At 45.2% G+C, this 144,179-nt stretch overlaps 1 protein-coding gene and 2 long non-coding RNA genes across 4 annotated transcripts; 1 reads left to right on the top strand and 2 right to left on the bottom strand.

The window, feature by feature from the left end:
• The first annotated feature begins 67,804 nt into the window (after positions 1–67,804).
• Positions 67,805–118,430, top strand: ADRA1D (adrenoceptor alpha 1D). 2 transcript variants are annotated; one of them, XR_011048339.1, is made up of 3 exons: positions 67,805–69,200; positions 113,970–114,640; positions 116,321–118,430. XR_011048339.1 is itself a non-coding variant. In XM_068402554.1 (2 exons), the coding sequence occupies exons 1-2, from the start codon at positions 68,234–68,236 to the stop codon at positions 114,536–114,538; spliced, it is 1,536 nt and encodes a 511-aa protein (XP_068258655.1). In that variant the 5' UTR covers positions 67,805–68,233; the 3' UTR covers positions 114,539–118,430. The 2 variants fall into 2 exon arrangements, 1 of the variants encoding a protein (XP_068258655.1); XM_068402554.1 differs by having other exon boundaries at positions 113,970–118,430.
• On the bottom strand, positions 87,015–117,971 carry LOC137664499 (uncharacterized). Its single transcript, XR_011048341.1, has 2 exons — positions 117,566–117,971; positions 87,015–101,571 (listed from the first exon to the last, which is right to left on the bottom strand). It is a non-coding gene; the product is annotated as an uncharacterized lncRNA (long non-coding RNA).
• A 3,479-nt stretch (positions 118,431–121,909) lies between the features above and the next one.
• LOC137664498 (uncharacterized) lies at positions 121,910–142,654 on the bottom strand. The gene is made up of 2 exons (XR_011048340.1): positions 142,564–142,654; positions 121,910–122,373 (listed from the first exon to the last, which is right to left on the bottom strand). It is a non-coding gene; the product is annotated as an uncharacterized lncRNA (long non-coding RNA).
• Positions 142,655–144,179: the final 1,525 nt, after the last annotated feature.

Here is a 144,179-nt window from a genome sequence, read left to right as displayed (position 1 = left end):
TCATAAGATGTGTAAGACATTGTGTAGAAGTAGCTTTGAGTATAATGTTCTGAGTGGCAAAGTTGTTCTCCAAAACACCGTGGAAATTGAGCCATTGACCATAGACATTCAACCCTCGTGTGAAATCTAGATTTTATAGAATATGGTTTCAAGACAATAAGAAGGACCTCACAGAACAAACAAGGCCAAATTTGGGTACTCCCTGGTTTACCTCAAGCTCAGTGTGCGGTCTGGGACACCTAACTGCTGTGCTTATCCCATTTTCAGTCATGAATAGCTCACAGCCAGGGGAGCTTTTTTTTCAATGGTTTCTGTTAGGAAGGGGATGTCAAGGGTTAAATGTTCTATTTATGAATCCTGCCAAGATTTTGCAGTGTTTCGAATACATGAGTGTATTTTTAGACAGAGAATTCTAAAATTAACCGTTCGGCCTTCCTAAAAATACCCTGCCACACTTCAATAGTTCCCATTGATGAGACATGACTATAAAATACATTTTAATTTCCTACAGCCAAAGAGAAGAAAAGGAAAATGTTTCTCCCTCTAAACAGAGGGAGAGAAGTATTTGCTTTCAGTGGCAAGTCTCACATCTCAACCCTGTCATCTCTAAAAAGCCATGCTTGGTGAATCATCAAGTTTATGGGGGAAGGAGAAACAACCCTGAAGAACTCTGCACTTCAGATTTCAGGTAGAAGGTACATCTTTTTTTGATTAAAACAGCACCTCAAAATCAGACATAAAAGGGGATATATATCGTTTCTTTGTAAAGTGTTTTCTACAGATTTTCTTGATAAAATCTGGTTTTGCCTAGCGTATCAGAGGTAAAATCCTGTCTCCATGGACGTCAGAATTTCTGAAGGATTTCTAAACCTTCAGAATTTCATCCGTCATCTCATCCTTTCTATTTCTTCTCCAACTTTTAAATAAAGGGTGCCGTGTAATAACAAACAAAACCTTCAGCTCCCTCAAAATACAGGCACAGATAACAAAAGCTTTTTTCAGATGCTCAGCTGGGTTAAATCCGTGTAATTCCTTCAATGCTGGTAGAGCTATGATTATCCTTGACTTGATTGAGGCTTTCAGCCTTTCTCTGACGTCTTCAGAGCTTGATACTAATTGCAACCATAGTCCAAAATCAGGCAGTGGGACTACTGTTGTTGACACTTGAGATGAAAAAGACCTATGGGCTTGGGAAGACAATTCAAATACCTCCAATTATCAAGGACCTTCCTCACTCCAGATCACACTGCAAATCACCACAATTGTTTTGGGAAATAGTCTTACAGGACACTGAGACTACGCTTAGCTGTTTCTATCAAACAGCTGAACTCCCTGTATTGGTTTCAAAATCTCACATATTTTTCTGCGTGAAATCAATTATAAAACTCTTATATGTTCGTCACAGTTTAAAGCTGGGCTGTTGATCAAATTGATGGCAGATGCTCTCTGTTAACCCTTTCCTCCCCCCAGAAGGGGAAGGAAAAGAGAAAAGGCAGAGAGACTTATGGGTTGGAAAGTTAAAACAGTTTTAATAAAAAATAACAATGAAAAATAGCATAATAATAATAATGGAAATAATTGAACATATACAAGTATATACAAAACCAAGATCAAGCTCCCCCAATGACAATCACATCACCACCAGCGCTGCAGGGCAGGCTCTGGGAAGTCCTGGACTGGACTCAGCGGCAGACAGGAATTGGATTCAGGGATGCACAGTTTGGGATCAAAAGCAGGCGAAAAACTGTCTTCTCGGGTGCCAGCCATAGAAGAAGAAAGCATGGCCCTCGTGACCCTTCAGCTTTAGACTGAGAATGACGTGTATGGGATGGAATACCTCGTTGGTCAATTTTGGGTCACCTGTCCTGTCTGCTCCTCCTCTCAAGTGTGACCCTTCTATGACCCTTCACTTGCAGATAGTGAGGAATTTAACAGCGACCTTAACTTCTATAGGAATAAGTATAAGTAAGAGCCTTTCTGCATACCATTCCTACCATAACCTTAGTAATAACTATAAACTTTGAGCATTATCAGTCTTAGAAGCAGACACTGTCTGAAAAACATGCAGTTAATTTCAGAAAGTGCAGTTACTTAGAAGAAACTTAGCTGAAGGAAAAATACCTGAAAGGAAAATTGGTTCTGTTTTAGTCCAAACCAGGACAATGTTCCTTGGAGACACTATTCCAGCTGGTGTTTGGAAACTTAAATTATTTCATTGGTAAGTTGTCATCTTGCTGAACAGATTAATAATCACAGTGGGTTTTGTTCAGATCCATTCCCATAACTGAGATTCCAGAATAATTTAAAAGCAGACTTCATTTTTCTTGATGGAAAACTTCTTCTTGAATGCCCAGAATCAACTTGTACCCCATGCCAACCGCTTCGTGATCTCCTACAATGTTATGACAATCATGGATACGTAAATGTGTCACAGTAAACTATTTGCTCTTTTTAAAAGTAACAGTCATTTCAACAGCCAAATGGAGCAGTGCTTACTGTGGTGGAGGATCAACCCCATGTCTCTTAATTACTTTACATGTTCAAAGCAATTTTGCCATCAGGATAAAAACTTTCTGAGTAAGTCACTTTTAGATGACATTTGTTAGCCCACCTGGGTTTCTGAAGAGTTCCAGCAAGACCAGGTATAGAACTATTTTTACAATCTGGTTCAGAAGACTTTAAATGGAAATAAACTAACTTTTAAATCTCCATCTCAGGGATGTCTTCTGGGACTATCGCTTGTTTGTGCATGCATGATCCTACGCACCGGCTGATGAGTGAGTCATCCTGCCTGCCACCTTATCTGCACAATACCTTGCAATCTGGAGACCGTGGTCACATCAGAAAGTGATTTTATTACTCCTGGCTGCCCAGGCTAAAAGCTGAAGCAGAAAAATGAGACTTTTTACTTTTTGTGTGTTATGAAAGTCCAATACACTTTTTTTAATTGCTGATTTGCATTTGCAGTTAAAAACTGCCAGGAAATAAACCTTCCTTTTCTCTGAGGCTCTTTTGCTCTTTCTTGTCTTAGAACTGCATCTCTAATTTATTCTTGTAATCAGTGTTTCCTCCCTCCAAAAGTAAAAGCTGTCTTTACATATTTGAAAGGCAATGCAACGTTGGTTTCATACTCTTATCTACGCAAGCAAAATCAAAGCCAGGTCTCACGTGCACCCAAGGTTAGGCAAAAATGAGCAAACTTCAGACAAGACCCATGCTAACATCTTTGCTACTTCACACATGACTGCTCCTGGAGCATCTAGTGCAATTTCTGACTTATGCAATCCCTTCTGTTTTAAAAACCTGTATCTTTATTCAAGCCAATACTACCTGACCCATAACAGGTAACATAGGCAGGTGTCAAAACATCTACAGTTTCTCTTTGAGAGAATACATACCTTTTGGAAAAAAAACCTTTCCCTTATGATTTAAAGAAAGCAGCTGATGAAGAATCATGAAGTCTTTAGGGGAGTTGTTCCAGTGGTTAATTACACTCACTATTAAAATATCTGTTCTTTATTTCTAGTCTGAATTTCTCCAGCAGTTCACTCTAGCTTGATCTCCACCTATCATAGTGTCCTTTTCTCCTAGATTAAGTAACAGTATTATCACAGGAAGGGTATTTCTGTAGAGATACTTGCAGAAATGAGACCAAGTCAACTCTTAGCTCTCATGGTGAAGCTGAAGAGAGAAAGCTTTTAAATTGCTTGATTAAAGTTGTAATTTAAAGACCACTTGTCACTGCTTTTTAAAAAGCCTTTCCATTTTTTTCAGCATTCTCATTGAAATACAAATATAGGGCTTGAGTACATGCATCTGTAATTGTCCAATTAAGGCTGCATTCAAGACAATGCAACTTATCTGATAATCCTCTATTAGTATGTCAAAGCATGGCATTGGCCAGATATGCAACAGCTTCATGCTACTTAACTTTTTCTCCACCATGGCCTTGTTGTAACCCTCTGTAGGTGTTATTGACCCCTTTAGTGCTGCACTTTTAAATCCTGAAAGGGAAATGGTTCATACAACCAGGCAGACTCGGGAAAATACTAATGTTTATGCCCCTTGTTGATCGGAAAATACTGTTTCCCACAGGGGTGGAGTAAAGTCACAAATGCAGAAAGTATCAGTTCTCCTTGGGAATGGGTGGAAGATAAATTGGAAGAAAGTGCAAGCTTATTCTAATGCCTCTGAAGTCTTGTTATATTTGAGGGTTCAATGACACCAAGTTTGTTGATGATGTTGCTGTCCCTGTCTTTCCTTGTTTAGTTATGGGAAAGTGCTTGCCCTGAAACTGCCTGGAAAGGTGATCTGGCCTGGCCACACAAAACCTACCTACATGGGAATGCCACATCCATAATCCTGTTGATAGTTCCCCTCTTCAGCTGCGTAAAATCTGAAATGCTTTACTTTAGATCAGCGGGAACATTGCAGTGCTTTCTTCTCCATGCTCCTGGTGACATGATACTGCACTGAGATGATGCCTGATGTGGGAATTTGGGCAGAGAAGCAGTCACTTAGTAGGCCGTTTCCCTTTACCTTTGCTATTGCACTAGTTTTGTGGGGCTCCCTTTATTTTGGGTCTAAGCTCACAGACTGTTTTAATTCAAGGAATGGGAACTTAACAGATGAATGCATAGTGAACCATTTCCACTTTCCCTCTTGATAGCCTAGTTCAGTCTGGAAATGCCTCTGGATCAGTACACTAAAGTCAGGAGCCTGGTACAGTTATAACCTTTTATCTCACTTCTCTATTACATTGTCTGTCTAGACAGGATCTATTTATACTTGACTGTAGCACCTAATTTAGACAAATAAGTTCATTTTGGTAGAAGTCAAGTCATAAATGGCACAGACATTGCATTCTCTGATCTTTAAACCTGAGCCATCTTACTGTGCACCTATCAAGGCTGATGCAAATGAGGAATTTCCAAGCAAAGACAGACGGTACACTAATAGGAGGGGATTTAAAGTCACACAGCACCTTCACTGCATGGAAGATCACAAAGAAAATATGTTCTCAGTGTAATTAATCTGTGGAGGCTCCCAGAAACCCCCCTCTTTCCTCCTCTCCGGACTCCTACCACTGTTATTAGGCTTCATTCTCTGATCAGTGCTATCCGCTTCAAAGGAAGATAAAAACCTATGATGAGTCACACCTACTTGCAATGTCCTGTATCATGGGATGAATTTATTTTCACACCCGTGTGATGGATTAGCAAAAGCTTGGGTTGCATACGTCTTAGTAAACTGCTAATATTCTTCGTCCTGATAAAAGACTAATGCTTTCTCAGGGGGCAGCTGCCAAACCTATTTATTTTTCTAATATCTTGCAACAGCGGCACCTCTAATCCCTTTGTGCCAGCCCCTCCGAAATCCTGATCAGCCCTAGAGGACCTGGGAAGAGCAAATGCTGTGGCACAGGATGCTTTCGGTAAATTTTATGATGTATCTGTGAACAGAAATTAGGAAAGGGGGTGTGCCAGGACACATCGCTAGCTCTAAGATGGGCTTGCTGGTGGTATTCACTATGCACGGTTGAGTTGGAACAGTCCACTTGGGCCAGAAGCTATTTCCATTTAATTGCACAGAAAATGTTTGCACAGGGTCTCTTCCCACCCCAGACATTCTGTGATGCCATGAACCGTAGCGGATGTAATCTGGAGGGGGCTGCAAAACACCTGTTCTCCATGCTGCTATAAAACTCTTCCCAGTAAATGTGGACATGTAGCAGAGGTTTGCCAGTAAAAACTGTGCTGGGCCATGGGAGAAAGCTGCTGAAAGCAAGGCTGAAAACTCACATGTAGGAACAGACTGAAAGCAACTCGGCATTCTCTATTCATAAATCCTGGATATATGAACAAGATGATGTTTTTGGGTTCATTTTTGGGGTTTTTTTTTCTTCTCCTGGCTGTTTTTCTCCTAAAGTGTCCCCATCCCTCCATCTTCACCAGAACTGGCTGTTGAGCAGGGTCTGTGACAATGTACAGCTGTCAACGAAGTGATGGAAATAATACATTCATTTTTTGTTGCTAGCTCTGTCAAAGGTTCTCAGGGCTCACTTCAGTGTGCTGGTAAGCCAGGAAGAGGTCTTGTTCCTGCAGCTTCTCCTTCTCTCCTCTTCAGTCTCCCATGGCTGTTGTCCACTAAAATGCACAGAAAGAATCACAACTATATTCCAGCCTATTGCTGTCCAGTGTCCTGGACACTGTTTTTGAAGATAGAGATCCAAGGTTATGGAGGACAAAAAGAGGATCAGTGCCTTTGTTCTTGGATATGGCTTGAAGGAGACAGAATGGTGTTCTCAGCCTGTAAATGGGATATGATCACACTGATGGGGCAGCCTGGGTGGAAAGATCTACTCCGTGAATCCCAAGAGTACTTAGGCTTTATATAGTTTTGTGGAGCTCCTCAATCACGTATCCAGCTAGGCTGAGAAGCAGAATTTAAACTGTTGGAGGCTTTCTGAGAAAAAAAAAAAAAATAAAGCTCCCTATGGCCTCTGAATTGCCTAAAAATGCAAAGGCAAAATTTAGGCATGTACCTTTGGGAGCCACGGGCTTTGTCCTTGCTTTCAATAGTGCTCAGTGATACCTCTGCTGCAGTTCTTGCTCTGCTCTACCTTACAGGAGTGTGGCAAGGATAAATGATGTTTGAATGCTGGTCATGCCCATCGTTAAGAGGACCCTACCAGTACCAAGGATAGGTGAACGGCTTTTGAAGCAAGCCCTGGGGACATGGAAGAACAACTTGCACAGAGCATGTCTTCTGTTAAGTTTCTCTTTTGACAAACTCCCCGTTTCGAGAAGGCATAAGGATACCAATTGAATTTATTGTGTTAAGAAAAATCATGAAAATGATTCAACTTGAGGTATTTTAAGCAGCCGCACTGAAAGGTTCAAATCCAGCTAGTTTCAGTCCCCAAAGTTGGTCTTTCTCATTTATCTGGAAAAAAAAAAGTGTTAGACAATATACCAAGCTCTGAGCCTTTGTTTGCAATACGTAATGAAAATGCCTGAAACTGGAGAAAAAGGAAAAGAAAGAAAGGCAAATTGCTGAATACAAAACTCCTGTCCCATCACACCCTTGCTTGCCTGCTTGTGCCTCACTTGTTCTACAAAGTCATTCCACAAAAATGGGCATTTCCCCCTCTTTGGTTGAAAGATTCATGATGGCACAGGGCCAGGAAGACCCACTAAGCGAGCAGAGACTGTCAGGAGCTATTTTTGTGTGTAGTGTGTGTGTGCTGAGGAGGTACTTCACTGGACGCCCAGCAGTCAAACCTCATCCAGAATAAACATCATTGTAAACCTATTGCAACTGGAAAGACATTATTGCTTGAGATTAGTATGAGATCTTTTGTGGTTTTTCTTGTCTTATGACTGTCTTGTGATCTTTCAAAAATTGCATAGAAATCCTCATTCTGGGGTTGAATGAAGCATCTGACTTCATCACTTCCCACAAATAGTAGGGAGGAGGATATGAGGAGAATAATGAGCTTGCAAAAGCACAAAACTTACTATGTGCAGGAGTGTTATTTTTTTTAGTATCTTTTGTTAATAGCCCTTTCTCTTCAGCCTCTAATCATTACCCATACTGCAACTGCTCAGTTAGAGCAAGGGACCTTCTAGCTACATTTGAGGGACTGAGAGTAACTCTGCCCACATGCTGTGGAGTTTGGCGATGAGGCTGTAATCTGCCACCAGCAAGGAAAGCTGCATAGCATGCAAAGAAGAGGGTGTCATAGGACATTTGCTAAAGAGGTTTCCAGCTGCCCAAGAGGACAGTTACTGCAGCAAGGCAACTGCTCCCATCTTTAAAACACTTTTGTTCTTTTCCGTCTTTTTTCCACTTCCCAGAGCCATTCAGTCATCCCACCCTGCAAACCTGGATACTGCTGGCAGGCTCCCAAGGCTACATCTGAGCGGCACGCTATGAGTTGCAGGAGAAGGCTCTCCAAACCTCTTTAACCTGCTTTTGGGGGGGGCTTGTGAGTTGATCTGTTTGTGATCAAGCTTTGTGACTTGATCTGTTTGGGGTGGATGTCCTAGGGGAAATACCTTCACAAGTCTGGCATAGCATGAGAGAACGAGGCTTGTGTTGCTGCACAGCCCCTTTCTGTCCATCCTCGCTACGACTCTTTGTAACTCTTGCATTCATAAAGGGTCTTTTCCGCACTGAATGGTGGTTTTGTTTGTTTAGGGCCATCACGGCAAACACGATCAGAAATATTGTTATCCAAAGTGTGTTCCCGTGCAGCTTGTGCAGCCCTGTGCAATGGTTTGGAGACCCTCCAAGAGGACTTCCTCTGGGAGCCAGCTCTGCAGCCAAATAGCTTTCACTGCTATGATACGTTTCCTGATACACTGCGTGTTTGTTCCCAAGGGGACACCCTCACCATTTCCTTTCCTGCTGGTATCTGCCCCCTTCACACGCTTCGGATGGATCCCTAGGCATCCTCAGGCTTGGCCATTTGGTGATATGCTTATGCCATTCATAGTTTTTGAAGAATGCGTCCCAAGTTCTTACTTAGGTCATTAAACAAACAACCTTTGGCTTAGTGCTGGTGCTGTGATGAAGATTGCTGTTGATGGATGCAATCACATGCCCTGTTAGGGGTCATGAAATTACTTCCCCGTACGTGCCCTGCAACTCCATGCAGTCTGCACTGTTGCTGAAAAGCAGAGTTTATTTTTAATAATGACTAGGGGATGAAGTACGAAAGGGTGGTATCATGGCATGTAATTTAAGGAGAAAGCTTTGCATGGTCAGAACATTATAAACCAGAGCAGTGATGTACCTGCCCTAACCGAGGGGCTGACATCCAGGATCCTGATGGTACCAAGGCATTTCCTCTGCTTTCCATCGTTTTTAAATCAGTGGTAGACAAGGGGTAGCAAAGGTCCCAGTCCATAGCCCAACACACTACCATTGCCTCTGTACATGGACTTCAGTGAGCTCTTCCCCTCAATGCACTAAGATCTGCTGGCTTTTTTTTTTTTTGCTAGGTTGGGTTTTTTTTTGTCTTTTTGCTTCATATTGTCAAAAAAAACCCCAGAAAAACACTGGAAAATGATAAGAGAATGTGGTATCACTTAAGCTAAGAAGTTTTCACTAATTAGCTTAATTCCTTTAAAAAGATGGAGGGAGGGGTAAGCACCCCTGAAACAATGTTAGTTCTTGAAGAAGAATAAGATATTTCAAGAAATAACCAAAACAAAAAGTGTGAGAAAGTCCTGCTGCCATGGTAACAATGTGTAGCAAACTGATGGCAAACATTCTGTGAAATAATCTCACCAAGTTGTAAGATGCGATGCTGAAGCAGGTTACAAAAGGAGTCTGTCAGTGTTTTATTTATACTATTTTTTATACACCTCTTTGCCTGCGTGGTATGCATATATCACACCCACACTACCACCCACAGCACGCAGCTGTCCCTCTGAACTGTCCTAGCTCTAATCCAGAAATTCAGGGGATGATGGGGGAGGAAGGAAAAGAAGAAGAAAAGAAAGTAAAATAGCATTCAGACTTGGAAAGAAAAAAATAACTCTGCATTTTTTTTGGTACCAGGTGGACATTAGTCAAATGGACAAGATTTGGTTCTCACTTTGGTTATTTGCTGTACAGGTTTCAGTAGTATAATTCCAGATTTGTACCAGTGAAATTGAGATCAGAATAAGCCTAATATTTTCTATGTTAATATCTTATTATCACGTTTGTGTGCTCTGCAAGTGTGAATGCACAGACATCAATCAGTCTGAAGAAACAGGGTTTGGGGTGCTGGGCGCAACTTAGTCACTGAATCACAGAACGGTTGAGGTTCGAAGCACCCTCTGGAGGACTTCTGGTCCAACTCCCCTGCTCAAGCAGGACCACCCAGAGCCAGTTGCCCAGGACCATGTCCAGATGGTTTTTGAAGATCTCCAAGGAGGGAGACTCCACAACCTCCCTGGGCAACCTGTGCCAGCTCTCAGTCACCTTCATGGAAAAAAAAAAATGCTTCCTGATATTGAGAGGGACTCTGCTGTGTCACAGTGTGTGCCCATTGCCCCTTGTCCTGTCACTGGGCACCACTGGAAAGAGACTGGCTCCATCCTCTTTGCACCTTCCCCTTGAGTATTTAGGGACATTGATGAAACCCCCCCTGAGCCTTCCCTTCTCCAGGCTGAACAATCCCAGCTCTCTCAGCCTTTCCTCATAGGAGACATGCTTCAGTCCATTCTGTCCTTGTCTCTCTTGTACTGGGGATCCCAGAACTGGATGCAGTACTCCAGGAATGATCACCTCCCTTGACCTGCCGGCAATACTTCATCTAACACAGCCCAGGAGAATATTGTCCTTCTTTGCCGCAAGGGTACGTTGCTGGACTTGGTGCCAGCAGGACACCCAGGTCCTTTTCTGCCAAGATGCTTTCTAGCTGGGTGGGCCCCAACATGCACTAGTGCCTGGGGTGCGTGAGCTTGATCCTCTCCAGGTGGAGGAGTCTTCAGTCAGGTGACTGAACAACTGACTTGTCTTCGTCCCTCATGTTGCAAAAGGAAAAACAAAAGCTGCTCGTGTACTTTTGTACTTGTAGACACAATGGGCCCAGTGAAGTGCTCAGAGGACAAAGCTGAGGCTCGTAATTACTAGCATTAGTATTTCTGCAGTCACCAGAAGAAGCATGAGGGCATCCCGGTGGGATCTTGAGAAATCAAGAAGAGATACCATGATTTGCAGCAAAGCAAGGAGGAGAGAGAGAGAGACAACACCCCTGAAGGATGGAGTGGATTTGGAAGCAGGCAGCAGCTTTAACAACCAGCAATTATTTTTCTGAACAAAATAAGAATGTTTTTTTGCCCATTTGGCCCACACTAACCTCTATGTATCTTGCACTTTTTGACCTTCTGTTCCTGCCTTAACCAGGTATAGAGATGCAAGCACATATATATCCATCTGCACACAGTCTTTCTAAACCCCTCTGATATTCCCTTTCCACTTTTCTGAGAGCACTTCTTGGGTTCATTAATGCAAACCCTTGGCTCCAATGAGCAGTGGCCCCACTATCACAAGTGTGTTATCCTAATTCTGTCATATCCTCTTGAGTCACCTTTGCTGTGCTCCCAGACATGCTCCTCCTTGTTCATACACTTACTCTGCTGCCTTGTTCCCTTACCATCAGATCTCATCCCGTGGAGTCTGGTATACCTAACCAACTTCCTCAAGCTCGTTGTGGTCCTTCTTGTCCCACCCGTGTCCTTATATGGACCATTCTTCTTCCATAACCTATGCCAACCTCCAACCCACAAACTACTCCCTGACTGCCAGGCAATACGCCAGTTCACCTCAAAACACAACCTATTAACAGGCCTCTGTTAAGGCCAGACACCTAATTTACACCACAAAGCCATGTAAGAAAAACATAGATGGATGGTGTTGTAAATCCATGAAGATAAGGACAAAAAAATTATAGCTGCTGTAAATCTGAGGAGCCTCCTTATTCCAGGTGACACTTTGGTTCATTACATGTCTGCAGGGGAAGCACTGTGCTCCTTCAAAGTATATGACACCTCAATGACCTCAACTAACTACCAATTTTAGGGACATAAGAGCTGAACTAGAACATTGTACAAAATTATTCAGATTGGTAATTTATTGCTGAAGCAGGATTTTGTTCTACACAAAATTAAGTGGGTTTTGGGTTTCTTTTTATCCTTTATTGCATGTTTCAGTTGATCAAACTTTGCCGAAGACAACAATCCCACTGGATAAAAGTAAGGCTATTTTGGGTTTCTTTTCAGGAGTACACCAATTTTGTGCAATTAAAACTGTTTACAGGAAGCACCTGATTTCAGTGAATTGCCTGGTTTTTAAACAGAAAATTTGTGAGAAAACAGGAGGAAAACAGTGTGATATTGTGCATTCCATCTTTGACACTTCCACAAGAAAAACTGATGTTTTCTCATATGCAGCAAAATTTCATGACAAAACAGCTGCTGCTTCGTACAATATCTACTTTTAAAGGTTGAAACAGGGATAAACAGAGCCATGTTTCCTCCTTTTTTGCAGCTGGCCTGTGATTTGTGAAGTCAATTTACAGCTTTGAAGTATATGCAGAGAGTTGCACCAGTAAACCCCCAGCAGACCCATTCAACACCCATCTTTACTAGCAACTTTAATCTGAAATGAAAATAAAACTCAATGTACTATATGATATTTTGTTCTTCCATTCTAGATCTTAAGATTTAACTGGATTGGGGTTTTGTGATTTCCTTCTCTGGAGTTCCTAGCCCTGGGGCAGCTGCATTTCTGCACTGTTTATAGCTTGCAAAATAATTCAGAATACTTCAGGGTAAAAACCACAGTGACCACCTCCTTAGTACTTCCTGGCTGCTCTGTCTCTCAGGGCCCTTCATGCCATGCTCACCAGTGCAGTATAAGATGTTGCTCATGAATAGGCAATGCTAATCCAGTGGTAAAGCTGCAGGGTTAAGCACACATCACTCAGGAAGCACAGAGGTGGGTTCTCTCAACCATGCAATGGGGCCACCCAGTGCTCTGTCACTGAACCATGGCCCAGTCACCCTGGTAGCTGAACTCCCTGGTATGTGGTGGGCTTGGGTGGCAGGTCTGTGTAAGCACCTGATCCCAGCAGATGGTCTGGAGCTCTGAGAGAGCCAGGGAGATGAGGAGTTTTAACCTTCTGATGAGGTGTTCCAATATGTAGAAGGGCAAGTGGTCTCATTCCCTTCCAGACACCTTCTAGGAGATATCAGTTTTATTAGCTGAAAAAGCTGGGCTTCATGATGTGCTTTTATTATCCACCTACTGAACTCCACACGAGGCAAAAAGAAGAGAGGGACCATTACACCTTCACCATAAAGTTACTGGGAAACATGGAAGAGCAGAGAGTATCGGTGTTCCCTCTGTGCATATTTGTCATGTTCTAACGTCTGCTAGAAAGTCTGGAGAAGAAGTCAGCCCTTAATATTTCAATGCCTGGAATTAAAGAGAGGATGGGTGGAGCTTTCTTGTTTTGTTTATTTTTGTTGTTTTTCTCTTTGGCAACAAGCTAAAGTGATGAGCTATTATTTAGAGCTGGCCCTTTGCCAGGCTGCGTTTTCAGAACTCCAAACAGCCTGGAGGTTAAGCTCATGAGAGAGCAAATCTTGTGCTTTTGCTCAAGCAAATGAACACTAGTGCTGTTGCCTGGCTTTCTTAGGAAAAAAAAAAAAAAAAAAGGTGTAGGGGGAGATTTAGTCCTCTCATTTTACCCAGTGTCCATCTCCAAGCTCAAACTTGGCAACAGCAGTGGCAATAGCATATGGGCAACTCTGCTGCCTAACAGGGGTGTTTCTTCCCCTCCATTCTGGGGTTTGACAAAGTCAGACCATGGGGGAAACTCGCTCTGTGTCTGACATGAAGCACTTGCCACATTCGACCCAGTGAATCTGCAAGTAGGTACACCTTAAATTAATTATGTGGAAATACCAGTTTGGGACAGGAGATGTTACAAGCTCCACCACAGACATCACCTGTGGTTGTGATCACATCGCATATTGTCTGCCCTTCACCTCTTTATAAACATTTAGGTGTAGATTTACTGCAGAAGATTAAGCATACTTCAGCCCCTTGGCCAGCTGCTTTTTCTGATGCTCCTCCAGATATTCCTGCTCTGTTCCTGTGCATCCCCTCTACTTCAGACACAGGCAGATACTTTTTCTCCCTCTTGATTATCAGGACTGTGAGATTTGAGGGGCACCATGAAATATTATCACCTTTGTCTCCCACAGATCTTCTCTTCAGCAAACTGGTAGGAGCTTGGGGAATAGATGAAGAGGATATGTGATTGAAACACAGTCTGGAAAGTACCAAGTGACATAACAATCACCTCTTGCATCATAAATGCATCCTGAAAGTACAGCATTTTTTTGTTAAGTGGATATTGTGGCTCCTCTGTCTACTTCTGCATGATTCCCTCATGGGAAGAGCTATAATGACCAAGGATGGGAAGAGCTTTGGTTCCAGAAATGAAACAGGGATGTGACGATTTTTTGTTAATTATTGAACTCTGTAAAATTGGCATTGCAAGGAGGTGACATGCTAGATGGAGTAATGCCTACAAAAATTTCCTTGGGGTCTTCACTTTGATGAATGTGTTTAATTAAATGTTCTGGATACATAAAAAGATCATAGACTGGACTAAAAATACTATGTGAACAAAGAGCCATAGAAAATAATGGGCTTTGGTGTCTCCCTTTGTTCACTCTGGGTGAAATTGGAGGTCTTCCATTTGTTTGGATTAGCATTAGTGTCAGTGGAAGTAGAGAACCACTAGTCTTGCCTCGTCAGTGGTTTCCAGCTGCGGTTCATGGACCATTCCGGTGGGTGTGGGAAAGATCCTTACCTATTGTCAGTCAGCTGAAATTCATAACACAGATGCCTTTAACTCCACTAATGCAATTTTACAGCTGTGCAAGCTGGAGAAGGTTGGAAATCACAAGGTCCAGATGCTCAGCTGGTGCAAGCTGATAGTGCTCCATTTTAACGTCAGCAGACTTGGCTGTCTGTCCTTGGCTATATCAGGAAAGATCTCATCATTTGCCGTCATGTAATTCTTTGTACTCAAGGCTATTCAACACAACATGTTTAATCAAGAAGCCACATTTGCCAGGCAGACAAGACTGCTGCAGAACTACAGTGCATCTAGGGTCAATGTTACCCGAGCAACGGCTGATAAATCAGGTGATCAAGTTGGCAGGTCTGATTCTTAAGTACCAGAGAAGTCCGTAGCTTTGTGTACATTTCAGTGTTCATATATGCAAAGGGCTGAATACAAAAAGTGTGGCACAAAGCCAAATGCTCTGCCTTTTTTTTTTTTTTTGGACAAAAAATTTGTGAGTGGGAGAGAGAGGGAAGCTGGAGGGTGTTTGAGGATTTCTCCCTTAGGCTACCCTGAAGCACAAACTGAACAAATGAACAACCTTGTTCTGAACCAGTCAGACTACAGTGCCTCCGACACGTTGCTTCTGACACAGGGGCTTCTACAATGAAAAAATGTATTTTAGGAAGTAATTTTTTTGGTAGAACTTTATTTTTCCCCAGAAAACTTCTTTCTGGTAAAGAAACTCCTTTCTTGGAGGGATATTCTACAGAGCCCGGTGTAAGCAGTTAACAAACGCAGATAGTGGGTTCCAGGTTGTTTGTGGAAGAAAATTGTTGCTTAGAATAGGGAATTTGGGAGGATCATAGACTGATTCATCTGCCCTGAATCACCAGCTGCAGCCTTTAATCCCCCTCCACTGGCCAAAGGCAGTTAGTCTCCTGATTATGAACCCAGCATGAAGCAGTCCACAGGTCTTGGGGTGGCACAAAACAAAAGGTGATCTCCAGCCCTGTATGCAACTGGTCTCATCCTCCAAAATATGAAACAATACAAAAGAAAAATGGTCAAAGCACAAGCTGCTGAGGAGAAACAAGGTTGCATCCCAAGTGGGTTGCAAATTGGCTGAGCAATGCTCACCTTACCTGCCTTACACTGGGCGAGGCCATACCTAGTGGATCAATTCCTGCACCAACATCCACTTTGGTTCATGATGCATCATCCCAGTACCAACTAACATTCAGATTCCCTTTCTCACATCCTTTGGGGTTTGTGGTGCCACATACCTCCAAAAAAGGTCTCCTTGTACTGCAAACAATACTGCAGTCTTCTTGGGCAAAAGCCTCACTAGAAGATTTGCTGCACAGAAAGCTCAGGGACAGTCATCCTGGGGAAGAAATGGCTTATGAAGAGTATGATATCAAATCAGGCAGCACATGGTGCTTGGAGAGGAGATTGTGACTACAGCCCAGTCCTCCAACCTGATACAGCAAGGACCCTGGGACCCACCCAAACTGGCTACTGCCCCCAAGAAGAAGTAGAAATGACATAGGGTAACTGGAGCTTTGGAACCTAATTGAACCAAAAGCATTGCAACAGACTGCCCAGGGAATTGGTTGAGTCACCATCCCTGGAGGTATTTAAGAGACATGTGGACGTGGCACTTAGGGACATGGTTTAGTGGTGGCCTTGGTAGTGTCAGGTTAATGTTTGGACTTGAAGATCTTAAAGGTCTTTTCCAACCTAAACGATTCTGTGATTCTATGATTCTATGAAAAGATCCGTGAACGTTGCCCCTTTCAGAAATCTCCCCTCCTCACCAGCTCAGGGTTGTCCTACAAAAGAGATGGGGCCCAGGCACCAAACACTCCACCCCACCTCACAGATAGCTCTCAGCAGACTAGCTGGTGCCCAGCTTTTAGAGCAACTTCTCACCTTACTATTTGTCTGTCAATGGGAAATGCTATTTGACAAGGATGGTGCCTCTGGCTCATCTCTGAATTTCTGCATTACCTGTAGGTCAAGGTGCTGCTCTTTTCTCATAGGTTAAACAGTGGCTACTCATCACAGAATCACAGAATCAATCATGTTGGAAGAGACCTCTGGGATCATCGAGTCCAACCACTGCCCGGACACCACCATGTATCAATTATGCAGCTTGTCATTATAAGCACACCGTTCATTTGTGTGTCAGAGAAAGCAACCACGCCATAAAAACTGGACCTAAGCCAGCATTTGGTGCTGGTTCCTCTGAAAGGGAACTGTCGTATTTGTATCCAGACAGAGCAGAAAATACCACGCTGTCAAAATAACAGCTCCAGATTGCAATTCCTTTTACATACAAAGCTTTGGTGCGCGCTAAACAAAGGCTACATTTTGTGGGTGGGCAAAGTTAGTTAAAGCTGATTCTGATTTGGCTTTGGCTTAAAAATGAACATAAAGCAGCACAGAGCCAGAAGATCCAGTAGTAAAAAAAGGCAGAGTAAGCATCTCTGTGTCTAGGAAGGGGCTACTGTAAGCTCTTCATAGGAGCAGGAAAAGGAAAGCTCTGTGTCTCCCCTCTCTGCCACAAAAACCCTGAGTCACCCAACATGGAACCATCACTGTGAGGAGTTTTTCTCTGCTTTAAGGGGAAACTAGGAGAAAAGGACATAAAGGTGGGAACGGGCAAATTTCTTATCTCATCCCAGCCCCTCCTTCCAGCTCTGAGAAGGTCTCACTATCACACACTCAGCCTCCAGCTTCTCACAGTGCTTTGGTTCTTTCCTGAAGCCATACCAATGGCATGACACTACCAGAAAATGACTAAAACTGTATCAAGAACTCATCCCACAACCCCTAGAAAAATTTTGCAGGAAGGACTGTGCTCTAAAGACCTTGTGGTCTACTTGGACAGAAGAGAGCAGGGAAGCCTGGGCGTACAGCAAGTCAGCAGAACAAGCAGGGTGATTTCCTCCCTGCCTGATGCACCACGTCCTGTGGAGCTCAACTGATGAAGCTGAGCTTCTCTTGTCAGGGTAGGACAACTTGCCCCTAGCTGGTGGGAACAGTCACACCAACCAGTTACAAGAAGAGTAGTCTCGGTCTTTGATTTTCACTCCAAACTGGTGTTGGCATATTAACACTGAAATCTTCACTCAACTGTAATTATCGCTAATCAAGTTAGACTCTGTGCATTAGTTATAAGTCTATCTTGCTAGATCCTTATGTAAGAGCAGGGTTTGCATGCCCTGATGTAGGCCAGATGTTTTCTGCAGTGCATAGAAGAAAAAAAATAATAAAATACTTCTCCATCTACTGAAAATACATGTTTTGTCCACACCTGTTGAAAAGATTAATGAGTCCTCTTGAACTTGGTTTACTGCAACTCAGGTTTGTAAATTACAAACATTTCTTTTTTCCCAAATATGTAACAACTCTTAAAAAAATGCAGTTGAATTTTTGAAGTAGTAAAACTAACCAGCTTAAAAGAGGAAACCTGGCTGGAGGTGAAATTTAACCTCAAAAGGGAACTTCATAACAATCAAAAGGTTTATTCCAAGGCTCTCCAGGTTAATCTGTACTTTGATGTTTTCAGTATTGCCATTTGAAAAATGCAAAAGTAGGGCAGGGTTACAAAACACTCCTCCAGCTGAGAAGGTAGTGGGAAAACTTGCATATCTGTTCGCTTTTCCAGGCACACTACTCAACCACTCAGCCAGGGTGTCTGTCACTCATCCTTGGATTTCAGCATTTCTTTCACTTCAACTCTTTGTCACTGAACCCTTCCCAGCAAATAAAAATGTCTCTACTGGGCTTGCTGATGTGCCAGACCTGACCTAACCTTTAAGGCCATTGCCTTGTGCTTTTAAATTGTCAAGTTCCTCTCTGCAGTGACTCCCAGTAGACTTCAGTTAGATGAAGATGGAGTGAGCAGGAACTATTGAGGAGGAGCAGATGTTAGTTATTTAAATTTTCACATGATGTGTCATCTTTGGACCATACAACCATTGCCCATTTAGCTGCATAGTCTCTGTGCTTTCATTCGCTCTGTCTACTCTCTTGAGCTATTCTAACTGGAAAGAAGGTGCAAGGTGTCCGTATGAAGCATTAATTGTCTCATTGGTGTCAAGGATCCAGGGCTAAGTGCCAAGGCAGGGAGCAAGCCAGCACAGCAATGTGGACATCTCCCACCACTGTGCATGGACACAGAGGGAGTCAAAGATTTCTGGTGTGAAGTTCAAGCTAGTGGAAGGGAAGGATCTGGTGAGAATCAGCAGTAACTTCAGGAAGACAGACCAGAAGCTGGAGGCAGGTTGTAAATAGAGAGGCTATTTGAGAACTGGCTGTGATTTTATGACCAAATCAGACAGAATCTGTCTCTCGTTTAGCTACATCTTCTTGTCTGGGTCTTTTTCAGGGGCTTTTCCATGCTCTTGTAAGAAGGCACCCCTGAGGTCACAGGGGTGATGTAGCTATCCAGGGGCTCCTGTACAACTATGGAGGAAAAGCTTCCATGTCTGCATCTGTCAGGCCAACACATCCCACCAAGCAGAAGGCAGAAAACATAAAAAGGGAAGCATCTTCCCCATTTCTCCTTCCACAGTGAGTAAATCCATGCTTCCCTGCAGCGAGACAAGTGAGTATTTTGTCAAAGTTAATGGTTCATAGGTTTTGATTTAGGTGCCCAGAGAATCTAACACAAGAGGCTGTGTTAGATCTCAAAGTAAAGCAGAATAACCCCGATGTAGCACCAGCAAAGAAATCAGCAGCAAAGCAGAGAGTGTTGCACTGACAAAGAGCATAACTGGTCAGCCGTGTAATAGCAGGTGCTTTCTGTTGAAATAGGTTCTGTTTGTTGCAGTTTGACATAACACTTGAGACCACAGAAATCCTTATTCTCCATATTTCTGGTATTGTATTCAGCTTAGTTTCTATTAACAAGATAAAAGACAGCCATTGACTTGAGTCAGCTGGGAGTAGAGCCTAAATGCCTGTCTCAAATCCTCAAGCACGTTGCAGAGTGCTGAGATGAAGCTGAGTAGTCCTGGAAAACAAGAATGAGGATTTAGGGGCTCTTAGGTCTGTTCCAGACTCAGCAGGTGAGGCTGTGAGGATCATCAGTTTGCATGGTGCAAGTTAGTCACCCTTGGATTGCTTTAGCATCCGTGAAAAGCTATATAGACATAGTAGAGGGTGATGCATCTCCTCCTAAACTGGGTTATTGTCAGTCTGTTAGATGGATTTTCCCCTGAAGGCACCAGTTTCTCCTTTTTCACTCTAAAGGAAGGTCACAGTGACTGACTTAGAGCAAGACATCTCATTTTAGGTTTCTGAGTTAAGGTAGATGAATACCCCCATGTAACCCCCCCTCGGTGCCGTATCTGTAAAATGAGAATAATGATTTTGTGCAACTCAAGGAAGCTTCAGCAGTGAATGGTTGAAGAAAGCCTCATTGAAGAATGTGAAATTGTTGATAATGATATATGTCACCCCAGCTTTAATAAAGCCAGATAAATCTTTGTTCTTGAGATTTGATCTCATCAGTAGATTTGCAAACCCAGGACTACAGTGAGCAGGAGTGCTTGGCCAGGAGAGCAGGCCTGCTGAGCAGCCGTGCTGTGGTGCATTGTTCAGACCCAGCCTGGAGGACCAGAAACTTATTTTTGGATGATGGGATGTGGCAGGGAACTTGCAGAGCAGCTCTTCTCCAGCCAGTCCCTACCTCTGCTGCCACTGCTCCCTGGAGCCTGTCTTGAGGGGAATCTTCAAGTCCACCTTTAATTATGACCCTGATTTAGGAGATCACTTAGCATTCACTTTGCCCTTCTTGGGAAATTATCACTCCGATCTTGAACTGGTGGAGGAGAACCACAGCAGCCCATCTGCCACTTCACCAGTCTGCTTCACCCACTCCCATTGCTGCCAGGGGTTTCTGCCCCTCAGCTAGAGCGCAGTGCATTTGGGGTGTTTGATGCATTTTTGTCTGGGAATTGGAGCAGAGAGTGCAGCTGACAGGACCTGCTGGAGGTGAGTTGGGTTGCAGTGGGATGAAGAGGCAGCCCAGCTCTTGGCCAAACATGCCCTGCTACAGCTGCCTTCTACCCACAATAACCTGCAAGGTGACTCCACTAACCTGTTCTCTTGGAGGATGTAGCTGGAAGTTTTCTGTCTTTAGAGCCATTCATGTTTATGCCATTGTCAGTGCAGGGAGGCAGGGATGGTGCAGATGAAGCCCAGGGGAAACCCCCTGCTCATATTCTACCCTGAAACAACAGGAAGGTCAGAGCTAGTTTCCCTGCATCTGCCAGAGTCACCCCCTTTCCCATCCCTCCCACTGCTCTGGGGACAGACAAACCACCCATGCCAGAGTCCCAGGGTTCATCAAAAGGTTTCTGAAGAACAAATTTTCTGCTGCAAGAAGCCAGATTGCACAAACAAGCAGATGTTTGCAAGCAAATGTCCCAAGGAAGATAAAAATCCCAAGACACATTTTTCTCATAGCTCATATCTCAACTGCTGTCAGGATGCTCGGGTTGCTCACTGGAGACAGAATATATAAAAATGACCAGCAGAGATCAGAAGAGGTGGAAATTTCCAAATGATTCCTTCCTTCATGATGAGAGATGAGGTTTGTTTATAGGGAACAACAAAAGGAATGATCCTCATTCATCAGGAGTGCAGCAGTGCTCTGAAATCCCACCAGAGACTGGGGTCTTGATATCTATAGGAGCAATGAACATCTGCTCCTAATCTGAGAACAGATTGATAAAATACTGTCATCCAGAAGAGAAAAGGACCTTGTTGTACTCCTGTATCTATTTTGTGTCAGACAGTGGGGACAAGCTACCTCTGCCATCCAAGATGGCTACAGCCAGTTGTGTCCCTTTTTGATAACCCTGTTTTACTTTTGTCATGCATCCTTGTTCAAGACAACACCTCAGCTTTTCTTTGCTCAAAGGGAGTTCTAGGACACATGTCAAAGCATTTACACTGAACCGTCTCTTCCTTGTAACCTCCAACCCAAAGAATTATCTGTTGATAAATCTCCATAAACCAGCAGGCTGAAACACCTTGCAAGTCTCCAGGGTTACTGCAGACTGGACTTTGCAGCATGTTCTGACATCCAGGAAACCAAGGCTGGAATAAGTGGCTAAGGACTTCCCTTAAAGACCTGTAAGATCCTTGTAAAGTCATAGCTCCGCTCTCCAATCATCCACAAAAGCAGGATGACTTATACAGACCCTACAGACAGATCAACAGGTAGGCAGATACAGATTTACCAAGGTGCTATGTTCATCCCTCCCCTTCTCCTGGGAAATCGTTCAGGTTTGTGCATACAATGAATATACAACCATCCTGAATATACAACCATCCTGACATCCTAACGTATACTGTAAACCCTGCATTTTTGTTATTTGCACATACATGTTTGCAGTGCAGTTATATGACTCCCACAGTTCCTCAGTCCCATGAGCCAAATAGTTGATTTTCCCGTCATCTGCGTGGGCTCTCCGTGCAGAAGTGCAATAGTGTCATACAGATGTAGACCCATATTCCTCTCAAAACAGAGGGTGTTCTTTTCCAACATGAGCATGAAAATACAACTGCACAGTCCCCTTTCAGCCCTCCTTTTCCCCAAGTGCATTTGGGACACAGGCCTTTGTTTTGGGCTGGTTTTCAATTTTTAATCTCCCTGGATCTAAGTAGTGCCACCTTAGTTAATAGCTTTCATGCTGATGGATGTGAGTATCGAGAACTCACAAACTTCACACTGTTGCTTTTGATTCTTCTGTTCTGTGACATTCTCCATCTATCCCCACAGAAAAAAAGGGGTACAAGTGTTAAATCTCCCCATATTTGCAGGTGCTACAAATCTTTCTTCTGCAGAAGCTCTCCACTTCTGTCCTTTCCATAGGTTTTGGAGTTCTTCAGCTTCTGTGCATTTCTTTTTTGCACCTGATACCCCCATCCCTCCAGAACTGCAAAGCTTTCCTGTGGCTTCAGGCAGAAGAAATTAAGAAAATATTTTATTCAGTCTCTGAGGGAACTGGCAAAAATTGTGTCCAACAAAGATGGCTTCACAAACAAGGTCAGAGAACAGTTGTACCCAATAAGCTTGCCTTGACGTAACTATTTATTTCAGTACGTATGAGCCTAGGATTCTAGTTATGTAGTCATTACGCAAAGGACTGCGTGAGACCTTGATGACTCACGCTCAGTACTTTCAATCACCCCATGAGCTAATCTCTTGATACCATTGCCTAAATAAAACTAGTTTTCTTTTCACTGCATATAATGCAATACATTAATGTCACTAGACCGCACATTGGCTGAGGAAATGGCTCCCTTGGATTTTTGGAAGGGACCCTGGGCTGCAGTCCTCGGCCTGTCTGTCTACCTGTTGTCTTTCCAAACAAGCCTGGGGTAGACAACCCAGCCAAGCAAGCAAGTGCCCAGTTACTGGGGCGAGACTGCCTGGAGCCTTACATGAAATATGCTTGGGAGGAGTCCGAAGCTTGAAGCCAAGGCTGGTTAGGGGAAAATAAGGTCCTATTTTGGGTGCTCTTGCTGAACATTCCACTTGAAGGAATTTCCTCTTTTTAAGAAGGAACGTGAAATGGTCAGACACCATTAAACTGACAATTTTATATTTTGATTTTGTGTGTGGTCTATTTACAACCGTAAATCTGCATGGCATGTTAGGAGGTGAGGAATGTCCTAAGGTCAGCTCTTAAGCATATCAACCTTGTGCATTTTCTTGCTTAAGAAAACAAGGTCTCACAACCTTGATAGACAGGGATAGAGCTTTAGGTTCTTATTTTCTGTACCTATTATAAGAACTTCCTTAGAGGTTTTCAAATATAAACTCTAAAGTGGAAAGAGAGAAAAAAAGAGAGAGAGGAAGAAAGGAAGAAAAGAAGAAACAGAAAGAAGGAAAGAAAGAAGGAAAGAAAGAAGGAAAGAAAGAAGGAAAAAAAGAGAAAGAAAGAGAAAGAAAGAGAGAGATAAGGAAAGAAGGAAATAAGGAGAAAAAAGAAAGAGAGAAAGAGGGAAAGAGAGAAAGAAGAAAGAAAAAGAAAGAAAGAAAGAAAGAGAAAGAAAGAGAAAGAAAGAGAAAGAAAGAGAAAGAAAGAAAGAAGAAAGAAAGGAAGAAAAGAAAGGAAGGAAAGAAAGGAAGGAATGAAAGAAAGAAAGAAAGAAAGAAAAGAAAGAAAGAAAGAAAGAAGAAAGAAAGAAAGAAGAAAGAAAACATTATTTCCAAGCCTCTCCAGGACAATAGCAGCTCCTACTGCTGCAGGACATTATCTTCCCAGGATCACCAGTCTTCTCTGAAATGCTAAACTGTGTGTGGCTTAGGTTTTACATAGCAGCTTTCAGCAGCATCACACCAGAACAGCTAAGTAACCACAAGACCTTTGCAAAACCCCTGTCATTCCACCTTCTGTAATAAAAAAAATAAGGCAAGACTAGTCTGAGAACCTACTGCCCCAAAACTGGTCAGGTTTATACTTTTCCCAGTTTTACATGGAAGACTCTTAGTTAGCATAGGCTGAAGATATGCAAGGAAACATAAAAAATTAGAAAGTTTGGTCAATCATAAGTTGTGTCCTGGCTCTGTTTAGTTTATTAGTGGAGATTCAGCAACAGGACGATGTGAGAGTTTCCGATTTGCTCTGTGCATATTGAAAAAACAGCTCTTTTTGTCACCAAACTGACTTGTGGAGGGCAGTTTCAGTGACAAACTCAGCCATTGACTGAGCACAGATAGTTTGCTTAATCCTCCGCCTTCCCAGACCACACTAACGAAGTGAAGGCAATGGTACTTATCCTCTTCCCTTTGCCTCTGGATGTCTCAGGCTTTTAACATGTCAATGCAGCGCACATCATGTGAGGGTGACCCTCAGAGCATGGGGTAATTCTCTCTGCTAATAAAGGTCTTATTGTCTCCTTTCTTCCACCCTTTTTTCTTGTCTAGCTCCAGGGGGGTGAGGAATGCTATTTTTCCACATATCTGTGCCATGCTAAACACGGGTGTCCCGGTCTGACCGTGCACTACTGGATCATTAACAACAACATTGTAGCTGCAGATGCTGGGGTATGACACTCAAAAGCATTGCCTGCTGCACTGGGAGAAGAGGGCTGGAAATATTGCAGAGCAGGGCAGGGCAATACAAGCAGCGTCACAGTCTGAAGTACCATGTCCTGCCAAATCTCCCCTATGCTACAGAAGTCAGGTTTGGGTTTATGGTACCTTTTCATTTGCAGTTCCCTGTGGAAGTCCTTCAGCATCTCTGGACTCGATATAATTGAGTTTTCTTCCTTGGTGATCCATAAAACCTCTGAGCTTTGCCTCTCTTTGGATTTCCTCATTCCCTTTCACCAGCCTTTTTCCTCCTTGTGTCTATATTGGCTTTTGCTGAAACTTTTAGCCATATCTTTCACCAAGTGTTGTCAATCTTTGTGAAATCACCTTTTTTTCCTCTCTTTCTTGGCTGCCCAGCTGCTCCACATCCTCACACCTTTTCTTTTCACACGTGGAGGCAAAGAAGCCCTTGCTCCTCGCTCCTCATCCTCTGCAGGGTCTGATTACCCTGATGCCTGGTGCTGCTCATCCAGGGATCCTATGTCGTTGGCTGGACCTCCAGGTTTCTACTGAAAGGATCAGAAAACACCAGATGCATGTCCATAACGTAAAAGCAAACTAAGTGTTAACTATTTACTGTTCAATGAGGCTGTGAAGAGCTAGACTTCCTCACTTAAAAAGGCAGGGAGAACTTTTCCATATCCTTTTATAACTACCTACTGTGCAATTCAGTGTCAGTGCTTAATGTGTTCAAAATTGCACCTTTTTTCCTTTTCTCCTTAAGCAGCTTCCTCAAGCAATCAGGGCTGAAAATAAGAGGCACAGTCGCTAAGGTTCTCTCCACGTGGAGAAATGAAACTCCACACAGGAATACTTGGCTTGTCTCATCAGTATTTGGGGAACAGGTTGATCTTTGGCAGCTGCACATGGTTACCAAATGCTTGCAGAGGCAGAGAAGTGGCACTAGGGTTTCAGAGGCTGTTTTCTCTGGGAATCCAGTGCTAATGACTCCCTGATAGAGCCAGATGGGCTGGTGATCACCCAATCAACTTCACATTGTGTTCTATGTGCAGATATCCAAGGTTTTGGACTTGTTTCCCACGGATGTTGTGCATACCTCCTCTAAACTGCTTGACATCCTGATGAACAAGGATACTTACTCTGTAAATACTCTTATGGCAGTCCATACCTGCATGCCATAGTGTGAAGGTTCTCCATAAACATGGATGTCCTCAATGCTGGATTGAAGGAAGTGGCCATCACTTTCTCAGAGTTGTTTCAGAGGTGCTCTGTGGTCCAAAAAGTCCTTTTTGTTGTAGTAGAACCACTCTTATTACACCTGAAATGCACCCGTTGGTGTTCAAACAGTGGCACTCCAATCCAGAGCCCACTCCAAGGCTGGGCACAGAACCAGCAATCATGTCCCCAGAATCTTGGGTACTTCCTAACTGAGCATGCCCCAAACAGCAAGAGGTTTTCAGCACTGCCTTTCCATAATTCTTATTTTCTTGTGAAGATCAAGCACTGTGAAATTCACTGATGACATCAAAACCAAAGAAGTAACAAAACATCGATAAAATACTTGATTAGTAAAATGACCAAGAGAATGTAACACAGACAACATAGAGAAGATTCTGCATGGGTAAAATAGAGGAATAGGAAACCAACACAGACAAGATCTCTCTGGTTTCCCAGTAACTAACGGTACGTATAGATTTGAAAATTACCACAAAATAAAGTACCATGTGATTAACAGTTATTTCTGATTATCTCCACATTTTCATTCCCAAGCAACAGTGTCTCACTTCTAACACACAGCTTTTGCAGACCAGTACCTATATGCATCAGGGGTTCCTCCATAGGCACTAGGTTTGTAACTGCTGCAGTCAGATATTGCAGTACTTTATTGATCTACTGAAACCAAGAACTTACGCCGTTTTTTCCTATGTGAACTACCACTTATGAATGCTTTCACACTGTTATAACTTGTTTAGTACCATGCTGCACTGTCGTCTTCTCAACCTACAGCTCCTGAAAAACTTAGTGTACAAACAAAACTCCACAACCAAAACCAAACTAGAGATAACTCAGTGTATGGGATGTGGGACTGACAACGGTGTGATGCTCTTTGCAGCTTTGTTGACTTTTTTGGTCATATTTGTTGAATCCCAGGCACTGTTTGTGACCAAGGAGAGTTCAAGGAATACCCACCAAAGAGATTAGGCTTCCAACCTAAGAAATAAGAGGTTTACCATACTTCAAAATGCAAAAAAAATGTAAATAATATAACAATGCAATAAAACTATGACAGGGCCAATACATATACTATGCTGGCATGAAATGTGTGTGTACAAAATACAAGTGAAAATAAGAGAGATACTTAAAATCAAAAAGAAAAAGTATTTCTAAGGATACTTGTAGGTAATTCATATACCAAGGCAGAAAATCCTGCTTTTGGGTTTGGGTTTTTTTTTCAGCTATTTGTGTCAGAAGCAAACTATGTTGTGGATAGCCTATACAAACAGACAAGTAGGTTGAAAGTTCTACATGCGAGTTTCTCATCTGTCACAGGATGTGTGCTGCTGTTGGGCACAGATGGATTGTGGCAGCTCGTATTCTCACCCGCCCCCATGTCTTGTATAGTTTGACCAGAGGAGGTAGAGAATGTTCAGGCACTAGCACACCTTCAACAGAATTCACATTGCCTTGCAGCATTGCTGTAAATCCCTATGGTCTGGAGAACTCCAGGAAAGTGTTATCTGTGGTGGACATATCACCCTGTACACACTCTGCTCCTCTACCGTTGTCGGGCATGCAATAGTCCCCATTTCTCTCTCTGGAACCACCGTAAAAGCAAAAACCCATCACCAGCCAACTTTTACAGAATATATTAAAACTTCACGTCATCCCTTCAGTCTTATGTGCTCTCTCCAGGAATTGGCAATGCACCCTCAGCATTGATTCACAAGGCTTTGGACCCATTCCTCCCACTCGTTTGTTGGGTACCACTCTGTCTGTGTGGCCTGACCTTCCTGTTCAGAGGAGTTTCTCTGCTAACTAGCTCCTACCAGTATGCTCCAGTTGTTGGCCAGATCGTAGCTCGCAGGAGCTGTACATGCCTGGACCAGATGGGAGAGTCAGTATTGCTAGGCAGAGGACTGGCTTCATGGGAAGGTTGTTCTTTGTGTCCTCTCTCATTTTCAATGTCCCTGTAATTTAGGGTGAGTTTTTTGACTGAATTCGGAAGGGTGGAGGGGAAATCAGAGCTATTCCTTATCCCCATGGGACAGCTGCTGCAGGTATTAAGGCTGGTCTGGCCTTTGCCTTTAAATCCAGATGGCTTTAGGATTTATTTCCTAAGTCGTTTGTTTGTGGGTTTTGTTTTTTTTCCTCCATCTGAAAACAAAATCTGCACCAACAATACAAGGAATGCATAAAGCATTTGATTTATACAGTTGTGGGATATAATCAGCAGCACAAATGGAAGTGGTGACCCGGAAAACACTTCAAATGAAAACCAAGGCAAGTGGTGACAAAGCTTTCTTTGCACAAAGAATGACAGCTGCCATTATTGGGATTACACTCAGATGAGCAGGGTTCATCACAACCCCTCTTTTAGGGAAGGATTGCAACAGGAACCCTCTGGCTCAGGATAAGGGAAGCAGCAGATGAAAAATGTCTTTCAACAGACAGAAGTGACATGTTCTGGAGATTAGATGCACTGTTAGAGAAATTCCAGGTTGTGTACAAGCTTGATTTCAACTCTAGATTCAACTCTTAATGATCACACAAAGGATATCCCATTGTCACGGTTTTAAAGCTGGGCCAGCTATTAAACCTATGGCAGATGCCCTCTGTTATCTCCCCCCCTCCCCCCAAAGGGAAAGGGAAAGGGAAAAGGGAGAGAGACTTACGGGTTGGAAAGTTAAAACAGTTTTAATAAACTATAATAATGAAAAAGAGTATAATAATAATAATAGAAATAATCAAATATATACAAATATATATATACAAAACCAAGATTGAGCTCCCCTGAAGTCAGCCACGTCACCACCGGCACTGCAGGGCAGGCTCCGGGAAGGCCCAGGCTGGGCCTAGCGACGGTTGAGAGCTGGATTCAGGGATGCACAGATCGGGATCGGGGGCAGCAGGAAAACAGTCGGAGTCCTCCTTGGACACCGGCCATAGCAGAAAAGAGGGCGAGACCCTCGTGATCCCCCCCGCTTTATACCAAGAATGACGTGTATGGGATGGAATACCTTCGTTGGTCAATTTTGGGTCACCTGCCCTGTCTGCTCCCCGCTGCAGCTGCGACCCCCCTTCGGCTCTTCACTTGTAAGCAGTGAGGAATTCAGCAGTGACCTTGGTTTCTCTAAGAATAAGTACAGCAAGAGCCTTTCTGCACAACATCCCTACCGGTGCCTCAGCGATAACTACAAACTTCGAGCGTTATCAGTCCTGGAAGCAGACACTGTCTGCAAACATGCAGTTCGTTTCAGAAAGTGCAGTTACTTAGAGGAGACTTAGCTGAAAGTAAAAATCACTGAAAGGAAAATCGGCCTGGTTTAGGCCAAACCAGGACACCCATGTAGAAAAATCTGACAAGTTTTGGTAGGAAATGACTTTTTATTTTATTTTGCATTGCTTAGCAAATGCACCCAAGACTTGCATTTGAACACCTCATATATATTATTCTCTACAGGCAAGGATCCCTGGTGACCCTTTGCTTTCCAAAACATCCCTCTGTTTCTTTGTCTCCCCTTATCAAAAGACAAGACTTTCTTCCCTCAAGGCCATAGGGCATCATGGGAGATGCAGTATGATTGTGAGGGCCAGAAAACATCAAGGAATTGCAACAAGAGGTACTTAAATAATGGCTCCTGGGAGGAACTGGAGCAGTTTGGGTGGACACAGAAGAGTGCAGAAGCCATCAAAACAAAATTATTCACTATGATGTAAATCAAACTGTTTTGATTCAGAATAGCTCAAAGACTGTATTGTCCCAGAAACAAGCAACTTCATGATGATATTCAGCTCCCCATTTCTATTTTGCATAAGCAGAAAACACACAGCAATAGGAGAGCAACAAAACAACAAGGGAAATGACAACAGTTTTAGCCCATACACAAGCACTTACCTTTGAAAACTAAAAGCTGCCTTGAAGTTTAATGCTCAGAGTTCAAAGGGTCCAGGCCAAATTCAGATCACCAAGGATGATTAAGGATTTCTTTGGAAACTGGAAACACCAGGCTGTTGACATTCCTGGGATGTTCTCCCTCTGCAGCATGTATTCAAGAAGAGCAGATGTAAGGCGAGGGGGGAGGAGAGGTTACCTCTGGTGTTATTTCATCCCAGGTACAGCTAAAAAATGACACCAAAAAACACAACCCTGGCCTTATTCTTGGAATTGCTACGTATTTCTTGAAAAATATACAAGAAACTGTGTATTTCCCCCTCAGCCTCGGGGGGGACATAGTGTGTGAACAAAGCAGTTTTGATGCTCGTTCACTACATCTGTCTGTAATTGCAGTAGGGTTTGGGGGTTGGTGGTTTTGTTTTGTTTTTTTTTACCGTTGATTATGCTATTGTGTGTTTTGGGACCTGTTGACTGCAAACTGATGTGGGCTTATCAATGCTCCAGCAATACTTTCTACCTTGTCACCTCCCTTGAAAACCAAGGACTTGTGCTACTGCTTCATGGGTAATAGACTGGTTTTCCTTTTCATTTGGAAATCTTACAAGTAGAAATTTATTCTGAGGTGACAGAGGAAGGTTTTGGGTCATAGGCAGAGTCCTCAAGACTCCTACACTATTGGGAAACCTAAGATTTGCTCACCCTGAATGAAACCCATCTCTCCCCACAGCTGTCACTCCAAACACACATGGATGTGGTAACTATGGAGGGGAAATTAAGAGAAGGGATGAAAGAGAAATGCTGCCACTCCAGCTGCAGGGAAGTGACAAGACATCTCATTGAAAATCCATCCCTGCACATTTTCTGATCTACACCCAAAAGTTTGCCTGCCTTGGCTTCCATGAGCCTCTTCAGATAGCCTTGCCTCCCATTCAGCACTAATGCCAGTTTTCCAAGGGGTTGGCTTAGAAGTGGGGAGGCAAAGAAGAGTTTTTCTGGAAGTTTGTTTCAGACTGTAAATGGCAGATAAACTCTTCTGAAAACCTTGCTTTGATGGTAGGTGACGAGCAGGTGAGCATTTGGCTGAGAGCTTTAGAAAAATCAAGCCTGTGATGCTGAATAATAGAATACATAGATGGGAAAGAGCTGATCTCTTACTGATATTCCCCCAGCACTGCAAAATTGCTCTCAGCAACACATTTTCCAGAATCCATTTCCGTGTTAGACAAAGGCTCAGGCTTTCAATCTGCGCGGTGAGAGAAAGACGAGAGAAGAAACAGCATCCTGCTGCTTGGCAAAAGGCTGCTTAGTGAGCACAGTCTGAAATACTACAAGGACTGGCAGTTGTTTTCCTTCTTGCACTCACTTACAAAGTCTGAGCTGTGAGATTCATGATACTAGGCACTGCTTGGTGGTCCACCATAGGACGGTGGCAGTGGTATATCTGGCAAAGTGATGGTAGAAGTGCAGGCAAAGGCCACAGGGCATACAAAAGGCAAGGTGTGTAAGTGTCCATCATGTTCCTTGTTAGGTCAGCCAGTGCAGCTGAAAAAGAAACAAACAAACACAAAAACCATCTTTGTGGCCAAGCATCCATTTTCCAGGTCCTGAAAGCTTCTTTTACATTAAACTCTCCAGTAATAGTTGAGGCTGGTTAAAGATGCTATCTCTTACATGACCTAAGGAAATAAAATGCTTTGTCTAGGACTTGGTAATCTGACCTCCTTTAAACTACAGCCCCCTATACCCTTAATTTATTAAATTCTGTTATGAAACTTAATTGGGGTAGAAATCCCTAAGTATATAGATTGTTTTGCAATTAGTGAGATTGGCTGAAGATCTTCCCGACAGAGGCACTGATCACTGAAATCCTAGGAGCCAGACTCACCGTGTTTGGTTCCCTAATGTACCTTCTGTAGCTGTTTATGCTCATGCCAGAAAAGCGGGGAATGCTCCTACATCTCAAAGCCCTTGCTGAGCCAGCTTCTGCTCACAGCCTCTTTGGTGAAAGGGCAGAATAACGTCAGCCCCCCCAAATGCAGCTGTTTTGCAGTGGTGTAAATGAGACTGGGATTTGCTCCAGGTGCAAAGCACTGGTGAATCAGACACAGAGAGCAGAGCCAGGGACGTACATACCCTTTCCTCCTCCATGTGTGCTGCTCATTACTTTGACCCACGGAGGTCGGTGCTGATTTATGCCATAAGGCACAAAAAGCGGAGAAGAAAAAGCAAGCATTAGGTGCTCCTGGGAGAACAGAGCTCCTTTGCGACAGAGCAAATTATTTGCTTAATTGCAGGGTCTGAGTAATTCACCCCCTGGATCCGAAACTACTCCTTAGTCTAAAGAAGATCAAAATGAGAACGTTCAATGTGTTCCTTCACATCTCTTAGTAGAGAGAAGACACTGACCCTATCCTTTAACTCTCTGAAGGTGCATAATTAGGTGAAAAAGAGCTTTTGAACGAGAACTAAGGTTTAGTTTCCTTCTTATAACAGCAGGAGTTAAAGACAAGTTTTGGAGGGCTGTGGCAAATAGCCTCTTCATTCCTGAAGCCTTACTATCATGCCTGAATGACACGGCTGAAAGTACTTAAGAAAACAAATGACTGGCCTCAGTTCAAAAGTCAACAGAGGAAGTGCTGTCTCTGATGTTAGCTGGAGGTTAAGCTAGACACGACGTTGCCTCTTGTGATTAAATACTGCAAAATTGCCTGTACGTTTGGGGTAAACAGCCACATGCTTGCTCTGCCCCTGGTCCAGGCTGATGAGGCATGAGTCGTCTACCTTCCCAAAGCTGTTCGGCCGTACTAGCCTGAAACAATGCTCGTGCTACAATGTCCCATCCTCCACAGAGGCATATGAACAGCGTCAGAGTCCCACTAGCTTTATTCAAGAGTAGATGATGGGGGGCAATTTCCTCCCCCTAAGCACATATGCAGTATCCTTAGGCTATTAATAGGAACTCCAGGACTTTAAAGTAACAGCAGACACTTTAATAAACTTATCAGTTGCCTTCAGGCTGTTGTGTACAAGTCCCGGTTGTGTACAAATCCCAGGGGGGAAATGTGGTATCTGGGCTGCTTCTGAGCCCATGAAAAGTAATTAAGAAATCAAAACTATTGTCATCAAGCTTAAGTTGGCTATTCAGGGATCTAGCACTCGGCAGAAAGCGCTGAGATATCTGCAAACCAAAAAATTGTTGAGAACTTCTGCACTAGGGAAAGTGCAGAAATTACAAAAATCAGCTTTACTCTCTGTTGAACTGTTAATTCTCGTATCTTCACTTAACCAGAATGTTTCAGTGGATGGTGCATTTCTCCCTTCTAGAGCACCACAACCCTGCAGGACAGCTGCTCTTCTGCAACTCTTGCCATCAATGGGCAAGATCTGGCTTTCACCCACTGTTACATTCTGTCAAAAACACCGAGCACTTTGTTTTTATCTCAGTGGTGTGAAAACTTCCCAGCAGAAGTGATAGATCTGGGATTCAGCTGTCTATTGGTGCTGAGTGTTTTTCAATGTCATTTACAGCCTGTGCTGGTTTTCCTGGGCTATCTGCTATCAGATGCGTGTTTGCTCCTTGCTCTCCCAGTTACTGTTTCATCTTTACCTTGTAACTGAAATGTCAGCCCCTTTCATACAGAACAAAACTGAGCATACTCAAGTGATAAATCCAGCTGGGAGCACCTTCATGGGAACAGTCTTTGCAGAGACAGCAAGACAGAGGCAGATCCTGACTATTGGACAAGGTTAGCTCAAATGCAGCACACTCAAACTCTTTTGAAGCACAGGGACACTGAAGGAGATGAAGTTGCTTCTGCCTGATGATGCCAACAGGCAAAGCCTGGGTTGCAAAAATTGCTTTTTCTCTTTTTCAGCAAGCAGGGGAGGACGCTGTCAAACACAGCTCCTCCGTGAGCAGCTAGAATAAGAGACCATTCATCAACACCTGAATTCCCGTGGTGGATGAATTTTTGAGAACTAATAGCTGCTGCTCACCTCTGTGTGCAGGAGAATTCCTGAAGTAATGAAGAAACTGAGCTGCAGACACAGATCAAGGAGCAGCAGACACCCTACCATACAAGTTGTATATTCTGCTTTTCATTCTACCCCTCTTCCCTGCTCAACATCATTGACCTGAAAACAGTCAGACCCCTCCAAGTAAGGCACAGGGATACCTGGAGTTCTTTTGCGTCAAGATAATGTCCCTCATCAAGGGGACCATCCCTGACAGACCATTAAATTTACCTCTAGAACATGGACTCACAATTTCTCAATCAGTTGAGGAAGAGGCCTGGCTGAGAATGGATCAAGCATATAAGGATACACCTTCCTCAGGCAGGTCAGTTGTCATACTTTGATAACCCTTGGTGGAAGTTTCTTCAATGATTTTTTTCTTCTGTAATTCCATCCACTTGCTTTCTGAAGCCATGTAAATGTTGGGCATCCACAGCATCTTACAGTGAGGGGTGCTGCAGGTGACAGGATGACTTGTGAAAAGGATTTTCCTTTCCTCTGTCTCCTTTCAGGTTCTTTTCACACTGTTGTCAAAAAAAGAACTGCTAATAATCCCTTCCTGGGGTTTTAAAAAAACTTCTTTGTGTTATATATGAGAAGAAATTAATTCTCTGTGCTTAGAAATGGGTGAAATTTTACCTGCAATCCCACATCCAGCCTAGGGGACTTCTCTTTAAGAAAGTCAGAAATTAATTGAAGGAAGTCCAAGGTTCTGCAAAAGTGGCAGGTGCGTTAAAAAGTGACCTGGATGAATCACTGAAACAAATGAGATTTTTTTTTTTATTCTAGAAATAAGAACACTGAAGAGAGGATATAATGCTCTGCCCATCCGAAAAAATACTGCATATAAAAAGACTGTGATCATTGTTCTTTGTGTCTGGGAAATAATTTTTGGGGCAGGACACAAAGTAATTAGTTTCCTTTACAGGAAGGGAGACTTTGGTTAGAGATTAAGGCAATATATCTAATGATAAATCTCCCAGCAAAGGGGCTGGGAGGGGTGGGAATCCCCAAGCCCTGCTGAGTTACAGGAGTGGGGCAGGCACCCCACATGGACAGACAGATAGACCTCCTGTCTGCTCCCACCTCACAGCCTGCCTGGCCCCCACCATTCCTGCCACCCCAATTGCATTCAGAGAATGACCAGTTTTTGATAGTGGCACCTTAGCTTTCCTGTCAATCTTTCCCAAAATGGCTTGGGAAAAGCATTCCCTTTTTCCTCTCAAATATGCTGAGCAGCGCAAGGCACATTTTGTGCCTCTCTGTGAGTTTATATATATAAACTCTGTGAGTTTCCCTCTCTGTAACTGATGTGATCAAACCTCCGCAGGTCACACTTGCTGCTTTATTTGATGCGATGATGCAGCTTTTCCCAGCTAGTCTGTGCTTACCCGGTGTGCAGACACCAACAGTTGGAGAAGGATTGATTTACTTACCTGGTAAATGGGGGATCACTAGGTAAGACAATAAATATAGTCACAACCGCATTTTCTTCCAACACTGTTTTCTCTTTCTGTATCACATATGTCCCCTGCAAGGTGTGAAGTTCCTCTAGCATGTGATTCTCCATCTATTTGGAAGCCCTGGTGTGATAAGTTTTATCAACATTGCTAGGTAAATACCGCCAAGGAGACACCTTTAGACCTGTTCCTTATCTCCCCACACCACAACATCATTAGTTTTGATCCCTGGCTCTGTTTTGGATCACTCTAGCTCTCTGAAAAGCAAAGCTTGGCTTGGTGAGCAGTTCACTGCAAGGACCTCTCCCAGCAGGCACCACGAGTGAGACTATATTTGGGGTTCATCTTCCTCCCTGTGTACAGTTTTCCAACACTACTCTCCAGCTTTGCATCCTTAAATATCCCTGGGGACCTTCCCATGACAATAACTCAGGATATGAAATGCAGACACTCCACCTGGCATTATTAATAAAAAATTCCCCCAAGGGCTTTGTAGTATGGACATGGTCTGTTCAAGATGGGACTAACACGAAAAAGTGCAGACATGAGGCAAGGTTTCATCATTTGGACTCAAGGTTCGGGATTGCTCCTTGGCCCTCTTTTATTTACCAGTACAGACATATCCTTCGAGCTCCCACTTTCTCCAAATGAATGTCAGTGAGAAAACCTTCAGATCCCTACATTTTTTGTTCTGAACATGTCTTTTTGATCAGATGGACTTGTTTGTTTTCTCAGAACAAGAATGAGGGATGAAAATGAGAGAAAATAGCCCCAAATTTCCTTTCTTATCTTTTTTGCTCAGTGGTTTCAATATAAAATGCATGTGTCATTTTCACTTATGTTGTGTGTCCTCCTTTTTTAATCAGAACATTTTCCACCACTTCAGAAGGAAAAGAGATATTTGGAAAAAGAAAAAATCATAGGTTGTTTTTTTTCCCACCTACTTAATTCCTTTGGGGAAGAGGATCAAAGTGCAATATCAGGTTTTCTTTGTGTTGAACACCAGGGCTTCACCAGCACAGGTTTAAAAATCCTGCAGCCGTGGTTGATGGATGATGCTGCATCTGTGCTGGGCACACTGGTCACCAGGGTCTGTTTCTCTTGCAGCTGTGGTTCTCCAAACCTAACATAACCCATCCCTGCCCCAGACGCCTCTCTGCAGGCATCTTGCCTCCTCTCTTACCTTTATTGCCCCATCAACCATCTCTTCTATCCATTCATCTCTTCAAAAGCACATGGTTGGACCTGTGGTCCTTTGCCCAACATGGGGAAGGACTCAAATCTACACTAAACCAGTCTGGCATGGACTGCTGTGGCCTCCCCATTGACTGTGAGTAGGTGTACCCCAACAGCTCCAGAGTGCCAGTATCTAAAGCGACCTCCACCCCATGGCTGCATGACCACCAACTCAACTCATAGTGATGTGCAATGACATGGGCTACCTTGGACCACTGTTAGGATGGGACCTGTCACCCCTGCCTCCTTTGAGCTGGGATGAGGTTAGTCGTCTCCTGCTTTTCTTCATTTTCCTTGGATGAAACAGCCAGACAGGACAGCTAGAGCCCTAGCTATGACCCAATCATGCAAATGTAGCCAGCTGCCCTTGGGCATAGCATTCATCATCAGTTGTTTGAGCAGATTTTCGCTGTCTGCAGGCACATATGTGCGTTGGCATCCTCCTAGGGGCTGAATTCAGTGCCTTCCCTACAGCTGGATCACCAATGTAAAACACCATCTTCAATTTCTCCCTGTTCTAAAGACCAGATTTCTCTCTCTCTCTCTATTCTTGCTTTCCAGTCCATCATCCAACTCCAAACATGATGGAGGATTTCCCTCCCTATTCAGGTCAAAAAGAGTTTTAACGGCACAGAGACTATTTGCTTTTCCAAGTGTTATACTTTCCAGGCTACCTCTGTTGCAGCCTCCTGTTATTTGCTCTCATACGGGGCTCCGGTTTTGGAAACCTCACTGAGGGTTTGAGTAGCTTCACCTCCTTGCATTTCACCTCATTGAAACACAATTTGTTAATGTGCTCTCAGTTCATCTCCAAATAGTCAGTCCTCAGACCCAGCACAAGAACATGCTCAGTGCATGCTAATAGCACCAATGCAGCTGTGAGGTCATTAGCATCAGACTGTATCTGTTTCACACCATTTATAGAGCATTATTAATGGTCTAGGTAGTGATTAATTGTTCATATTTGGAGGCAATTGAAGCTTTCTACATGACTGACAGCGTGCAAAGGGCAGAGGACTTTCTGTAGAGGAAATGGAAAGATACAAGCAGTTCCCAGCTACTGAGAAAACTGAGCATATAAGACTTATACTCATCACACCAGTGATCCATTCACTTACTGTGATAACTCCAGAAATTGTAAGGACCAGAGCCTTAAAAGAAATGCTGATAAACAGCACTGAAGGTTAAAGGAATGGCATGCTTGAAGTGATTTCTTGAAGCCTCAGACATTGCGACAAAACTTTTGCAGAGCTCTGTGAAGTCCTGAGACGTGTGGAAGGCCAGATGTTCAGTAATTATAACCATGTCTCACAGGCATATGAATCAGAAGAGCTCCACTGAGTGTATCTCACTCATTTGCCAAAGGAACAAATAAAATTAAGTCCATTTCAGTGGTACTGATTTGCAATAGCCAGGGAGTTTCTGTTCACTGCTCTAGAAAAGAATGACAATCTTATAGCATTCCTGTAGAGCAGGGAAACTGAGGAATAAAGTACTATGAGCCAGGTGTCTTGCTTTTTCGCCTACTTTCCTAAGGAAATAATGCTGCACAGTCACACTGGGTACGTTGTCTATTTTCTTGTGTCAGCTCTAAGACAATTTTGACCCTTTTTACAGTGTTAACTGAATTTGACAAGCAGGATAAAGTCTGAAAGATATTATGTCATATTGAAGATAAAATTTTCATAAAAAACTAGATAGAAATTATCCCCAGTGCCTCTGTGGTGCAACTGAGGGAGTCTGTGTCTTGTTTCATATCAGATATTCTCCACTCAGAAGAGCTGGACAACGTCTGGGCTCCCTCTTTGTATCTCTCTTCCATCTGAGCAAGATGCTCTCTGACCACATGATCACTATTGCTCTTTAAGGAGAAAGAGCTTTTATTTTCTGCTGATCCTTTTTAGCCCAGAGTGGCAAAATGCTACAGACACAATAATGTGAGCTAAAGGCTAAGAAAAATTAAAGCGTAAGCAGGAGGAGAGTGTGGCTTTTATCTTTGCCTTGTTATTCATGCCGCGGTCTTTCTAAGCACTTCTCTCCCACTTGTCTGGCAAATTAAAAACACAAGGAGATAAAATAAAAGGTTTCATTTCCAAAAGTTCCATTTTTATTGTAAATGGTTTGCAAGCCCTTTGTGTTCTGCTGTGGATGGGACTCCTGCGGTCACGCTTTCTTCCAAGCATGAAAGCACTTCAAACGTTCAAGAGCTGTGCTAAACATTTGCCACATGATGCAGAAAATCAATAACTACATTTTGGAGAATCCCTGAAGCAGAACAAACCTGCTAATGGCCAGGTCAGCATGCACAGTCCTTGCACCCTGGGATTGCCTCTGTTTTGCTTCTGGGTGAACGGAGGTGCAGAAGCAGCCTGTGAATTTCCTGCAGAATAAGACAGTACTCTTAAAATAGGAAGTGTAGGTGCAACTGCCCTGATGGATAGTCTACCGTTTCTCAGAGCTGAGCTGTAAGGCTTCCTTCCCTTGCTATGCTCTGTCCTGTGCACCTCTGCTTGGAGATGCCATGGGGCTGAACTGGGAGGCATCTGCCAATGAGCCATGCAGTGAAATAAACTCCCAGCCCGAATGTGATCAGCCAGATCTGAGCACCCTTTTGCCCACAGGTGCCAATTAGAGTAGTAAAGAAGGAACAAACACAAATTTCACAAATTATTTCTATATTTTCAAAATATATGGTGGAGAGCAAAAAGAGCCAGAGTCTGTTTTCTGGCTGCAAGGCACACATTGTGTTCACACTTTTTTCTCCCTAAACAAGATTACCTTGTTTGTCCTGCCTTTTGGGAAAGGTCTTTGGCAGATGGCATCCCCTGAAATTGTGTGGTCTAGGAAAGCACCAGTGCAGGGTAAAATCACGCCGAGGTGTACAGGATGCTGAGCCAGGGCTGGAGGCTGTGCCCTGGGGCTGTTTAGGGACTCAGATACATATAATCCTCTGGTGCATGACAGCACTCCTAAACCAGCTCTTTGCACAGTGCAGGGATGCACAGACATGGACAAGCCGTGTGCTGGGGGCTGGAAGAAGTCCTGACTGTTTGCAACGATGCACAGCAATCTTCAGCCTGTGTTGGTGATGGACTCTTCAACAAGGAGCTTTCCATTATCTCCAGCTTTGGCCCTGAGATCTCTGCCATAAAAAGGTGGCCAGCCCAAAATCACAAAGGCAGGATTTGTTAGTTAGGATTGACAATAGGCTGGCAGAGAGCAGAACTTGCTCTGGGAATTTTATATATCTCATTCTTACCTCTAGAGACTACTGAAGTAAGGGAGAAAAAAGCAAATCAAACCACATATTGTCTTTATTTTCTCATCGTGTACAAGAGAGGGGGAATAATGCAAACCACCAGTAAACCCAACATCTCTTCTGGGAGAAAATTCTATTGCATTTGTAAGAGGCTGTTGACAGATAACTGGAAGCGTTGAAAGAGTTGTTTTATTCGAGCTGCCCCTCTCTATTTATAACCATTGACAATGACGGGGAGTTGGAGGCAGATTAAATGGGAGGCACAGAAGTGACAAACCAGAGTTTTAAAGCAAATGAAAATGTATTTAAGATGGGGATGGGTTGTTCCCCATGCTCTGCTTTAACTGCTCCTGAACGCTTCTCTGAAGTGAAGTGATCTTGTGCGCCAGATTTTGGGTTTGTTTTCTTTACTGCGTCCTCCATGGCCAGCTAAGTTGGGCAAGCGTTGCCACAGTGGGAAATAAGAGGAAAAGCCCCCCCTCAGATATCTGTCAGCAGTAAGCTAAAAATAAAATAAAGTAGGCAACTGTACTACTGTACCATACAGCCAAAAAGTAGTTAGCATCCGACAGCCAAAATTATTCTTTGCCCTGTGTTGAAAAAGAACTCATGGGAGAAATGTGCAATGGCCCCTCACAGTCTTTATGGTCCCTCACAGTCTTTATGGTCCATGAAATATTCATTGCAACTACTTTGGGCTAGCAGTCGTCTCCCCCAGGGTCTGTGCATATGTGCAAAACCAAGCTAATTTTCAAGCTACCTTGCCCAAATTCTGCTGCCATTTCCAGGGCTGCAGCTCCCTGTGATGAGTCCCAACTCATGGGCAGAACCTGACAGGACACGGAAATCATTGCACCATGGCGCATTGATGACACAAAGGTTTTTTGGATGTGGCTATGGGACTGCTAATCCCCAAGTGCCAGAAGGGCCTTTCCAGCATGGCAAATGATCATTTTTATGCCAATGTGTTATGGAATATTTCTTTATAAAGTATACTATGGGATTAAAGGATATTTTTTACTTTCTCAGACAGTGGAGCAGAGTGGGCAGTGCAATGCACAAGAGACGCAGTTCTATTTCCAGCTCTGACAAAGGCATAAAATACATGACTGGGGGCAATTTATTTCACCTGCTATTAAATGAGGTAAGGAATCTTGCTTTACTTACTTAAAAAAAATGTTTTAAGATCCACTGATGAAAAAAAAATAGATCAACATCAAAAAAACACTATTACTAAAGCAAGTTGCTTTATAGCATTCAGCGGATGAATGTTCCTCAGAGGCGGCAAGAAAGAGCAAGAGAGGCAGTGACAGCTTTAATCAACACATAAATGCCATCTCCAGCTTTTCCCCTGCTTTCCTTACTCAGACCTTCCTTAAATTTCTACTTTTCCCACTGAAAACTCCCAAGATATGTCTCTGCCCATAAGCAGACATATTTATTTGAAACAGGGGGCAAGAAGTATTCTGATTTTTGGAAAAGGAAACAGAAGACTTTTGTGGAGGATCAAACAAAAAAATATATGAAGAACGATCTCTCTCCACTTTACTGAACAAGAGACATGCTGGAGGCAGAAGGTGAAGCACAGCCTAACGAGAGCCTTGGTGGGACCCGGGTGTTGCTGCATGTTCAGGTGACAGTAGACTCTGGCTGGGCTGAATTTTGAGCAATTCTGCATGTGCAGACTGTGATGGAGGGGGAAGGGGATAGTGGAGAAGAGGGAGAGGGAGGTCAGGATGTTCTCAGAGGAAGTCTGGGCAGGAAGGGACCTCTGGGGTTGTGGAGTCTTGCCTCGGGTCTCACATCCCACCACATTCTGTAGACCCTGTAGTCAACCCAGCAAGCTCCACGTCATGCTCAGCTACCTCAGCCTAGGGGGATATTATAATGCAGAGATCAGAAGTAATGTGCTGCGAAGCTGTGATACAGCCACTTTCCTGCAAAAGAGTAGGTATGTAACAGCTGAGGAATTAAGCTCTTTGACTTGTTTTTGTTTTTTTTCTCATTTTCCTCCTTTAGAAATCCACCCAGAAGGCTGTACATTAATCAGCAGCAGTAAGGAAGCTCTCACACAGAATCACAGAATCACAGAATGTTAGGGATTGGAAGGGACCTCGAAAGATCATCTAGTCCAATCCCCCTGCCGGGGCAGGATTGCCTAGACCATATCACACAGGAACGCGTCCAGGCGGCTTTTGAATGTCTCCAGAGAAGGAGACTCCACAACCTCTCTGGGCAGCCTGTGCCAGTGTTCAGTCACCCTCACCGTAAAGAAGTTTTTCCTCAAATTTAAGTGGAACCTCCTGTGCTCCAGCTTGCACCCACTGCCCCTTGTCCTGTCAAGGGATGTCACTGAGAAGAGCCTGGCTCCATCCTCTTGACACTTGCCCTTTACATATTTATAAACATTAATGAGGTCACCCCTCAGTCTCCTCTTCTCCAAGCTAAAGAGACCCAGCTCCCTCAGCCTCTCCTCAGAAGGGAGATGTTCCACTCCCTTAATCATCTTCGTGGCTCTGCGCTGGACTCTCTCTAGCAGTTCCCTGTCCTTCTTGAACTGAGGGGCCCAGAACTGGACACTATACTCCAGATGCGGCCTCACCAGGGCAGAGTAGAGGGGGAGGAGAACCTCTCTCGACCTGCTGACCACACCCCTTCTAATACACCCCAGGATGCCATTGGCCTTCTTGGCCACAAGGGCACACTGCTGGCTCATGGTCATCCTGTTGTCCACTAGAACCCCCAGGTCCCTTTCCCCTACGCTGCTCTCCAACAGCTCTGTCCCCAACTTGTACTGGTACATGGGGTTGTTCTTGCCCAGATGCAGGACTCTACACTTGCCCTTGTTATATTTCATTAAATTTCTCCCCGCCCAACTCTCCAGCCTGTCCAGGTCCCTCTGAATGGCTGCGCAGCCTTCCGGCACATCAGCCACTCCTCCCAGTTTTGTGTCATCAGCGAACTTGCTGACAGCGCACTCTAATCCCTCATCCAAGTCATTAATGAATATATTGAATAGAACTGGTCCCAGAACCGACCCTTGCGGAACTCCGCTAGACACAGACCTCCAACTGGACTCTGTCCCGCTGACCACTACTCTCTGGCTTCTTTCCTTCAACCAGTTCACAATCCACCTCACTACCCGATCATCCAGACCACACTTCCCCAGTTTAGCTGAGAGGATGCTGTGGGAGACCGTGTCAAACGCTTTACTGAAATCGAGATAGACCACATCCACAGCTTTCCACCAGGAAATGATGAACTTGGACTAGCATGTGAACACTGAAGCCTGAAATTGTAGACCCCATCATGTGTACAAGTCCCAGCATGGACTTACATGAGCTCACTACCTGCTCTCTCTGGAATGATGAAGCACAACTTTCAAATCAGTTTCCTGCAAGTTTTGCGTTTTGTTTTGGGGTTTTTTTTGCCATTTCAGAGTCTTATCCAAATAGATAATAAAAGACTGCTCCGACTGTGCCTAAATAAAATCTAATGTAACAATTTTCTGAGCCTGTGTTTAGTTCAGGTATCATTTTGGGTGCATTTTTGTTGCCTGGCCATTTCCCCATTTTATTGTGAAAGGTTAAGCTGCTGAAGGGACAGTCATGATTGCTAGGTTGGATGGCTGATGGAAAGGACAAAGAGCTTTGGATACATGACAAAGCTTTCAGAGGACTGGCTGATCGAAACTATTCCAAGGGTAATCATTATCAGCATATCTGAATAATTACTCTCATTTTCCAGTGGATAACAACTACTAACTACAGCTTGGTGCTTTGTGGCACATAGCCATTTTTCTAGCTGTTTGATGTAACCAGTCATTGACCCTTCAGGGGTCTGCTCAGAGCTGTTCTGCAGCCCAGGTGATAGGATCAAATCTCACTGCTCTGGACTCCCCTGGAAGTGCTACATGGGTGAATCTCTCCGAAATAGATTCCACTGTGAATACTATGTCCTGGTGCTCAGCTGCTCCATGATGTTGGATGTGTAAAAAGTTTAAAATAGGAAAGTGAATGCTGTGTGCTCTGCTATCTTTTAAAGTGTACTTTTCCTAGGACAAAAGCATTTTTGTTGACAAGGCTGGAGCTGGAGGCGTTTCATGTACCCTCCAAATGTGTAGAGCATGAAGGGATTGCTCTCTCATGCAATGCTTGAACTTCAAGACTTGATCTAATTCAGCCATAATTCAGCCTCATGGTGTCTGACACCTCAAGGAGATGGGTGATCCACATGCCAGGGAACCAAAGAGTCTTTATATAGTTCAGAGCCTGGCAGTGTGCCTCTGCATCTGCTAGACCAAGTGGAGTTTTACCCATGTGCCTGATGTGCCGAGGACTTGTAAAGAACCTGTGAAGTCTCAGGGCCTTTCCAGGTTCCACACTGCTCCCAGAAACACTCAGGTCACCTGCAGCCAGACAATTAGGCAGCTGAGACTCTTCACATGCAGGTTTGGTCACCATCATTTATGTCTTTATTGCTCTATGTCGACTACAGAAACACAAGCTTTGAGGGATAAAAAAAGGGTGTATTCAGAAAAGTGTGAATATTTATAAATTAAACTGGATTTGTGAATTGATCTTTTCACCAATACGTTCATCCATCCATCCATCCATCCAAGAAATTGCCCTCTTGTCCAAAGTCAGGAGGCTGCAATATTGACTCTTGAGCTCCTCAGAGACCAGGAACCGACTTACTCAAAGCTCATCTTCATGATTGCTAATTAAAATAGTTGCTAGGCTTATTAGCAACAAGAAACAACTTCTGAACAGAGGAAAGCAAGTCTTAATCTTGGTACTCTCTTCCATGGATCCCATTGTATGGAGAATATGAGACTACTTCTTCTGTATGCCTTCCCAGCTGGAAGCCCAGCGAGAGCCCTGCCTCTCACTGCCTACTCTGCAATGATTTAAGAGGAGTCTCGTTTTCTGATTAGCTCTCTCTTCACTCTTAGAACTCATGAGAGATACTGCAACTCCTGCTTATGTTTTAGCCACATGCATGTAGACAAGATTCCTCCAAACTGGTTGCTACACCTTCCACTGAACTCCTTCCATCGTGTGCCCTTTGAAGAGCTGCTTGAAGAATTGGCTGAGACAGATGGAGTTACAAGTCAACAACCCAACTCCTAGGCATGTGGCTTTCGCCACAAGCCCTTTAGGTCTTTTTAAATCTCATAGTCTTTCAAAGCCTTTGAGCAAAAGCCCTATTATAATGCTATTACTATTGTGCTGGTTGGCAGCTTGTGGCGGGTCTGCATTGCTCATGTGCCCCTTTTCTTACAGTTTTTCTCTCTCAATCTGGTTAATAGCTGATGCTTTTTCAAAGGCATCTCAGCCTTGACATGGGGCCCTCTAAGTGGTCTGTGACCTAACACCTTTTGCAACTATCTTCAGCTTCACCTCCTGTGTACTGAGGTCTCATTATTACACACAAGGAAGGTTTTTTCCTGCAAATTGCTCCCATGTATTTGGCTATTTAATAGTTACTGGTTGTACACTGAAGTGCTCTTGTAAGTCCTCAGTTGTTCTCTGCTGGACTGTGACACTCTCCACTCTCCAACTCATCAGCCACTGTGACATGGCACTATTTCATATTACATTAATAGCCATAAATGCATGGTTCAATATTAACGACACTCCAAATTTCAGAGCTGGGCTCTATTAGATTATTAGTAAAAGGCACAGACAGCTTTGCAATGGATTAGACATCACTCTCCTTGGAGAGCAGAGTCATGAGGGTTATCTCAAACCTGCTCAGGAAAGGATGCTCAAAAAAGAAACATGTTATCCCTTTGGACTAATCTAAGCATACTGCCACAAGATTCCTAAAATACTTCAGATTATACCCTTATCTATTTGTCTTTGGAGGAACTTTACATATCTCAGAGTCAGCAAACATATAGTTTACTTAGATTAATTACTCATTAATATAACAAACCTGTTCTCAGTACTAGTAGAGTCATCCACTTGATGTCACACTGAAGTGTGAGAAATGCTGCAGTTTCGGACAAGTTTAACATAACTGAAAAACATTGCTTGGCTGTGGTTCACAGTCACTTGCTTAGCTTAAATACACTGTGCTAAGTAGACATTGGCTGTCATTTCTTCCCCTCCCAACCCTGTAGCCTCAGTTACCCCACCACCTTGACGTATTTGCTAAATGGATGTAAATGACAAATGCTAACAAATTCCTGTGCCATTCACACAGGTCAAGAAAACAAGCAAACATAAGATTAATACAACTTAATCAGATACTCTTTACCGAATAATTAAAGTCTTGAAACACAACTTCTCTGGTTTTAATAATGAATATTTGTAAATCACTCTTGCCCCATGAGATCATTCAGCATCTTTTCTGCCTTGTATGTGTCAGCCAAATTTTAATAATTATTGTCTTTTCAGTCTAACAGTGTTCTTTAGATTTAAAGTTAGCAGATTAATATGCACATAAAAAATAAGTACCTCACCTCTAATATCTCCCTGATGGTCAGGTTTTACTTTGCATGACTGACTCATTTTAGATGATTAACACTGGCATGATTACAGTTTGGCAAATTAAACTACATGCCCATGGAGTAAAAACAGAATCACAGGAGAACTTCTTTGCAGGTGAGACAGCCTCAGTGACTTGCTTCTACCTGCTACAGCCTGTCTGCTCTGGAAGGCTATTCTCCCCCAGGTCATATAATTTTGGTGAGCTTTAACAGATAAGTGGTGTTGACATCCCTCATGTTGATCCGTGCCAAAGCCACCACACTGGCACAGGAATTAATCCCTCTCTGGGAAGCAGCAGGCTGCCAGCAGCCCTCTCAGGGTGCCAGATGCTGGGTGAAACATCACCACCTCTGGTAGATCCAGATGGCCTCTGCAGTGCTATTCTTTTAAAAAAATCCGAGCTAAATAAATTTAGCATTTAATTTTTAGCATTTAATTATTTATTAATAATAATTCTATTCTATTCTATTCGTCAGGGGCAGTGGGAACAAAGTTTAGTGGCCTTATAAGAAATAGCCAGAGATTTGATTCTGAGCAAAAGCCTTTGCAGCAACCTGTGCCTCATTTTACACTGTGATGTTACTGACTCCAATTTATGAACTGAAAGGAATTTGTGAACATAATTTAGGGTGTTGGCAGCTCATAGAAACTTCTGCTATGTACAGTCTTGTAGTTTCTGTTGGTCACGTTCATAAACCACAGCTCCAGTGCTCCAGACCATCTGCATCCTGACCATCACAGGTCCCATTCCTGCAGCTGTAAGGGATGATTCAAATGATGTGCCTCCCTTACCATCTCTCTTGGTTTTCAGTTACACAGAATGATATCTACAAAGCTGATCATTTTATTTATAACTTACAAGGGACTCAACACTATAAGGCAGACTACACTAAAGGAAGAAGCTTGTTCTCACTTTTTATTCTCCATCCTTTTGTTTAGTGCAGGATCAAACATGTTTTTGCCTCTCTTTTGAATTTTCCAGACTGTTAGCTGCCCACAATTGTATTTTCTGAGTGTGTTCTAATTTCTTTATTAAAAAAAAATCCACTATAACTCCTTCTACATGTCCAAAGACTTTTTTACTTTTACTTTATGGAAAACATCCTAAATTGTGCAAAAATTGGAGGCCAGGTACAAGAGAGACACTCTGTGACTGCCCTTACTTTTCTCTTCAACAGCAAAGCAAGAAGTTAGCCTCATCTCCTCCCTCCTCCCATCTCTGTAGCTCTATCAATGCAACCACAGAATTAAGTTCTCCTGTGTTTGTTTTTCATACCCTCTGCCTTTCCCTGACACTCTCTATCCAGACTAGGGGTTAAGAGGTGCTAAGATTTCTTGATGCTTTTAGAGTGCCTTTTTTAACTCCTCACATTCTTAAAAGCTTTATTACCCATATAGAAGCCTAGACTGTCACCTTTTATTTTTAACCTGTCTTCACCTTTTCCACCACACCCTACTTTGTTTTCAGCGGGTTACAAAGACGATAGATACCTTCTGCGACCTGCACGAAAAATGCCCCCCATGGCCAGCTATGGGGTAAAGCATAAAACCCTCAGGGGAAGTTGTGCTTCGCTTTCTTGTTTGCTCTGACTTCAATGCTGTAAAGCATTTCAGCATGACCCATGACTGGAAGGCATTTTACTGAACAGGAAAGGTTTGCTGCAGTAATTCAATCAGTTGGTTGTTCCTGGTGCTATTGCAAGTTCTGTCAATGTCAGCCCAGTGTGGCTTGCATGGGCTGATTATGCAAATATAATCCATAATTACCAAATTGTAATCACAGTGCAAACACTGTTAGCACATGACTCATTGATCACTACCTTATTAACCTCTCTCATTAGTATGAGCTATGAGAAAACCCTCTGGGTACCGATGCATTGATCTACATCTAAATATAGTCATAATTTTGGCAGTCCAATATTGAAACCACACAGTTCAAACAATTACTTCATAAGTAAAAGAAGAAGGCAGCATGTCATCTCCTGGAGCATTAGCCAGGTTAGAGATATATCACAAAACAAAGGGTCTAAGATTCCTGGTTTTATCACTGCCATTGTTTGGAAGGAAACTTTTCTCTACTATTAGATATATCTGCTGCAACTGTAAACTGGGTGACACAGCCCAGCAACGAGCTGTTCTTTGTTTTGTGAAACTTTAGTGTTTCGAAAGTGTGTTTTGGATGCCATAGTTCTTGACCTCAGTGAATTCCAGTTGCTCTTTTGCCTTTTTTTCCCAGTTTCACAAAAAATATTTTGCTTGATGCAATCTATTGTAAATAAATCCAAAGCAAAAGTAATTTTTTAAATGCATACTTACATAAATATATATAGGTATGTACATAAATCCTCCTTATATGCTTTGCTGGGATTTTCAACATGGTGGTGACTCTTACTGAATTCAGGTTCTGCCAAGTTATTGTGATATTTTCTGGATTCCTGGATTAGAAGTGAATGTATGTACGCTGTTCTTGACAAACTCTCTCTGAACAGCTCTCACGTATACCACACAAAAAGTTTTTGATAGCCATGGAAAAACATGTACAAAAACAAGGAAAAAAATGCATTTCAAACATTTTTAAGTTGTTTGTGGATCGAAAAAGATTTCAGGCAACTCAGGTTACTTCCTTTCTTTAAAAATCCAGAGAGTTCTTACTCGTTTATGCATATCATTCCTTTTTCCCTGCTAGACAGCTGATGTATATGATTTATGTGTCTAGGGTAAGTTGGTTTATCTGAGAATTTTAGAGGGAATCAAAGGGCAAAATGTGTTCTGACGCTTAATTTTACAAGTACATTTGTTCTGCCAAATAATTAATTCTTTAAATTCTTCCAAATGGGAAATCATGCTTTCTGGCCCAGAAGCAGACTTGTTATTTCTACCATAGGGTCTGAAAAACAGCAGCCTTTTTTTTGCAGATATCAGTCCATGTGGCACCTATAATTTACAGCATTAGTAAATAAAAGTGGAATTAACACCAGGTAAGGTTTCCGAAGGGCCTGGGAATCAGATATGCTTTTGAAAGGCTGTTGACCAAGCATCACAGACTAATCTGTTTCAGGGACATGCCTGGCACACTGTCTTGAAAAATTTTCTTCACCAAGTAGCGGTGTTGAACTCAGCAGTTTACCATGTCTGGGTAAGCGCTGGCAGGATTCACTCCTTAAATTTCTACATTTTCACAGAGCTGTCTGGACATGTAGGAACAAGCTCTAACTATAGCTGATTTATTTACATTGTTCATGCCAATCAAAATACTAAAGAACCTGGGACATTAGCACCCCGTTATCTCTTCATCTGTACACATTGCAATCCATACAAAAGAGGAATTAACTCTTTTCTCCCTTCCCTGCCATCCTTTTTCTTTCTTTGCTTAAATTATTTCACACTTGCAATAATTCTTTTCAGCATCTTCAGCTTGTAACATTTGAATTTTGGCTTTCAGGTTTATCATAGGATTGAAACTACCTTCATATTCACCCCTTCAGTCCCACTATGAAACACTGAAAAAACAGAAGTACAGGTGATAAAAACAATGCTTTATCCTTGGAGGTGTTCCAGAGTCAACTGGCCATGACCCTGCGCAACTTGATCTAGTGAAACCTATTTTGAGCAGGGTGTTGGATTATATTACCTCTGGAGGCCCCTTCCAACCTAAAATTTGATGCTACGGTTCTATGAAATTCCAGCTGAACTACATTTCCCATGATGGCCAATAACAGTATAATGGCCAGACATCTTCAATCCCAGTAGAGTGACTGGGACCTAAGGAATGTAGTCATATGAGTGTGGCACAGTGCCTAACTTTTAAATCCTTGTTCACCTTGAGTTATTTGTGGCCCTGTTCATACAAGTGTGGCACTATCCAGAATCTGGGAGACCAGTTGACCAGCCAACATTGCTGAGATAAAGATAGCTCATGTGTCACCCATTGCCATCAACAGTCCTGTGCTACCTCCTTTCTGAATAAACAGTAGAGCTCATCACAAGCCACAAACTTTCTGTAGAGCAAGGTTACCAGGATTTCTGTGCCATAATCAGTCTTAGCCATGACCATATCATTAGACGACCTTTCCTTTGTCTCTCTCGGGTTCTTTTTTAGTTATATCCGAATTAAAAGTGTAATAAAAAGTAATAAGAATATCCTAAATCCTGAAAAATCTTAGAATGGCAAAAATTATATTAATTTCCAATACATTTACAGAAATATGATTCCATGCACTTTAAGAGCATTATGTCATATTAGAACGGTTTAAGTGAGAAAGAGAGTTGCTATGAATTTAATCGATTTTTACTTACTTACAACCTGGTGCATTCCCATATCTGCAGGGTAATTTCTTTTTACACAGCAGTGTGAATTCCTGACAAATATTCCTTGGGTGCCTACCATGGCCCCAGTTCTCCTCCACTGGCTGCTGCTATTCATCCACTCTCCTGTATGACACAGCTGATTATTCTTTCTGAGGACAATTTTGCATTTGGCCTTATTGAATTGCACTTTACTTTTTTCAGACAATTTTTCAAATCTGTCAAGACAATTTTGGATTTCAGTCTTGTTCTCCTACTTGTTCGCATGGATTGCAAATGCCACCAGTTTGTAGAACCTCAAAGTCATTACTAAAAAATATTGACTGGCGCCTGCCCTACAGGAGACTTACGCTTTTGTTTCTCAATACATCGTTCTGGTTTGATACTTCTCAGAGAATAGTTATTAATGCTTTGCTATTTTCCAGTGTAATGCCAGTACAATAAATATTAGCATTATCTAATCCTTGTTTCCCAAAATTGCTTAGGACGCTATCTAGTGAAGTAATGTCCAGACCTTAAGTCACAATATTTGACATCTATGGTTTCTTTCCTACCCTTCAGGCCTACTGCTTAAAAAAAAGAAAAAAAAATAAATTAAATCTCTTCATTGCAGGTTGTTTTTTTTTAAAAAAAAAATGTTTTGGCTGTTATTCATCCCTCTGTTGTCTTCTTCACACTTACAGACAGAGTATTTATTTCAACGTTATTCTGAAAACTGAAATGATGCTAACTCACTGTATCATCCCATCCTTCTTTCCAAAGATTGACACTGTGTTAGTCTTTTCCCACCTCACCCCCTACCCCATGTTCTCAAAGGTCATCACCTTATCTCTGTGTTTTTTTCCAGCTATCTCCCAGAATACACATAGGTGAATGTTGTCAAGTCCACATCATTTGAATCACCTACCTGCTGTATCTTTTTTTCTCCCATTATAGTCTGACTTCTCATTTCTTTTTGGTAATGTTATTTGTGCCAAACACCTAGACACTTTTGAGATAACGCTATTTTTTATGTCTTTTGCTAACATCTTCCTCTCCTTTGAGATAAGGACCAACTGTGTCATGGACATTCATCTCATTCTTCGTATACTTATCAGATGTTTTTTGTTATTGTTTATCTGATTTTTGTCCCTATATATTTGTGCTTGTCTAATAAGCTTGTCCATAGTGCTTTGATGAAGTTTCTGGATCCTGTATGTTTTCTACCTGTCTCTGAGATCTCTAAAGGTCCATTTGGCCAAGTAAGTTTCTTACAACTTTCTTAAGCCATTTTTCATGTTGGGATAATCTATATGTCTTCCTTTAACAGAAATTTCTTAAGGCATTGCCAGTTCTCCACAATTTTTCCCCTTAAAATAGCTCCTTCCTGGGTCTTAACTGCTTGCATTTCAAGACATGCATTTTTCTGAAGACTGTTATCAATATCTTGTCTTCTTTTCCTAAGACTCATTCATACTCTTTCAGTCTCGTCCAAGCTGTCCTCTACATTCATGTTCTCAGTTCATTCCTACCTATTCTATCAAAAGTCATAACACCTCCTTTTCTCTTTCATTGGGGTTTTTTTAGTTGCTCATGATAAATCTATGCTTATTAAAATCTAGAGTTTTCTGGGTTTTTTATATACCCTTCTGTACTCTTCCTTCCAGACAGGTCAGTGTCAAGGAATTTCTTTCTCACATCCTCTAGTTGTGACCAATAGGTATCACCATGACAAACTCTGTTAATTTTCCAGAAATGTATTCAATGTTGTAAAGTGAATCTTTCACAGTGAGAGCTGGAAGATGGTCGTGGCACGTGACCAAGATATAATCAGTGTTTAGCAAAGGAGTGAATTGTTACTACACCAGAGACCTTTCTACAAGCATACCAGTTCTGGCATCTCTCATAAACACTAAAACCAAATCAAACATCAAATAAAGCCAACTGGTGCACACAGCAAGAAAGGTTGTTTTCCACAGCACTGGGCCATTGCTGGAGTGTTGGGGTCATTCTCTTCCTAGCTTTACAGGAAACCCAAAGACTGTTCCAACTGCAAGCATCAACTCTGATTGTGGTTCTTGGATACACAGTGTTACACAGACTGTGGTCAAGCTCCATGGAGAAGAGGCTTTTCCCATTTTAATTGGTTGGATTGTTTACATTCCTTGTGGTTTATTTGTCTGCTTAATTAGTGCTTAAATCTCTTCTCAGAAAGGGTCATTAGACATTGGAACAGGCTGCCCAGGGAGGTGGTGGAGTCACCATCTCTGGATGTGTCTAAGAAAAGACTGGACATGGCACTTAGGGCCATGGTCTAGTTGACATGGTGGTGTCAGGGCAATGGTTGGACTCAATGATCCCAGAGGTCTCTTCCAACATGATTGATTCTGTGATTCTGCATTGTATTTCCTCTAGCAGCTGATTCTAGGGTATTTTAATATCCTCTAGGAAATTTCTTGTAATGATTCATTTAGAAGCTTTCTCACACTTAGCTTATTTTAATTTAGGGCTCCGCGTTCAACTGACAGAGAAACAATAAAAGGAAAATTGGTTGGATCCTGCTATTTTGACAGGTTTAAAAGGTGAACATGACTGATTGATTGCATGGGTTATCTCTTTGGTTTCTTCTTCTATTCTGTATGCACATCGCCATTATGCCTGAGCACTTCTTGGTAATGCATTAACTTTGTGACTTACGCACATTATTTGCATGGCCATTACTGTTCTCTTCTTTCCACTTCCACTGGGTGCATGGAGTCTTGTCCTGTTTTTTTAACTTATTTACTAAGTACACCATATGTAGTAGACATATTGCTATGCACTGATGTTTAAAAAGTCAGGATCAAGGGAAAGAAAGACAGTGGTCCTTAGCTCAACAACATCACTGACAGCTTTTTGCTATGAACAAAAAGATCTTTATCCAGTTCAAGGAAAGTTCATTGCATCAGAAGAGTGAAAGCATTAGCCAGAATTTTCAGTTGATGGATATTGTTGATCTTCTACATATTTCAGCCCAAACGCTTCTTCATCTCAGAATCCAATCACTAATTGCCCTTTTGTATTATGTAATTAACCATAAATGTATATCTCCTTTTGAAGCCTCTATTTTACTTTGTTAGGTAAAGCGTGGCTGCCTGTGAATTTTGTTAAAATCTTGCAACTTTATGAGTTTGCTAGGTGAGCCATGCTTGTCTCTTCTCCTTGATTTGAATGCATCTAGATGAAAAAAAGTAGTTTGAGTAGAGTGTCTATGATGATTCATGGTTGTGATTGCCAAGAGTTAGAGGCAAGCATACAATGCAAATCTACAAAACAAATCAGCAAGTATTGGGCTAGTCAGCCTGTTCAACATCATTTGGATGAATGTCCCAGAAACCTGAATATTTATCACATCCTGCACAGGCCTTGCCTGGCATGCCCTGCTTTGGCTAAGTATCTCAATTAAATGACCATCACTGTGATTTGCTACTGTGGAGCTGACCTAGTTTCTGGAGAGAAGCTCCAATTAAGCAAATATCTCAGCTGTGTAGTTTTTCTTAATAGGAACATGTTGCTTTGAGTAAATAGTTTTGAAGGATATAGCATTGCTTTGGGAAAGTCAGCACTGCAAAGAATCCACTCAAGCTGTCCAGCAGATACTTAGGAATTAAGTATATCATATGAGAAGGAAACAACACATTTTCTAATCTTCGCCAGCCACATGGAGATTCATCTCTCTTATGCTTCATGTCTTGAGATGATGACCGCAATAAGAATTGACTTAAATCCCACAGATCTTGTTTTTGCCTGAAAATTGGCTTCAGCTCATCTCCTAATCAGGTAGTTGAACCATCTATGTTTCTTGACTGAATTCCAGTTTGAGTCCATCTTTTATGAAATTGTTCCAGTTCATTAAGCAGTCTGGTGATCCTGAACCAGTTATTATGGGAAAATACAACACTCACAGCCAGAAAAGGGAAGATAACCAAGGCAGATTTCAGATAAGAGCTTTAGACATTTTGTCTTAGTTTTGTGACAGATATTGAAGGCCGCTTCCCAGCAGTGTCCCGGATCCTCCCCACCTCCTTCAGCTTGGCATATAGAGCTGAGCACCCACTGAGTCTGTCATTGGGTTATGATGGCAGGTCCACCTCCCTTCCTGCCAGTGCTGGCACCCACAGCCTCAGAGCACTGTGCCCATCACTCTTGCCCTAGACTATTCTTTGGGGTAGATGAGTGGATGGATGGGGCAACACAGGTTAGTGAGGCACATCAGTCCTAACAGAACACCACTGAGGGTAACAACATGTTTCTCCAAAGTGACAGAGAGGCATCAAAGACGAGCCTTTGTTTGGGAAAGACTCTCTGTTGGTGATGTTCCTGGAGATGGCTTTAAAATTGCCAACGTAGCCCATATTTCTCTGTCAGCTTCATACAGAGTCAGGGAAGAGTCAGAATATGGCACAAAAACATGACACTTCCCTTGCACATTCCCCCTGTCTACCATTACTTCCAGTTCAGAAGATTTCCTGAATCTGATGCAGTTTTCTCATTTTGTAATCTAGTTCTTCAAATACTTGTGCAAACTCTACCAGGAACCATACAATTTTCCTCTGGCAAGGAAGCCTGTTGCATAAATGGCCACCTCCTCTTGTCTTTTTTTAATCTGATATGTACCAGTTTCATACAATGGCCCCTAATTCTTACTTCAGGGAAGACCAGGAATAGTTGGTTCTTCTCCACCACCTCCATTCCCCTGGATTTTTGAACCTCACCTTTAAGCATCTCTTTCCCAGACTGAGGAGTCCTAACCTACTGAACCAGACTTCATAGAAGAACTGTTGCTAACAGCTGCATGGATTTGTTGCCATCCTCTGTAGTTCTCCTATACCTCCTTTTGAGATAAGGGTGCCAAACTCACACATTGTATTCAAGACGTGAGAAAATCCAAATATTAAGGATTTATGCAGTGTCATGATGTTCTGTGTTTTCTTTTCCACTGCTAACTTTTTGTGGTGCCTTTTGTTTTACTTTATTGAGCTTTGGGCTGTTTTATAGAAATCCTAGGTATTTCTGCCAGTATCTATCATAACCCCAAGAGTTCACTGCATTTTTAGGTAGCTAGTGTGAAAGGAGATATTCCGGCAGTCCCTCCAGCTGACACCTGAAGGCATTGCTTCAGCTGAATGTATCACAGTATTCTCACCACATTCGACTTCAGCTATTCCAGCATACTGTAAAAACCCCCAAAATTAGTTTTGCCTCCATGAAGCCAAGTAGGTTTTCCTAATCTGAATCCAGCTATTTGCTTTTAAAGAATTAGATGATGCCCACAGAAGTATTCAAAAAACAATTACATGGACTATGAACACAAACAGGTTTTTCACACTAAATCGTGCCATCAGCCCCCTTCTTCACCGGTTTCATATGTTTTAAGTTTCATTGCATCAATACAATGAAAAGAAGATGAAGTCTGTTGGAAACTCAGGAGACCAGGAGTCTGTTCTAAGTATTACCAGAGTCCTGCTGCCTGGCCTGTGGCAAGCTGTTGTATCTCTGTTTTCTCTCCAATTATTTCTTGATTTTGTTTTCATGGAAAATCCTTGGGGGAAGAGGTTAGCATATCTTCTCATGCAATGGCCTCACTTCGCCCCTTTCCCCAGTACAAACATGAAGAGTGGCCTTGCTGGGACAAGAAAAAGTTCTAGAGTGTTGTTTCTGACAGTAGCAAGTTGCCCAAGAAAGAACATAACAGCAGAGTAGGTAGGTAGTAATACACCTATACACTGTCTCGAATATATAAGTGTGTTACCCCTCCTCCAGAGGCAGACGTGATGTCTCTGTGTTTGATATCCTTAACAGCCCTTTTTCCCTTCTTTAGTTAATTTCTTGTCAAGTTTGGCTACATTTTGCTTTAACAGCTCATCTGCAGCCAAGAGGATATCCATACTAACGTACTCCTAATCTGGCAGTTGTGCCACAGCCATCACTGTCAAGGTGTAGCCATTGTGCAGAAAAATCCAGAATTTCTCACTAGTACAGTACTGCACCCAGCTATTTCATAAATTAAGAAGTGATCAGAGGTGGTCACTGTTATACCAAGGGATTTTCATACATGGTTGTGCTGAAAATACAGGATGGGTGCGAAGAGCTCTCCTAGACAAATTATTTTCCTAGCATTCAAGAAGCTATTAGTATTCATGCTAATTGTGCTCACGTTCACCCTCTCTCCTGACCCCTCACTGCTATGCTAAGGTACTCCCATTACTTGGAATTATTTGGATTTAGGAGGCACCCCTGGCTGCTGAGGACCTGAGTTCTGGTCTTTGTTGGCTCTAACAATTGGCTGTTATATTCTTCATAAACAAATACAACCAAAGGCAAACATTTGCTTCTCACATTTTCTCCAGCAAATATGGCCTTAAACATGTGGGGGGGAAAACTCTAAGACTGCCTCTCAGCTTTTGATAGCTTCTGCATTTGTTTTTCATGTTTTATTTTTCCCTCATCTGGAAGGAAAGCAGAGCAGTAGGAAGCATTAATCTCTAACCACAGCAATTTCCTGAATGCCAGAGAATTGCTGTCAAAACCAAGGATTCACTCACTGCTGAAACATCTGTATTACATTACTGCACTTTCCTTTTTGCTCCTGCATCGTGGCCTGCAACCAGCCACTGCTCCAAACCAGAAGCTGGAAGCAGCTGCAGACTTCGAATCCATTCCAGGCTTCCCCTATCCGACAGTGTTGAGATGTAACTTTTACAGCAAAGACATCTTTTTGGATTTTATGGATGCTTCTTTATCCAAACACTGCACAGAAAACTGTAAATCCTCTTTCCTGCCTGGAACAGAGCTGGAAAAATCTGCATTGGGTTCCTACTGTTTTTTAATGTGGCCTTACTAATTTCTCTCTGCCTCCCTTTCCAGACTGCTGCCTCTAATCTCTACCATTTTCTCCCACTGTGACTGTCAAGTTGCTCATAACACACACTTTTCTGGAAATGTATTTTTCTTCTTTTCTTCTATGTATATTTATATTCTAGTCCCTACTAAAAATAATGATGATAGTTTTAATAATGACTGATCTTCCTTGACCTGATTTAGCTCTTCAGCTAGCTGATGCAAGAAGATTATTCATTGTCTTTTCCAAAGTAATTTCCATGAGTCTTTGGGAGTCATGTCTTCTGTCTGATTGACTCATTAGATTTCAAGATCCCTAATAACCAAGATCAGAAAGATTGATTTGGATGGTATCTTCTGGGAGTTTGCTCCTGACTTGCATGTCAGACCTGGATTTCTCTTGAGAGGTAGCAACACATACAGACCCCATGTATTTACCACCAGAAGAAAGCATGACCCTACCAAATGCCCCGAGATATTTATTTTGACATCTGACGTGTTGCTGGCGTGTTGTCTGACAGCCACCCTCTGCCAGTGTCCCCACAACAAGGACTCTCTAACTTCCAAGGAAATGTTCAAAAAGAAAAAATGAGGGGACGTACGTGGGATAGCCCCAAGCAAAAAGAGTCTCTGTAAAATGGTGGCTGTTTGAGCATTGAACGTTGCCAAGATATCCTCAGAGTGAAGTTCAACTCTCCCAGCCTTTGCAAGCTTCAGCCTTGTGGGGCAACTGAGCCCAGCTCACCGGGGACCATGGTGATCCAGGAAATCTAACAGTGGAGACAGAAAATTTGGCTCTTTTCCCTGAGGATCCTGGTTAATACCTTTGTTTCTTTGTCTTTAACTGAGGAGTAATATGTGAAATATTTTTGAAATTTATCTCTAACCCCTTCCTTCCAATTGGGATGTGTAATTTGAAAGACACGCTCAGTAAATGAGGGTAGCTCTTCACCAGTGGGAACAGAGATCTGATCCTAAATTTGGGGTTTGTATCTCCCACCCTCCTCCCTGGGAGATCAGAAAATAGGGTATATGTTACAGTTACCAGGTAGTTTCTAGAAAAGTTTCAGCATCAGAAATACACAGGTAAAAAGTCCACCCAACTGTGTTGTCTAAAGCACCCTGAGGCAGTACAGAGGAAGAAGAGATAAGATGACTACCTCCCCTTCTCTACAGAAGCCAGGTGTTACAGCCACCAGTAAGGCTGCTGAACTTCCATGGGGTTAGGTGACCATATGGAAGACTTCCAAACCCCATGGAAGTTCATTTGCAGAAACAGGGTTCATACCCAGACACAAAGCCACCAGTGAAGAAATTTAGGAACTGCAGCTCTGTACCATTTCCCATCTGAAGAGACATCCTTACAGTGGACACCAAGGAAGTCTGATTCAAGGCATCTCATTTAAGCCTAGCGAGGGCATCATATGTGTTACGTCCTTGGATGGGCATTCATCTGGTAAACACCTCTGCATATGGTCACTAGCTTCCAAAGCAGTTACTATTTCAAGCTCTGGAGTCCCAGGTGTATGTTTATCTAGCACTGCCCGTTCTCCTCCCTCGCTCTGCTTGCTGACAGAAAGTCCTGCCTTGGAAGGGCATCAGTTCACCAACTACAATGACAAAGCAGCACAGAATCACTTGGGAACAACTAATAAGAAACCAATGCTGCCATCCCAATAGCCTAGGTCATTCCTTTAGCAAAACCTATCTTAATTCAGCTACTCTGACAGTGTTCACCTCAAAACCAGAGAGCTGTCACCAATGTTTTCTTTCTTTTACTAGCCAAGACAAAGCTTATGTTCCCTTCTGGCCTCTAAATCAGAATGCAGACATGCAGTCACTTTAGAGCCGGGGGGGAGAGAACAAGCTTATCCTACATGTGCCATGCTGAAAGCAAACATCTGGCTAATGCTTTTGCATGCCCGTTGCTACGCCTGTTGCTAAATCCATTATCACTTTTAACTCTGTAGGATGCATCAGGTTGCAACATTTGGACCAGCAGCTTGAGGTATTATTGTCCTCTTCTTTTAGTAACTGGGTATTTGTACTTGTCTCTGTTCAGCCCGCACCCAGGGCTAAACAATAACCAGTTGTTCTACCACCCAGTGACCCCTCCCCAACCAAGAAAGGGAATTGGGAAAAGGAGGGAGACTCAGGGGTTGAAATTTAAACAGATGTAATAAAATAAGAAAACCAATATCAATACTAATACAAAAGACACAAAATTACACTTTGCTCGTAGAATGTTGGCAAGTCCCTCCAGGGATAGTAACCGTTGAGAAGAGACAACAAGGAGTGCAAGAAGAGCAAAGAGCCCCCCTACCCCCCAAGCTTTCTCATTTATAGTGAAATTGAGGTTGATGTTACAGAATACACCTGTGGGCCAGCCTGGGGCAGCTGTCCTGGATTTAACTGCTGATGGCCTTGATCACCATCCCACAGCTGGCCACAAACTGAAACAACATGGAACAGAAAATTGATTCTATGCATTTTATCCCCACTAAACCAGGACAGTACATATGTGACCTCTTTATTCGAAATAATATTCTGAGATTAGGAAACTGTCGGGTTAGCATCACTCATGGGGACACTCTGTCGGTTTACAGGGGGATTGACAGGAGTCGAGCTGAGCCACCTGAGGCTTCAAGCAAAAAGACCCAGAGATATATTTCTGACCTTTCATGGGGAGATCAGGGAAGGCTGAGCTGGTCAACAAGGTGATGAAACAAGGATGAGATGTCCTCCTCCTGCTCTCAGTGCTGCCATAGGCTTCCACTTCGTGAGGGATTGCATTTTAACAGAAGGAAAAAGTCAGGCATACAGAAGAGATGTAACTCTCTCAGACAATAATTACCCATGGTATAGACCCAAAAATGTCTAAGCTTTTGAAGCACAGAGGTGGCTGAGCTCAGTCCAGTCTTTGCACGATCTCAGGTAGCACATGAGTTCCCGAAACAGCCACATTTGGAACACAAGCACCAGATAAGCAAGCAAAGCCTGAACTGGCTGGTGTTGCATGTCACCAGAACTGGCAAGACAAACCTCTGCCAGGAAGGGTTTTGTTTGAGCTGGATGAAGAAGAGAGCCAGCTGGACAGTATCTTGGTATGTTGGGCCAAATTTCTCAGAAGATGTAAAACAGGATGGTGCATTATTTCTGTGGGGGAAAAGGTGTCAGAATTTGTTCCCAGAGGGCTGGTAAATGCCTTTATTTGTAACGAGAGAGACTACATGAACAAGCCTCCATTAGACATTGCCACTCACTGTTGATGTTAAAAGCAAGAAAAAGAATGATGCATTGGGGTTTTTTTTCCCCATACCCCCTTTCTTTGCAAACATTTCATGGAGACAAGAGACTCGTGTGCTTTTATCTAAGTACAAGTCCAGCTTCTGCTGTTTAAAATTTGGCATGTATAATATGGACAGCATAAAATTTAAAAGGAAACAGAAAAAAACACCACCAGCAAATAGGAGACAAACAAAGCTGCCAACTGAAGAGATTAATGCAAGAGAGATTTTCTTCCAGGTGAGGTTTTCACAGTGAGCCACCCTCACACCATGGTGGTACCCATGCCATGTGTCCTTGCCCATAGGTAGCCAGCTTCAAGCACATATTTTTGACTCCTACCTCAAGGAGGACAGGAGGTGAGGAAGCCAGTCAGGGGGTGAACTTGCCTAATGCCACGGAAATACATGAGCCTGACATTTATTCCTCATTCTTCAATATTTTAGGTGGTTTATTAAAAAAAAACAAAACCTCACACACATTGAACCCCAATCTTTTTAATCCAGTACCCAGTTTGCAGAGTTTCATTTTTCATGCTACTCATTTTCATGTCATGTATTTATATTTGTCTGTGTTTACTTGTGTTAAATTAGAGGGTGGAAGCCCAGGAGGTCCCTGTATTCACCTAAGAAAGCAAATAAGCTACTGGCAGAAATTACAATGTACCTTGAATTTATAGAAATAGTATATATTTATTTATATTTATAGTTATGCATCATGCAAACTGAATTACCAAAAGGTTTTAGGCTGTTGGGCTTTATTGGAATCGAGATCATTACCTTGCTTCTAAAGCACACTCCTGGCCTAGACTAACACACATAGGTCAACCTGCCCTTTTGCGCCACCTCTACCGACAGAGCAACCCCATGGCCACCCAGTGTCACCCTCTGCCCTACCTTCTTCTCTTCTTGTGGCCACACCACTTTCCCATTTCTCCTTCCCTGCTGTCCACTTTGCCCACATCCATGCCCTCATGTCCAGATGACACGTGGACAGGTCTATAGGAGGACCAAGCTTGGAAGTGCCTCCACATGCATGCACCATGCTGGACAATATGCACCAAGCCCAAAGACCCTCACGCCCTTCAAGTGTCCCCTGCTCCTGATTGTCAAAGGGAAGTCCTCAAGCCAAACACCCATGTTCCTCTTTCCTAACCCACCCTCTCCTCCCGAGTGCTCCTGACATCTCCATTCCTCTATCCAACTCCTATATCCCCTGTTCATTTAAACAGCAGCTGTTGGGACAATGACTTTCTCAAGTTTTATGGTTATGGTTGCCAGGATAGAACAACGTCATGACAACTTCTTTGTGGGTCAGGTCCTAGTTTGGTATTCTTTTCCCAAAAGCTGCCTTTCAGAACTTTTATTTATGAGCAAAACAGTCAACCATGAGAGGCAGACCTTTACAAATCTGAGGGGCTTTGGTTCAGGGCTCTAACCATACCTGCTATTTGAGGCAGCTGATGGTCTGAATTTCTAACTGGTAGGGAAAAATACAGAAATGGCAAATAAATGCTGACGTTTGGGGGAAGTGACATTTCTCAAAGAAACAAAACTGCCAACAGAAATATTTATCTGTGATAACAGAGAAACCCTTCATTGCAATTTTGACCTTTTGTAGCATTTTTATTTATATATTTAGTTCTGCTGTGATTTATTTTTTAGGCTATTATTTATTTTATTCTATACATCAGTGACTGCTCTTTTTACATCGTCATTAGCAATTGTTCTGCTAATTGCTAACTCTGTTAGTAACTTCTGAAGTAGTTTGCCTTATGTTTTGCTCATTCCTCCCTGAAAAACAGTGTTTTGAAATGCGAATCTAAAACGTTCTGCTTGGTATTGAAGTACTTTATTATACGGCTCTTAACAGAGCAAAAGACAAAAAAAGAACATCCCTGAGGAATGCTTCATTTTGAACACATCAACATTCCCACTGAAATAACAAACACGTCCAACCAGCCCTATAAACCACACTTATCTGCTTGTTCTATCTACCCATCCCACCTGCCTTGGCTGCGCAGATATCAGCATGGCACTCGGAGCTGTTCTCCTTGCACACAAAGAAATCTGGCCTCTTTCCTTGGCTCCTGTCCACTGTATTAGGTGGTGGCTGAGATCTGGGGTGGAGGCTTGCTCCTCCTGAAATGCCTGTGGCCCTTGCATGTCGGTAGGCACTGAGTGCTGATGGCCTGAAAGATACTTTGCCACCTCGTTTTGTGCCACCTCTCGTTTTGAGTTCAGAGGGGCTCCTGTTGGCTTCAGCCTCACTCCCCCACTTGCTGTGTCAGCTCTTGCACCCAGGGAGCCAAAATAATTTCTGCTTCTGAGAGTCTTCACTGTTAATCACAGCCAGGCTCTGTAAAAGCATCTTCACTGTACCAAGAGAGTGGTCAGAAAGAAGGAGCTAATGTGCTTGATAACCCTTTTCCTTTCCCTTTTTTTTTTCTTTTTCCCTTTATTTTGCTTTTTTTTTGTATTCAGTTGCTCCAAAATTAAATTAAAACCTGTAAAAAGAAGGTAATAAATTACTCTCAGCATCATCTGGAAACAAGCCAGGAAATAACCGCAAAGAAAGTTTAGGCTACACCAGGGGAGACTTTCTAATGGAGAGGACAGGGAGTCCACTGCAGGAGGAGAAAGCCACCATGAAGGGTGGGTTTGGAAGAGAAATCCATCTAAAAAAAAGGGGTTGTGCCAGATCACCACTGTCCTTCCCACGTGTGGTCTGATGGTCACCAGAACTGCAGTAGGGTTAAAGAGTTAAAACAGTTAAAAACCAAACCAATCCCAAAGCAGACACATTCACAGGCAAAGAAGAAAACTGGCAAACATGGTAAATGTAGTAATGGTGTTGATGTGATAGTGGCTGGGATGGTTCGGGGGAGCGGGAAGGCAAGGGGAAAGGGAAGGTTTAATGCACGTCTGGGCAATTTGAGGTAGATGCCATAAGAGAATTGTCTGATTTTCTTTTCCCCCACCTTTATCAGTCAGCTAATATAAGCTATTTGCTCTCTTTATCCTTGTTTCCCGATTAATTAAGGCATAAACATTCATAGTGTAGCCTGATTTTTCCTAGACTTCAAATAAAATTGCGACAATACAACAATACCATTAAAACATACATTCATCACACAATCTTCACAAACCTCACTTACATCAACAAAAAGGATTCCCCACACCAAAGTCAAAATAACATCATCACAACACCAACAAAGGTGGATAATTTACGCACACTCCACCCCTTATCCCTTAACCACAAAAGAAAAATTCCCCTCAAATCTAATGCTCTCTGGCAACATCCAGTCCATGGTTTGCCCGTTACCTCTCCCAGTTACTGTCCTTATCTCGAATTTCTCTAGAGCCCCACACTGGGCACCGCAAGGGACAGCAGTACAGGTTTGAAATATCCATTGCAATCACTTCTAGCCCATTTTTTAATATGCTTGAAGACCTGGGGTCAACTGGACACAGGAGCCAGCAGAGCTAACTAACCTCCAGCTGGACACGGCCTCAGAGGGACATGCAGTGAAGACCGATCCCGGCTTCCCAAAGGGTTTGCCCATGGCAAGGAAAGCCCATCTTTACAATTACTTAAATAGTACCATTTCAACACTGCACTGCATTGAACATGAGCAGGATCCATCTCACCCAGCTCTGGACCTGGGAGATGCTGCAGGCAGCTGCACCACAGCTTTGAAAAGAAAGGGTGCACCCAGGGCACGACTCTTCTTGGTGTGCCTTGTATAAACCTAGAGTACATGCAAATATTGATCAAAATCCTTTAAGCTGTGGTCTTTTGCACTGAAAAATTGCCTTTCCTTTTCAAGACTCAGGCGTAACATGTAATTACAGCGTGACAAACACCATTCATCGGTTGTATGTGCCTTTCCTTTTATTTAAAAAGCTCCATTCACACCACTATATGGCTGTCCTGGTTTTGTGGGGATAAAAATTTATAGAATCACTTTTCTGTTAAATTTTGTTTCAGTTTGTGGTCAGCTGTGGGATGGTGATGAAGGCCGTTAGCAGTTAAATCCAGGGCAGCTGCCCCAGGCTGGCCCACAGGTGTGTTCTATAACATTAACCTCACATTCACTATAAAGGGGAAAGCTTGGGGGGATGGGGGGACTCTTTACCCTGCTCTCACCTCCCTTCTCTCTTTCTCCTTCTCCTCAATGTTTGCTATCCTTGGAGTGACTTGCCACCACCCTGTGAGCTAAGTATAATTTTGTGTGTTTTGTATTACCATTGATATTGGTTTCCTTATTTTATTAAATCTGTTTAAATTTAACCCACAAATCTCCCTCCTTTTCCCAATTCCCTTTCTTAGCTGGGGAAGGGACATTGGGTGGTAGAACAACTGGTTATTGTTTGGCCCTGGGTGCAGGCTGAACGAAGACAATGACACTGCCCAAGTCCTAGGATAAACTCTGCCCCAAAAGGGTACGAAGAGGTAAAAAACAGGGAGGAAAGAGATGTAACATGTCAAGAGGAGAAGGAGCTGTACGTCCTTCCAGCTCAAGCCCAACAGATGGGCAAGGTCCCAGGCGCTCGCAGATCTCCGTGTGTGTTTACTTCAAGCCCTTCAGTTCCTCCACGCAGACTTACCCGAACACTTTTATTTGGGTTTAAGTGCATTACTATAAACCTGTTTCTCATTAGTTTAAATTAACCATAACAGCCCTGGTTTAGACTGAAACAAGGAGACAGATGGAAAGCAGTGAGGTAACTGGATCTTAATGAGTTGATGTTTGCTAGCTGATCTGCAGTGAGGGCACGGGACGTGCTCTCTCCCTGCCCTGGTTGGGAGGGGAAAGGCATCTATGCACCCCAAAGGTTTTATGCATGGTTGGGGCAGGTCCATCAGTCCTGAGCAGCACACGAGGTGGCCTTACCCCCACCAAAAGGTGCACCTTCAGCTCAGCTATCCCATCACTGCATCCCATTCAAACGCTGAGGTCCAAGCCAGCTCCAGCCTCTCAGCAATGAGGGCAAGTTATCTTTGGAGAGGAGGACAGCTCACCCAGGGAGGGCAAGAGGCAGGGCAGATGCAATCGTCACCCTAATGGCATTTGCTATCATGTTATTTGGGAGAAGCCTTTCTTTTCTGACCATAAAGGAGGTTAAAACCCCGCTGTACATGAGAAGCTCAGTCCGGCCTTAACTTCAGAGCAAGGCACGTTTTCTTTGTCTCTGTAAGTCACTTGATAGATTAGATGAGATATATTTATCTAGACAGCAATCTGCGTAGCTGCAAAGATACAGCTACAAAATTCCACGGGCTGAGATCATCCCATGCTGAGTTTAGCATCCCAGTAAGAAACAATACTTCATTTTGGTGGTTGACATGTTTTCATCAAAACATAAGGAAAATGAGTAATTTGACCTCAAGTGTTGGCTGTTTGGGCTTATTATTTTTTTTAATTCACATCCAAAAAAATTTGAAGGGTTTGTTGAGTGGGTTTTCTTAAGCAAAACCATCTTTTTGAACATTTTCCTTGTACAGTATTTGTTCCTGTTTGCTTGTTCCCAGCTGGGTCAAAAACCCAGCTCTAGGAAGGAGGGTGAAATCTTAAGGAAGAAAAAAGTGCATAAAAGAAATAAGGAAGATCAAAAATGTGTCATTTCCTGCAATGACTGTCAAGGAAAATAAGAGAATAAATATACTATTATATTTTTTTGTTCACTCTCATATCCAGTGAATCAACAGATCTCCCATGCTCTGACAGCGTAACAGTTAAATCACTTCACTGTCCACTTGGACTGCCCTTTAAAGGCATATTTTAAGAAAGAAAGGTTGAAAAATCATGGATAAACACACTCCAGGGAAATATTTCCTGTGTACAATAGAAAGGAGCCGAGGGACAGCCCCTGTCCAACACTGGGGTCAGTCCCCATTGCAATGTATAGAGGCAGGAGAGTAGGGTCACTGGGAGGAAACCAGTGTAAACAGGATCTGCTTTTATCAGTGGGAAAAAAAACCCAACTCTGTTTAAATGAGGCAGAAATATGTGCCTATATGTTTTAATCACAAGCTGCTGTTTCCAAGTCTTGCAGCAGGGTTAAGTCACAGCTGCGGAGCTGCCGATCACACGTTGTCCCTGAGTGCAAGACTCTGATTGTCCCTTCTGCTTTTACAAGCAACTAGCAAGGGGCAGCCCCTGCACACAGCCTGGGCAGGACACCTGGGCTGGAGCTCTAGGATGGGAGCACCAGGGTTGACAGGGGAAGGATGCTCGCTGGAAGCCCTGGATGCGGGGCAAGAAAGGAGACCTGCCAACCTTGCAGGGCAACATCCTGGTGGGATGCTGGGGCTTGAGGGGACCTGCCAACCTTGCAGGGCAACATCCTGGTGGGATGCTGGGGCTTGAGGGGACCTGCCAGCCTTGCAGGGCAACGTCTTGGTGGGATGCTGGGGCTTGAGGGGACCTGCCAGCCTTGCAGGGCAACGTCCTGATGGGATGTTGGGGCTTGAGGGGACCTGCCAGCCTTGCAGGGCATCCCTCCTGGTGGGATGCTGGGGCTTGAGGGGACCTGCCAGCTTTGCAGGGCAACGTCCTGGTGGGATGCTGGGGCTTGAGGGGACCTGCCAGCCTTGCAGGGCAACGTTCTGGTGGGATGCTGGGACTGGGAGACCTGCCAGCCGTGCGGAGGTGGGGTGCGGGGGCCGGTGGTCTCCATCCCGGCGGTGCAGCCCCCCAGCAGCGCAGTGCCAGGACCCCCCGGGGACGGGGGGGGGACCCGCAGGGCCGCCCGCGCGGCGGGGCAAACCCTGCCCTCTGCTGCCCCCTGGCGGCGGCGGACGGCGCGGCGGCGGGACGGCGGCACCGCCGGGGCACCTGCCCCCTCCCCGGGGTTCCCGCACCCCCCTCCTGCGTGGCCCCCCTCACGACTGGGTGCCTGCCCGTCCCTGGGGGTGCGTTCTCCCCCGGAGTGGGTGCCTGCCCCCCAAGTGCGTGCCTGTCCCCTCCGTCTGGGCCTGGGTCCCCCAGCGGTGGCTGCCCCCCGCGAGTGGGTGCTGCCCACCAAGTGCGCTCCTGCCCCCCCCCCGCCACTTCCCTCCCCCCCCATCGTTTGCCTCCCCCGGCTGCCGTCTGCAACCGCCCGGCGCTGCTACCGGCTTCACCCTGCCCCGGGCTCGCCTCGTCCCGCAGAGCAGCTCTGCCGCCGCCTCCTCCCTCTCCTCCTCCTCCTCCTCTTCTTCCTCCTCCTCCTCCTCCGCCGGCACCTGACGCTCGGGGCTCCCGACCCCCTCCCCGGCCCGGCCCACCCCTCCCTCCCTCCCCTCGCCCCTCCCGGAGCTCTCCCGTGCGAGCGGCAAGGCGAGCGGAGCCGCCGGGCGCTGCCGGCCGCTGCCCAGCGCAGCCCCCCGGAGCATGCGAGGGCAGCGGGGGGGCACCGACCTCGCTGCCCCCCGGGGCGGGCCGGCGGCGGGGCTGAGCGGCGGCGAGAGCCGGTGGTGGGGAGGGGGTCAACGGGGCCGGCCGGTGTGAAGCGGGCTGGAGCGGGGGGGCGAGGAGCAGCGCTTCTGCCTGCCCTCCACCCCTCCATCCCGGCCGGGGGGCGAGGAGCAGCGCTTCTGCCTGCCCTCCACCCCTCCGTCCCGGCTGGGGGGCCCGAGCCTTGCCCCACTGCGGGGAGGGAGCGAGGTGCGGAGCGGGTCGTGGAGGGGGCTGCGGGGATCATGCCGGGGGGGCTGCGCCTCGGCATCGCTTTCTCCTCGCCCTCCATGGAGCCCGGACCTTTTCTACAATGACTTTCCCTGAGCTCAGCAATGGCAGCTTGAGTGGGAACCGGACGGGACAGGGCAGCCAGAGCGGTGTCAACCGGTCCTGGGGGCTGCAAGGTGAGGAGACCTCCGAGGGCAACGGCACCACGCTGACTTTCGCCTTGGACGTGCAGGCGGTGGGCGTCGGGGTCTTCCTGGCTGTCTTCATTCTCTCAGCCATCGTGGGGAACATCCTTGTCATCCTCTCGGTGGCTTGCAACCGGCACCTGCAGACGGTCACCAACTATTTCATTGTCAACCTGGCCATCGCCGACCTGCTGCTCAGCACCACCGTGCTGCCCTTCTCGGCCACCTTGGAGGTGCTGGGCTTCTGGGTGTTTGGGCGCATCTTCTGCAACATCTGGGCAGCGGTGGATGTGCTGTGCTGCTCTGCCTCCATCATGAGCCTGTGCATCATCTCCGTGGACAGGTACATCGGCGTCAAGTACTCCCTCAAGTACCCCACAATCATGACCGAGAGGAAGGCAGGGGTCATCCTCGTGGTGGTCTGGCTCTCCTCCATGGTCATCTCCATTGGGCCACTGCTGGGATGGAAGGAGCCACCACCACCGGATGAGAGCATCTGTAGCATCACAGAGGAGCCGGGTTATGCTCTGTTCTCCTCCCTCTTCTCCTTCTACCTGCCCCTCATGGTCATCCTGGTCATGTACTTCAGGATCTATGTGGTGGCCAGACGGACCACCCGGAGCTTGGAGGCAGGGGTCAAGAAGGAGAGGAATAAATCCATGGAGGTGGTACTGCGCATCCACTGTCGCAGCGTGCTGGAGGAGCCTCTCTCCAGCACCCGGAGCAAGGGGCACAACTTCAGGAGCTCCCTCTCCGTCCGGCTCCTCAAGTTCTCCCGTGAAAAAAAAGCAGCCAAGACTCTGGCCATCGTCGTGGGTGTTTTCATCCTCTGCTGGTTTCCCTTCTTCTTCGTCCTGCCTTTCGGTAAGTGACCCTGTCCCCCATCCCAGCACCATTGCCCATGGCTGAGCCCCCAGGAACCTGCTCCTTGGGAGAAACTTTCAGGACACAACTCATGCATGGAGGTGAGGGATAGGTAACTGATAGGTGAATAAACTAGCAATGAATTAATTCAATTAATTGACACTTATTCAATATTTATTAATCAGAGTCATATAATCAATCAAAGTAAATAGCAAATGAATAAAATAGCAGCATAATTATTGGTTTAATTAATTCATTCTGCATTCAGCAGTTTAATTAATGAAGTTCAGGCTAAGGAGGAAGCAGCTCTGTTTCAAACTGGCAGTAATTACTGCACAGTGGTCTCCAAACAGCTTTGCCATCTGTGTCCCCAGCCTCCCTTCCTCCCAGTTTGGCGGAGGGCACCCAGATATGCCTCCGTGGGCCCAGAGCTCCCATCTCTGTTGTGAACTGGTGAAACTGTTGGAGATGAGTGAGGTTTGAACACCCCAAGGAGCGTGTCAGAGGCTGAAGCATGTGTCTCGCTGACTTCCCAGGATACCGATGTTGTGCAGGGACCTGGACCAGGACCACATCTTATCCACAAGGGTGATGGTCCGAGGTGATTTCCCAGGACTGATCCACCACCTGCAGGAGTCGTGCCCTCAGGTCCTGGCCCTGCCTTGGTGCCCATGTCACTGGGTGCTCATTTGGGGTTGTCTGATGGGTTGTGCTCTAAAGTTTTGGCAAGTTGTTTGCCCAGATGAAAAGGATGCAGCCCCTGCGTGCAGAGGAATCCAAGCGGGCACAGAGCCCAGCGGGGAAGTGTGATGTCCAAAGTAATGTCCCCTTCCAGCACCAGTGCTACCCGTGGCCCATGAAGTGCAGAAAAGCAGTGCTCTTCATCACCACCTTGTCTAACAACAGGCACCCAACTCAGGGGACCTGATTAACCCTCTGGAGTGGTATAGCTAAACTAGGGGGGGAGAGGGAAAGAGATTAAAATAACTTCTGAATATGGTCAATGGCCTTTGTGCAGAGCTCAGCAAAGCCGAGGGGTCTGTCACTCCATCTGCTGGGTGGGACCCACGTGTCCCACAGCCCACGGGGGACTTGTGTGTAACTAACCCTGTGGCCAAGGAAACATTATAGCTAGTTCCACTCTTTTTCTCAGGATTTTTCAAATCCTCTTGCTTGAGACTGCCTCTCTACTCAACAGAAACAGCATCGTGATCGCAGGACTGATTTTGACCTGCTGAGGTTTTGATCTCCCTCCAGCATTGTGGCTGTCCCCCTGGGCACAGCTGGAGCCCAAGGGTGTTAGACACCTGATTGAGGCCACTCAATCCCCCCCTGCCCTCCAGTGGGATAATTCACCAGGAGCGATGGTGCCTTGGGAGCTGAGGTGTCCCTAGGGTGGTGGATCAAGGATGTGGGTGTCTGGTCTCACCACGCTGTCTTGTACCTCTCTGCTTCAGCTTCTCTCTCTGGGTGAGGGTGGTATTTGGTGAGTTTATCTCAGCTCTCTATAGGGGTGAAATTGCTGGTGTGAAGAGTTTTTACCCTATGCGAGCATGGGGGTTTATGGTATAACTCAGGCAGGGAGCAGTAAGGTTGATGTGAACTTCTCTTACTCCAAGACCCGAGATGAATTATCCCGTCTGACTGTGCCTCAGTTTCCCTTTCACTGATGAGGTGCATTGGGGCATTTTTGTAGCCTGCAAATAAATAGTTTGGGAACTGTGGGGCTCAGGGAGATGCCAGTACCCGAAGGCTGAGGTCTCTGGGCAGCCCCAGTCTGACACTTGCCTCCTTGGCCCATCAGAAGGGCAGGAACCAGCCCCGAACCTCATCACACCCTTACAGCTAACGAAGCTGGGAATTGGGATCCTGTTCCTCGGAGCTATTCCCAATACTTAGAAATAGAGAACAAACATCAGTAGAAAAAATATTTTATTTTGTTGTACCATACCTGTCCTCCCTTGAAACTCTTGAACCATCTTCTCACTGATGTAAATCATTATGGTTGCGCTGGAGTCAAAGGCGACACGGATTTACACCAGCTAAAAATCCAAACTTCATTCTTTAAGTACCTCCCATGAACCCATTTGCTTCCTCCAAGCACACAACTTGCCAAGTTCTTTACAAACACGGCTTTGATCTTTACTTCCTGCTGTATTATACGTATAATATAAACACAGCAAAAGTTCATTTATTTTATGACTACAAAATATGCTGCCTTTGATTTCACCCCCCTTTTCTTAATTGCACTTTCCTGTTCAAAGCTGAGAATCATTCAGTGTTGTCTAGAAGGAGAACAGAAACATCTGCAAGGTCTAATCTCTGATTTTACAGCTCAGGAGACAGGTCTGAAACTCAGAGAAATCAGCAAAGCTCACTGTAAACCCACAGACAGAAACATGCTGGGGCAAATTCTCCTTGAAAAGCAGTTTGTAAATGGTTAAATAGAATGGCTGCTTTTGCTTCTTAGATAAACTTACAGGAAATAATTTGGGGGAACTGGAAATGATATTGATACACATTTTAAATGAAAATGAAACACTGGTGAGAAACACAAATCCCTTTCAATTGAAGTGAAACATATTGTTTCAATCTAAGAAAAGAGTGACTGGAAGTTTATTAAAAAATGAGTACTCAGATACATTTCAATCTGAACTGTCACATTAAAATGAAATTAATGTGATCTATTTTCTTCTGAAAATATTGAAATGTTTTGACTTTTTTTTCCTATTTGACATGAATTTGCAAGAAGGTGCCATTGAGTAACTTATACTGTTGGCTGACTGTTGGCTGATTACATTTTTAAGGGATAAGTAAATTTGTCAACTGAAAAAAAAGACTCCCAGCTCCCCTTAGCATGGACTTAGCAATCAGAAACTTCTGTATCAGCTCTGGCACCAGTGTCTGTGTCAGTCTGCACACATCTTTGCATCTTTCTTTATCCCATCGGTATTGAGAAGCTGAAATAACCAATAATTTTAAATAACAGGACCTACATAGGTGCCAAATGTTGTCAGCCATTTCTCAATGCTCAAATAATCTACAAAGGTTCTTCTTTAAATCAGGTCAAACTGATTTAAAGTCTATTTATCAGCTAAGTAATTTAGCTCACTCTTGGGTTTGTGATACATGTCCCCAAGCACAGGATGCCATCACCAGGAGTTTTAACACAATTAACAGTTTCCATGGCTAACGAGACTCTTTAGGCAGCTGGTTTTTCAACAAGAGGTGAAATCCTAATTATCACTCAACTCTTGTGTGGGTTGTGTCTTTTGCTGGGTGTGCAGTAGAGCTTTACTGAGCTGCTTTGTCGGGGGGTCCTGGGTGGTAGTTGTGTGTTTTATGCCCGGGTGACTCTTCCCTTAGCAAAGACCTGTCAAGAGAAAGTAACAACTGGAACCTCCTCAGAGATGTGGGTCAGGAGTTTAAGGGTGTTGTGTAGGATAGGATTTATCTCCCTTTGGTTGTCTCAGACATCTGTGCATTCATCTCAGCTAGTCATAGCATCATGGAGATACTGGTTGGAAGGGACCTCTGAAGGTCCAACTCCCTCTCTGAGCAACATTCACACCAATGCCAGATCAATTAGCCATAATCACCCAAAGCTCCCTTTATCTTTCTGAGGGGAGTGCCTGAAGGTGTGCCTCACCTGACCTGTTTTGGACATTCTCCTTAGCATGAGATGAATTGTAGTGCCAACCTGCCTCTTCTTCTCCCTTGACTACAAAAGCACCGGGGTCGACTAACCAGCTGATGGTGTCTGCACTGCAGGCATTTGCAGAGAGGTGGGATGTATCCTAGTCTGGATTTTTTTCAGTCTAGTGGAAGCAAGATGCCCAGGTGAGAGAAAGCTCAATCCTGTGTCAGCTCAAGACTTTATTAGAGAGAGTGAGTCAACAGAGAAACTCTCTTTTAAGACACACAACCATAGAGGCTTCACTGGCTCTTCTGCTAATGGAAAACCCTGCTAAAAGCTAGGATTTGTCCTTGCAGTAGGACATCTATGGAATGGGTCAAGGAACCAGAACCCCTATATAACACCTATAGATAGATAGCCACCTGCTTTCTCAAACCTGATCCTGGAGGAAGTAGGGATAGGAGGAGGGATGGAGCCCTGCTCCCCATCCACTCTTCAGTGACTGGGGAGCATGCAAAGACAGTGTGAGACCATCTCTGGAGTGGAGGCAATGACCTTCTCCATCAGCACCCCAGAAGCATCCAAGAGGAAACAACCATCCGTTGGGATCAAGGGTGCACCACCCGGAACCTAGGATGGCAATTTACACTCCTCAATGGCCCTTGTTTTTTAAGAAGCATAGTCTAGCCTGGGTGGTGGGCTCTCGTGTTTGTTATTCTTTGGATCTGGTTAGAAATCAAGACCAGTGTGAGAAAGGCACAGCAGCACCCATAGCTAGCACCACACAAGTGTGAAGGCCACAACCACAGACTCCTTTCACTCTGTCCCTCCATAAGCAGCAGGTTGCCAGACAAGGAATGACTTAAGAGATCCCTCAGTATGGCAAATCCCTCCATATTCATGATCTTATGTTTGCCTTGGGGTGGTGCCTGTGTTTGCAGTGGAAGCTGGTACTCATTTCCAGGTATGATTCAGAAAAACAGTGTACTGGCTTTTTTACCTGCATCCTGAAGGAAAGGCAGCTGCCACACAAACCAGGCTCAGAAAGGTCTCCTTCAAGCCAAAACAAAAATATTTTTGTAGATGCTGTTTTTCACAGGGCAGAAGTCCTTTCACAAAACATTTTGCAAAAGATGAGCTCACAGAGGCGTAGCAGCACTCAGGATTCAGTAGCTGTCACCTGTAAAATAAATGATGGGGAAGACAATGGAGGTAGCAGCACATTTCAGATGAGACCAAGTCTGTTCTGGTAGAAGTAGAGAATCTAATTCTATTCTGGTAGAAGAGCATTTAGCATGGTTTCCTAAGAAAAAAAGGGCTTATGTCATCGCTTGTGCATATAAGCCTTTCCCCCCAATCTGATGAACTCTTAGATCAATTGCAATGACAATTGAGAAAGTGCTAAAAGTCCTCAATATCTCAAGTTCCTATAAAAATGGGCAGATGGGTAAAGAGTGGGAACTTTTATACACTCCCGCACAGAAGGTTGCAGAGTGAGTTCAGCTCCTGGTTAGACATCAGAAAATAGTCACTAAAAATCCACCACAAGACACAATTCCACAGAAAATTGAACTTCTTTCAGGAAGGACCTCATCAAAAGTGTGATTTAAAAGGAGAAGGATGAAAGATAGACCATTCAATTACTTTGATTGTCAGGGCAGTCTCTCATATCTCCTGAAATTTTCCGAGTAGTGGTGGAAGTGGCAGAATTGGCATGGAAAAAGGAATGGGCAACTGCTCTGGAATAATTAGTTATGGCCCAGAGCATCAAATCAACTGGAACAAGAGCAATTGCAATGAGCTATTCCATCTGCCACATATTGCCCATTGATCCTGGTCCACAGGAACCATAAATTCATTAAAAATGCCAGCAAAGACACAGACACAGTCTCAAAAGCTGCTAGATACCAGGCTCCAGTTTGATTTGTTGGACATCATCCCGGCAAGAGGCAAGATTCTTCTCATCTGCTTTGCACACAGGATGTTTCCATCAAATGACCTCATCCAAATTAGCATAAATTCATTAAATCATAGGGGATGGATGGGTCTTCCAGCCCATGTCCCTTTCTCAGGGAAAGATCACTCAGCCCCAAACCATTCCTGACTTGTTTTTCAAGACTATTCTCAAAGCATTGCAGTGAGGGCAAATAGATTGCTTTCCCAGGCAAATTATGCTGCTGCTTAAGCAGCCCTCAAATGTGATTTCTGCTTCTCTTTTTCCAGTTTGGAGTGTCTACAATAATATTAGGGCTGTGTTGCAGCCTACCAGAATGTCATTCCTAGGGCATGATAGCAAGGATGCACGTGGTGGGCATGGCACAGGGACACGTGAGGGTGTACATCCCACTGGGATAGCACTGGAGGAATAATCCAGGTGCAAAGGACCTGCCTGGGAGTCATCTGCATTGGTTGTGTCTGTCTAGAGATAACACTGTGGCAAAGCAACCTACGAGCTGGGTTTCTCTCCAGGGAGAACATGTTGACACCTGCAGAAGGGCACAGGAGAGAATTACAAGTAGGGACAAGCTTGTGAGTAAATAGTGTAGCATTTGACAGTGTTGATTCACTCCTTGCACCCTAGTGCAGAAGCCATCAGAGTGCAGAACAACAGGGAAATGGTCCATGTGTGTTTGGAAATATCCAGAAAAAAATGTTTCCTTGAAGTCCCAATGAGTGCATGTAGGTCCCTTCTTACCCATTACCCTACGCAGAAGGCCAGAGACAGATGGAGGGTTTTAGGAGAGTTTTTGCTGTCTGCCTCGTTACAAGACATGCAGCATTCTGCACCTCAAATAATAATTTGGGCACCCAAATTTGAACTTACGCTTTGCCTCTTCCTGGCCAAAGTAATGCAGAGATGCAGTGAAGTGACTGGGAATAGGACCCAGATCTCCCATGACCTATGTACGGGATTACTCTGCTTCCAGTCCACCCACCACACCACCAAATAAAACTATTTAAAGGCAAATGTCTGTTTTTATATCTCAGTGTCTTGACGCATCAGGAGGCCGTTGCTATAATGGATGTACCACAAACAGGAAAAAAATAGATCTTGAAAAATTTAAAACTACTGTGATTCAGTGGGCAAAATGTTATAAAATCTCTCAACAGGAGTTTTGGAACCAATACCAAAATACACCAGATAGCATTAAATGCATCTATATTAAGCTGGATCTGACCATTTTATTATATTTGCACATGCAAAACTTTGTCTTGGATATTCTGGGAAGTAGCTTTTAATGAGCCTGATCTATCTTTGTTAATTTATATTTAGCTAAATATTTGCTCATTAATTCTGATAATCTGGTTAATGAGATGTAACAAAGATTGAGCAGAAAGGCGGGGATGCTCTTTGGTACGATCATGCAAGGTGGTTGTTTAATCTCTTGCTACCAGCTTGTTTTTAATTGGGTTTGCCACAACAAACAGCATGAACTTGTTTAGCCTGGAGAAGGGGAGGCTCAGAGGTGACCTTAGTGCAGTCTACAACTACCTGAAGGGAGGTTGGAGCGGAGTGGGAGTTGGCCTCTTCTCCCAAGCAACTAACGATAGGACAAGAGGACACAGCCTCAAGCTTTGCCAGGGGAGGTTCAGGTTGGACATTAGGAAGAATTTCTTTTCAGAAAGGGTCATTAGCCATTGGAAGGGGCTGCCCAGGGAGGTGGTAGAGTCACCATCTCTGGAGGTGTTTTCTTAAGAAAAGACTGGACATGGCACTTAGTGCCATGGTCTAGTTGACATGGTGGTGTCAGGGCAATGGTTGGATTCGATGATCCCAGAGGTGTCTTCCAACCTGGTTGATTCTGTGATTCTGTGAACTAGGTACTATCAATGGTGTCATGTTAGCAAGTAACAGTGTAAAAGCTTCATGTTACCTGTAGGATTTTAACTAGAAGTGTGTTCACTTTAGTGAGTATATAAAGCACTTTTGCTCAAGGCCCTTCAGAAAATGAGTATATTTCCTTAGGAAAGCAACCTGAATTATCTTCCCACTGATCAATCAGGACTTTTACTTGATGTGATTACTGTGCTGTGTTCTAGGTAGGGCTGATAGTACCTATAAACATTATGGGACCCTTCTGGAATAAAGTCCCAGTTTCTGGTACCAAACATTATCTATTAGCTAAAGTTTTCCATTCCGTGTCTTTGTAACAGGTTTGTTCTGCCAAATGTGAGGCAAAATGAGATAGCCATATCTGAGAAGGATGACAGGAAAAAACACAGCGATCAGTTCCTGTAAGAAGTTTTATGGACACAGCCTTGAGTTTAAAAATCTCTGGCAGTACCATATGTCAGAGCAGAAACTGGACATTTTACTCCATCAGGATTGGTGCTTTATGTCAGGACAGGGCAGGAGTTAGATAAAGTTGTCTCAGTATGGCCAACTTGTGTGAAGAAGGCATGTTTCTGAGGTGTTGGCAAGGATAGGCAGTTTGGCAAGACTGGAGCGTGCTGAGGAAGAGCTTTTAAGAGCAGTGACCTGATGGCGTCTAATGGGCATTTCTGCTCCTCTGCAGTCCCCTGTAATTTCCACACTGTTCCCATCTTCTCTAATGTCAGGAGAGTCCCTGGTATTGCATGCTAACAGTATATGGTCTTCAGCTAATTGCTCTTCAGCTGTCTACATAACCAACAATGAAAAATAGGTATTTTGAGACTGCAGTTCATTACATCCTATTATTGTTATCTAAACCAGCCAGGTGGGTCACACCACAAAAGCAGCAGTGTCTCCTCAGTGCCTCTGTGGGAGGCCAAATATCACTAGCTCCAAGGTGCACAGTACACATCCAAACCAGCTGAGATGAACCTCACTGTGAAGCCAAATATGGGACTAGTTTTGCCAAAGTCTGACACACTTTCAGCTGGAGCTGATAGGAGTTATATTTCAAGGATGTGATGTGCTCCACAACACCAAGGGCTCAGGAATCCACACTCAAAATATAGGCATATTTTGGCATTGCTTTGTAGATGGGATGGTAAAATGGCTCTAAAGCACCTTTTTCTCCTTAGAGAGCTGTGAAAAGAAAAATGTATATGTTTGCAAAATGTTTGGCTAAGTACCTTCAGATATCCATGAGGAAACAAACAGTTCTGTCACCAGAGTGGAGCTGAGCAGGGTGAGTTTGTGAAGTGTGGAGCCATGTACTGACCAGTGAGGAGATATTGAATAGCTCAACCGAGCTATTACTTAATTGAGCACCCACCTTTCCTTGCAACTGGTATGGCAGGGACACTGCAGAGATGATAGAGCATGATCCTGAAATTAAACTCTTTAAATGTAAGAAACCAAAGTTTTGCAAATGTGATTTTCACTTTGACTTTGTTGATCTTTTGAGTCCTTAACTCTGGAATTTCCTTAGTGTTCATTTAGTGGTTTTATTACATAGGATACAGTATCACTTGTCTGCAAGATATTGGTTTATATGTTCGGTAGAAACCAGTGTTCACCATAATGGTAAAGAAGACAATTTTTAACACATAACCCAATTGCAAAGCAAAGAATGTGAAAATCTCTTAAGATATTTGTTCTCTGTATGAGAAAATAGATCTTCACAACAGCTGAAGCCCAGAATCAGCAGTTGCAAAGGCTGTGGTTTACACACCACATTTTCAGCAATCATCTTTCCATGAACACTGGTGGGATTTTGAGTGGTGCCTGCAGCAACGTCTCCTTTTTAATATAAACTCCTAAATTCAAGTCGCTGATGAGGACAGGAGCTGCCTGAGACAACAGGGGTTTTCTTTGAAATTTCTCTTTCCACATAAATTCAATTCAGAAAAATACAGTTCTACCCCTGGATATTTCTATATGGTGTATGGCACCGTTGGATATATATTTTGCCTGTCTCTTACCTTTATTGCCCTTTACATGGTGATCCTCCTCATTGGGCTACATTTCCTGGCTTCAAGGTTCTCTGAGGTGACCCCACAACAGAGGCTTTGATGAGCCCCAAAACAGAACCATCCTCTCCCTCTCTTATTACTCAAATTCACAAGAGTGTTTCCAAGGGCCAGTCATGTTTTATGGTCTTGTTTTTGTTTACCCACTTGCTCTTAATTTGATTGTGGCTGAAAGGGTTTGGGGATTTGGGAGCGAAGGTAGTTCATGAGGAACAGCTTCAGTATTAAAGTTCAGCAGCCGTCTGCTTTCACAGGAGAGCTGCTTTCCAATTTGGCAGTTAATTGCCATTCTTATTTGCTGTAAATATTTCCTTTAAAATGCCTTTAGGAACACTGAGTGATGAGCTCTTCCTTCTGAAGGCTTTGCCTTTACGAGCACTTTCCATCCAGAGATCTCTCAGCCCTTTGCCCCTGTACCTGTACTTCAACAAAGATGTTGAGGTGTTGGAGCGAGTCCAGAGGAGGGCGACCAAGCTGGTGAAGAAGGGTCTGGAGGGTCTGACCTACGAGGAACGGCTGAGGGAGCTGGGGGTGTTTAGCCTGGAGAAGAGGAGGCTCAGAGGTGACCTTATTGCAGTCTACAACTACCTGAAGGGAGGTTGTAGTGGAGTGGGAGTCGGCCTCTTCTCCTGGGCAACTAGCGATAGGACAAGAGGACATAGCCTCAAGCTTCGCCAGGGGAGGTTCAGATTGGACATTAGGAAGAATTTCTTTTCAGAAAAGGTTATTAGACATTGGAAGGGGCTGCCCAGGGAGGTGGTGGAGTCACCATCTCTGGATGTGTTTAAGAAAAGACTGGACATGGCCCTTAGTGCCATGGTCTAGTTGACATGGTGGTGTCAGGGCAATGGTTGGACTCGATGATCCCAGAGGTCTCTTCCAACCTGTCTGATTCTGTGTGATTCTGTGATCACACATCACCAAATATCCTCATCCTCCTTCCTCCAAAGCAAATTCCAGCCACCGCAACACAAAAATGAAGTCTCTGGTGGGTGTTGATTTGTTGCATACTATTTGCTGTCCAGGCTGGTGAGGAAACCTACCTGAGTGGCAGAGGTATCTCGCATCTTCCTATGCAATGTGTGCTTGGGACAACCTTCTCCCAGTGGTGCCAGCTCTGTAGTTCAAAGGACTAAATTGGAAGAAGGTGAACACATACAATGTCATCAGGGAGAGAGGTAACCTGTCTGTTTCAACACTGTTCATCATCATTTTTGGCTAGGGAAACTGACGCACCACTTGCATACCTGTGGTCATTTGGTAGCTCTCCAGTATTGCTAACATGCCAGCTACCTCTGCCTGTCCTGCTTTCTCTGTTTTGGTGCTGTATAAAAGTGTCACATGGAAACAGAAGACTCTACTTCTCCCTGCACCGTAATTTATGGGTGCGATTAGCCCAAGGATGGATTTGCTGGAGCGGCTGGAACAGGATATGGCTTTTTAGCTGCTCCTAATGAATAGCCTTTCTCTAAGAGGGCTCCTTAGCTAATGCATTTGGAGCCGAGCCAGAGAACCACCAGGTCTGGCGGCAGAAAACCAACTACCAGCTTGCTAAAGAGAGGGCTTCTCCTCCTGGGAAGTTTCCAACCCGAGACAACTCACAACTCAGTCATTAAGGCCCCTGAAATGCAACTTTTATTTTTACCCCCTCCAGTATCTGGAAAAAAAAAAAGCTTTTTCAAGGGATTCCTGCTGGGATAAACCCCTGCCCCAGACAAGTCCAAGCCGCCTTTCCCATTGCTCACAGGGGGTACACTGATGGCACTCTACAGCAGGACTGGCAGGAGATAGCAGGTATTGGGCTGGCCCCAGCCAGCTCTCTCCAACACAAATCTGCCCGTGTGAGCATGAGGTGGTTGGTGCCACTTGGGTTCAGAGCCTGGAATCAGACCCGAAATATTCTGGTTGCATTCCCCTGCAAGACTGTTGCAATGCAAGCTTGCAAGTGCTGAGAAAGCACCGACAAGAGCCAGGCTGCAAATCCTCCAAAAGATGTCCATGAAGGGGAAAAAATACAGACGGAAGCCCTGCAAGAATCAATTATGCAAACACTGAGCAGGGAACAGCCCCCACTATGAAAGAAGCCTGCCCCAGCCTTTGCTGGAGGGGCTGTGCTGGACCTGGGTCCAGGTCTTCTGCCACGGACAAGACCTTTGTGAGAGCATTTAGATGGGGGAAAGCGAAAAAAAGAGAGAAACTTGTTTAGAGGGAAAATCACATCCTAACCTAAACCAGATGATTTTGAGTGTAGAGACAGTGAGGAATGGGGATATCTTCATGGCATGGTGCCCTCTTCTTGTGGCAATGAGCCAAGAGGGGGTTAGGGCAACATGACCAGGAAAGGGACAGGAACTGGCCCTGCAGTAGGAGGATGGTCTGGAGCCAGGCATTGCCACCCCAGGACGGGCCAAGGGGAGGAGGTAACCAGTACAGCGGGCTCATGCCACATCTCATCCCTGGCTGTTTTCCCGCTGTAGGTTTCCTTGGACTAGCCTCACAGGTCACTGAGAAACAGCCCACAGGTAACAACAGGGATCATGGAGGGCACTAGCACCAAAATCCAGAGACTCGGAGACGTTTTTGAGCTCCTTGGTCACCAGGTGAAGCTGGCAATGGTGCAAATTCTTGCCCTAGGTGAGAGTCCTCTCACCTGAGTCCCAGGCAAGGGACCTGACACGTGTATTTCCACCCCAGACGTGTTTTCAGAAATGCAATTGGGAAGGGCATGGAGCACACACACATGCACAACACAACAGTGGGGACACCATCAGCTTCTCACCAACCAAGTTTGAGCACAGACAGCAGAGGACTTGGGTTCAGAGCAGCTGCCAGCTCTTGAACCTCTGCCTTTAAAGCCAGGTTCTCTAAGAGAGACTTGTCAATCTGCACCAGAAAAGCTTTTCAGCCATGGGCTATTTCTGTTCTCAGGGTCCCTTCCATAGGAATTATCTGGAAAGCTGTGAGGATGCGTTGTGAAGTCGAGCTGGCAGCCAGCCATAGGCTTGTCTGCCTCCCTCAATATTGTTCTCAGGCTGGGGATTTGGAGAAACAAAACAGAATTACTTCACGTCACAGAGTTTGCTTTCCGTGTATTCCTCACTCAGAGATGAGCATGCAGAGACGGGAGGAAGGAGCAAAGCATTTTCCAAATATCTCATCTCTCCCTCTCTTCTGCCTTGCAAAAGCAGAGTTATTTGGGATTAATCAAACTGTCTTTCACTTCCAGTGACACCACATGGTTACAGCTCTTCAGGGTTCTCTGCAGGCTCTGAGATCCTTAACGATGCACAAGCCCGTTAGTCATGGGCTTCAGCCCCTCTTGTGTCAGGTGCTGTACAAACAGTAACGCTACTCCTAGCCCAGAGGAGCTCAAAGTGGTGGATCCAGATGGATGTGGGAGGCAGGAGAACACCCAGTGGTATCTGCATGCAGGCAGACTGCAGTTTTGATGCAAAAGGGTAGGAAATGGTGGTACAGGTATTGGCAGATTGTCTTGTACTACTGGAAGGGGAGACCAGGAGGGACATCCCAGGACATTTATCTCCAGTTTTACAAGATACGTAGGCAACCTCAGTGTCTACTTTAGGATGACCTGGATTGCACCCTGGATTGCTTTCCCAAGAAATTAAAAAGCAAACCAGACACCCTCGTGGGAAATAGTTCTGGTAACCTGCCCACACAAACATTTCTTTCTCTATCCCATAAACTGGAGAGTAGGTTGCGCCCTGAAGTTTGATTTCTTGGTATGTTGATACCTTCCCCTCAGATGCACCCTTCCACAGGCTAATCCTGAAGCTGTGTCCTGAAAATAAAAATAAAGGGGTCACTGCTGCTTTCTCAGGTGGCCTATGAGGAGTCAGTCTGGTTTCCTTTACATCGCTGTCAAGAATTAAAAAGCACACCTAATGCTTCAGTGCAGGAGTAGTAGGAAACATATAGAAAAGTCTTTGAAGGGAGGCTTAATCTTTTCTGACTGGCAGAGAGAAGAAAAACCATCTGAGTGACTTTACTGGTCTCACCTGTCTGTTTCTATTGCAGACTCCATCTCTTGGCGCGTGTATCTGGGCAAATAGGCCCCAGCTGGCCAAATAGATGGAAAACATGGAGCTACCTGACAGTGGTGGGTTTGACCTCTCCATTTAGGACATGTAGTGATAGTAAGGCTGTTGGATAGGGCAGTGGTGCACACGAAGCTCATCCCATCACAGCTTTAGGTCCTTGCCCACCTGCTAATGTTGAGATGTGAGAACATACAGCAGGACGCACATGATGCACAGCCTCTTCCTGGTCTTCATTAGCATCCCTTGATGACCCCAGTGGGCAGCATAGCTACTGGTCTCCTACAGGATGAGGAGAACTTCCCGCAAAGGTCAGGAGAGTCAAGACGTGGGCGGTTTTGTTTTCCTGCTGCGATGACAGGGCAAGGGAAAGTGTTTACATTCAGAACAGAACTTTCCCTGTGTCTGAGGCTCTTTGAGTTAAAGGCAGTGAGGGTAGGGGCTGAGTGGAGATCATTTACATTGAATGTGGCTGTCAACCTGTCAGGATTTGTTCCACCATTCGGCTGGAAAAGGTCTGTTCCTTCTCTTTGTGTACTGCACACCCACCAGCATGCACTTAGAGAAACCACAGGTGATTAAATTAGCAGCCTAATGTATGGAACAAAAATAATTTGCTCTAAAAACAGGCATTTACCGCTCAAAGCGGAACTGGGTGACTCATAGAAAAATTCAGACAAGCCATTGGAGATCACCATAGTCAGAAATGTGATCACGTCTGCCATCCCACCAAGTGCATCGTCAATCCCTCAAGTGCCTTCTTCCTTTGTAGCTCTTCATCTTCATCTTTCTCTCCCTGTTTCTCCTGCTATCTGTACCCCTCTGAGGCTCTGGTGTGCAAATACCACAGGCAGACATCACCATTTCGAGAAAGGAGTGACCACCACTGCAGATCGTCATGTTGCATGATCCCGTTCAAAAATCACTTGAGATTCAAGTGTGTCCCAGTCCCTGACCGTCTGCTGCCTGTGCCTTTGGGGAGGCCATTCTGGATCTCATTGCATCCAACTCTTAGAAACTTTGTTGTTTGCAGTGGGAACATATCCGTGCCTCATTTGCAATTGTTTAGTTTCGTGTCCATATCATCTTCTTTCTTAAGTAGTTATAGACTTTCCTCAGCTTTTACCCTTCTGACAGACAGGTGGTCAGAGGTCTTCTTCCCCAGTAGCCTCTTTTTGATGCATTGAACAAAAAAAAAATTCATCCCACCTAAGGAATTCCCTTTTGCCTTTATCATCCATATTCCTCCACTGGTCCATCTGGATTTACTCCCCTTTAGGAGAAGACCACTGATGGTTTGGATGATTTGGGAGACCAACCCTGTACTTTACTCTCAAACTCTTGAAGGTGCACCAGACAAATGGGTGTCTGGGCAAGCAGTCCGTTGTGGTAATCCTGATGTCCCTGTTAGCAACAGTAGTGGCAGATCACACCATCCACCTGGAGAAGAGATGGAGAAAGCAACCACCTGCACTGCGTTGGTGGATGCCCCCCGTCATTGCCAATGTACAACCTGTGCAGCTTGGTGCTCTGGCTGTTAAGCCAGCATCAAGTTTGGACTCTTCTGAGTCATGCCACAGAGACCTCCAAAGAAGAACGCCTAAAAACATAAATGGATGCCACCTGCCGTGTCCGAGTGCATTCTCAGTTTTGTACCAGAGGGTTTCTTTCATGAGCCGGTCTTGTCCGCTGCTGTTTCTCTCCATAAGGGACTCTCCAAAGGTCCCTCCTTCCAAACTCAGCTGGAAACAGCTTCTCAGTCACTGGAGGGGGCACACCTCAAAGCCACAAAGTCCCCATCAGACAGTGCTGAAATGTGGATTAAGAAATGCTGCTCCACTGCCAGATATGAGTCATCCTGCCTCTCGAACACTTGCTTATGGTCACCATGGTAACTGGGTCAAGCACCTCAGAAGAATGATCTGGGAAAGGCCATCTTTCTTTCTCCTTATTTATTTCTTGTCACTTCCAAATGCCTGCCTTTCACTCTTCTCCTTCTCCAGCCCAGGAGTGACCTGCACTTCAAGGATAAAACAGCTAACAGTGGACCAAGGAGTGTTTATTTTATTCCAAACAGCAATCATCAAGGAGGCAATTCCACCACACACATTTGGAAAAGGTGTCACAGTCCATGAGAAATCACTTTGCTTGTGAAGAGAGAGACAGAGGGACTGGGCCAGCCATAGGTGCTATCAGGACCTGGTTTCCTCACTCTTTTCCCATCAAATACTCCATCACTAAGGTTCTCAGGTGGACAGGCATTGGAAGCTAGCCTGGGCTGCAATAAAGCAGGCTCACTTCAATACAGGTGATCATGCGTCATACCTCCACCAGCGCTCAGCACCCAGGACACAAGAAAAAGAAAACAGCTTTGCACCAGTCACAGGATCAAAGGATCTCAAGGTTAGAAACCCCCCTTGGACGAAAAATTTAGGAACTTCTTTCCTTGTCTATCCCATTGTTTATGCTTAGCCATGCTGTCCCATCCTCACCTATCTACACTGCCCAGAATGTCCCCTGAGACCCACCTCTCTTTGCAAGCACCTCCCAGCACCTTGGGCAGGGGGCTTTGCTTTTCTCCCTCCCACCCTCCTCATAGCAGTGATCTGGACCCCTCTGTTCCCTGGCTTTAGAAAAAATCCCATTTAGGGGTCTGGCAGGCACCCAGGCAATGGCGTGGGCATTTTTAATGGCCTTGCAAAGTAAGACACGGAATTTAGGTGTCTGCACTGGTGTCACCACTGGAGTCACCACTGTTATCACCCTGATATCTGCACAGATCCTTGTACCCAGAGCTTGTTTTCTTCCTTCACAAGGTTGAAATCTTCCTCACTTAGTGACTGTTGGTCTCCATCCCACTCTGAATGCCTTTTTTAACCAACTCTGCTTGTGCTAGGCTGGTCACTCAGAAAAGTTTCAGCACTAGCAAGTTTTCCCTTGATTTGCCCTCTACTAGGTTATCATTATTGCGTGTTGCTCCGTTTCATTCCCTACACAAAGCAGAAACACCTTTGCAGGTTTTGGCAGGTAAACTGGAGTTTGGGTCCTGCAGATTTTGGCAGAAACCACCTGGGCTGACATCAGTGCTAAGCAGTAGCTGTGCCTCTATTACCCCTGATACTGGTAAGGAGCAAAAAGCATCCCACTAGGCAGATGTTTCCATTACGTTTGGGAATGCCTGCAAAACCATGCAGAAAAGGCCTACAAATGAAAAGTGAACTGATCTGTTTATTGCCATTAGTGAATGGCAAAAAAATACCCCAACAAAACAACAGAGAATGCAAGAATGGGATCATTTGGGAACAATTCATTATTTGTTATTCATACTAATAAAATCTATTTGTACTGCAGTTACATCCAGGAGCATGCGTGTAGAAGCTGGAACTCCCATAGAAAAATGTTAATTCCTCACTCTAAAGACTTTATTGGCTTGGTTTTTTGAGCTTAACTGTGCAAATTGTTGACCTCTGGCCACCACTGGCGTGTGGGACTACCACAAGTGGTCCACAGCAGATGCACAGAAGAATACCAAGCATTAAAATGTGTATGTTTTCAGTGAAAAGTTGGATAATGAGGTTGTCGAATCACCCAAAGGACATCCAGAAGGCTGATAATGGTCCTTTATCAGCAGTTTTAGGATCTAGTGAAGAAACAGTGAGAATTGTTGGGTCAACAAAAGAAAATTAAACTCTGCTTTTCAAATCGAACAATAGTATCCTATTTCCTTTTGTGTTTTGATTAGGTTTGGTTTGGTTTGTATACTTAAATGTAAGCAAATTTTAATACAAAGTACTTTGGCATGCCTGTTCCTCCCTACCCCAAAAGAAAAGTTTTGCTTAGAAAAGTTTCAATATTGAAACTTTGCATTTGTTTTTGAAATACTCTCTTTCTCTCTCATCTGCTTTGGCCAAAATAATTTGACGAGTTTGCCCTACATGAAAATTTGGGTTTCTCTCCTCCAATCTGTACGCTTTTCAGTGAATGAAAGAGGCAACTAATAGATTTTTGCCCTGATATCATCAGATGTCTTCTTTTCTGGCAGACTGCATGAGAATGGTGTCGGGCGAGATATCCTGGTACAGCCTGGAAAGCTCTTGGGAGTCTCTGTGTATAAAATGATTAAGAAGGTTGGCTAATAAAGCAGACACATATTGCTATGAACAACCATGACATTTCTTGGTTGTACCCACTTTTCGGTTTCCCTTTGCAGAACAAGTCCCACACTGAAATGAACCTTTATTGAAGCCATTTTAGGCGAGCAAGTGGCCTCTTTCAAAGGAAAGTCATGAACTGTTAGCAGTGGCAGAGCGAGAAAGGATGTCACCCAGCCCTTAAAAAAATAATCACCCTTGAGCTATCCCAAAATCCAGGCAGGAGGGGTCAATTTGACATTATTGGCCTGCAAGTTGTCAGTGCACTTGGCAATGGGAGAAGAATTGAGGGCCAGGCTTCAGGTCATGCTCAGCCATGAACCAAATTCTTCCCAGTGTAACCTCGAAATCCCTCTTTGGGGCTCTGGGCATAGATGGCATCACCCACACCTCCTCACGTGGGCCACACCTGGGACACCTGTACGACAGGAGATGAGGAATAAGGGCAGATTTGTGACCATGGAGGTTCCCAGGCTAAGTACCAAGGGAGCCCTGACAGTCTGCAGAGCCAGCCCATAAATTGCACTGTTTCCTCTTTCTCAAATGGAGCATCCAGGGATTTCTCTGTGCCAGGACATCAAAGAGGAGATTGTAACCAGCTGTCTCACACAGCTAATTGATACCAGGCCTCTTTATTCCTCAGGGAGGTCTCTGAGGGAACCAAGCCAAGGGAGGTCAAAAGGAATGAACAAAGGAGCAAGGATGTCCCAGAGCGTGAGGAGGACAGAGACCACCTGCACCCCAGGGTCTCCTCTGGGGAGCAACCTCCAAGCCAGTTCAGCACCCTCCCCCTTCCCTGAGGACAGAGTCCATCAGTGCAATCTGGTCTGATTTGTCACCCAGAACCCAGGGGAATATCTCATGGCACCCGACTTCTTCCTCTTCTTGTTTAAATAGCGTAGTGCAAGGGCAGGACAGGATGGCAGTACAGGCTGGGGGATGAAGGGATTCAGAGCAGCCCCACAGAGAAGGACTTGGGGGCACTGGTGGACGAAAAGCTGGACATGAGCTGGCAATGTGCGCTCACAGCCCAGAAAGCCAACTGTATCCTGGGCTGCATCCCCAGCAGCGTGGCCAGCAGGTTTAGGGAGATGATTCTGCCCCTCTGTTCCACTCTGGTAAGACCCCAGCTGCAGTACCACATCCAGCTCTGGGGTCCCCAGCACAAGAAAGACATGGACCTGTTGGAGCGGGACCAGAGGAGGGCCACAAAAATTATCAGACGGATGGAACACCTCTGTTATGGAGAGGGGCTGAGAGAGTTGGGGTTGTTCAGATTGGAGAAGAGAAGGCTCCAGGACACCTCATGGCAGCCTTTCAATATATAAAGGGGGCTTATAAGAAAGATGGAGAGAGACTATTTACCAGGGCCAGTAGTGACAGGACAAGGGGCAACAGTTTTAAACTAAAAGAGGGTAGATTGAGATTGGACCTAAGGACAAATTTTTTTACTATGAGGATGGTGAGACACTGGGCACAAGGTTGCCCAGAGAAGTTGTGGATTCCCCCTCCCTGGAAGTGTTCCAGGTCAGGTTGGATGGGGCTTTGAGCTGCCTGATCTAGTGAAAGGTGTTCCTGTCCATGGCAGGGGGGTTGGACTAGATGATCTCTGAAGATCCTTTCCAACCCAAACCATGTCATGATTCTGTGATGCTATGTCACCCCAGTGACTGGGAGTCAACTGGAAACTGTGGCTTAGATGGGCAGCCATGCTCCCTTCCCTGTGTCCTCCACAGGGTCAGTGTACGATATTCTGCAGCTCAGCAGAATGCCTCTGTGCGTTGATTTTGCAGAGAAGCAAAAGTTACCTCATTAGAGAGCTCAAATGGGAATTCCTTACCTAAGACAATCTGGAAGTCACTATCCACTTGTCAAGGTATGCTTTGGTCTTCTCCAATAACTGGAAGGACTCTCTTCACACAGAAAGTGAAATTGTTTGAGTAGAAGCATTTTGTCCTCCATTCTCATCAGTGGTCAAGAGAATAAAAGACCTCAATTTTCCATTGCTTGCATCACTTCTGTACTTCCAAATCAGCAGCTTAACTTTGTGCCCAATCCAGCATGGCTGGGGATAGAGGTGTTGGGTTTTACAGCACTCAGGGGTGCAGGGCTGAAATGTCTGATGGCATCCATGCTGCTGCAAAGCACATTGTCGTGCAGACCTGTATCTGTTTGCATTTGCAAACCTGAAAATGGCTAATCCAGATAAAAAATTGGTAGTTCAACTGCCTGCAGGTGATTGATGGGCATCTTTTGCATGAAATTACTGGAAAATGGTGGGGTACAAAAGTGAGGAAGTAAGAGTTAGAAACAAGATAAGAAAACTATTAGGCAGATGTTAAAATGAGGATGGAGAGAAGATCCATCTGTGCAACCTCTCCCCTTCTTCGTTTATGCAGTCAGGACAGAATGCCCTGTGTTCTCCAATGTCAATCCAGAATCAGCAGCAAATGCAAATCAGTCTTATTTGACCTTCTCGTTGCAATATTTGGGGCGTGGATTCAGCCTCCTGCACATCTGCAAAGCACTTGTCATTCTCCTGGGTGCAAAGGCCCAAAGTAAGTGAAGAATTTAAGCAGATGCTGAACTCATGAGATTCCCAAGTAGCAGGTCTGGACACTGGCCAGTGAAGGAGGATTTAATTGGAAAATGCCAGTTGGAAAACCAAGCAGAAATGTCCCAGGTTTAACAACCTCTGCTTCAACGACTACTCATAGCTCCAGGGCAGCCCATTCACGCCAAGTTTCCATGGATTTCTTGCCGTGCAACCAGCAGAGTGAAAACCTTGGCAGCTCTGTGCTAACCCAGGGCTGACTCCTGGATCCAGCACAAGTAACCTGGAAGCCCTGAGCACCTTGGCTCCAGAAAGGGTTTTCTCAGGCTTTAAGATTTCCCACTACAAGTATGTTAATTTGGGGGACTTTAAGACACTCCAGATTCCCAGATTCTTCAATTCCAAAGACTGCAGGACTTCCATTGCCTCATCTCCTGTGTTGCTCAGCCGAGGGAAAGCCCAGGGAATGTAGCTGACCAAGGACTTCGCATCTTCTGTACCCTGTGGCTGGTGAGGCCTGAGAAGCGGAAGAGAGGGAGACTGCCCCACAGCGCAGATCCATCTAGTGGTGGTTGACTCTTGGCATGGTTGTCTCCATGGATTAACAAGTGTTTCCACGTCAGCTGGTAGATGTCAGGTTTCCAGGGATACATCCTTTTTAAACAACAGTGTGCACTAGAAGTTCTTAGAATTCTTTTTTTTTTTTTAATTTATAGTTCCACAGAATTTTTCATTATATTTTTTATTGCATTCTGGTGTTTGAAAGAAAACAAAGTATCAAACACTGAAATTTCCCACAAACCAGGCATGTGGATTTCCAGATAGCTCTGTTCCCAAGCATGGATTGACACACTGCAAAAACTGAGTCTTAACAATTCCATCTTGTCACATTAAAATCATGAGGATTTGTGCCACTGGCTTTGTAGAAATATAGATGATTGGGGACGGAAACTGTCTTGAGAGATGATCTAGTCCCTCCCTTGACCTCAGGTCAGCAAAAATGGATCTGGCCTATATAATGAGTATTTCCATTACATGGGAATTTCTGGTTGCCCTGGTGCTATGAAACTGGTTCCAGTGTGCCAAGTCTGCTTTTGCTGCTTCATGTAATTTAGGCAGTATCTGCATCACGACAAGTCTGTTCTGTATGGGCTATCATTGAGGAAAAACTCTACCATCCACTAGCAGTGCAAGTATAAACTGTGTGACATAAACTGACCCTAAATCCAACTCCTGATTAATAGCTTCAGCCTTTGCAAACTTGCCTCCTCTTTCCCAATAGCTCCATTGCCCCAGTGTTGTCACTGGCTTTCTTTATCCTAGGACTCCCCTACACAGAATACACACATCGGCACCCTTTCCATGAAGTTGAGCTGACTGTCTTACGGTGTGAGTTGGCTGAGAGTATGGTTTACCAGCAGATGTTTCCAAGCAGCATAACTTTCAAAAGAGTACAGATTCTTTGATGTGCAAGTTAAATGCGTGAAATCATGGTATCTGATTTTCAGAAGTAATTATCTCTAACAAAGATAAAATACAAAGCCTGATTTGATTCTATTTTTTTTTGGTACAGCTTGTGAATATCATCACTTGTTAAAAATATAGTGTCATTCATGTGATGCTGGAATTTTGCCACCCTCAACCATGGCATACTTTGCTGTCCCTTGCTTGATTTAGTGACTTAGAAAATCTCCAAATTTCTGACCTTACACTTTGAACCCAATGGGAGAGATAGGCACCAACGCCATTCTGTTTGCTGTTTGCGCAGAAAACCTGGTTGGCCATCTTTTTAGTAGTGGTTGGACCAGATACCTCCAGAAATCCCTTCCAAACTCACTTGCTCTGTGTCTCTAAAATCAGATCCAACTGGAGGGCCATATAAGTCAGTAAAGTTATAATTGACCTAGTTTGTTATACTTCAATTATTCCACTCTTGGCCTTTTGTTCTGGTATGTTAGGCCCATACCATTAGATAGTTGATGCCCATCTATGTGTTAAAATTTCAGAGAAGTATGCTGCATCTCTGCCAGTAACCTAAATGCCTGGGATGTTCCCAGATGCTGAAACCAACTAGCAGATGACAGCCTTTATCTCGGCTAGTGAATTCTCTTAGTCTTCAAAATAGGGTGGCTGTGTGCAAGCCACCTGTGGGGAACAGACCTTGGGAGGTTCCTCTCCCACACCACGGCTTGTGCTGTTTGCATGGGCCAGAGTTGTTCCTTTTTGCTTTCATGGAAGTGCCTGTTCCAGTGGTGGCGATGTTCATAGGCAAGCTTCAAAATGGAAATTAATATGCAACCGGGGCAAACTGGCTGGCATAGTAATGCTCCAGAGATAGGTATACACGTCCGGGTGTTTACATGGGAGGCAGCTACCTAAACTGTCATTACCATGCAGGGTAGTATGGGATGTCATGCTGTTTCCATTGAAGATGTACTAGGATGTCCCAGCTAGCCTCCAACTTCTATTCCAGAAAGCAGCAGGTCTCCTGTAGGTCCTGTATCACAGTTGCCATTCGTGTGAAAGTTTTGAATGTCCTGTGTCATGCCAAACAGCATGAGGCACCTCTGCATGGGCATCAGGATTGAGCCTTTCGCTCACATGCAGATCACTAAATGTGGGTGTCAATTTGTGAGATGAATCCTACCCTTGAAGACCCCAGGCAATCTGGGTCCCAGCTGTTCTGGCTCATTGAAATCATCTCTCTTATGCTTCCTCTCTGTCATTCAGTGGATCTCCTTCTTTTTAAAGTTTCTTTCAGTCCAACCATGAAGATTAACAAAGTTTAGTATTGTGCAAATATTTTGTCTGCTCCCTCCATATCATTGCCTGTATTTATTCCAACAACTCCACCTTCAAGTGAGCCTTGACTTCATGTGTGTACCTAGGTGACCATTGTGCAGGTCTCTTGCTTCTCCTGCTCTTTGCTATAGGATCCACCACCTCCAGAGGTAACTGGGATCCACAGAGCCTATCCTTGTTTTAAATGGAGGTGCCACTATCAAGAAAGGACTCTGAGCTGACTTTCCTATTTCTTTACTGGAGCAGGACTCAGACATGTCAGTCTTTTCATTTGTCTATGTTTTTCCCTCTGCATGGAGTAAAGCCACTTCTGCTGAACAGCTTTCTGCTTTGCTTTCCAGAAGAGAGTTGAATACAGCACCTCCCCATGCATTTCCAACAGGAGAATTACATAGACTTCATGGGGCTGTGAAAAACAGTTTGTAGAGGAGGGGTGCAAATTCTGATCTTTGGCTCCTTTGTGCTTGCTTTGCTGGCACAAAGGGGATGAAATCCAACTGAACTCAGGAGGAGTCCACCCCAGTCTGACCTTTTCTCATCAAGGAAGTTGTGGAGGTACACGAGAGCCTCTAACTCACTTTCCACAATCTAATTGTCGTTGCTGTTGCTATTGTCTCTTCTACTTCTGACACACCTCAGCCCAGTCCTGGTTATCTATTCCTGCATTGATAGAGCATCTGTCACAAGATGTTGCGTGCAGAGACCTGTTAACAAATCTGAAATGGGTTTGCTTGGATCCAGGATCAGTCCAGGCTCAAATCCATGCGTGGCAAGGAGCTCCTTCTTTTCTGGACTTAATGGTATTAGTAATGGCAGTGTATTGATGTTTTGTAGTTACTTCTAAAAGTTATTAAAGAGGTTATCAGACCAGGGCAAGCACAGCTGAGCTAATCTGAGCTTTCAAGCTTGGAGGACATTAGAAAAAAAAATTCACCTGAAAAGACACAACCCTAGAAATTAGACATTGGGCATCCACATGGTTGTGTGCAGTTTTGGAACCAAACAAGCCCTACTTTCATGGAGAATCCATCTGTGGAGTGGAGTGATTCGGGCCTTCCAAGTGCAATGGGAGGATCCAAAAATGCTCTGGGGTGCTAAGGAAGTCATCACCTCCAGATATCCAAGGTTGAAGGCAGAAGTGCCAAGCCTCATATACTCCCTGTGTTTTGGGCCCCATATACAGGAGCAGTGGCTCAAACAGCTTTTCCTTCATGCACACACCCCAACACACACACACACTCATGTACATCAAGATTTTAAGTAAGAGCTTGGTTCAAATAGAACCATGCGGTGCATGGGGTTGTTGTGCCCAACATTTTGCCTTGCTGAACCTCATACAGTGGCCTCAGCCCATCGATCCAACCTGTCCAGACCCCTCTGCAGAGCCTTCCTGCCCTCCAGCAGATCAACACTGCCATCCAGATTGGTGTCATCTGCGAACTTACTGAGGTTGCACTCGATCCCCTCATCCAGATCATTGATAAAGATATTGAACAGAACTGGCCCCAACACTGAGTCCTGGGGAACACCACTGGTGACGAGTTGCCAACTGGAGTTAACTCCATTTACCACAACTCTTTGGGTCCGGCCATCTAGACAGTTTTTTACCCAGCTAAGCGTACTCCCATCCAAGCCATGAGCAGCCAGTTTCTCCAGGAGAATGCTGTGGGAAACTGTGTCAAAGGCTTTACTAAAGTCCAGGTAGACAACATTCACAGCCTTTCCCTCATCCACTAAGCGGATCACCTTGTCATAGAAGGAGATTGGTTAATCAAACAGGACCTGCCTTTCATAAACCCATGTTGACTGGACCTGATCGCCTGGTTGTCCTGTACATGCTGCATGATGGCACTCAAGATGATCTGCTCCATAACCTTTCCCAACACCGAGGTCAGACTGACAGGCCTGTAGTTCCCTGATCTTTCTTCCAGCCCATCTTGTAGATGGGTGTCACATTTGCTAATTTCCAGTCAACTGGGACCGCCCCAGTTAGCCAGGACTGCTGATAAATGATGGAAAGTGGCTTGATGAGCACTTCTGCCAGCTCCCTCAGTACCCTTGGGTGGATCCCATCCAGCCCCATAGACTTGTGTGTGTCTAAGTGGTGTAGCAGGTCACCTACCATTTCCCCTTGGATTATGGTGACTGCATTTTTCTCCCTGTCCCTGTCTTCCAGCTCAGGGGGCTGGGTACCTGGAGAACTGGTCTTACTACGAAAGACTGAGGCAAAGAAGGCATTAAGCACCTCAGCCTTTTCCTCATCCTTTGTCACTATGCTTCCCCCGGCATCCAATAAAGGATGGAGACTCTCCTTGGCCCTCCTCTCACTGCTAATATATTCATAGAAACATTTTTTCTTGTCTTTTATGGTAATAGCCAGATTAAGTTCTAGTTGGGCTTTGGCCCTTCTAATTTTCTCCCTACATAACCTCACAACATCTTTATAGTCCTTCTGAATCACCTGGCCCTTCTTCCAAAGGTCATAAACTCTTTTTTTTTCCTGAGTTCCAGCCAAAGCTCTCAGTCATGGGATTTGAGATGTTTTTACGGGAAAGCCCGTATCTCCTACAAGGTACCTGACACCTGGAGTCAAAGGACTTGGCTAAGGTGAAAAAAGCCACAGTAACAAGCTTCTTTTGCATGGATTTACATGGGCACGCATGCAAGGGACAGATGCACTCACCCTGAGATACATTTGAGGACAGATTCCCTGCTTTTTCCCTGACCTACCTTCATAGGGCTGAGACATCCTCATTGGGGGAAACTAGTATATTCCTGGGAAAATATGAGAGCAGCTGTGATGCCATCCCATCACTTCCTTTTTTCTCCATGGCTTACCTTGAAGACTTAGTCTGGCTTCTGGCATGGCTAACTCCCTTTCTGAGGCTCTCAGCAGGTGTTGACCTCACTCCTTATGGGTGGCAGGGGCATAGCAAAGGAAAAGGCCACAGGCAGCCAGCATTGAACAGGATAGCCAAGGAAATAAGGTGGAAAAACCTTAGGGAGAAGAATCAAGTAGAGGGAATGGAGAAAGAAGGCAGTCACCTGCCTGCCACCAGCACCACCAAGAGGAGGAGCAATGCAGGGTGATGGGACCACCAGGACGCAAAGCCTCCTGAGTCCTAGCACTGATGCTGTGCAGGACTCCAGTGCCACTGAGCAACTGGCAGAGTTTGCCAAGTGCTTGCAGGCAGGGCTGCCCTGGGTTTGATTTTCCTCATTTGGGCATGGCCAGGAGCGAGCGTGTATTCTTTGGCACCTGGCCCTGCAAGAGTGAGATGCAACCACAAAGAGGAAGGCACAGGAGAGAGTCACTGGCAGAGGGCGTTTGCTTGCCCTGACAGGGAACAGGGGATATTTTGATGGGGGCCTTAGCACAGTCTCCCCAGAGAAAGCACGAGGTGTAGGAAGGGGAAGGGAGATATTTTTTTTTATAAGCCATTTTAGATGTTTGAGGATTTTTTCTTCTCTTGATCTTGGTTATACATTTTCTGCTGGACCGAGAGGGGAAAGCTCACAGATCAGGAGAAAGGGCTGTTAGAAAAGCTCTTTTCCATGTAGTTTTACATCAATACACCTGCTCTTCCAGCTCTTTCGGGGGTCCTTAGAACCACTCCTCGTTGGGCTGTGGGCCCCACAAATGCAAGGCAGGGCAGGATGTCAGGCACCAAATAGCACAGCACAAGGACACTCCAGGCTGCTCCCACCAGCTGCCTTGAGTCCCTGGAGCTGCAAAGCCGCATTAACATGCCATGTGTTCATTTCTTCAGCAGCACAAAAAACGCAGCTTTAATGCTGCTGGGACCTGAACAACTGTTCAAAGCTGGCTCAGGTCTCTGCTCATGGCATCCACAGGTCCATGCAGACCTTGCCATCAGTGCCAGCAAAAGGCAGCAGCTTGCTTTGAGAGGAAGGACCCAGAAACGCTCTGTGGTGCTTATTTCTTCCCAGCTTTGTTTTCTCTGGGTAACTATTAGCACACCAAAGGATATTAGTTCTGGATGTGAGAGCACGGAGAGACTAACTGGTTTCAAATACCAACATCGTAGCTCATTGTAATTAATTAAATGTTGACATGATCCCCAACAAGCAAAACCTCCATTATACTCAGTTAAATCCCTTGACACAGATGCCTTACTCATTGTCAGTCCCTCTAATTAAGAGCAAATGCATAGAAATGTAGACAACACAGCATACATGTGTCAAACCCAGGGAAAGATCTTGCAGCGGGGAATAAACGTCCACTGCTATTCCCAATTTCTGGAACAGATCAGCTGTTTCCCAAACAGTTCTTGCACTTATCGTGTCTGCAGACCCTCTGTGACATGATGATTTTTACAACTCTTCTATATTCATGACCTACCACATTTTGCAGTACAGTTTGCTAATCATAGTCGTAGTTTGCAAAGCTAGAAGGGACTGATCTAGTTGACATGGTGGTGTCAGGGCAATGGTTGGACTCGATGATCCCAGAGGGCTCTTCCAACCTGATTGATTCTGTGATTCTCTGATTCTGTGATTCTGTGATCTGCTGTGATTTACAGGTGACTCCAACCCTAAGCGTCTCGTTCAATAATTTCTTCAACTCCTCCATTACTCAAAACCAGTTTTCTCCTTAGAAAGACACTCAGCATTAACTCAGGACTGCAAATAATGGGAAACCCATGTCTCTAGTTATGCTGTTTCCAGTTGCTTTATATCCTTGCTATTAAAAATGACTGCTTTCTTTCCAGGGTAAATTTATCTAGCTATAACTTCAAGCCGTTAAATTTTTCTACCATTCTTGGCTAGATTAAAGATACATTTGCTATCAGAAACAGCTTCCTCTGTATTTCACTGCAATGCATGAGCAAGTCGCTTCAATTTTTCTTGGATAATATCAATGGATCAACATCCTTTAATCTCATGCTCTACGTCAAGTTTTCCAGACCTTTGCATTGTCTCGTAGAGTTCCTCAGAGCATTTTCTGTCTCCTTGGCTTCTTTTCTGCACTGTGGGCCCTGAAATGGGACATGATTTTCCATTGAGCAACCTCCATTTTTCAGTCTTCCTTGGTCTGGTTCATCTGTTCCTGCTCTTGGCTTTTTTATTATCTGAGCTTGTGTCATTGTTACTAACGCTCTGTGAAACACTACTCAGGTGGACCACACATGCCTTTTCACCAACAGCCTTGACAGCCTTTCTGTGAGCTGTAAGAGCAAGTTATCAACTATTGCTGGAAGGAAAGATATCCCTGCAGGTATTTAAAAGACGTATAGATGTGGTGCTTGGGGCCATGGTTTAGTGGTGGACTTGGCAGTGTTAGGTTAACAGTTGGACTTGATGATCTTAAGGGTCTTTTTGGACCTAAATGATTCTATGATATTCCTCTGAAGAACCATTTCGCCAAAATGTTCTCATGTGCCCCTCCCAGGGCAAGCACGAATACTGATCCAGAACTGACAGTATTGTTGATGTATGCAATACTGAGACTGATACTGGCAACCCTCATGTTCAGAAGATATTTTCATGCTTAATACCCATGAGTTTAATGAGAGTTCAAACCTTTAAAATCTGTGCCGTAACATTTCTGTTAGAGCTCATCAGATGGCTTAGCTTCACCCAGTATTACAAGATATTACAAGATATTCGTCTCTAGGTACATACAAGTTGATAGCCTTGAAGAAGCATATCACCAGTGTTGTCTGAGACAGATGGTTTCTGTTGCCAGAAATATTGTTCTTTTCAGTGTTTTGACTATCTGGAGGCAATTTGTAGGCGATCTGCATTGTAGGGGAGTTCTGTCTCGCAGCAAATGTAGAGTCTCTTTACCCAGCCATAGATCCATTGCACAAGACAAGACTGAACACCTCTGTTTGCAGACCTACTGACTGAGACATCCTGGGGACCCACTGGGAGCCCCGGGCTGGACCCCCAGACTCCCTGCCTTTAGACAACACTGCTGGTGGAAGTGCACAAGCAAAGCAAGTTTTACATGGCATGTTTTTTGTTCCCTTGACATAAGGACCCATCAAAATCTCCTAAGAGAGAGGTGGCAAGAGAGAAATTAATTGATGATGATGGAAGAAGTGGAGATAATTATTACCTGGGATGAGACCAGTCTTGACAGGGGCTGTCCTCAAAAGCAGGACTTTCCTAAGAAGGGGTGGAAAGTCCACTTAGGGTCACTTTCCTCCTACAAGAAGTGAATATGCAAAATTAGCATATCCAAAAGTTAATTAGGAGACAAGGCCACATCAAGACAGGGAGTGCACCCCAGATCCCATGTCTATTACTTCTAAGCAGTGAGTGAAGAGCACAGGAGGCAAAAAGGTTTGTTTATCTAATGAAAAGGCAAGAGAGAGGCAGACAGTTATCTCATGGGAGGTACTCAAATTGCCATGAAAATTGAATGCAAATTTCCATCCTTTCCCTTCAGGATCAGAGATTAAAAAAGAAATAGAGATAAGACAGAGAGGGAGCAGGAAGCATGTCAGTGGAGAATGAGCCTCATCACCATAATGAGGTACTTTGAGACACTCATCTCTTCTCAGCAGAGATCCCATTGCCCTGTGCAGGCAGTTAAACCAGGCAATGCAGCAAGTTTCTTGCATCCTCTCTCATGAAATATCTCGTTAAAATTCCATATGGCTGTAAAGCTTAAACAAAACCACCATGATATGATGGCTGGTCTGCTGCTACTTTTCTTGGGTCTTCCCAGCATTGTCTTCATGCTTGTCCCAGGCTCAACTCTATGTCTAAGACAACCAGGCAGCCAGTTTTTGCCTCTTGTGTCATTTTACTTTCTATTCAACCATGACATCCAGGTGGGTTGCTCACGTTAAAAAAATATTGATAGTCTGTTTTTTCTGGGCTTGTGACCCCTTCCCACGGGCAGGTCCTGACACCATTGTGCATGGCTGTATTATGCCGTTGGCTCTGCTGGAGACTGCTCTAGTATGGGCATTGCAAGCTCTCTCCTCTCCTAATGTGGTACAACCCACGCAGTCTCTCCCATCCACGCTGGCAGACATATTGTTGTGCATCACAAATCCTGGGGTACAAACCTTGTGCGTGCTGCGGGCATGTGGGAAACTCTGCTCAGCATTAGGTGGCAAAAACTCCCTTTGGGGACTGGTTTTCCCACCACTCTGTGTTTGTACAGCACCAAGCACAAAGTGTGGTCCCTCCATCACATCAATGCTAGCAAATAAAAGGGATCAGGGTCAATTTGTTAGCCATGTGGCTGGCATTGCCTCAGCTAAACCCTCCCAAACAGGGATCTGCATGCAGGTACATCCCTTGGCTCTGCTACCCACTGCACCAAGTCCAGGCCAAAGTCCTGCCAGGGTGCGTGCTAACAGCCTGAGTGACCCTCGGTTGAAATCTGGTCCCTTATCCTGTCCATGTTCACTGTACCCGCAGAGATACGGCATAAGTGCATCACTGCCAAATAACCAGATAAGAGATGTACAGCCAGTCACTTCAGACAGATGACATGACCCTCCCCGTGGAGATGGGGGAAATGATCGAGTAAGAGGAATCCTTCACAGGCAACTGATGCGGCATTAAGCAGGAGACTTTATCCCTTCAAGTTAAGGGCTTGAGAAACTGTCAGGAGCAATGAGGATGTTGTTATCTCAGCATTCCTGTTATTTTTTTGGAGCCCTGTTACACTGACCCATTGTTTTCTGAGAGGGGGAAAATGTCTCTTTTTGAAGTGCAATGTTTTTAGAACTTGGTATCAGCTGAAAGCTGGCTTTCAGGGCTGGGGAGAGACAGAGCAACTCTGCTATCTCCCCTGAATAATTCCACGTTGGGGGAGAAGAAACAAATATGATTTTTTTTTAACTTTCCCTTCTTGTCCCAAAACTAAAAACAGAAAGAGAAGGCGAGCGGTGAGAAACTCTGCAGATTTTTCCATGCAAGTTAACACAAGAAAGGCTGTGCCTTGGAGCTGAGTGCGGAAACAGGGCAGGCGTTGGAGGATTTTCCCCTCCAAGTCTGAAAAGAAACAAGAAGTTGGCTGGCTGGTCTTGAATAACTCCTCCTGAGCCTGCAAAGCCGGCCCCAATTTTTCATCAGAGCTGAAAATATCAAACTCCCCCATCCTTTCTTCCCCACCCTTTCCTCCGCAACGTCACAGCACCCGGGTCCGGCGGCGCAGCTCTCTGGAGGATGCTGTTCAGCATCCTTCACAGCCAGCGACACTGGGAGGGAGGCATGGGCTACGAGTGCTGCGGTGCCAGGCTCCAGAGCCGGTGACGTGCTGTCTGCCCAATTCTGATATAAACAGAATGTCCTTGGGACCGGCACGGTGGAAACACGCTGAGGAAGCTCCCACACCTCCCCTTGATAGTGTGTTTTCCAAATGCTGGCATCCCGCCACTAGCAAGTTCTCCAGACTCGGGGCCACCAGCATTGCCAGCAATCATCTTAAGTAAACCTTCTGCTGTAGCATCCTTCTAGATCAATGATGTTATCTCTGTTTGGGTCCTGGTGATGTTCACCCGTGCAAGGTGAGTTCTTCTCACCCTGTGCTGTAAATTAAAGTCAGGACTCATGCATTTTGCTCTGGGGGAGAATTTTTTCCTGGGTTGGGTTGGACCCAATGAAAAATTGCCTTTTTCCTTTGTGCAGCTTGAATCTGGCCTCACTGTACATAAAATGCCATGTGTTCCCAGCAGGATTCAGCCCTTCCAAGGCCTACCCCGCAGCCAAATCTGATCTACATATTTACGAGCTTGTAAACAGGACGGGGCGGGTGAGTTCACATTCTTAGAAAACCAAGTGCGGAGAAAAGAACTTCTGAGTTGGAAAAACAAAGAGTAGTTTTGGGTCCGACCCAGCAAACACAGTGGTTTTTCCAAGACTTGGATGACTTGCTTGAGAATCATTCCCCTCCACTCCTTTTCTACTGGATTTCCCAAGCTTGCTCTTCAGTTGGAAAAAATGCACGTTCTCAATGTTTCTGATCAGAGTGGAGGAGACAGCCTGATAGAAAGGGATGTTTTATCTTGGATATGAGTTGAAGCCAGGCTTCTGATCGCAGTAGCCACAGAGAAACAGCAGTTACTTGCAAAGGGAGGTTTAATGAAGCTGTTAAAAGAAGTTGCACAGAAGCAGCCAGTTGGAGTGCTCACCACGAAGTGCCATTGTGTCTGCCAATAACTGCAAGAACCAGTAGTCTAGAACGGTGGTTCCCAAAGTGTGATCTCCAGATCTTGATGGTCCATGAAGGCTTGGTAAATGGTTCATGGAAAACCAGAGGATAAGGGAGACAGCCAGTCTGCAAAAAAATGATGAGGATTGACAGGTTTTTGTTCAGAAAAGTTGGGGAACCACTGGTCTAAAGCCCTGTGCTATGTCCAGTCACTATTTATAGATCCAGAAGCAGAGAGCTCTTTGTGGCAAGGGCTGAAGAAACATTTTTGCTATCGTTTTTGCAAAAAAATCTTTGATGACATTCCATGAAATATATGTGTCAAAGGAGTTAACCCAGGGCTAAGTCACAGCAGTGCTTCTACTAACTTACCCACCTTACTGGGAAGCTTCTCTTGCCATAATTCCTAAGGTTTTCTCAAGTAGATTATTGTGGTAAATCTTCAACTGACCCTCCAGAGTCTTTTTTGGCACCTCTTCTCCTTGGTTATTGGGGATTATTCTTAGTTCAGTATGAATTTTGTTAAGTTCTCTGCCCTCTACATACAGTATTTTCATCTCTCTAAATAATAATGCTGATGATCATTAAGTCCTTGTTGATTTTTTAGAGTAGTCCATGAAAGGAACATTTAACAAAGAAGGTCATGCAACATTTCCTAATATTGATTAGATGTTACGTTAGTGTGAGGTCTATTGGGAGCCTCCCCCAGCATTTGTCCCTTCCACAATCTGCAACCTCCACCCAGCTGAGAGCATCAGTTCTTCACTTTGTTTATCCCAGGCTTTGAAAGCTAAACCCTGTAAGAATGTTTCAGGGTGTATCAAGATAGTGTCTCAGCTGGTTGGTCAGCCACAGAGGTGCCTGGGCAAAAGACTGAAATACAGATCTGGTGGATTGCCAATGGAAACTGGTTGGGACCCCAAAGAAGTAGACATCCCCCTATACCCCACACACCTCCTTTCTCAGGGGGCTTTGGATGACAGGAATGTGAAGGCTATATTCCTAACCAACCCCATGCTGAATTTTGCCTCCACTCCTGAGAAATCCCATGTGAGTATTTACTTTCCTGCAGCCCATCATGAAGGGAACAGAAACCTGCAGCAGGCACTGATGATAGTGATGTCCTGTGTTGCTGGGTAGCTTCTACCTGAAGGGTAGGTTGTAGCGGAGTGGGAGTTGGCCTCTTCTCCCACGCAACTAGCGATAGGATAAGAGGATATAACCTCAAGCTTCACCAGGGTAGGTTCAGGTTAGACATTAGGGAGCATTTCTTCTCAGCAAGGGTCATTAGACATTGGAAGGGGCTGCCCAGGGAGGTGGTGGAGTCACCATCTCTGGATGTGTTTAAGAAAAGACGGGACATGGCACTTAGTGCCATGGTCTAGTTGACATGGTGGTGTCAGGGCAATGGTTGGACTTGATGATCCCAGAGGGCTCTTTCAACCTGATTGATTCTGTGATTCTGTGATTCTGCTTTGTGTCTCCTAAAAAGGGATCACTTGAGGCAATTCTTCATGTCACAGAGTGAGGAGAGGAAGACTTTTTGTTGTGGTGGTGGTGACCTATCACACTCCCAAACCAGCTGCCACAAGAGTCCAAAGCAAGAAGTTAATAGTAGCCAGTCTCCCTTGCTTCTCTGTGCATAAAAGTACCTGATTAAAGGTCTTTGTGGACTCAACACTGACTTGGCACAGCACAGGTTTGCTTGGGAGATGATAGGTCACAGACCAAGGCAGTTTGTCACCCATCGTATGAGATTTATTTTGCTGAGCTGGTTTTGTGCTAGATTAAAAGCTAGGCATCCAGGGCTCAATTCAGTAGCCTAAACACCAGTCTCTAGTGCCATCTGAACAATCCCAGGGTCTCTGAGGCACCTGGACAGATCTGGCTGATATGAGACAATTTACAGAGGACACACACCCTTTTGAAATGTTAGCAGTAGACCAAGATAGACTGCAGTGTCTAAAATGGCTCTAGCCTCCTATCTTTAACCAACAAAGTCACACCAGTGAGACAGCAATGCAAGCATTGGGAAGCTAAGGACGTAGTCTCCTACTGTGAAGAGTTATGGTCCACCAAAAGACAGCATTATGCAAGCCAGCAGTTGAGGACAAAGTTATCCAAGGCCAAGAACTTACATGGTTTGCCATCATACTGTTAGAGTCACTGGTAAGCTCATACAGGACTTGAATAAGCAGCATCTTTGCTTATCATTATTTGCAACCTACGCCTATGGTTGGATTCTTGCCCGTGAGACATTCTACCTATTGTGCACTCATGCTGCTGATGGCAGCTAGTCAGCTTGTTCGTAAATGTTTCCCTTCCCTGAGGGCTGGTGATACTGGCTGTGTTACCCAGAATTGTGCCCGAGGTGCCATCGTGCAGAGAAGAGACTCCCAGGCTCAGATGCAGCCAGACCTTCACGCTCAGGCTGCTCCCGTGTTTGCAGAATGGAGAGCCACGGGAGTGCTCCTCTCTTGAATGACACGCGGATTTTTGCATTGCCCTGGAGGGAACCCAGCAACCCCTCATGGCCATTGTGTTCATTCAGATCCTGAGCCAGATGGAAATTTTCTTTTCAAAGACCGTCCCAAGCGTGTTTCCTCTGTTTAACCACCCAGGCAAGAATCTCAGTGTGGTCTCTGCTGCGCTCACTCCAACATCAGCATGCGGATTCCAGTCTTCTTCCTGCTCAAGACAGCAAGACAAGAGCTCTTGATGTGCAACTCAGTTACCCTGACTTTTTCCTTCTCTCAGGAGACATATTATTTGTTTTTCTTCATTTGCATCTGGCAAATAAAAACCTTCCTGATATCTCCCTTTGGATTTACCAGATTGGCCAATCTTCTAGACTTTTTTTTTCGTGATTTTATTTATGTCCTTTTGCTGAGTTTCATGATTTTAAGATTCGTTTTAAAGTCCCCTTTGGGGCTGGAGTCAGGCTATTATCTGTGAATCGTTAAGGAATAGGCAGTTAGATACACCTATATCTTTCCCAAGCATAAGAAACAACGCAAAAATATGACCTTTAAGGGAGTGTGTACTAGAAGGCAGATTAAAAAAGTCTACATCTTTGTCTTCTTTTTAATTTTGTGACTCACTTTCAAAGCCCGTCTACCTACTGACCCTGCTGTGTTCAGCACTGACTGTGGCCCTGAATCTGCTGCCCAGCCCTTCCTCTTGGAGGATGAACCAAGCAGCTAAAAATGCTGCTCCTAGGCAGGGCAGTGTTGAGGTGAGTTAATGGATAGCTTGGTTTGAGGGCGTGGAGAGGACAATGTCTAATACCAAGCTTGGGGCTACTGGACCCTCTATACAGTCCCCTTTCAATGCTGAACCTGCCATGCTCTTCACCACAGAGCATGCAAAGAACTCATGATGATGAGCTCATCAGGCGGCCCAGGATTAATGGCCAGCAGCCATCCTCAGACAGAGCCCAAGTTCTGGCTTCATCACAGGCATGAGAAAGCTGATGGGCCAACATTGCCTTCCACAATGTGCAAAGGAGATATTTGGTCCTGCTCTTCGTTACCTTGTGAACGCATTGCTTTAATCATTTTAAAAGCTTTGTTATAGAGTGAGCTTGGTTTGCAGTATCCAAGCCCATGTGTGGTTTCATAATCTCTCTCACTTTCCTCTGCCCGGTCCTGCCTCAGCAGGGTCCACAAAGCTCCTGTTAAAAATCAAGAAGCAGGGAAAAACTCTCAATTGTCATCCAGCTGACATATATATTTCAAAAGAATGGTTTGTCATCATGCCACAGGGCTACAGAGTTGGAAAACAAGGGAATCCCTTCTTGGCCCTTCTACAGACGCAAGGCTCTGTATATCTACCCATCAACCCCTGTGTAGTGGCAGATCACAATCTCTTAATTATTCCTTTATTATCTTGAGTACTACTTTCTTCTTTCTAGATCCCTCGTGAAAGATGGAAAGCAGTATATTCAGTTCAGGGCAATGAAACTTTGTGCATGGTGCTAGCATGGCACATCTGAGTCCTTGGAAGGAGAATGCAATGAACGTGATGACTTTCTGGGGATTTGCTGCTGCTGCTTTCAGCTGTGTGTGCCCAGATGAAGGGTCAGTGCCCTCCCAAGAAACTTGGCATATTGAACCTTCTTTGGCCCCCTCCCCTGTCTATAGTATCACACAAGCACATTCGCAATGGTATCTAGCAAATGACAAGTTTAGCTACAACTTTCTCGGGAACCAAGCTAACTACTAAGGGTCATCTATGCTGCTAAAAATAAAAAAAGCAAAAAAAAAAAAAAAGGCAGATTATTAAGCCCCTCAAGCAAGAGCTGTAGAGTAGACTAGAGCAGATTAAGTACTTTATAGCACCTGGCCCAAAGCCTCTCTTGGGCCCCATGCAGTGCCCCAGTCATCTTACAACATAACTACTCTCATGGGAATTGTGAATCTGTGGAAGAGCAGGAAGTGTTGTGTGGCAGCCCACCAGAGTGGATCTTCAGTCTGAAATAGATGCTTTGCATTGCCCTGTGCAGCCCACCAGAGTGGATCTTCAGTCTGAAATAGATGCTTTGCATTGCCCTGTGCAGCCCACCAGAGTGGATCTTCAGTCTGAAATAGATGCTTTGCATTGCATGCCCTGTGATGTGGCGTGAGGGCATATGGAGGTAATTAAGGATGCAGAGCCTGCTGGGGCAATGCTAGAGGACTGCACAGTCAAGTTTTTATGGCCTTTTGGGAATGGTCTTTTGAGTGAACTGTTCCGTGGATCAAATTTATCTGGAGAGGGGTAGCTGGACCATGCTAAGCAAATTAGCACTGTGCACAATTCAAGGCTTGAAATTATTCATTAGCTTTCTGTCAGGTGACAGTGTAGATATACCTGTGTGGGTCTTCACTTTGCCACCCTTCACCACTATGGGAGGCTCAGTGGTGAAATTCTTCCAGTGATGAAAGTCCTATCCTGCACAGGAGAGAAACTAATGCATGGGAGGTTTTGGAGACTCCTCCTGAGAGGAGAAGACCACCAGATGCCAATGACATTAAGGATGAAATCCATCAGATGTAACCTTGGATGCCCATGATGTGGATGCCCATGAGCCAGGAGTCTGGGTCCATATCTGAGACCTTGTGTGATCAACCTGTCCAGTACGGGCTCACACTTTAGGATGAGACATATCACTGATACTGTCCACAGAGTCTGCTGACTAAACCATTGACTGTAAGAAGAGACCAGGGACCAGCTCAGATACCTAAATTCAATTAGGTGACTCAGAGAAGATACCCACAATTTTCAGGAAATTTGGTGCCTCGGAAACATCCTCATGGCAATGACTCCCATTAATGGTCCACATTGACAGGACTGCTTTGAGAAATGCCCCAGTGTGAGCTCTGGGGGGAATGACAGCCAATTTCAGCCGAAGTCCTACTGATGTGCTGCAATTTAGAAGAAAGTTTTGGAGACATCACTAGGACCATGTTGCCTAGAGGTTAGGGGACAGGTTTGGGCACTGTGAATTAGACCAGTAAATTATCAGAAGAAGGCTCTGCTGCATTATCCTTCTCTTGCTGACAGGCAAACTGCACTCAGTCCTCAAATTTGAGATCCTGCTTGAGACTGTCAGTGTTTTCCAGAGCCCTCAAGCCCCCAGGCTGGCCTCTCCTGTCTTTACGAACTCCCCACCACCCCCAGCCTAAACCATGCTTCTCTGAGCCCCACCACACCACAGGCTGCCCTCCCTCCCCACGGGGACCCTGCACGCCAGGTATGCACACCCCACCGTGGGCTTTGGCATTGCCGGGGGCTCTCCAGGTGGGTCTCTCCAGCCATCAACTTGGGACAACACAACACTACCAAGAAGGTCAGCAATGGGCAGGGGAGGGGTGGCTTCTCCCTGGTTTTCTTCCTGGTCAGATCAGGGTGCAGAAGTTGGAACAATCAGTCATGTCTACGAGCAGAGAGGCACACAGGCAGCTCGTCGGGGCTTTCACTGGAGTGACGGAAGCTGTCGCTTATCTGTGACATTGTTTATGGAGTCGGCTGGAGGGCTCACAGGCCTGAGGCATTCCACCAGATATCCCAACACCACTGGCCTCCAGGGAAAACACTGGAGTTACTGCGAACATGCTGTCCTCCTCCCCACGCCAAGCAGATCTTGTATCCATCCTAGGAGGGCAGTGAACCCCCCCATCACTCCAAGACACACCACCAGCTATGAGGAGATGTTAACCCTCTAGGGACCCTGAGATGCCTACAGACGCCCAGTGGAAGTGCTCAACAGCAGAAGGAGGAGAAGGTTGTGAAAGACTGGTCAGAAGCTGAGACACCCAGTCCCACACAAAGGCAGAAATCCCTGCTGATACCCAGCCCATTCTTCCATGCATCCACATCAGGGAAGTTGTCCATCATGGGGGCCCAGGAAGGAGCTGGCAAGGAGCGATGCAAGCTGAGTAATGGGCAGAAAGAGGCAGCTCATGATTGCTTTGATCCAAATTTAATTATTCTAGTTTGTGAGAGACACAAAGAAAAGAAGGAAGAGACTGACTCTTTCTTTGGCCAGGAGAGCCCACAGCGAGCTTCGGCAGTTACGGTGCCTCCTGCATCAGGGTTTTTCCTATACCTGCTGCAATTCTCTTGACTTGCTGCTCTGATGCATCCTGAGGGAGTCCTCAGACCCCTCCTGACCTTCAAGGCCACATTCAGGAGAAGCTTGGGTGATGGGACACCTGTCCCCACCACAGGCCTAATCCTATATATGTATTTCTGGAGTTTCCTAACTCAAGAACAAAGTGGTTTGCACCTTGGTAGATTTTTTTCTCTTCCATGAGTTTGGCCTATCTTTTTTTGGCATCCACAGACTCCTGCTGCAGGGATACCCACAGCTGAGGTACATGCTGTGAGATGAACCGTCTCCTCTTATTTGCTTTTAACCTACCACCCCCTAGTCTCCATCTCCTGTGATGCCACTTGTAGTGGAAAAGGCTCCTTATTTACCTTCTCCATGGCATTCCACCAACACCTGCAAGGTCCAGCTCTCCACAAGCTATTTTTGTACAGGGCCATTTCCCATACAAAGCCCACACCATGGAGCAGCAAGGCCCCTTGTCAGTGTGAACGATCCTGCTGGTCCTCACATTTCCCACTCATGGTGGGACAGCACTGGGGCATGACTTTGGCACTTTGTTTTACCCACCTGCTATCACATCTGCAGCACTTTTGTGCCATGGACTATTCAGGACATGCTGTAAAGCAGGGACCTTTCAAAACAAAGATGCCTCTGCCAACTGCGGCAAAAGCAACCCTGCTCACAGATTCTGGCTGTGTACTGGGAGCCGGGGCCAGAATTTAGATTGGACTGGGTCCATTTTCATTTCTGCATTTGTCTTTTTTCTTGTTTTGCTTTATTTTTTTTGAGCACTGAACACTGGGACCAGCCACTCTCCAAACAATCCAGTGATATCACCTTCAAGTGAGTCAGGGGGAGGGCAGGGTGGAGAAGTGCAGACAAGGAAAGATCATGAGATTGTGCTCGCTCAAATAACCTAAGAAAAATGGGATATGTGTTTGGATGTGTGGAGGGGAGATTGCATCCACCAGCCACCCAGCACAGGGTGTCACAGCTTTGAGGAGCATGCCCATGGCTTCAGAAATTTGTAGCTAGCTGGCTTTTTTTTCCCAGATATGAGCAGAGTGACATCACCTAGGAAAAAAATGTGTAGGCACATACACAGTATACATATACATATGCATGTCCTGCACACACACACACACTGTAAGAACACCAAATAAATCACTATTTTGCTTTCACTTCAGAGCACCTAACTTATTGGCTCAACTTTTGCACCACCACAAAAATGAAATTCAATCTTCAGATCATGTTTAGACTGTGACTCCGGTCACTTAGCATGGTGGGGGCAGGCTTTCCCTGAGCTCACCTGCAGCTTTCTTAATTTCTTAATGATCCTGAAGATAATTATCTAGGATTACAACAGGACCTGCAGTCCTTGTTCAGACCCAGCTCTATCAATCACTGGGATTCAGACTCTGCAAGATGTGGAATGACCTTTTATAAAATGACGAAAGGTATAAAGGTGCCAAATGGACTTTCAAATCCCCCAGCAGTATTATTATAAAATTTGTATCTATTAAGAGAAGACAAAGTCTTCACCAGGATCTCCATAAGCCAACACAGAGTCTCCGCAACAAGGCAGATGCATCCCACCCTACCTGGGAGCATCCTACACCAAGATACAACCAGGATCCTCCACCTACCAGGAGAGAGAGACCATTACTGGGTAGGCAGGCAGGGTGGAGAAGGGGCACCTCAGAGGTCTGTCCCTACTCCCCAGGCTCTCTCTACACATGTGAATTTTGTTAGGTTGGATGGAGCACCCCCAAAAGCAGCAGTCCCGTTCCAGCAGAGCAAGGGCAAGCCAAGTCTCCATTGTCTTCTTTCTGTGAGGGCTCTGGGGTCCCAGACGCTCCAGCATGACAGGACGTTGCTGGATCCCAGCACACATACTGCACACAGTGTTACTGCTCACCACGCCAAGACCACCCTGTGGGTGGATGTCCCCAAGGTGGGTGTCAGCACCTCCTCCTTTGGAAAGTACACCAAGCTTTGCGGTGAAGTGTTAAGCTGGACGCCCAAGAGACGTGTCCAGAGGGCTGATTCTGAGTGAGTAGGAACAGCTCCTCTTTGAAACAAGACGAGGTTTCAGGAACTTGTATGGTGATACAAGTCTTACAATATCTGGGCTTCCTGTTCTTTGATACTGCCCTGTTCTGGTTTTGATGCTTTTGGGGCCAGATCATCAAAAAGTGCTCATACACTGAGATGTCAGGCTAAAGTGTTGGTGCATCACTCTGTGTTGCTATACCTTATGTTTTATTCCCATTTTCTATTTCTGGACCTTGGAAGCATCCAACTGTGTTTCCTGAGCTCTTCAAGTGTCCATTACTCAGTACTGTCTTCCATGCATCCTAAAACAACCATGCTCCGATATAGTAACTGTTACAAAGCCCAGTCCAAAAACCCTCCCTCTCTCAAAATGTTGCATATTTGTGTGTATTAAAGCAAGAGCTAATTCCTTCCATTCTTTACTCATTCCCTAAATAAGACCCCACAACTCTTCCTTACGTGCGACCTCCCGGTGCCTATCAAGAGAGTCTGATGCTCCAGCACGTACAAAGTTACCAGCCAAGGACCTGTTCTGAGAACTCACTGCCTAGTTCTGTTCATCCCGGTGTGATCAAATGAGGAAACTATGGATGCACTCAGTACACGTCTCTTCCAAGGGGCACACTCATTTGCATGGTAATGAGGATGGTAATGAGGCCCTTGTCTTCAGATGTACACAAGGTTCTAGCTGATGAAAAACGGCCAAGGTTGAAATTCAGGGAATTCATAGTCTTTTTTTTTCTTTTCAATTTGTATTTTTTATCTAGATGCAAAAGAAGTATGTAGTACAGGAACTGCATTGTGCAATGAACCGCTAAACACTAGGTACAAATCATTTTCTTCACAACCATCAAGCTGTTTAAGCAAGCACCGATCTCTTAAGCAGCCTGGCTCAAGCAGTAATTACTGGTCTCATTTCTAAAGAGACCCTTCTTTTATTTGCTTTGTTACCATAGCTTTTTGTTTTCTTTTCCTCTCTCTTAAACTTAAAAAATGCTACATAAAGCTGCAGCTCCTCTGAGAACCCAGTGCGAGCTGCAAACAGGGCTCACAACAACACTGTGAAAGAGATTATGGTACTTAACCCCATTCTCCAGTGGGGAAACAGAGGCGTGGAACCTCTCCCCACCAAGAGTATGAGCAGGATTACATGCTTCATGAGCTCCTTCACCTGTAGTAGAACAAAATGCTTACATTGAGTCATGGCAGGGTCAAGCTGGGACAACACAATGTCTTAGGGCTGAGAGCCAGGGATCCCTTTGCAGAGAGCACAGGGCTCTGGGTAGAGGGTGGTCCCTGGGCAGGATGGAGATGGGGGGGAGTTCAGGCAGGAAAACAGACATGTCCAATATTGCCAAACCTGAGACTGAGGAGGGGAATTCATAGAATCATAGACGGGTTTGGGTTAGAAGGGACCTTAAAGACCATCTAGTTCCAACCCCCCCTGCCACAGGCAGGGACACCTTCCACCAGCCCAGGTTGCTCCCAGCCCCATCCAACCTGGCCTTGAACACTGCCAGGGAGGGGGCAGCCACAGCTTCTCTGGGCAACCTGGGCCAGGGTCTCACCACCCTCACAGCAAAGAATTTCTTCCTAATATCTCATCTAAATCTCCCCTCTTTCAGTTTAAAACCATTCCCCCTCGTCCTGTCACTACTTCCCCTTGTAAAGAGCCCCTCTCCCGCTTGATGCTGAGCTTGAAAACCTACCACTGGTCCACATTGCCCAAAGCATCAGACAGTGCTTGTAGGTCCAGGGTGATGGGTTGGAGGCAGTGTGAGAAAGGGGAAAGGCTCAAAGTCGTGGTCGGATGGAGAATGGAGGAGATGCTACATGCAGTGCAAAGGGGGACAGTCCTCAGCACCACTGAGGTGTTTAAAAGCTCCTGGCTAAACACTCAGGGGTGGTGTTCCCACTGTGAATAGATTGGATGTGGTGATTCAAGCAGCCTAGCACCAGCCTATAAAGCCCACCACTGTCCCAGAAGGAATAAACCCCTTTAATCAAAAACAGCCAAGGTGGGGTCATTGCCGCTGCCAACCCCAGCGCCCACGGTTCGAAGCCACGGGCCACAGCAGTGGCTGCTCATTAAAATGCAAATGTCATTATCTCCATGAAGGCTCCGGGTCTTTCCAGCACAGAGATGTCAGTCCTGCTTACTGTCCTTATTCAATGGCTCCTTCAGCATATGTTGACAGCCAGCGTGTACTCCAGCCCTACGGCTTGGGTTGGCCTTTGGCAGATGTTTAAGCTGCATGGTTGCGTCTGTGCTTCCCCTGCCCGACCATCAGAAAATGCTGAGTTCTGTCTTTATTCTCCCACGTCCCCATGATGGAGCAGCCCACGTACCCAGTGCTGAGTCTGGCTGTAATTTCTGCACTTTTTAGGGATGGCTGTAAGAAAGCTTTGCTGGAATCAGTGCTCTGGGGTTTCCTGGATGACGTTTTTTTTTCTCCAGCAAAGAGCTTGGGGAGATTTTCTGTAGTGTCAGTCCCAAATTTCTGGCTCCTGGCACCTGTTCTACTGTTTTGACACCAGGCTTTTGAGCACAGGGAAAATAATAATGATACCCAGAGCTAATGTTATTTACTAAAATACAAATTAACGCTCAGTCACATGGCGACACGATTTGTCATCCAGAGCTAAAATTAAAAGAAAATAAGGCTGAGTCAGAAAGTTATTTCAGACCTGAGTGGGGAATGCGAAGTGATGGGGCCACGTGGGAGCAACACTGACATCTTCTGGCTGCAAACAAAATCTCCAGCTTTTTCACTAAGAAAACCACCCAGAACCTCCAGCACAAAAGCATAAATAGGGGTTGGGGTGGACACAAGAGTTTTCAAGTAGCAGGTACAAGCTTGGGGTGGTGGATGTTATCTAAGCCCACTTTAAGTGTCCACTTTAGCATCACTGCAAAATCTGAGCAGAGGGTGTGTGACATTGATGACCCAAAAATACGTGAGTGTAGGAGGTGAGGGGGTGTTGCTCTTCCATCAGTGCAGGTGACAGGGCTCTATCCATCCTTTTGTGTTGCAGTGGTGAAGCGTGCAGTGGAACACGTAGGAAGAGGCAGACGCCAGGAACTGATCCCTGCAAACTAGCCGAGCAACAATTTTCTCCGTCTGATCTGGAATGGGACAGGGTCTGGCTGCCTTGTGTTGATAAACCAGGGAGGCATGGAGACCACTGAATGTGTTCCCCAAAATTATGCCCTCAGCTCCTGCTATAGGGTCTCAGAAAGCATCATGGCACCCAGGTACAGAAGATTCCTCTTGGGTGCCAGTCTCCTGCATCAGTTCAGAGCAGGATGGCTGGAACCCACCCTGAGGGAAACTGGTTTGGCCGTAGGGCTGTTGGGTCCTGCAGCAGGACTTTCAGTCTATCCTCTGGAGTAGATCGCCTTCAAAACATAGTGCATGCTGGACTAGGGGGGTTAGCTGAATGGTGGTCTGGAGAGAGTTGTGAGAAAAATCCTCCACTTCCTCCACCTCTCATGTTCATGTAGCTGCTGCAACAATTAACACCCTCCCTCCAAGCTGTATTGGCTTGCCATGATGGCTCACAGCTGCATTTGAGGGTGTTGGGTCCATTGCTAGGAACCCTTTTGCAGTGGAGGCTCAGAGGGTCTTGCCAAAGACATAGTATTATCCATCATTATCACTTAACCATCCATGCCTTGCAGTCCTGCAGTGGTCAGATCTTCACTCTGGTGGCAACGGCATTGCTAGCCAAGGACCTAACAGCAGAATCACACCTTCAGCCTTTTCTGCAGGTCTTGCCTCTTCCAGACTGGGCTGACCACCACCATTGCTACCCTGTGCTGCCATACACTTCCCCCCTTCCTCTAACCATATTTCTTTTAATCTCTTCCAAGGTTCTTTCTTCCCATCTCTGAAGCCCTCTGAAATGGTCTTCAAGGTCATCTTCTGGCTGGGGTACTTCAACAGCTGCGTGAACCCCATCATCTACCCCTGCTCCAGCAAAGAGTTCAAGCGAGCTTTCATTAGACTTCTCAAATGCCAATGCCACCGGAGAAGACGGCCCATCTGGCGTGTCTATGACCACCACTGGCGAGGGGCCTCCGTGAACAGCACGGTGCAAGACTGTGAGACAGACATGAGGCCCAGGATAAGCACCCTGAACAGCTCGTTCATATTTAACTCCTCCTTGCAGGAGAGAGCCAGTAAGAGGCGAACACTCAGCTTCAAGGGCTGGAAAATGCTCAGTCCTTTCCAGAAACCAGCATCCACCCAGCTGAAGGAGAAGATGAACAGCCTTTCTAACAAAATCCGGGGTGGCTCCAGAAAAGGGGGGGTGACAGCCAGCTACAAAACAGAGGTGGAGTCTGTCTCTATCGGGATCCCTCATGACTTCACGGAAACCATTGACTATCAAACCTATGACTTAACAGACTGCTGCAGGCTGCGAGAAACAGATATTTGAAGCCACTGGGACAGCTGTCAATGATTTCTTTAGATGTATCTAGCAGAAAGGCGAAGGGATACCATCTGTGGGTCTGTCAGGCAGACTGGAAGCAGCAATCAGGTATAAAATGCAGTTGCTCAAGGGTTGCACAAGTATCCCCCATGTGGAGGTCAGCCCCTTCTCTGGGATCATGGGTTCCTCAAATAAGAGCCAATGACGTATCCTATTCTAATGAGCATCAGCAGGAGGGGAAAATGTGGGGTAGATACAGCCCTAGGACAAGAGCTGTTTCCTGCAGTGGATGGTTATCTTTGACTTTGGATGGAGCTGTGCAATTAAGGGAAACCAGGATGTCTCCTTTGCCTTAAAAACACCACCACAAAACCTAACGGAAAGATCAGATCCCAGAAGATGCCATAGTACATGTGATCATGTTTCCATCCAGAGCCAGCACCCAGAGAGGAAGCTGCCGAGCAGTAGCTGGCAGCTGATCCTTTAGATAGTGGGTTGGGAGCTTGTGGATCTACAGGGCTGGGCAGGACCTCCAGACAAGGCCTTTGCTTTGGAGGGCGAGCAGATTGTGGTATTCCCAAGTAGGGTGGGGGGATGCTGGCCCTCAGCCATGATATCTGCAGCGACCACAGCTTCGCCCCGTCATGTAACCTGGTTTTAGACCAGAGGAGCAGTCCAGATGTATACGCTGATGCTAATGGTGTGCAGGTCTCTCCTCCAATTCCAACCTGTGATGCATTCCTCATATCACTTTCCAGTGAATTACTTGCAGCCCACCTTGCTCTAGTGCGCATCCCTGTGTGATACAGAGAGAAAGCAGCTCCTTTTGGTGTCAATCATCCCCAGCCTTTTGTGTCCCCTTGTTGCTCTTGTTGTCTCTCTCAAATGACACAGAATAAAGATGCATCCTACGGGCTATGCTCAGGTCCATAGTCAATCTGCGCTATGGCTCAGGAAAGGTGGGATGGCTGAGTTTGGGGGCTGTTTCTACTGCCCATAGAGTCAAAGCTAAACGGAGCTGATGTGCAGTTGGAGCTCCTTCGTGTAGATGGATCTTCTCCCAGTCAGGGTCATGCCCATGACTCTTCTCCCAGGTGGCTTCCCACATACTTGATACATCAAAGCCTTTGGTGGCTATCAGCGTTTGCCCTTGGTTATGTCTGCTAGCATGGTGAAAAGCAATGTCAATAAGGGGGTTTTTTTTGCCTCTCTCACAGCCCTAGACTGTGAGCTCCCCTCAGGAGGGCACCGTGGCCTCCTCTGGGGACCACAAGGAGGCTGTAGCCATGACAGGCCCACCTTGGCCAGGTCACACAAAGGGTGCTTTGCAACTCAGAAAAATGGTCTCCCAAACTCTGCTTGTCACTGGTTGCAGGCACTGGTTTTATCAGATTTCAGACAGGCAATGAGCCACAAAGAGATACTAGATTAAGCTGTGGGCAGAGGAAGGAGACACGTAGGTGATGGGGGCAAAGTCCGGATCTGAGGTGCAGTGTCTCAAGCCAGGTGAGTAAAGAACAGGAACATGAAGTTGAGGGGTGGAGACATGACACAACATGTCCTGGATGGAAACTCATCCACATCAGCACTGTCCCCCAAATCCATTAGGAGTCTTTCACTAATGTGCCTCCAGCACATCTAGCTAATCCTCTTAAGGGTGGCTATCAAAGGAGATTAAACGTTCCTAGGAGTAGCAAAGAGGATGTTACCTTTGTTTCTGCTGTTCATTTGCTTTAAAGGAAATCAAAACAGAGAAGTTGGACTTCTTTTATTTTTTTTTTTTTGTAGTGCATACTGAGACATGATATCTGAAGTTGGCCCTGTCTCAACACCCTTAACACCCTTCTCCCCTTTACTCAATGCAAGACTCTGAACTGGACAAATTACGACACAAAGACCTGCAGATTTTGTCCAAATATTTTCCTCCCAGCAGCAAATCCCACCAAAGCACATGGGCAGCATTGCACTTACACTGAATCCAGACTCGTTACTGCCTGCGTGTTTGCCAGTGTCTGCAAAACCAGCCCGTTTGCCAGCTTGAGAGGTTCAGCCCTACCAAAACAAGGGCCCAATGCCCCACGGGAATATCTGTGGGGAAATTAATCTTTTTTTTTTCCCATTTCTTTGGCCTTCAAGGGAAGTGAGAATCTGCAGGGATGATGGGGTGGCACAGAAAGTCATTTTGCAGTGTAAGGATTGAGGCTGCCACTGGTTTCCTGGGTGCTTTTGGGATCCTGATGGCACTGGGGACGTAGCAAAGAAGGCATCAGGGAGAGCGCAGTTGCTGAAGAGCAGAGATGCCTGGAAGGTCAAGGTGAAAACATGACTCCTCCCACCTTCTACCCACCTCTCAGGATGCATGTGCACACATGCCATCCCGGAGGGAGTAAAAGCACCCAGACCTGCATTTTTGGCCCCTGTTCTGGTGACACTGCTTTGCAGGTCTAACACATGCAAGTGCTTAATGTAAGCAATTTGGGGGCACAGTTTAGGATGAGCTGATACGGATATCATCAGAAATGAACGTCTAGTCAAGGGGAAAGATGGACATTTGCCATTAAATGCTCCCTGATGCTCAGGAGCAGATTTATCTGGTGTCTCTCCACTGCCAGACACCCATAGCACATGGTAACATGTGCATCCATGACTATAGAGATACACATACACACTTTACTACACTTATAAATATAAATGTCATCTCCGAAATGGCATTCTCCTATAAATGGAGACCTTGCAGGGGCTTTTAGCAATCGCTGGCAAGCAGTTTATTCCCAAGAATGAGCTGAAATTGTTGCTTACACTTCTCCCTGATCTTTTAAATATACTTCTTTGGTTTTTTTTCAATTTTGAAATATTTACATTTACAGCCCCTTGAAAGCATTCAGAAGGAGAAGAAAGATTAGTCTGGAGGTTTATTGCCTCACCATCCCAATTCTTTACAGATCTACAGGGGAGAAAATGAGGATAAAGTCTGTTCAAGCACACATATGCATACACAAACATAAATGCCCAAACTCTGGCTCATTTACTTACTGCGTTTGATCAGGCCCTGAGAGATACCCTAGAAAGTGCTGTAGGAAAGTCTTGAGCTCTTCTGTGCTGCATTCAGGCAAAATACTCGTTTCTCACCTTAGCCAGGGCCCCCCTTTCATTTAGCATCTTGCATCAGAAGCAGCAATGCCAGGACTGGACTCTGAGGCTGTTTATGTAGAGCTTCATTTAGAGCAGGCAGGGCCACCTTTGCTGGCAGGGGAGGAAGGACAACGATGTATGAAAGATGACCTGAGTATCTAAAATTGTGCACTTCACTCCAATTCCCTTAATCTCCAAGCTTTCCCAAGTTTGGAAAAATGGGCTCAGACCTTCAGGAGGTAAATTTGATCTGATCCCACCGACTTCTCTGGACCCACAAGGGTGTGACCAGCTGAGGGTATGGCCTCGTTTCTCCCAATTTGCCAAGCAGGCCATTTCCCAAAGCACCCGTTCCTTGGTTATCCAGCAGTTCCCACCTCATCGCGCTGGTTTTGTGTCACTATTGCATCGTCAGGCCTTGCTGCGTCGACAAACCGAGCGTGCAGGATGGTGAGCAGCAGCTTTTACATCAGCCGACTCTCACAAGTCCCATTTAAGGGGGAAGGAAGGTCCCTGTTAACTTGAGGTGGACTGCAGCTGGGTTGCATTACTATTGTTTACAGTATGTATATAAGTGTACATTTTCTTTAGCAGACATTGGAATTTTTTATGTACAGATTTTTATTTTTCATCCCCAGATGTATTTATTAGCCGGAGTATTTCTGTTTTGTGATTCAAGTTCTGTCAGGTTGATGTAAACTCTATGAAACAGAATGCACATATTTTTGTTTGTTTGTACCAAATACATGCACAAACCTGTCTAAAACGTTGCTGTGAATTGTTGCTGTGTCTGATTTTTAAAATAGGGGTCGTAGGGGATGAGGGAGGGAGGAAGAAAAACCTGCAAATTATCCACCATTGTGTTTTTCTCAAAGACTTTTTTGTAATTTCACAAGGATAATTGCTCCCACATGCAAGAATTTATGACACAAGCAAGTCAAGAGAAGACTCTCTCAGCTCTGTGCCACACAGGGATGAAGGGGTCGTACCAGCCACATCTTCTCCGAGATGCTCCCTGGAGCAGGAGGAATCTGGATGCAGCCATGACGCATGGGAGTGGAGGAGGGCAGGAGGACAGAAGGTCATTGTGTAGTTGATGGCCGGGAACAGGCTCTGCTGAAGTAATTTCCATCAGAGCAGGGTTTTTTAATGAAAACTGAAATTTCAGCTCATTGAAGATTTTTCTGGTATATTTGCATTTTTCTTTTCAAGCTAAAATTCCAGCATCACTCACAGAACCACCACCCGTGGTGAAATGGAAATAGCATTTCTTATGCTCCCGTCTCACTCCAGGTACTCCATTTCACAAAATGCAGCCTAATGGCACTTATAGATAGTGGGCAGTGATGTCTCAGGGCTGGATATCATGGGAAGGACTCTGAGCTGGAAAGCCCAAAGGGGAGCATGGCAAAAGAAGACAAAACACCTGCCTCACCTCTAGGACGCTAGAGCAATATCATAAAGCCGAGTCTGAAGGACACAGCCTCAAGTTTCACCAGGGGAGGTTCAGGTTGGACATTAGGAAGCATTTCTTCACAGCAAGGGTCATTAGCCATTGGAAGGGGCTGCCCAGGGAGGTGGGGGAGTCACCATCTCTGGAGGTGTTTAAGAAAAGACGGGACATGGCACTTAGTGCCATGGTCTAGTTGACATGGTGGTGTCAGGGCAATGGTTGGACTCGATGATCCCAGAGGGCTCTTCCAACTTGATTGATTCTGTGATTCTGTGAAATGCAGCGAGGGGAGAAACAGAGCTCTGAGAACACTCAACAAGTATCCCAGAAATATTTCTCTGCAAAGCAGATGACCAAACACTGCCCAAGGCTGTCTGACTTTCAGGGACTGCTCCCAGCAGAAGCAAACTGAGAAGCCACTAAAAGCAACTCAACAGCTCCAGGGGAAGATTGTCATGACTTCACCGTGTGTTTTGCTAATGCTCGTGTGTGGTTGAGTGAGACTGGTGGTGGGGAAGGAGGATGGATGCTGTGTCTCCTGGTGAGCCCGCAGCAAAAGATGCTCTTGACTGATGCTGCTCATACTTTTTAAAGGGACTTCTTTCGCTTCTGTATGGCTGTCAAGCCAGGCTGCTGCCCTGCTCGGATGCCAGGAAGAAAGCGTTAGGTGCTTTGCTGCTGACTTCCCCAAGAGTATGATAGGAAAGACCCATGCCACGGCCATGAGGACTGAATGAGCCTTCGGAGCCACAAGGCTGGGCTGGGGATGTTGCTTTTGGCATCCTTCCTTGCCCCAAGTTTTATCCATTAAGAACATTGTGTGCCCTGAGCTACGCAGACAGGGTCAGGGGCCAGGGCTACGCAGTCCTGGTGTCTGTCAGAGCCCAGGCTGATGCTCGTCTGGCTCCTCTCACAGCAGCCCGTAAAAGACCGTTCATCTATTAATGCATCCTCATGGGGATTGTATGTGACCTGTGCAACTCCCAGTGCCGCCTTCTCTCCCTTGCCCCATGCATTCCCAAATCTGTTCCTCCTGCCCACCAAAATCCACGCTATGACTCCTCACACTTTCCAGGTGCTGGTTGGGCATTGCCCAGGCAGATTGGATCCACTCAGAAGGGGAAGAGTGCTGGGGCATCTTGATCCTGGGAGGACTTTGGTCCCCTTGGCTCACCCAATCCCTTGGTGTCCCTTCCCCAAGGCACGGCTCTTATAGACAACCTCCAGCTGCAGAAGAGGCTTTCTTCTGCTCTGTTGGGCAACCAGTGGGCAGGTGATTTGCAACGCACCTTCCTACTCTTGGCCATGATCCATAGCACAGTCAGTTATGAGGAACATGTGCTCTTCGATTGCCAGTGAGATAAGGTGCACCCCTAAAAGCCTGGTGATAACTGTCCAAGTGAGTTCATTACTATTTCTATTTTATTTTTTTCATTTTTATTCAGGTTTGAGGGAAGCCACCACTTGGTATTTTGGCTGCTCTCCACTCTGTGATGGACTTGACAGCATTTGAGACTCAGCGTTCGCTGAGCTGCTGTATTTGGGTCCCAGCATGCTGGAGCTAAACCTGGGCAGAGCCTGGACACTGCCTTGGAGGTGGAAGCATTGGTACACTTTTGGGGATGGCTTCTTCATTTAGCACCCTTTCTGAGGCCAGAGAAGGCAACTGAGCACACAAGGCACTGTGATCTGTGCCTGACCACCCAGGGTGTCCAAAAAGTTAAGTATACTTTATTCCAGATCCCACCCCAGCCTAACAAATAGACTGGGTATTGCCTTACCAGTGACACAGGGTAGCCAAAGAAAATAGCCCAGAGACACTGCAAAAAGCCAATCACTCCTTTAGAAAGCAAAGGACATTGGTAGCACCTGGATAAACTTGACTATTGTGTTTCTGCATCCCCATTTTGGGGGACATATGGACACCCCTAGGCAGCTTCTGCTTTCTCATCTCATCTTGGTCTCTCTTTGCTTCCTCCAGTAGATTTCTTTGGACCTGGCTGGCCTCACAGTTGACACATCATCTCACAAAGCCTGTTTTTGTACAGGTACAAAACACCCTGCCCAGCTGTTTTACATATTTGAGTCCCACAGCTCTGTTCCCTTGACCCCATTTAGGAAGCTTTCACCCCAGGGTTGCCACACCGCTGGTCAAGCCCAGGTGGTCCTGCCCCAACACCCTCCTATGGCATTTTCTACACACCTTGAGCCTGGCACATCACAAGGTGGGAACCTCACCAGGAAAACCTGCCAGGGACAGCACAGCACTTGCAAGAGCTTAACAAAAATGCTGCTGAGGCTTTGTGGAGCATCACCTGTTGGGATATATGGGACATACATATATGTATATATATGTATACACATACACACACACACAAGATAGATGTCTGAGATAGGAAAGGGAAAGGCAAAAGGGAAAAACAAAAGGGGACATAATATGAAAACATTGGATCAATATTTGACAGAAGCTACAGGTGAAAACTGCATATTAGGGAGTTTTGGAAAAGAGATAGAGAATAACCTTGAAAATATCTTCGTACCTCTGAATAAATCTATGATGTATCTGTAGTTTGACTGCTGTCTGCTTTTCTGATTAGCCCAGCTCAGAAAGGATAGAATGGGCTTAGAAAGGGTTCAGAAAAGGTTGACAAAGATGACCAAAGATATGGGACAATTTCCATCCAAAGAACAATTAAATCGAAGGGCACTTTGCTGGAAAACAGGGATGGCTGAGGAAGAACACAATGGAGGTCTATAAAATCAGGAGTGTCAGAGAGAAGACGAATAGTGGATGATTGTTCTCTGTTTTTCTCATAATACAAAAACTAAATTATATCAAATCCATTATCAAAATGAACAAAGTGAGGTAATTCTTCACATGGTGAACACTTAAATGGTGGAACTCATCACCACAAGATATTGCATCTGCCAAAATTCTATAGAGTTAGTACAGCAATTAGGTGCCTTCATGACAGAAAAGTCCATCAAGGGCTGTTGGAAATATTTATACAATCTCTGAGCTGAGAAGTCCCTGAGGCAGCACATGTTGTCAGCTGGGACAAGATTTCAAGGGATATTTCACCGTAGGCTTTTTCTTTCCTTGTATCCCTCACAAAGTTTCCATCAACAGAGAGTGAGGACTCAGCTAGAAGGACACAGGCTCTAAACTGGCACAGCTGTTTGTATGTCCCCTTCGTTTTGATGTTGGATAGATCATCCTTGTCACAGTTAAATTGTTCATTCCTCTGCCTGTAGGCTAAAATGAGAAAATATATAGAAAACTCAAGGTTAGTCGCCAATGTACATTAGATGAACAAGGTCATGCTAGTCTGCCACCACTGTATGCCAGTTCCCACAGGGAAATTTCTGTCACTGAACACCTCTCAAAAATTGAAAACCATCTCCTGAACAGACTGACTTGTTGGATCTTTCCACAGAGGACGGGCTTGTAGCTGGGGTCAAGAGATGCCCAGAGATTTCCCAAGAAACTTCAGCCATCTTATGCAAAGGTTTCAATTTCTTCTCCACGTTCAGACCTCTAACTATCCCATGGAGACACACATCATGCATAGTGACATTAAGGCCCCTGACAAGTAGGTTTGCTTTTCCTAGGTACCTTCAGTGGGATTTAGCTCACAGATTAAGACATCTCCACTCCAATAAGGTGTCCATGTATGAGCCACAAGTTTGAGCATGTTGAGCCACATGTTTGAAATCCATTATGGAGATCTAGAGAAAAAAAAATTATTCCCTGAATATAGTGTTTCATGCCATTTGAGCCATCCTAGGCTATCCAAGTACATGGCCAGGAAACAGGACAGAAAACCTCTTGTGCAAAATTGTCTCAGGAACAGGGCAGAAGGACCTGATCTGTAAGCTGGGAGCAGAAGTAAATGTTAGGCAAAGAATAGACAGAAAGTGAAGGTCTGATCCCCCCTTTTCCCTAGGGGAAAGAGGACACAAGATATTTACTTTGGTTGCACGTATCATCAAAAGTCAGATCAACGCTTGACTTGCAGGATGGACCACACCACCCAGTCCCTACGGCATCCTGGGAGACAGAGGTCTGCCAAGAGGGTGGGAAGGACAAGTCAGAGATAGTAACCCATCTTGAAGTCCCATGAGGCCAGGAAAAGAAAAAGGATTTAGAGCAAAATGTTCAGTTCTGTTCAGTTTAACAAACCAAACATCTAACTTTAAAGATCTCCTGTGTGCAATGCTGGTGGATAATAGATGTCTTGGGGTTTGGAGGGTAGGGTGTAGGCATCAAAAATAATTTTTGTGCATTTTCTGGAAACACTATCTAACATTTATTATGCCCAGCTCTCCAATTTCATTTTCACAACACAGCCTCAAGCAGGACTTTTCATACAGTTCGGAAATTGCTGGACTTTCTGCACTTCTCTCCTTTACCTTCAAAAACACTCACGTAAGACAGAGGCCTGGCCCATGATAGGTCCAGCTGACCAATGTTAAAAGTCACTTAAACCTTAAAGAAAGCGTTTGGGTATTTCACAAAAAGAAATCAAGGCCCAGTCCAGCTCCTGTGATGAATATTTTACTATTCCTTCCTCTAGAGCTCCTACCTTCTGGATGGGAAAAAAAATTCCCTAAGACCTATAGTTGATTCTGAAATCTCATTGAAATCTGACCATAATTAAGCAGCAGTACCACTGCTCAGAGACACAGCATTGCCTGTTTGAACGCCACTGCTGTCTCCTAGCAGACTTATGGTTGCTATAAAGCCTGGTAGAATAACACATGGATCAGAAATTTGAGTTCTGTTGTGGCGGGAGGGTGTTTTTGGAAAGAGAAGGTCCCAAAGCCTAGACCTATCCATGGCCAGGAGGCTTCAGGTGGCACGGGCAGGAGAGGAATACCATTGCAAGAGCCTTTCTCCTTGCTAAATGGAGAGTTTCCATTTCCAGAGTTTCACAGAAGGTGTTTCAAATACAGAAACCTGGCAGGAATGCAAAACAAAAGACTCAAAAAACCCAAAGCCCAGCATACAATGGCTTGAACATGCAAGGCAACACTACAGCTACGTTGAGTTATCACAAAAGCTCTTTGTCATTTACAAGTTGCCTTGACACTAGAATTTCTCAACAAATTATTGGAAAAAGAAGAATGCCCTTGGGTAACTCTGTTTTCATCACAGCAAGGTAGTTTTATGGATTTAAAAGGTTTGCTACCTTGACAGCATTAATGTTAATCTGAGAGTAAATTGCCATTGTTTTATGCATGTTTATTACTAAAGTCTTCAACAGATGATCCACAGTACAAATCCAATTTAACTTTGATTGCTGCGGCACTTTCATTTCCAACCTGTTTTAGGCTTGCAAGTTTAAATGTTGCTTCTCAAAGCTTTAGGGTATGGGGGTTTGGATGGTGTGTAAATATGTTTTTATATAGGTATATATCAATATATATGCATAAATAGATATGTCTATATAGATATACAGAGATACACATAAATATGTATAGATTTTATCCTTCAAATACTTTTTTGTGCTCTCTTGACAAAAGCACTCTTCTGTCTGCGGCTAACTTCATACCCAGGCTGTCCCCCATGTCCTCCTGAGCCAGAAGCTGCTACCCAAAAGCCAGCATATTGAGTGCAGCTGCTGAATAACCATGTGGGTGATGCAGAAATCAGTACTGAGTTTTCTAATATTCCATTACCAAAATCAGTTGCCCAGAAGGGATGTGGATTCTCCATCACTGGAGTTCAGGCAAATATTTGTCTCATGTAGTATTTCAGATAGGACAGATCCTGCTGCAGGTGGTGGGGCAATTTAAGCCTTCTGAGGTTCCTATGAGCCATATCATTCTATATTCTCTACTGTTCCATATGTTCTTCTTCCTAACCTACCTCTGATGAATTTGAAACTGTTTTTTTCAGGTTTTGTGAATTGACCATCTATTGCTGATTGCACTATAGGTATTTACCCCACCTCCAGCTTTTCAAACTGAGCAAGGATGAATGACTCCAGCCTCAAGGTGCACCAGGGGAGGTTTAGATTGGACATTACGAAAAATTTCTTCACGGAAAGGGTTGTCAAGCATTGGAACAGGCTGCCCAGGGAAGTGGTGGAGTCATCATCCCTTGAGGTATTTAAAAGCCGTGTAAATGTGGTGCTGAGGGACATGGGTTAGTGGTGGCCTTGGCAGTGCTGGGTTAACGGTTGGACTCGATGAACTTAAAGGTTCTTTTCCAACCAAACCGATTCTATGATTCTATGACTGTGCTAACAAACTGCCTGTAAAAAGGAATAAACATTCTCCTGCTGATTAATTTATTAGTAGACATGGTTTAGCTTTTCTTTCCAGTCTCTACGTTCTCGTATTAGCCTCTCAATGATCATCCTTCCTCTGGCACAGTGCTATTCCTTCAGCTGAGCCCCTCTCTGCAGACCACATCTACAGCAGTGACCTCTCGGGATCTGGGCAAGCAAGACTCTCATTCAACAGGCAAAAGACTAGTTAACCCACTGGCAGAAAGCTGAGGTTAGGCAAATTAAAATTAAAAGCAGAGTGAGCACAGGGACTAATTAACAACTGGAGCAAATTTCCTTAAAGATGCGAGGAGTTATTGAAATGCAAAACTTGGGAGAGAAGAAAAGAGAGAATTATTTTATAATGCACGCTCTGGCTCAGGAAGAAGTAATAACCTTGATGTAAAAATTTGCTCTCCTGCCCTGCTTGTACAGGAGGTCAGGCTAAATTATCAAAATATGCTGTCTGCCCTTAAAAATAAATGTTTTTCTGCCTGACTTGGCAAATCTTGCTGAGCTTAAAATATTGCCCAAAGACAGCACCTGCTTTGCTGAAAGGAGAAAATACACTATGCTGAGGCATCAGCCGCTGACCCAAAGGAACCTGGACGGAAAGATCTCCTCTCTCCTCTCCTCTCCCCAAGACATTTGTTTATTTCTTACTTTACTTTTAGCATCCATTTTCTTTGCATTACATTTTTCTATCAAGGGCCCCTGCAGCTATTTCTAGCTGATGAAAATTGGCCAGACAAGTTATTTCTTACACTTTTCATTTAGGTATTTATTTTGGAGGGATTTATTAGCAGAGAAAGGAACCGGACTGACAGCCTGGGAGGTCTCTCTCTCTATCTGTCCTCTCTTTAAGCCAAGGAATTGGATTTTCACACTCAGGGCATGTAAAGAAGTGGTCACCAATGGGCCTCAGATGAGTGTTTTTTTCTAATCCCTTTTTTACCCGACCTTTACTTTCAGCCTCCAAATTACCCTGTGGCAGTAATTTCTGTCCGCTGTAGATGGGCTGCCCAGTGCTTCCCCATTTTGAACTCTGACATGAGATGAGTAACTGTTCCCTATCTGTAGATGGGTGTAATTAATTCACGGTTTACAGACCGTCATGTCCACCCTCACCATCTCGTTTCCACTGAAGGAGTCCTATCCTATTTAGTCTATCTGAACATGAAAGTTTTCCAGACTTAATGCTCTCCTTCCCTTGACCTTTTCTAGGTCTGTTATATCCTTTTTGAGAGTGTGTGGCCAAAGTTAACCTCACTATTTCAGTTGTAGTTCCACTAGGGATATCAGTAAGTGCATAACATCATCATGCACAAAACATAATGATATTTTTCTTTATTCTCTATTCTTTTCCTAGTAATTCCTAACATTTTATTGGCCTTTTTCACCATCTCTGAGTGCAGAGCTGAGGATCCCATTTCAGCTATTGACGAAGATTCAGCATCTCTGTCCTGAATGCTAATGACTACTTTTGAGTGCATGACCACCTATGCATAGTTTTTTCCTCATCTACATTATTTTGCATTCATCAGTATTAAATACACCACCTGCTAATCCAACATCATGACATCTCTTCCACAAATATTCACATTTAGCATTAACTTTGACTACCCTGAGTAATGAAGGATTGGCAGTAAACTGTCACCAACCTATTTACACCTTTTCCCAGATCATTTTGGAATACACTGAATATTATGGGACCCAGTACCACCTTAGGGAAATTTCTAATAGCCTTCCTCCACTGTGAGAAATGACTGTTTAATTATACTTGTTTGTTTGATTGTTTCTTCTCTGTTTCTTCCACCAGTTATTAAAGCAGAAGACCTTTTACCTTATCCCGTGACAGCTTAGAGAGATAGGAAGTTTTTCAGGATAGACTGCTGAATATTAGACACTAGAGTGTAAACACTGTGAAACCTTCATAAAAGAAAGCAATATTGACTATATGAGAAAGAGAAGAGGAAGAGTAATGGATGATATCACTTGAGAGGAATTTGCAAAGGCCGTTAGCATATGGATAGAGCGTACAGTATGCGTCACATGCCGACTTCACTAGATCAAATACTTTTTTCCATGGGAGCAATGGACAGCCAACTGCAAAGTAGAAGGGTCCTGTATTTATTTTAAACAAGAAAATGGTGCTTGTGCCAGTGTATTCCTAAAAATACTCTTAGCAGCACAGAAGACAAAATCATGGGCAGTGAACAGATACAACTCAGGCTTTGTATGAATTAGCTTATTCCCATTAATAATTATGAAAAAACAATATCCACAACTGCACTAGGTTACAAATACCTACTGTAGCTTACAAATATTCCAATCCCTAGGTCTCTTCAAGAGCTAGTATCTAATGGAGGGATCAGGTATCAAAATAACTGGAAAAGGATTCAGAATGTCTTCAAATGAAATGGGAAACTCCCAGCTGAGTGCAGAACAAAGGAGAAAAGGCTTCCTGCTCTGCAGCTCACTATGAGAGAGGCTGAAAGGGGAGCTGGATGAACCTCTTGCTTTGAGAGTCTTAGATCAAACAGAGCAGCCAGAATACCATCACTAGTTGAAAAGAAAAGGAAAAAAAAAGTTAAAGGAAAAAAAAAACTTTGCATTTGCATAGGCCATAAATAATTAATCAAGGAGACGAAAACAAAAGTTAAACAAGTATTCTGCTTCCCTATCCAAGGGAGAGATATCTGGGCATTGATCCTCACGCATCAGAGGATCTCTAGATGATGTCCCTAGGATCCACCAGTTTGGGGAGGGTTATCGATTCGCTGGAAGGCCGGGCCACCATGCAAAGGGACCTGGACAAGCAAGTCCAGAGGAGGCCACGGTAGTGGTCAGGAGTATGGAGCATGCACACAAGGAGACGCTAAGGGAGCTGGGTTCATCCACCCTAGAGAAAAGAAGGTTTTAGGTGGGCATCTGGTTGCACTGCTCTAATGGGGTTGCAGGGAAGACAGAGCCAGGCTCCCCTCAGATGCAATGGGCTCAACATTCAACAAGGGAAATTCCCATTAGATACAAAGAAAAAAATATTTCCTCAGAACAGTGCAGCCCTGGACCAGAGGTCCAGAAAGGCTGTGCAGCCTCCATGCTTGGAGATACTTGAAATTAGACTGAATAAGACCCTGAGTAACCTTGAAGTTGGCCTAATGTTGAGCAAAGGGCTGAAATGGAGATGTCCAACCTCATTTACTCCTCAGGCTTATGATTCTGTGGAAAATGGAGCACATATGTGTAAGGATTCCAGCTCTCCCCTTTAGGAGATGCTTTTTTTATAGGCTACCATTTGTGTTGGACTAAATTCCTCTGAGGCTCCAGTGAGAAATGCCATCCTTTTTTCCATGACATGCAGAGCGCAGAGCTTTACCGTGGTCATTTTGTTCTGGAGAGAAGTAACAGGAGGGCATGATTAGAGGCTCTGAATAGCCTTAGAAGAAACTGTTCTTATCAGGCTGCAGAGCAGCCATACATACACCCCTCAAACAGCCTCAGAGTTGGCTGGGCACATTTTTTAAAGACACTTCATTGAGAAACCTTGGCTGCTGTCCAGAATATTAAAAACATAATAAAAAAGTAAAAATGCTCTTCTTCCCTGCTGGTTTTGATTTGTTTATATCAAGTGGAAAACACAGTCCCTGTTGTTTCATTTCAGATGTGTTTTTAAGGTCGGCACACCCTGCACTCCGACGTTGCTCATAAATCATTAATGACCTAAGTTTTCATCACCCGACTTTGTTCTGACTGGTTATAGCTCTTCATTATGTCTGTCCTGTCATCAGAAGGACCAGTGACAAAAAGGGCACTGAGGTCAAGCAATGTACATCCAGGGGAAAGATCTTCCCACCCTGTCACCCCGGTATTTACAGTTTGAGTCTCACCAAGGGGGGTAGCAGGAGAGAGAAGAGGAATCAGTGGTGCACGGCAGGAGCTGGTTGTGACCCATTTCTCCAGGACACCCCACATGGATGACAGCCAACACCTCCCAGAGCCCATGTTTCAGAACTCAGCAGGGTCTGGGAGCCAGGACCCACCACCATTTGGGGGCACAAACAGCATTTGCCCAGATAATGGAGAAATTTAACCAAAAATGCCAGTCTCATTTGGATTTCTCTCAACTCACTCCAAAACAAAAGGCGTGTAAATATCATGAGCTAGAAAAAATTGCTGATGACTGAAAGTGAAATTTGTCATTAAAAGTGGAAAATAAATGGGGTGTACTCAGAAGCACGTAGACACAAAGAGACTGAGTGACTTTTATGCTAACACATCTTCAGCAGACCTCCCCAGTGAATACGTAAAATGGTCTATTTATTGTAATTGAAGTTTATGATAAAAGCACTTTCATATTCTCTATGTATGTACACTGATATTCAGAAAAACTTATTTTGCTCTCCCTTTTTTGTTCCCCGTAAGTTGTCCGCATTCTTTTCTCTTTGGAAAGTGTTGCTTTCAAGCAAGGCAAGCAGAGATATCTGCTCAGCTGTACAAAGGCGGAGGTTGGCTCACGTGGGTACCAAACCTCCATCTTCTTCACTTCAAGAAAGATGTTGAGGTGTTGGAGCGAGTCCAGAGGAGGGCGACCAAGCTGGTGAAGGGTCTGGAGGGTCTGACCTACGAGAAACGGCTGAGGGAGCTGGGGTTGTTTAGCCTGGAGAAGAGGAGGCTCAGAGGTGACCTTAGTGCAGTCTACAACTACCTGAAGGGAGGTTGTAGTGAAGTGGGAGCTGTCCTCTTCTCCCGGGCAACTAGCGATAGGACAAGAGCACACAGCCTCAAGCTTCGCCAAGGGAGGTTCAGGTTGGACATTAGGAAGAATTTCTTCTCAGCAAGGGTCATTAGCCATTGGAATGGGCTGCCCAGGGAGGTGGGGGAGTCACCATCTCTGAAGGTGTTTAAGAAAAGACGGGACATGGCACTTAGTGCCATGGTCTAGTTGACATGGTGGTGTCAGGGCAATGGTTGGACTCGATGATCCCAGAGGGCTCTTCCAACCTGATTGATTCTGTGATTCTGTGATTCTTTGTCCCTGGTCACCTGCGACTGGTGTGACACTGATTCCCTCTTGCTGCTGAGGTGCACGACTTCATTTCTCATGGCCTTCTTCTTCTCTTTATCCTCCTCCTTAATGATGCTGAGCTAAGAAGAAGAAAACTGTTGCAATTACTGAAAGGCTGTTGCTCTGATCTAAAACAGTTGTAGTTCAGTAAAGGCCCAAAATGCAGCACTTAACTGCAAAGCACCCTTATCTAGGGTGGTAAAATCAACTCCAAAGGAAATAAATATAAATCTTACAGTTGTTCTGGTCTGCTGGGAGGTTGCCTGAAAGCAGTCCCATATTAAAGTCCACTGATCCTGTTCTGATCTCTCCTAATGGTTTGTATCTCTCAGTTGTGGCTGGCTCAGATCTCTTTCTAACCAGGAGTGTTATGAACCACATCAGCATCTCCCCTCCTCTCTCTACCCCATTTAAAAATCTTGATCATGGTCAGAACACCCTTCATTCATGCAGGGATGGGAAAACCTTCCCACTCCCAGCTCCCCTTTCCCAGCATGCAGTTTAACCATCACCTCCACCATAGCAAGGACATCTGCTCCAGGCCACCATCCCTCCACCACACCCGCAGTAATGACCTGGAATTCATTAAACTTTGCAAGATTTACAGTCTCCTTGCACCATAGCCCAAGCAACCCATGGGCAAGTAGGGTGAGCAAGCATGGAGACAACCAGCCTACCAAAACCCAAGAGAGATGTGTGACCCTCTGACAGGGGTGATCACATTGGGACTGATCCTGCCTAATCGGGGCCTTTCATAACATGGGCATCACCCTTGGTGATGCTCTCCCCAGTCTTTGTTTCCCATCATCCCCACACTATCTTTTTCTCCAGCTCAAGAGTGAAGGTGACAGAGCACCTCTGGTCTTGCCCTGGCAGATGTGGGTTGAGGCCAGAGGATACAGCAGTGCCAGGATCTGGAAAGCTGCTTCTGTCTCTACTGGACACTTAAGGACCTGCTGAAGACCTAATGTGCCATGGACATCACAAATACCCACCAGATTAAGCCAGAGACGCCCCAGTGTGTTGAGTTCTCTGCCTAGTATTTGGGATTTCAACATTTTGATTGTACTCACATAGAAACATAGAATCATAGAATCTCAAGCTGGGAGGGACCCATAAGGATCATCAAGTCCAGCTCTGTGCCCAAACTCATCAGTGAAGAAAGCTGGGGCATGAAGGGACAAAATTGAGAGCAGATCCACCAGTAAGTGCTCACATCAGAAAAGAAGAGACAGCGAAGTGTAACTTTGCCCTTCTGTGAATGACTCAAAACATGCAGAGAAGTTGTCAAACTTTTCATATGGCTGTTGCTACCAGAGGTTTTGACTTTCTGGAAAAGGGCCAGTGCTTATGAGCAAGCATCTAAAAATCGCATTTGGTGAGAGCAGCAGCACCTCTATGGCTCTGCAGCTCTCAGAAGCAAACAGCCTGTACAGGGGAGACACGGGGCTCCAGGGAGGTTGACATCATCAAGGTCCATCTGGCATTTTTAGATGACAGGCACTGAGAGGAAGGGATGTGAGATAAAAAAACCCACCTCTTTTTGACAGCGGGAGCAGGTCCTGCCGTGCCATGGCCCAGTGAGGTGCTACGTTGATGGCACTGTGGGAAGGCCACGCAGGCCCACTGCCATGCTCGTTAGCCTTCTCTGGAAGGACAGGTGGCCACATAACCTTCTCCAGGAGCTGTTTTCATTTTGAATCTGCAGAACAGCAAGTCCCAGCACACCTGTGGTCTTCTGCATCCTCTGACATCAAACAGTCTGTATTATTTCATAAGCTTTTGCAAAATAACTCCCTTATTTGTGTTGTAAATAATGCAAATGTTTTTTAGTCTCTCCCAGTCCTCAGTTGTCTCTAGGTCCTGGATCCCAGTTACCACCATCTGAGTGACTTTGCCATTAATTTTTGAGGACTGCACATTGATTTTTATGTGAAGGTGTGATCAGTATCAGTGAGCATCTCAGTATTTATAAAAACATACTGGTTTGTTTGCTTTCTTGACTGCAGTTACAGGGTGAAAAGAGGTTTATATTGACCTGTCTGTCCTGATACAGAGATGTCACTCTCGACCAGGCACAAGTCATCTGAGAATCCTGTCCAGCTCAGGATTTGCTTATTTTTCTCCTCTCTTCTCTGTTAGTTTGCATTTTATCAGTGCTTAATTCCTTCTGCTATGGTGACACTAATTCCCTTGGCTTGTTTAGGTGTCTCTGAAGTTCCCCCTTGCTTTTGACTACCTAAATTAGTTCTGTGTCATCAGCAAATTCATCTGCCTCTGTTTCCAAGCCATGTATCAGCACATTAACCAGCACGGCACGCCTGGGACTAAGCACTGAACTGTGACCTTCTGCCATAATTGACCATTTAATCCTCCTCTTTCCTTTCTCCTGGGACAGCAGTAGAGCCACGACAACAGTTTCCCACTCATCCTGTGACCCCTTAGCCCCCTCAGGAGGCTCTTTAGTCTGACCTTCTTAGAGACCTTCTGGGTATCCAAATGAACCATGTCTACCGAGTCTCCTTCATCCACAGTTTTCCTGACACGGTCATTGAGTTGCAACCCCTCTGTGAGACTTTTCTTTTCTGCGCCATGCTGGGTCCATGCTCTCCTGTCGTGAGCTATCTCCCTGAAACTTCATTATCCTGCTTTTAAATGCCATGTCAAACTATTTTCCCCAGGACATGTGTAAGTAGGGATGAACTGTAATTCTCCCAATCTCACCTTAAGGCTTTTTGAATATAAATGTAACCTTCCCTATATCCCAGTCCTTGCTTCTTTTCCTCAGTAAGACAATCCAGTCCTATTTCAATTGCTTAAAAACGCCTGCCCAGGCAATCTGGACCCCTGGGAAAGGCCTCCTGAGACAAGCTGTGGATGTTTGCGGTTCATGGGTGGGTTTCTCTCTGATGGTCACAGAATCAACCAGGTTGGAAGAGCCCTCTGGGATCATCGAGTCCAACCATTGCCCTGATACCACCATGTCAACTAGACCATGGCACTAAGTGCCATGTCCAGTCTTTTCTTAAACACCTCCAGAGATGGTGACTCCACCACCTCCCTGGGCAGCCCCTTCCAATGGCTAATGACCCTTTCTGAGAAGAAATGCTTCCTAATGTCCAACCTGAACCTCCCCTGGCGAAGCTTGAGGCTGTGTCCTCTTGTCCTATCGCTAGTTGCCTGGGAGAAGAGGCTGACTCCCACTCCGCTACAACCTCCCTTCAGGTAGTTGTAGACTGCAATAAACTGCAGGCAGGCAGGTCTACAGGGCAGATACCTGACATGCTCGCTTCATCTACATTTAACCCCAAAACTAAAACTGCAAGGTCTACCAAGCAGAGAGACCCAAGTGTGAGCCAGCTCATCTCTGGAAACCATGCTGAAACATTAGCATGGGGCGATGCTTCAGCTAATAGTCCTTCAGGGGGAGATCAAAAAGAGACTGCAAGCACCATTTGGAGAGTTGTCTTCCTTCTCAGCCTCCTCCCTTTCTGTTGAAGCCCAGGGAGTGTCAGAGGAGTCACAGTTTTGTACACCCTCCACCTCCAGCACGCACCCCACTCACACATGCATTTGGATTTAAGATGTACGTGTTCTCCAATCACTCTTCTCTGTTTCTGCAGAGGGACTCCCAGCACCAGAGGAACCTCTCAGTTTATATACGGTCCATGTGTTCCACCTTCCATACAGAAACAGGATCAGGTGCTTTACTGTGAGCTTCTGTAATGAAACCATTCCTGTATCTGGGGCTTGGCTTTGAAAACTTCCACAGATAATTCCTGTTCTATGTCCTTGGTTCAACGGGGTTTCTGCCCAGCAAACATGAAGGGCTGGGTAAGCCAGAAAGAACACGTAGTACAAGGGAAGCATGGGAAGTGTATAAGAAAATCAGAATTTGCTGGGCAGAGTTTGAAGTTTTGCTATATCGCAGAAGACAGATAATCATTGGATTAGCTCCTAAGTGTCTATATGATGTGGAGCCATTAGCAACCAGCTACCCCCAATATCCTGAAGTCATCTTGAGCCTTTCCCTTATCATTAATGGGCTTTGAATGAGGCCCCGGGTTCTTTGACTTGCATCCCAGCGTAAAATATCAAGTTTTTCCTGCTTATGTTTTCTTCTTTTTTTTTTTAAAGCTGTCAAAACCCGAGTGCTTTACCCATTGTCAGCCACTTGGTGTTATGTTGGAAAAGCATCCCTATAAGTGTGCCCACAACACAGGGGCAGTTCAGCACTGGGCAGAGAGCAGCCTTCAGAGGAGGGAGCTGCTGGAAACCTCCTAAAATCCACCCCTTCTTCAAAAAAATACATTTCAGTAGGTCTCCTTACGGAGGTTTTCCACCTAACACTGGGTGTTTGTCCTCATCTCTCTCTTCTCTCCTCCTGTGGCCCCAGTCAGAGTTTCTCCTCTCTCCAGATGGACCAGACAGACTTTTTAGTAGGGGCTGTAGTGATAGGACAAGGGGTAATGGTCTTAAACTAAAAGAGGGGAGATTCAGACTAGATATAAGGAAGAAATATTTTACGATGAGGGTGGTGAAACCCTGGCATAGGTTGCCCAGAAAGGTTATAGATGCCCCATCCCTGGAAACAGTCAAGGACAGGTTGGATGGGGCTCTGAGCAACATGATCTAGTTGGAGATGTCCCTGCTCATTGCAGGAGGCTGGACTAGATGATCCTTAAAGGTCCCTTCCAACCCAAACCATGCCATGATTCTGTGATTCTATGACCAAAGCAGCCCACACCAAACCAAGGGGCAAGAGTGCAGCTGTACATGGCATGAGGAGAAGGGAACAGTGAAAGCAGTCTTATCTGCCCTGTTGTTGTGCAGGTCAGCTACCTCCTGTGCCACAAGGTCATGGTCCCACAGGAAAAAAACCCCTGAATCCAAATACTGTTTCAATGTGTTTAGCAACCCTGATGGGTTTCTCTCTTCTTTGTGACTGCCACACTTGCAGACTTGGTATTTTCCTGCTCAGATAAATATTCCTATGCCTTTCAAGCACGGTTATGCTCTGCCTTAGTCACAGCCTGAGAGACAAAAGCCACATTGACAGTCATTCACTGTAACTCCATGCCATCCCCTGCTCCTAGGAGGTCTGCCCGATACTCAGGTCAGCTTTGCTCTCAGGACTCTGACAGAAAGGGAACATGGGACTGAAGACAATGGAGGCATCCCATCTGCACAGCCCTACCCGCAGTGTGCAACCCTCCCCAGCACTTGCAGGAAGGGCCTGATCCGGTTCCCATTCAGATGACTGGAGGCAGCGTACTTGGCAAGATACATTGGGGTGCAACAGGAGGACCAAGATGGAGACATAATTTTTTACCAAAATCACAAGGCAGCTTTTGGTACCTCCCACCATCCAATTTTTGATAAACAACTGCCTCCTCAGGCTGATCTTCCTAAGCTGAAGGGCTGCTCTGCATCCAGCACTGAGTCAGGAACAAGCCACAAAAGAAAAGTCTTCAGAAGACGTGGCCATCTACCTTCAGGTCAAAGGACTGAAACACAGTGAAAAACATCTGCCCTTATACCATACACTTCCATGGTGATGAAAAATGGCATTTCGTAGAATCATAGAATGGTTTGGGTTGGAAGGGACCTTAAAGACCATCTAGTTCCAACTCCCCTGCCATGGGTAGGGACACCTTCCACCAGACCAGGTTGCTCCAAGCCCCATCCAACCTGGCCTTGAACACTGCCAGGGAGGGGGCAGACACAGCTTCTCTGGGCAACCTGGGCCAGAGTTTCACCACCCTCACAGGAAAGAATTTCTTCCTGATGTCTAATCTAAATGTCCCCTCTTTCAGTTTAAAACCATTACCCCTCATCCTATCACTACATCTTCCTGGTGTTATTTACATCCAGCAACTAGCGTGCTTGGGACTGTCTTCAGAGCACCTGTCTCTTGAAGATCTCTTCCAAAATCACGTCCTTTCCCCTTTCTCTCTAGATTTTCTTGTTATTTGCTCTCTCTTTCTCCTTACCCTCAGAGGAACTCCTTCCTGTGTCCCCTGGATGGACTGTTCAGTGGATTGGCTGCATCCATCCTGCTCCAAATCCTCCAGTAAAAGGGAACCTACATCAAACCAGGATCAATTGAGGTGGGTCACTGTAGGCTGAGAAGAACATGTCTCAGCTCTCCTCAGAGGAGGGGTGAGTGGTGATGAGCCTTGCTTGGCTCAGCAAATCTCCTTCTCTCCCACTCTTGCATTTCCCAGTGGAAGTATTTGTCCTGGAGCAACAGGCGTGGCTGGAGTGACGCTACCACATAGCAAGGACATGACACCGTGCACAGGCTGGAGGGAGTAGGAAGGAGGGTGGAGAGAGCAGGGCTAGAGCGAGCTTTGGGAAGGGATCCTGCTGGAAAATGAGTTCTGAGCTAGTCTGGTGAGTTCAAGGTCACGCAGCCACTTTACAAAGTCCACTGCATGGACAGCCTAGGCTTAGGAGAGCCCTGGGAATGAAAATCATTGTAATTTTATATAAATAAAAATACATACATATAGAGATAATATATATTCTTATATAGATAACATATATTTTTATTTATCTATATTTACCAAGAGTTTTCTGTTCAAGCAAATAAAACTGTGACTCAGCTGCAGTGACAACTGCATACAGGTCCAGCTGATTTAAGGGGCATTTTATCCAAATCCACCCTTTCCACCTGCCTCTGACCTGTCGTTATCTATTCCAGCTCTCTCCCTACCCTGCTGCTTCTCATTTGTGTGCAGATTATCCGAGAGGACAAGTTACCTGAAAGTGGGGATACCTTAGCACCTCTTTTTATGACGTGGGGCTCTGTGCTGTATTTCAAATGTAGATTTTTCCATCTGAAAACGTGGTCCTATGAGGTGCAGGACAGAAGTGGGCTTTACCAGAAGAGCTATCCCTTGCTAAGAATACCACACAGAACACACCGACTGCATCATCTCCAGACGCAATTCAGGCAGCAGAGACAGTTGGCCTAAAATTAATCCTTGTCTGAAAAGGTATTACAGTAAAAAGCTGTCATTCCTCCGTCCTGATTGTGCTGAAAGCCTGGCCCACTTAGAGCCGATTGTGGCAGCAGGCAGCTTGATATTCCTATTCTTTGGGGATGGGAAAGTTTTTTCCTGTTTAAAAGTCGCAGCAGAAAGGTTTCCGTGGGCTCAGCATCATGAAACGGCCGTGGAGAACCTCCCAGCCCTTCCCAGCAGTCCCATCAGAAGGCTGCTACACGGAAATTAAACCGGTGTTTTAATTGAAAGGGCAACAGAAATTAGAGCATCAAACCTTAGTTTGTTCATTGGGGGGCATTTTTAAGATGCAAAAGGGATGGTCTGCTTGGGAGGGGGGAGACAGGGCACTAAATGCTCCTGTTTGTGTACAGATGAGTCCCACAGCCCTCCCGTAATGAAGATGGTGGATAAACACACCCTCAGCAGAGGAGCTGTTGAGTTTTTCAGATGAAACGACACAAAAAAGGGCACTGTGGTAGGTTTCTTTTCAAAATGAAACAGAGCTGAACCTTTTCAGCAGGTTGTCCCTAAGCCTGGGCAGAGAAGGGAGGTATCAGGGTCTGACAGAGACCTGGTGTGATGGAAGAGCAGGATGGGGTGCAACCAGCCCCATGCACAGGGACCAACACGCATGAGCATGAGCATGTGCTTGTGCTTGTGACAATGGCAGCCATGTGTCACATGTAGACTGGTGATGGGACATTGCTAAAAGACAGGACCTGAGTACAACTCATGTAGGCTACAACTCCTTCCCTCTCCACACTGGAGGGTCCTCAGGAGAGATGGTGCCAGGGAATGAGGTATGCACCGAGTAACTGCTCTGACAGGCCAAATTCAGCCTCTGGAGTGGCCACCCCAAAACAGACATCCTCAAACAGGGGTCTGGGTCTATCCTTACACCAACAGCTCCAGTTCAGGCTGTGAGTCTGCTTGCAGAGCAATCCAAGGGTCCATGGACCATCTCAGGGAGACATCAACAGAAACTCACTGCCAAGCTAAGGACCACCCTCCTGGACCATGACCCCTCAGCAGAAACTTCACTGAGAGCAGGAAGTGATGCAGGAGTAGAGATCCCATGACGAGATGGATTCTCCTGCTCAGCCGTGAGTGGTGGCACCCAACAAAAGGATGCAAACTGGCAATAAAGAAGAAGAACAGCCCAAAAAAAGGTCCTTGCTTAGGGTCCTTTTTGTGACTGCAAATTGAACCAAGATCCAGTGCAGCCATGTCTCTGCTGTGAGGCCAAAATACCCTTTGTACGATTCTCCATGACAGCTGTGAGGGTCAACTGCTGTCATCCCCTTGAGCACTGCAGCATCCAGAAACACGAGCAAGGTAACACAAGGTCACTGGCTCAACTAGCAGACGTCCCTCTGTGACTGCTGGTGGTTCATATACACAGAGGTTAGCAAGGAGCAGGCAGGCATGGCCCACGTCAGAGAGGGCAGCAATGTGGGACTGGACAGGAGCACAGCTCCTGGCATGTATAAGTCTCTTGTCTTCCTACCACGCAGGAGCACTATGGTTGTCATCACAAAAGCAGGTAAAAAATGAAACCTGTGTCCACCTAGGAAACAGCAGCGTGACCAGGAATAAGCAATGATTTCTGGGCATATTTATGAGCACAAGCATGTCCAGGTGTTATCAAGATGGTCTGAACATCCCCAGGTCAGGGAGGAAGCACCAGTTTGGCGTGCTTACCTCTAAGCAGGTAATTCAGAGTTTCCAGCTGTGCTTTACATGAAGTGAGCCAGGGCAGGAAAGGAGAGGTTTTGTGCTGATGTCCCTGTACCAAAGTTTCCTGGAGATCTAAGGCCCTCAGCTGGTGAATCTTAGCACAGCACTACCGCAGACATTGGCACATCCACGTTCCCATCAGCAGGATGGTTGCGTGCCCTCTCTCCTTGCTCTGCTGTCATCCCCTGCACCCAACCATGTCACCCATGATGGCCACAAACCCTCCCCTGAACCTCCGCCAAATCCTCCCACGTTCCTGGCATCCCACCAGCTCAGTCCTCACCCGCTGCCCAGCCAAATGCGATATATTTAGCTCTGCTAATTTATTTCTTTTTTAATTTCTACCCTTATAAATCAACTTCTCCAGCCCCTGAATCACTGCCTCTGATGTTGCCTTTCCATTAGGCAACATTCATTTGCCAAATGCCTTGCAGATCACCCTCTGGTAGCCACCCTGGCCGGGGCCACACTGCCCATGATAAAACCAGCGCTGTTCCTTCTCCTCTGAATATAATTGCTCATTTTACTGCTGCTCTCACACTCGCATCACTCACCTTACAGATACCCGAAGCAACCCATCCTGCCATGAAGCTGCCAGGCTAACCAGGGTTAGAAAATCTCTCTCAGTGCTTCATGAAGGATTATTTTTTTTCCCCCCATTGGACAAAGCTGGAGTTGCTGGGATCCAAAAGTCCTTTGCTTGGGCCAGTTTCATGCCAGTTGCTCAAGCTTTGTGGCCTGTCTCTCTAATGACATGTCACCAGTACCTGCCCATGAGAAGGGAGGCCAGTCCATGTGGTGGCCAGCCCATGACCATGTGTGACCAGCTTTCCTTGTAGGTCAGCAAGGGACTGTAGTAAGGGAAGAGGGTGGGAGGAGAGAGGGAGATCCTGGAAGGTGCTGAGCTCTCACACGTCCCTGCAACTCACGGAAATCCTCCGTCTTCAGCACATCACTGTTGGACCTTCATGCAGGTTCTGATTAATTACTGTTATTTCTACAAGGGGACATCCAAAGCCCCTGGGGGGCAGAGGCTCATGTGGCAGCTGCTAGTCATGCAGTGATGCTGACCTTGAAGCTCATGTGGGCCAAGCAGATATGAAGCAGGTGGTCTGCTACGGAATCACAGAATCACATCATGGTTTGGGTTGGAAGGGACCTTAAAGACCACCTAGTTCCAACCCCCCTGCCATGGGCACAGACACCTTCCACCAGACCAAGTTGCTCCAAGCCCCATCCAACCTGGCCTTGAACACTGCCAGGGAGGGGGCAGCCACAGCTTCTCTGGGCAACCTGGGCCAGTGTCTTGCCACCCTCACAGCAAAGAATTTCTTCGTAAGATCTAATCTAAATCTCCCCTCTTTCATTTTAAAACCGTTCCCCCTCGTCCTGTCACTCCATGCCCTTGTAAAAAGTCCCTCTCCAGCTTTTCTGTAGCCCCTTCAGGTACTGGAAGGTGCTCTAAGGTCTCCCTGGAGCCTTCTCTTCTCCAGGCTGAACATCCCCAGCTCTCCCAGCCTGTCTCCATAGCAGAGGTGCTCCAGCCCTCCACGCCACTGCCCAAGACACCAAGTAATCAGCACTAGGTCTCCCAGGGAGCCTGAAGCATGGCCAAAAATCTCACACACATACGCACACAGACGCACTCTGATAGATGGGAGATCATCCAGCTTCTTCCATCTACCTCCCACAGCTCCTGTCAGCCCTGGCAATGTCCCAGGCACCCCAGGGCATCCCAGGTTATTAAGCTCTTCAAATCCATTGAAGAGAAACAAAACTCACTGATAAACAACCTGCTCCCTGGATAGTGTCTGTGCTCACCCCTTGGGGCTCCCATCTCTTCTACTTTCCTCACACACACGTGTGTATGTACGCATCTATTTCTTAGAGCATATTAATTTTTAATATTTCTAGACAAGATTTTGCTGCCACGAGATGGCAGCATAAAATCACCTTTGTGTTCACATCGCACAAGGACACCACGCCAAGGAGAAGCCAATGGTCTCACCTCAGCTATGGCCACAGGAGGAGAAAATATCCAACCCCACCAAGTGCAGAGCCAGGACCCACCTTTTTTATCACTTAACCATCTGCAATTTCAGCATCCACCCCCTGCAAGCACTTCTGTTTTGATGGGTTTGTCCATCTTTCAGACACTCATCTAGTAACTCCGAGGTGACTGATAAGCCTGGTTTGGACACCCAGTATCCAAACCAAGGTGCTGGAGAAGGGGTTTGATGTGCTCAGGGGTGTTAGTCGTTGCAGGTGAGGCAAACAAAGCCCACGGGCATTAATGTGCTGAACTTTGGGCAGATCGGTCCTGAGGGCACGCAGCAGAATGCTGAAACTCTTACTGTTTTGGGGTTTTTTTCTTCCTTTTTCTGGCTTTTCATCTCCATGCAGGACAAAGCCTCTGGAAGAGGGGATGTTTGGGCTGAGAAAGAGGAGACGAAGGCTGCAGCGATCCCTGAGCAGCAGCAAAACCAGAGGAATATGCACAAGCCAAGGCAGTGACACGGTATGGTCAGACACAGAGGTACAGCCCAAGCTGCTGCCATTCCCTCCTGTCCCCTCCCCTAATTCCTGCTACATGTCTGGGTATCTCCCAGGGAGTCCTGGTCTCCTTTTCTGCTTTGGGTCTGTGTTTGCTACTGCAAAGAAATCAGCACCAGGGAAATTTCCTGGGCACCAAACACCATCCTTCTCACTATTATATAATTATCATCCTCTGGTACAGCCTGGCTTGTGCCCACTTGCACAGTTAGGAGACCAGCACGGGTCCTGGGGGCAAGAGGGAAAGGGCTGAACACTGCAAACATCCTCAGCCCTGTGCCAGAAAATCATGCTGGGACACTTAAACATGCTGGTGCAGATGCAGTCTCGATGGTCTCCTCTGTGCCTGGCAGCACAGACAACAGTGTCCACTTAGTGCCACCAACTCAGGCTTAACCATGCAATGACACTGAAGGGGTTCTCTGCTCACCACAGATTGGGAACAATTTGTGCAAGGAGGGACGTTAAGCCAAAAGCCAGGACCTGGCCCGTACTACCACCCCCCTCCTGGTGCAAGAGCAGCTTTGAGCACTCACTTCAACTTTTCAAACAACCCCCTTTTCAAAGCATTTCTTGCTACCAAGGTCAAGCATCAGCCAGGAGATGGGCAGACGAGGACAGACATGCACGTTCCTCCATGGCACCACCACCCACAGGGCTTCGGGGACCCACCTCTCCCAGCACCCTGCCTTCCCCACCCACTGCTTTCCCAACGCAGCCAGCCAGGAGGAGCTCTCTCTAATTACTTCTGGGTAATTAGGTGCCTCTTACCGTCACAACACCCATGTCTGCTTCGTACTAACCTTCGTCCTACTGATGAGTCCTTGGTGGACACAGCTGGAGAGAAGATGCTGCAGGTTTTGGAGAAGGAAGAGCGGGGGGGGGGTCACACAAGCGGTCGCAGAGCCCCTGGTGATGCCACCTCTCCTTGTCACATGCTCAAGGTGGCCTTTGCTGCTAATTTTAAGTACCTCTTGGTAAACAATTGCTAAATTTAGTGCCTCTGAGAGAAACACGAGCCTGGTTTTAAAGGCCGGACTGCTGGTGACGAAGGCAAAGGAGTGAAGGGGCGAAGTGCGATTGCCCTGCAAGATTTTTCTGGTGGGGAAGGGAGACATCAACTTGAAGCCCCCATATCAAGGGAGCATGAAAACCACCACCAGGCCAGGAGGTGTGAAGCTTCAGTCCAGCCTTCAGCACCATCCCTCACCTCTCCTCCTTCACCGACCTGCCCACGCACAGGTTTGCAGTTCACAGGCAAAGCAAAACCCCAGCAAAGAGGGGAATTGTGCCCCAACTCGCAGCAGGACCAGCCCTCCCCATCCCCTGAGGGCTCCCGAACAACTGCCTGCGCATCCCTCTTCCTCGGGAGCTGCCTGTTTGCACGTCCAGCTGTTTGTGTCCAGCAGTTCTTGGCACTGCAAGCTCTGCTGGGTTGCACAAGGGGTAGCAACACCGCAGCGTGTTGCGTCGGCAGGAGGAATGCTTTGGGTTGCTCAACCTCTCCAGGCAAAGGCAGGTCCGTGGAACTGGGTGACAAGAGCAGGACAACACCGCTTGCTCGTGGGGTGCACACCAGGACCCAAGGCTGAATGACACAGAGAAACAAGCCCTGGAGAGAAGCTCCTTTATTAAAAGCCAGGGTCCTGGGACATTCAAATCTGAACATGTCTTGAGACACATCAACTGAGCACTGACGTAGATCCCTACTTAGGAAAACCAGACACCACCATCATATTGTCTGCATAAAGCAGAAGAAGGAGCTTTGAAACCCCGATTCCCAGCATAGCAGCTTTCCTTGGGTATCCCATGATAAAGAAGCCACAGGAGAAAGCAACCCTTTAGCTTCTCCTAGGTCACAGCCTGATATGCCTAAAGGATTCGGTTTTCTCCTGTGCTTCCACTTTGCAATAGATCTGGCTGCTGGGAAATCAGCTCTGGCTCCTTGAGGTTAAGCTCTGGCAAAAGCTGAGTGATTGAAGCTGGACAGATGTTTTATCTTTTGTTCAACTCAAGCATGCTGCGCTCTCTTCCCACAGCACAACTCTCTCTCAACTCAGTAACATCGTGAAAAGGGCTTTACTTCTGAGATAAAATGGGAGAAAAACATCATAGGGTCAATGTACTGCAGTAATTTCCAGCTTTCCAGCAGCCAGGAAGGCATCCCAGCTCCACACAACAGCAGAGGATTAGCACAGCTTAGCTGAGGTTGGAGAGAGTCAGTCAAAGATGGTGCCTCCTCTCCAGATATCTATGGTGGGAGGCACTGACTCACCCTCTGGAGAGGTTTCCCCCCACCCTCTCAGTCCCTTTCCATCTGTTGTCTCCAAAAGGACCCTCTGTAACTCATTTATCAACTGGTCATCCCACTTCTAAGTAGCTGCAGCGAAGCAATGTGACTCCCACCCCAGATGCTTCG

This window comes from Nyctibius grandis, chromosome 6 (genome assembly GCF_013368605.1).
Source record: "Nyctibius grandis isolate bNycGra1 chromosome 6, bNycGra1.pri, whole genome shotgun sequence".
NCBI lineage: Eukaryota > Metazoa > Chordata > Aves > Nyctibiiformes > Nyctibiidae > Nyctibius > Nyctibius grandis.
Note: the sequence above shows the minus strand (reverse complement) of the source record. Positions and strands in the feature narration are given on the sequence as shown.

Excerpts from the sequence above, each read along its gene's own strand:
- ADRA1D (XM_068402554.1), top strand. The coding sequence starts at position 68,234 with ATGACTTTCCCTGAGCTCAGCAATGGCAGCTTGAGTGGGAACCGGACG. Across the intron at positions 69,201-113,969 it reads CTTCTTCGTCCTGCCTTTCG|GTTCTTTCTTCCCATCTCTG; the intron begins GTAAGTGACCCT and ends ATCTCTTCCAAG.